Source organism: Asterias amurensis, chromosome 10, assembly GCF_032118995.1.
Source record: "Asterias amurensis chromosome 10, ASM3211899v1".
In the NCBI taxonomy this organism is placed as follows: Eukaryota; Metazoa; Echinodermata; class Asteroidea; order Forcipulatida; family Asteriidae; genus Asterias; species Asterias amurensis.
This window is the reverse complement of record NC_092657.1, coordinates 12180252-12324430: the sequence shown is the minus strand read 5'-3', so window position 1 is coordinate 12324430 and position 144179 is coordinate 12180252. Positions and strand designations below refer to the sequence as shown.

Here is a 144179-nt window from a genome sequence, read left to right as displayed (position 1 = left end):
TTTTTCAATTATTTACCGTTTATTTAACTTTATGACGTCATCGATGATGTCATCATTCCAAAAAAAGTTTTGGTTTCGTCTGCACACTAAGGTTTATGTTCATGGTAAGTTTCAAGTTCATACAAGCGTTAGTTTTGTTCAACAAGTTCATAGTAGTTTAACATTTTGTTCAAAATCGCACGAAGAAAGATGAGGCGAATCCCAGCGTAGTGGAATTTGAATTACGCGCGCCTTCAACGGAGTCTGCATGTGTATACACAACCCGTAATGCCCACAGCCAAGCAGTGCTGTTTTGTCGTAGAGCATGGATACAATGTAGGCCTACATGAACTACACGCACACACACCCACACACCCACAATACAATAGTAGCATTCACATACATGAATGGCGATACTATCTGGTTTCTACGCGTAATGAATGGAGGTCAACACAAACGCGCGCTTTTACGACCAGAAGGCAAAAATCAACTGGCATTATGTTTGTGCAAAAGTTTGAGCAGGATAACTGATCTTCAAACTGATATTCAAATTTTGCGAATATGATATATAGTTCTTGAGATATGAACTTTTGAAATTTTGAACTTCCTGTTTCAACCGGAAGTAAAAGTCACATGAGGTCACGTTGTGCACGACTTTTGTAGCTAATTACAAGACCTTTTATATGCACCAAATATCTTGTGTGTGGCATTTGTAGTTCTCAAGATATGAACTCTCCAATTTTTAGCGTTTTTTTGAACGTAATGACGTCATCAATGACGTCATCATTCCAAAAATGTTGCTGTTTCGTCTACTCATTAAGATCAATATATATGGTAAGTTTCAGGTTCATACAAGCTTTAGTATTTGCGAAAATCGCGCGAGAACGTTCGAGGAGAAGAACACGCAGAAAAAAAAAAAAAACTAGAAATTGAGAGTTTGTGTACAAACTCAGGGTGTTCGGGTGAATGGTCAAATGAGGTCACGTTGTGTACAACATTTGTAGAACATTACAAGAGGTTTCATGTAGTGAAAGAATCTTGTACGTAGCGTTTGTGGTTCTCAAGATATGAATTTTTCAATTATTTACCGTTTATTTAACTTAATGACGTCATCGATGATGTCATCATTCCAAAAAATGTTTTGGTTTCGTCTGCACACTAAGGTTTATGTTCATGGTAAGTTTCAAGTTCATACAAGCGTTAGTTTTGTTCAACAAGTTCATAGTAGTTTAACATTTTGTTCAAAATCACACGAAGAAAGATGAGGCGAATCCCAGCGTAGTGGAATTTGAATTACGCGCGCCTTCAACGGAGTCTGCATGTGTATACACAACCCGTAATGCCCACAGCCACGCAGTGCTGTTTTGTCGTAGAGCATGGATACAATGTAGGCCTACATGAACTACACGCACACACACCCACACACCCACAATACAATAGTAGCATTCACATACATGAATGGCGATACTATCTGGTTTCTACGCGTAATGAATGGAGGTCAACACAAACGCGCGCTTTTACGACCAGAAGGCAAAATTCAACTGGCATTATGTTTGTGCAAAAGTTTGAGCAGGATAACTGATCTTCAAACTGATATTCAAATTTTGCGAATATGATATATAGTTCTTGAGATATGAACTTTTGAAATTTTGAACTTCCTGTTTCAACCGGAAGTAAAAGTCACATGAGGTCACGTTGTGCACGACTTTTGTAGCTAATTACAAGACCTTTTATATGCACCAAATATCTTGTGTGTGGCATTTGTAGTTCTCAAGATATGAACTCTCCAATTTTTAGCGTTTTTTTGAACGTAATGACGTCATCAATGACGTCATCATTCCAAAAATGTTGCTGTTTCGTCTACTCATTAAGATCAATATATATGGTAAGTTTCAGGTTCATACAAGCTTTAGTTTTTGCGAAAATCGCGCGAGAACGTTCGAGGAGAAGAACACGCAGAAAAAAAAAAAAAAAAAAAAAAAAAAAAAAAAAAAAAAAAAAAAACAGAACAATAACAATAGTTGTTCGGCTGGTGGCCGAACACCTAAAAAAAAAACAGAACAATAACAATAGTTGTTCGGCTGGTGGCCGAACACCTAAAAAACTAGAAATTGAGAGTTTGTGTACAAACTCAGGGTGTTCGGGTGAATGGTCAAATGAGGTCACGTTGTGTACAACATTTGTAGAACATTACAAGAGGTTTCATGTAGTGAAAGAATCTTGTATGTAGCATTTGAGGTTCTCAAGATATGAATTTTCTAGTGTTTAACGTGTTTCTGAGCATAATGACGTCATCAATGACGTCATCATTCCAAAAAAGTTGCGGGTTCATCTACTCATGAAGGTTCATGTTTATGATAAGTTTCAAGTTTATAGTAGTTTAACATTTTGTTCAAAATCGCACGAAGAAAGATGAGGCGAATCCCAGCGTAGTGGAATTTGAATTACGCGCGCCTTCAACGGAGTCTGCATGTGTATACACAACCCGTAATGCCCACAGCCACGCAGTGCTGTTTTGTCGTAGAGCATGGATACAATGTAGGCCTACATGAACTACACGCACACACACCCACACACCCACAATACAATAGTAGCATTCACATACATGAATGGCGATACTATCTGGTTTCTACGCGTAATGAATGGAGGTCAACACAAACGCGCGCTTTTACGACCAGAAGGCAAAATTCAACTGGCATTATGTTTGTGCAAAAGTTTGAGCAGGATAACTGATCTTCAAACTGATATTCAAATTTTGCGAATATGATATATAGTTCTTGAGATATGAACTTTTGAAATTTTGAACTTCCTGTTTCAACCGGAAGTAAAAGTCACATGAGGTCACAATGTGCACGACTTTTGTAGCTAATTACAAGACCTTTTATATGCACCAAATATCTTGTGTGTGGCATTTGTAGTTCTCAAGATATGAACTCTCCAATTTTTAGCGTTTTTTTTGAACGTAATGACGTCATCAATGACGTCATCATTCCAAAAATGTTGCTGTTTCGTCTACTCATTAAGATCAATATATATGGTAAGTTTCAGGTTCATACAAGCTTTAGTTTTTTGCGAAAATCGCGCGAGAACGTTCGAGGAGAAGAACACGCAGAAAAAAAAAAAAAAAAAAAAAAAAACAGAACAATAACAATAGTTGTTCGGCTGGTGGCCGAACACCTAAAAAAAAAAAAAACAGAACAATAACAATAGTTGTTCGGCTGGCCGCCGAACACCTAAAAAAAAAAAAAAACAGAACAATAACAATAGTTGTTCGGCTGGTGGCCGAACACCTAAAAAACAAAACAGAACAATAACAATAGTTGTTCGGCTGGTGGCCGAACACCTAAAAACAGAACAATAACAATAGTTGTTCGGCTGGTGAAAAAAAAATATTCAAATAGATGCGCGACAAACGGGATGGCGGTTTTGTTTCGGCTAAAGTAATATGGTGTGCTTATTTAAAACTTAAGGATTGTCTCATGCCAAAGATGGTTCTGGGTTATTTGTTAGACTGTAGTAAATTCACTTTAAGAATATATAGTTTCTTTGTGCGCAGAAGACGCACGTTTTTGTTTCCTTTCACTTTACCGTCACCTCTTGTCAGAGAAGGTTCTCTAATACTTCACGAAGACAGTTTTCTTCACTGCTATTTTCTTTGGCCAATGTAGCAAGTTTGGACTTGGCTTGGTGGTGTTTGCCATCTACATGCATGAACCTGCTCATTGGTTACAGTTGTAAGTAATATATATTTATTTATTCGCCGAGGCAGTCGCAGGCATTTTTTATAAATTTAGGCCTCGCCATTTGCACGCAAATCTAACTCAAATATTGTTGGTAACGTTTGTAAACATATTGAACTCTTACCACAAAAACACTAAAGGAACATTACAGAATTTGGTTTTGCTAACAAAACACTGTCTGGCAGTGTAATCACTTTATACAATCCACCATGTGCATAAACTGACAGAATAGAAGTTTGAGATCGATCGGTCATCTGGTCACGAGAAAATAGTGAAAAACCGATTACACATTTTGCATTACATCGATTCAAAACAAAAATGAATAAAACGCTCACTGAACGATAACCTCCAAACGCGACATTAGTTTGTTTATTTCTCATCAAATGTGACGTTTCGGACAGAACTATTTCAAGGGATGTTTTCTTCTTTCAGCATCATTAGACCGTGTAAGTTTTATGTAAATATGTGATATTTAAAGACACTGAATACCTTTGGTAATTGTCATAGACCAGTCTTCTCACTTGGTGTATCTCAACGTATGCACAAAATAACAACACTTTTTGTATTTTAACTCAATTCGTCGTCCGTCGAAGTTGTGAGATAATAATGGAAGACAAAACACCTGGTCACACGACGTTGTCGGCTAGCAGATGCTTGAATTCGAGACCTCAAATTTTGAGGTCTCCAAATCAAATTCAAATATTTTTGGGAGAAACAACTTCTTTCTCGAAAACGACGTTACTTCAGAGGGAGCAGTTTCTCACAATGTTTTAAACTATCAACATCTCTCCAATTGATCGCTAACAAGTAAGTGTTATGCTAACAGATATTTTGAGCAATTGCCAAACGTATTCAGTGTCTTCATTAGACGAGTTTTGTTTGCATGCAAACCAATTCGGTAATAATCCTTTAACAAAATACCTTGGATTGCCAAGGCTATGAAGGACTGAGTCTTGGAATGGAATGACCCGTTCTGACCATAGAGGTTCTTTCTCTATGGTCGGACCTAGACGAATAAAAGACCATGCGCCGCAGGGCCGGTCTGGGCTTTTATTCAGAGTCCGAGAGACCGAACCACAGTGTGCTGCGAGCCCGGTGTGTCTGGATAACGCCCAAATGATTCCCCGTCGGTCGGGATACAGCCGCCGATCTCACCAAACTCATCCTAACTTAGGATAAAGCCGGGTTAAGTTTCGTATCCTTATACGTAGGACAAATTGAACCCATCCTATAAACTTATAGGATGAGTTACCTGTCCTAACTCGAGATTAATTCTAGCGTTTCGTGAAATCGGCTGCAGTAGCCCTACTGATAAAAAATACACAGGGATGTATTTTGCCAATAGACTGTGCAAGTCTCGCACGTAGCGAAAACGAGAACTTAATTCGAAAAAAGTACATTTTTGTACAAAACCAAATTGTATTGAAATTGTTATTTGTTAAAAAATTCTTAAAGATTATTATTTCTAATGTACTTTTTGTATAATTATTATTTTAATTCGTGTACATAATAATTGTTTTGTTTAAATCAACGTAAACATTATACATTTATCGGGACGAGGATCGCTGTTCGACATCGACCTGGATGGTTTTTCTAATAAACCCCGTTTGTGAATCACGTCCAATTGGTGCGATCATCACATAGGTTCAGCGATAATGGGAACGTCAATTGGGTAATATTCTTAATTGTTTAGAGTAAACCGGAAACTGGAGGTCAAGTTTTTTTCTTTAGTTTTCTTCGTTAATTTGTTGAACTGATTTTACTTTTCTGTTTTTAATTACTTATTTTTACATTCCCAAGAACATATTCACTTTTTAGAGTCATAACTTATGTTAAACTAAAATCATTGACATAACAAAATCTCCCCAACGTAAAACTCCATTAGGTTGGGACCACAATGGTCCCGGAAGTTCAATTTCTCGCGAGACTATTGAATGAACATACATATCGAAAGATTTTTACTTAAAATTTGTTTGCAGTAGACGCTTTAAAGTTGTACATACTCTCTAATGTAAAAGAGTTGGAGAAAAAACACTCGTTTTGTCCGCCATACCACTTTTGCAAAGACCCATTATGGTGGAGAGCTCTTTTTATAGTGAAAGACAGGTACTTTCAACTAATTCGGAGTGAAGTTCGTTCCAATTTCATTCATAATTAATGACACAGTTTGACTTTCACTTTTAAAAGACTGAAACTGACACCACTTGGAATTTAAGAATGGGTTGCTGTAAAATCAAAGAAGTGGTTGCAGACTTTCAAAAATGGATTTCGTTTAAACTTTGCACAAGTGAAGGCCATCAACCAAAGTGTAAAAATAAAACATAATTTTTGCTTTTACACCTTCGTTGCCATGGCAACTGTCAAAAGTCGAAAATTACCATATTTCACCTAATTTAGCACTTTTCATAAGTAAAAATTACCGAAAGTTGAGGGCTTTACTGTGTGAAAACCAAATATTGGACCTACCTCTCAGCTGGATATGGTAACTATAGATCCTTAATCTTTCCAGAATCGCATTTAACAAAAGTACAGTTAATGGTGAATGGAAGATTCCATTATTTCAAAAAGGGGTGTTTTGAGGAAAAGTCAACTTGGGAAATATAGGGGGTTGCTAAAATTGTCAGAAGTCCCAAAGTAGCATATTTAGGAAAGTTTTGCTTCTAGGCGTGAAAGATACTGGTCTGTAAGAATAAAAAAAAAAAAGTTTTGGTATTTGTTGTACTACTCGTACATGGAGTTTTGCCAAACTCCATTTTTTGAAGTCTGCCAACATTTCAAAAATATCTTTGACTTTTACAGCAACCCAGTCTTAACATCTAAAGATAAATACAGCAGGGCAGCGGTTTGAATGGGCGTGTGTTGCCAGTTTGTATGAGCGACAAGTCCACAAAATTCAAAAACTTACGTTTACGGAAACAAAAAATGACAACCCAAATTTCTACCCCACAATGAGAAGGGATTCCACTATCACCTTAAGACTCTTCGGAACATACATATTCTTAAAAAGTTAACTAGATTCTTAGGCCTACAACCACGTTAGCAAATAATGCCTTTTAACATTTGTCAGAACAATCCTATGTGATCCATAATACAATGAATAAAACTCACAGAGAATTTCTCACTTTACACCATTGGTTTATTAACTAAAGCAATTCTATAGTTACACACAAAAACTCCCAATATAAACTAGGTCTCAAGCTCGGGGTCAGTATGACCGGTACTAATAATTGCAATTCAAAACAATACTTCCACCTGGTCGAAAAATAAAATGAGATTTCCTTCTACGTATGCAGGAATAGTGATTCAGTAATCGTTTAAAAAACCTAACCACTTCCCGAACAGAAAGCAACAATGAATTATTATTTGTATTTCTAGGTCTTCGGTTCCACTTCAAAACCAAACCAAAAATCAAACCAAAATCACTCCAATCAATATTACAATGAACTATGTACATGTACTCTCCACCACCAACTTTAAGAACTTTCCACTCTCGGGGATTCACCTCATACTAAAAACCAATTTCAGAGGTTTTGAACTACGCCACACTTGGCTCTGTCTCTTGTGACTGCCTTGCAGTAATAGTTCAGTTAAAGTTCATTGTAATAGTCCAACGCTCTTGATACAACGAGTTTCAGCGTGGATCTCCTCACACTTGTCTTTTGCAGTTCTGGCACATCAATCCGAACCAGCGGTTCTCGGACGATCTTTTACCACCAACTCCACACTTCACATATGGGCCATCTGAAACATTGATTACCCATATGCCATAATTAAGGCTACAAAACACATTATACACTTCAATACACAATAATCACATGTCTTTGAAACTACACTTCACTTCACAAGGGAGATAATTATTCCACCAAAAATCCACCAACTCCCAAATAATAAATTGCAAAATGACTTTCTAAATTTGCACAAGTTTCCTAGATTTGTAATGTAAACTACAGGGGTTTTTATAAATGAAAGAATTATTGAATGAATGAATGAATTGATTTAAAGAAATTACTCACGATTGTAGATGTCTATCCTCCAACCTGTCCGTCTTCCTTTCCAAAGCTGGCAAAATTATTAGGCTAAAAGCCTGCAACAGCTGATAAATTATTAAGCTTGCAAAAAGCTAACACCGCCAAATTTAGGTTGGTTTTCCAATAGATATATCGTAGGAGGTCCTGTTTTCGAGGTGTCCCTAAAATCGTGGCAAATCTTTTACCTCTCTGTGCGCGATGTAAACAGTCCCTAGATAAAAGTTGTGTGGTTTTATTTGCCAAGCAAAGAGTCTCCACTTTTTTGACCAAAACTTAGAAACACGTAAGGGTCCACTGGTCATTTGCACTTGTAAATGCAAAAAGTTTGGTATTTTAGGCATTTCTACAAGGTACAAAAATATGTCATAATGTTGAGGCCATATAAAAATATTAGCCCACCGAAAAATCAAACGCTATTTCAATTCACAATTCATGATGATCAAAATCATGTGACTGAATGTTTTGCTGAGCATTCTTGAAAAAAAATACCGCGGCTTAAAGAAGCCATGTGCCTTGTATTATTTTGTAATATTTTTGGAGATTTCTATTTTGTAACCCTCGTATCAATACTATTATTTATATTAAAATTTAAACATCAGCTTGTTGATTCAATTATCACTGTTTATTTATACGCTTTATTATAAATATTAAGAAAAAAAATAGAAAAAAAATAAATAAAAATCAGATTTTGAAGCCAGTAATTATTCACACTTTTTATATAAATATATATATATATATATCAAATAATAAACCACAAGGGAAAGTGACTGGGTACATTTTTAAATGATTTTAGGATTGAACTAGAGCGGGATTTGAACCAACGACCTCCGGTTTAACGTGCCGGCGCTCTACCAACTGAGCTATCTAGCCCTATGTTGGTGGTCTCCCAATTTTGTCAATATCTTTGTTCGGGGGGTGCCTGTCAGAAGCCATTAAACCGCAAACTGCCGTGTAGCCAGGGATCACACCCGGGTAACGATACAACCTGGGAAGCGGCAGACAGGGGATCACCTTAAGGGGATGCGACTTTTTTTATCAGATATCAAATAATAAACCACAAGGGAAACTGACTGGGTACATTTTTAAATGATTTTAGGATTGAACAAAGAAAAATTGATATATATATTTTTGCAAGTAACCACGGTAATTTTAAAAATTTAATAAAAAAATATTTTGAATAAAATAAAGGCAACTGCTGGCTATACAGTTATACACAGAGTCTCAAAGAACACTTGTAGTCACTGCAGATGTTTCGTCCATGTATGGCTTCACCGGGAAACCATACTTTCTCGTTTGCCGTGAAAACAGGAAAAACTCAAAACAAATGGGGCCAGTTGAAGTCATCCAAGATCGGTGTGTGGTGTGAACATTTCAATGTCCATCAAGTTTTAATACATGTTTGCATACTTCGTATTGACAAATGAAGATAATTAGGGCATCGGTTGATATATGGCATCATTATTTTTTTCCCAATCCAAAGAAAAAGGCATAATAGCGTGAAAACTGGTATGCAGAGGAAATACTTGAGAAACTGTGTTCCTCAAAAGACCACCCAACTGCACAGCAAAAACAGGGTGTGTGCATCCAGCACAAATTCTCAGAAGGACTGTGTTTACATCCCACCAAACCCAATTGCTCTACCCCCTATTGCCACCCCCATTAGCATTCACTATATCCCACCCCATTAGCACACACACATCACACCAGCACAAATCTCTTTGTTGTTGAAACTTACCCTTTGAATATGCAGTGAAGTTACTGGACCCTAAACCTGAGACCATACAAATCAAGGCAGGGTACTATATGTACCATAGACATGGGTTATGTACAATCATGGCCACTCGGTTCTGGACAATTTACAATATATACAAGGGGATTAGGGAAAACATGCAAATCAGGAAATGAGTATCCATACTAAAATCAAAATACTGTTTTTTGTGACAACATTCACCGAGAAATCAAAACCTTTCATAAACAGGCACTCAGTTTTACTCATGACTGTTCTACTTCACTGTTACCGTGTAAATGTCTTTTGCTACAATTTTCTCCCCATAAACGAAAACTCTGTTTATACTTCACTCAAGTACAAAACACATATTATTTTGTGTGAGAGAATTAGAAAGTAACAGGTGAAAATTGTACAGTACCTGATGCGCAACCCGATGGTGAGGCTAACAACAGAAACACCTCTAGGAGTAGGATCACTGGCGATCGAACCGGTGTGCTTTGCCGGGACGACATCTCGCCTACCTGTCGTTAGGTCCTAAGTAAATCAAAGTAAACCCAGCGTCAAGAGTTCGATATTTCTTATGAGTTCCGTGCGCAGACTAGCTTCTCTTGGTATATTAATATTCCATGTGAGTTACACCAACATCGGGGCCTGGGGTAATATATTTTCTTTTGTAGTTTAATAAAGGCGCGTCAAGTTTATCGAACTCGTGGCCAAGGCAATGCATTGTTGTGGTCCAATGCGCTCGATCAACACATAGTTTTATACAATGTTCTTGAATTGTACTTCCTGTACACGACTTTTTGTGTTCACACATGCATGTAGTCAACAGGTAGTCAACGACTAAAGTAGCAACTCAATGAACAAACTCCAATAACCCTTTCTTATTGGAAATAATCCACCATCCCAGATAACTTTAAAGGCACTGGACACTATTGGTAATTACTCAGGATAATTGTTAGCATAAAAACTTACTTGGTAACGAGCAATTGATAGCTGTTCTGCTGTTGATAGAATGAAACATTGTGAGAAACGGCTCCCCCTGAAGCAACGTAGTTTTCGAGAAAGAAGTAATTTTCCACTAAAATATTTGAACTTAATTTTGAGACCTCAGAATTAGATTTTGAGGTCCCGAAATCAAGCATCTCAAAGCACAAAACTTCGTTTGACATGACGTTTTTTCTTCCATTATTATCTCGCAACTTCGACGACCAGTTGAGTTCAAATGTTCACAGGTTTGTTGTGTGCATATGTTAAGATACAACAAGTGGGAAGACTGGTCTTTGACAATAACCAAAGGTGTCAATGTCTTTAAACAAAATTAATACAAGTTTTCGGAAGATTTTTACAGTAACATCTCAGAACCTCTAGCCAGGAATAGCAACTGGATGGACTAAATCTAACAACACTTTTTTGTTGCAAATATCACCATATCAGATAGCCTTAAAGACACTGGACAATATTGGTAATTGTCAAAGACCAGTCTTCGCAAAACAACCGCGGGGCCAAGCTGCCTGAGCCAAATCCGGAGCCGTGGTTCCAAAAAAGGCACAAGCCAAATAAAAACTGCTAAAAAAGCAAAATAAAACGGCAAACGGTGACAACCTGAAGCAAAAGTCGGGTCACATTTTAAAGGATCCAGAACGACCAGCTAAACTGATGATGCAACATCGCTACTTCAGCAATTTAACGAGAACCACAACAGATGAACAAAAACGTTGAAGATGCTCTTTTGGCCGACTTGACCCGAAATTTAAGATTTGATGAACTATTTTTTTTCCAAATCAAAGTTTGTTTTTGATTTATAAACTTGTTAAGCTTTCTTTTAATGTAGTGTATAAAAAAGAGCAGCAAGTGGTTAGTTAAGTATTGTCCGTGCAATTCTTGTTTGTAGTTTTTATCTTTTTGAAACGGCATCATCTGTCAAAATTCGTTCAGATTTTTTTTATTATTATCATTTATTTTACGCTTAAAACAACACATTATTCACAAAAGTTAATTTTTTTCCAAATTAAAGGACAAAATTTGAAAAAAGGTTTAATTACATCAAAATAACTAAAGTTGGTTAAAGAACAGACAATCACTTCAAAATGCAACATAAACAAAAATGTCGGCATTTAGCGCTGGTTATAGATCAAAGGTAACAGTCCCGCCAATGAGAACGCACAACAAATTCCCATTCAACGTTATTTCATCAGGCCAAGGAAGAGCAACCAACAAAAACCTAAAGAACAAAAGTTTAATAAGGTTATTTAATCAAGATTATCATGAAAGCCCAACGCATGTTGATATTACGTTATACCAACATATGAGCTAGCTTTTTAGGCTGGGTTGAGGTAGAAATGGGGCAAGGTTGTTGGTACATGTTTGTACACTAGCTGCTTGCAGGCACAGAAGGCGCCCATCAGCCTTACATTATTTAAATGCACTGGACACTATTGGTATTTACTCAAAATAGTTGTTAGCATAAACGTGTTCAGTATAAAGCCATGGGGAGCTGTTGATAGTATCCTATTTGCACCACTGCTCACTCGTGGGCTGAAACTCTACATTTAGGTTAGATTGTTCGCTTCTAACCCTGTAGCCTGCTTTCTCACGCCGACAAAGCAAGAGAAACCCTAAACCTCCCATTTCTCACCAAACCCCAGTCCCCTCAAGCCACCCAATTCTTACCAAAACTCCCCATTTCTCACCCAAGCCGACGGCCCAAAGGTTGGAACGCCCGACGCCATTTTGGTCAAAACTGCTACGTCAACCGTCAACACAGCTAGATAGCCAACTTGTAAAAGCCTTTTGGTTCTGAGGTTTGAGCTCTTCGCTCGGTAACATCTGATGTCGAGCTCGAGGAAGACCCCTGCAATGCTTCGCATATGTCCTCTCTGGCCCTAGACCGTCTGCTGAATTCTCACATCTTTGAGTTGCCCACACTCGGAAACTCCCAAAATCGACTTACGTGAGCACACAATGCGCAGTCATCTCGACCCGCTGATGCTGCGAGAAGCAGTTAGAATCTACTGCCTCCCGTAGAACGGCTTGGGTTTATTGGCCAGGGGCCTGCAGTAGGATTTCGTCGGATGAAGCAAGGGAATGGACAAAATAACAAAATCCATCCACCAACTCATTTGTTCTGATGAAATAGCAAACTGTGTCCAGCTTAGGGGCGACAAACAAGGGAGGGGAGACCCATCCCCTCAGGGTTTGCCAAGGTGTGACTATATACACAAAGGATCACTGCCATCAGACCTCGTCACCTCAAAAGTCGTCTCGTTATAGTGCGATGTAAGAGCTTGCTCGGTCTCCCGCTCCTCACCTCCATAAGACCCAAGCTTTTCTCATGTTGGACCCATGTCATTAGGAAGAATAGCTGTACCTGCGGACCCAGCCGATTAAAACTAAAATGATCCATAGCATGGAGCTCTAATTGGTACCTCCGTGTCCATGTAAGATTGCCGTGTAAGGTCATCACCCTCCGTAAGAGGGGATACGTGTGTCCTATCAATCAAATTTGACTGCACCATCCGGGTAGACCTATCGTCTAGATGGCCAGCCCCAACCGTATGATGGTCAGCAACCGGCATTTAAACAGAAAACCCTCCAAACGTACCTTCTTGGCTCTTTAAGGCTGGAAGTTGTATGAATAATGTCGAGTCTGCCATTAAGACTGGGTTGCTCTAAAAATCAAAGAAGTGGTGGCAAACTTTCAAAAATGGATTTTGTTTAAACTTTGCACAAGTGAAGGACATCAACCAAAATGTAAAAATAAAGCATAAGTTTTGCATTTACACCTTCGTTGCCATGGCAACGGTCAAAAGTAGAAAATTACCATATTTCACCTAATTTAGCTCTTTTCATGAGTACAAATTACCCAAAGTTGAGGTCCACTGTGTAAAAACTAAATAGTGGACCGAACTCTTAGCTGGATATGATAAATATGCATCCCTAGTCTTTCTAAAAATGCGTTATACAAAAGTACAGTTAATTGTGAATGGAAGATTCCATTATTTCAAAAAGGGGTGTTTTGAGGAAAAGTCAATTTGGAAAATACAGGGGGTTGCTAAAATTGTCAGAAGTCCCAAAGTGGCATATTTAGGAAAGTTTTGCTTCCAGGCATGAAAGATAAGATACTGGTCTGTAAGAATTTCAAAAAAAAAATTTGGTATTTGTTGTACTGGGGAGCAGTGCTGCCATAACTTCGTCCTTTTTCGGAAAAAACGTGTTTATTTTCAAATTGTATAACAAAAAAATTATGAATTTTTGTTTTCATGGATTTTGTTTACTCTTTGCACATGTTAATTCCTTCAACCAAAGTGTAAAAAGAAAGCATAGTTTTTGCATTGCACTTTGGTTGCCATGACAACGGTTAAACAAAAAATAATTGCCATAATTCACCTAGTTTAGCTCTTTTCTGAAAATTACCCAAAGTTGAAGGCTTCACTGTGTAAAGACCAAATATATTATCAACTGAATACGGTAAATATACACCCTTGGTCTTTCCAAAAGTGCACCTGACCCAGGTACAGTCAATTGTGAATGGAATAATCCATTATTTCAAAAAGGGGTGTTTTGCCAAAGGTTCAATTTGGGAAATAGAGGGGGTTGCTAAGTTTGTCAGAAGTCCGAAAGACGCATATTTAGGAAAGTTGGGCTACCAGGCTTAAAAGATAAGATACTGGTCTGTAGGAATTTCAAAAAAATGTTTTGGAATTTGTTGAACTGGGGAGCAGTGTTGTCCGAAGCTTCATGCTTTTTGGCGATTGGATTGTATAGATTTAAAGTTGTAAAATAATGTATTTTATGACTTTCTACATGCTTAACAATGATGAAGACTGACAAAATATCAGGACAAAGTATAATAAAGCATGTTATCACAACATAACTCCCAATTGTATAAACAGCCATCACATAATTAAAAAAGAATGTTTTTGTATTTTTTGAACTGTGGAGCAGTGTTGCTAGAAACTTCATGCCTTTAAGAAAAGGGTGTATTTTGTAAATTTTATAATCATATGAAAAAAAAAAATGCTCTCTCATTACTTTTTAAATGCTGAACAATGATGTTGATTGAAAAAAAAAAAACCAGACACACAATAGAGCAAAGCAACTTACAAGTATAAAACTATAATGCTCACTGGTATAAACATGCATCACAAAGAGATTCTGTGGTATGTCTGTGGTCATTTACGTTTGCCTATACAATCTTAAAGTCACCTGAAAGTGGTATTTTTTTTTAAACAAAGCTTTTGTCATTAATACATGTGTTTTGATGAGTGGAATGTGAATAAAACAGTTAACTAAGGTGAACTTCAAAGCACTCAGTCAGGACAAGCAATTACAAGATTTGTACACAATCCGAGTATCCAACTACTTCGACCCACTGGTTCAAGAGGCTGATACCATGTCAAACCAAGAGCGGTATGACCTTCTCCAAACGTCCTGTGCGAAGGCAGCAAAAGACGTCCTGCCAAAGAAACCAAAGAGAAATTTTAAGAACATTTCTCAATCGTCGAAAGTTCAGGCTGCAAGAAAAGAACTTAATACTGCAATCAAGGAGGGTAACAACATTCAGCAAGCTAAGCAGACTCTGAAAGAATCGTACATGTCAGAAGAAAAGGCTTTGCTTGTGATGCATGTTGAGCAAATCCATCAAGCCTCCCTCTCTAGCAGACACAGCGTGGCTTGGAAAATCATAAATGACATTTGAGGTAGAAAGGAATCCAAACCTGCACATCTTAATGGAACACCGCAAGAAAGAAAGGAAGCATGGGTGCAGAACTTCTCAAACTTACTTGGGAAACCACCTTCCATCCCTGACAGTGACTTTACCATCACTCGAATCTATGATGGAAATCTACCCATAATCACCACTGAGTTTACTGAAGAGGAAGTGAACCAAGCACTTGCACAAACCAAAACTGGCAGCGCTGTGGGATTGGACAACATCCCCCTTGAGCTATGGAAGTCTAACATTTATAAACCCCACCTTCTACACTACTGTAATCAACTTCTACTGCAACATGAAAAACCGAAGCAGTGGTCAAAGGGGAGACATATACCCATACCGAAGAAAGGAGACCTGTCGCAGCCGTCCAACTACCGGGGTATCACTCTTACTAGCATCGGAGCCAAAATTTTCAACCGGATGCTGTTGAACAGAATCAGACCTCATGTGGACCCTCTACTGAGATGGAATCAAAATGGCTTTAGACAAAAGAGGTCAACTGTGTCCCAAATTCTGGCACTCAGACGAATCATCGAGGGCATGAAGTCAAAGAACCTGCCATTGGCTCTTGTGTTCGTAGACTATTCAAAGGCCTTCGACTCCATCCACAGAGAACGAATGTTCAACATCTTACAAGCATATGGTATTCCAACAAGTATAATTGAAGCCATTAAGCTAATATATGACGACTCCTCTGCATCAGTAATCACACCAGATGGTGAAACGGAATCCTTCCAGACCCATGCTGGCGTACTCCAGGGCGACACTTTAGCACCTTTCCTCTTCGTGGTTGTGCTGTATTATATAATGAGGCACGCTTTACGAGGTATTCAGCAGGAAACAGGAATTGTGCTTAAAGAAAGAAAGAGCAGTCGTTATCCAGAGATCCGTCTCCATGATCTGGACTTTGCTGATGATGTAGCACTCTTGTCAACATCAATTGACACTGCAGAATCATTACTTCACAGTATTGAGGAGGCTTTCAATTGTGTCGGGCTTTATCTAAACACAGGAAAAACGAAGACTCTCCTCGTGAACATTCCTCCAACATCCAGTATAAAGACTCTTGATGGTACGAAACTTAAAACTGTTTCAGATTTCAAATACCTCGGTTCGTCACTACCTGACTCATTCCAAGATTTCAAATGCAGGAAAGCGCAAGCATGGTCAGCATGTAGCCAATTAGATAAGATCTGGAAGTCTGATCTTGACAGAGCTATCAAAATCAAGTTCTTCAGGGCCTGTGTTGAAAGCATCTTGCTATATGGAGCCGAAACATGGACAACAACACAAAAAATGAATGATCGCATCAACGGTTGCTACACTCAACTGCTGCGTAGAGTTCTCAACATCCACTGGCGGGACCATACTACAAACAGGGAGGTTTATGGCAATCTACCACCACTTTCCGAGACCATAATGCAGAGACGTCTCCAGTTTGCTGGCCACTGTTTGCGAACAGCGGATCAACCTATATCGCATCTGGTCTTCTGGAATCCCCCTGGCGGACATCCAAATCGCGGCAGGAGGAAAATGAGCTACACTGACACCATCACCGGAGACAAAAATCTCAATCAAAACGAGACTCAACAACTCATGAGGGACAAAGCAACCTGGCACCACTTCATCAAAGCTGCTTCTGCTATTCCGTCTAAGGACGACGGATGATGATGATGAAGGTTTTAAAAAATCAGTTCTTATGTTATTTACAAAATTAAGAGTAGACCCCGACCCGGCAAGGGCGCTGTTTGTGACGTCAATCGAGGCAGACTTTGCCTGTAATGCGTAGAGTAAACACAATTGCAAGGTTCATGTACGGACCAAGTCGTGAGTTTTTACGTTTTTTTTTCCGGCAATGCCAGAAAAAAACCAGGTGTATTGCGGCTGAATGAAGAAAAACACTATTTGAAATGTACCAACTCACGACTTGGACGTACATGTACTTTGCACGTGTGTTTACTATACACATTGCAAGCAAAGTCTGCCTCGATTGACGTCACAAAAGGGGTAAGCGGAGTCAGCCCCCAAACAACTTTAGATATTTTTTAAACATATAAATCGTGACAAACAATTTCTAAAAAAATTGTTTTATTGTTCGTAAGCATATACGCTTATGTTTGAAGGAAATAACATTCTATTTCCAGGTGACTTTAAACAAAATGTTCAATTTTCTTGACAAAATGGACGTTCACAGCTCTTCGTTTGAACATCAAAAATGTCTTACACGTCATTAACACTGCACAGAGGCATCACATAATCATTGACTGCGTGTACGATTAATGGTTACGTAAATCAATTAATTTCCAAGTTCCCTAATGGAACATAGCCGGATAACACTATTACCAGCCAAATTAGTTTCGGGTGAGTCTTTGAACTATGCATTGTATACAGTTATATATTTTTTTTCAATCAACATCATTGTTCAGCATGTAAGAAATGCCAATAAAGAGAATAAATTCAAATTTTACCATCATGTTGAGGCAATGTCACTACATGATACAGTTGCCTATTTGTGCTCCCCTGACATGAAAACACAAATAATCGCCCAATCACAACCGAAATGGCAAATATTCCCTAAAGGTGACTGAAGACAGCACAAACTTTCCTACTATTAATGATGTGCAATGGAAATTTTAAACAGGGACATTCAACAAAGGAGGCGCTTTGTAATGCATTGTCAACAATATTTGATATGCTTGGGGGCTGGGCATGCACGGGGGGGGGGGGGGGTAGTATAAAATCCCAAACTTAGAGGTCATTAAAAATATTCTTGATCAATGTTGGGTGGTCCACAAGGCTACAGGGTGCTCATGAAAGGTGCCGGATTGATGGGAGACTAAAAGTATTATTTTATTAGTGATTTATTCAATCTAAAGAAAACAAGTTAAAAATGCATTTTTTAAGACAGTACTGTTACAACAGGATACAATTGCCCAAGTTTTTCTCAAAATGAAAGGACCATTGTTGGCTCGAAATACAACCGAAAGGAGAATATTCTGAGACCCCTGGAAAATTGTCATTTTGAGGGCCAAATAAGGGTAAAAATGTTTATTTTGCAAATTTCTAAAAACATGCGCTAATGATGTTCTAAAAATAGCATTAGGGTAGATTTAAAGCAATAATTTTGTTGTCTCAAGTTAAGCATAGGACGACTCAATGTATTGATGTGAATTTACCTATATTTTAACTCTTGAGGGTAAAAACTTGGAAAAATTGCTGAAAATCTTATTTTGGCCGTAACCATGGCAACCAATGTCTGATATAACTTTTTTTATTCGATTTTTGTGTATTGTGTACCCATACCTACTCATACATGGAGTTTTGCCAAAATCCATTTTTTGAAGTCTGCCAACATTTTAAAAATATCTTTGATTTTGACAGCAACCCAGTCTTAAGCTCGGCCTGACTGAGCTACGGAAAAGGAAAACATAAATTGCCATAACGCACCAAAATCATCATAGTTAAATTCTGTCCTGACACAACTTCCTCAATTTGGCGATGACCAACGCAACGGTATTTCAACGAAACCTAATAGACCGACTAAGTTCCGCAGCCCATGATACAAATATTTCCACAGACATGTAATTTTTAGGTGTTCGGGCCACAGCCCGGAACACCTCTTATTTTCGTTCGTTTTTTTTTTCTTTCTTTTTCTTCATACTTCTTCTTCTTCTTAGGTGTTCGGAGCAGAGCGCAGCTCCGAACACCTTTTGTTATTGTTCGTTTTTTTTAAGGTGTTCGGGTAACAGCCAGAACAACTCTTTGTTATTGTACGTTTTTTTTTTAGGTGTTCGGAGCAGAGCATAGCTTCGAACACCTTTTGTTATTGTTCGTTTCTTTTTTAGGTGTTCGGGCAACAGCCCGAACAACTCTTAATTGTTATTGTTCGTTTTCTTTCCGTTTTTTTTTTTCATTTTTAATATTCTTCTCCGAGTCGATTGTCCGCAAGAAAAAGCATAGTTGCGAAGCTTGCATTAAGTTGAAACTTTGCACACATTTAGACAATAACCAGTAGATAAAACATAAGTTGTTACGTCACGATTACGTCATCAGTTGTTGAAATATACTAATTCAAAGTTTATTATTTCAAAAAAATCATTAATCAAGAAGTCCAAAAATCCAACAATGTATACCTCATCGGAAAGGTCTTGCAAAGAGCTTTGAACGCTTCACAGACATGACCCCACTTTGACCTTCACTTCATGTTCAAAACATTAGTTTAAGATTAAAAAATCTATAGCCGACGCCTGTTAGATGAGCCTACATACAGCACGAATGAAACAGTAATGAGAATGTAGTCTGTTTACGCGGTTGTTATGACTGTGCGTGTTATTCACTGAATTGGTGCGTTGCCAAGTTTTACGCTGTACCGATGATCAATGCATATGGCGGAACTTGCGCAACGGAAACGAATGCCACTGCATTTTCGGCGTCAAATTGTTTTATTTTTGCACTTCTGATGGCATAATGGTGAAGGTGGAACTGAAGACAACGTTACGCTGAGATGGCCACCTACTTCAGTGGTTCGTCAGACTTCTAATTGCGTGAGAAAATACAGAAAGCAGAAAAAGACGGCATTTGTCGTGTTTTGATCAAACACAGAGAAGCACAGACGTAACATTGATCAACCAGTCCCCAAAAGTAAAGGGTGCTTTGGACCGAATTAACGGCAGTCTACACGGTGGTATAAATGGTAAGCTTTGTGTGAAAATCAATGCTTTCAAAACGAGTGTTATAAATACTATCCTTTATTATTAATTGGTGAATGTGGTAATGATTTTGAACTAGGGTACGTTTGGTATTCATGACCATTGGCTGTCGAACGGTGAGGTAAAACTGTGTGACTTGTAAGAAATAATGGTCAGCCTGTTATAATATAAGTTTTATGTGAGTCATGTTTTATGACAAGCGTGTTTAAAAAAGCCTGCGATGACGTTTTCCTTTTGTTTCGTCGATAAGTTGTTCATTTCAAAAACAGTATAATTGCATTTTCCACTAACTTTTCCTTGTGTCAACTCCTAACTTTGATTTTTGTTTACTAACCCCCTGAAACAGCTGGTCCTAGAGAGCACAATATAATTCAATAACTGATTATTCTATCATGATAATCTTTTAGACTTAGTTTTTAACAGTTTCAGCTTGAATTGATTTTCCTTGAGATACTTTGTTTAACTTTCTTGTTATTTTGCCTCTTCAGAATACAGCAAACTATGAAAAGTTCAGCGGAATGGTTTTGGAACCAGTGACAGATTTCCACTCGCTGTGTTGCATTCCTTATTTCCATGATACAACCTACAGCTACAGGTATAAATATTGCTTAACTCATTATATATGTTTTAAAGGGAAGGTACATGTTTGGTACTTACTCAAAACTACCTTAAAAACTGACTTGGTAACATATTGTAACGAACACAAACTTGTGCGTAATGTATATAAACAAAAGGCCCGCCGGGTGCGCTGGATTGCCCCGTCGGATCAGGAAGGACAGTGCTCCCACCGTAGCTGGGCTGAACTTCATGTGAACTGTGATGCTGTATTTGGACAATAATGACGTGCATTGACTGTTGTATAACAATTGTATAACAATTGTATAACATTGTGTATAGGATTATAGATATCCAGGTGCGCTGACCAGATGCGGTTTGTTGTTTGGCGCCCTTTTTTCTAGCGTGTATTGATTATTGCTGAGTTGTTCTGAAGCTGATGTTGCCCGAGTGGACGTGTTTTTGAGAAGTTGAATAAAAGTTGTGAGTTAAGAATATCTGATTGTCGTTATGTTTTCCTGTTGGCGTTTTGTGACAGGTTAAACAAGAACCAAATGTAGTTCACGCTACAATATCATTGGAGAGCTGTTGATAGTATAAAACATTGTGGGAAACGACTCCCTAGTCTTAAGTAACGTAGTTTTTGAGAAAGAGGTAATGTCTTACTAAAATAATAAAAGACTTCTATAGCTAGAAGTCTTTTATTCCTATCTGAAAGCACACGGGTTCGTCCAACAAGGGTGTTTTTTCTTTCATCATTTTCTCCCAACTCCAATGACCAATTGAGCTTAAATTTTCACAGGTTTGTTATTGTATACATAATTATGTTGAGATACACCTAGTGTATTGTACCTTCCCTTTAAGTCAAAATTCACGAGGGACTTAGGTTTGCCATTTCCTCGACTTGTCTTCGTTTTACATTTTGACTGAAAACAAGTGCCTCTTTCAATAGTCTAAAAGTTAATAATGGCATGGCTTATTTTGTTGTTTAACGAAAGTTTATTGTTTTGAAAAATCCTATATTTTTTTATGAGCAAAAATTTTTTCAGCTTGGCTTTTTCTTGTGAATATTTGTTGTATGCATGTTGTTTAAAGTTCCCGTTGAATATGGTGGTAGAATTAAAAAATTGAAATGTATAAAAGTAATCCGTTTTCATTTTGATTTCTTTGCATCTTGGCGAGCTATTAACAATTATTCTTTTCATCGATTCACTATACATTATATGAAAGTGCTTTACGTACGTAGTCTGTTTTCAAGGCGTTTTCAACAAACATTTCCCTTCCGGTTAGTTAGTCTCTTCTTCAGTCGTCATTATACATACATAAGGTCCTCAACCACTAAAGCTAGTTTGACAACCTATACATCATATGAAAGGGCTTAACGTACGTAGTCTGTTTTCAAGGCGTTTTCAACAAACATTTCCCTTCTGGTTAGTTAGTCTCTGGTGACCTTCCCTTGACTTTTTGACCTTTTTAAACTGGAAAAGCCTGTAAAATGCTTTGAAAAGGCAGTATTTAAAGGCTTTTAGGTTGAAATGTACACTTTTTGATGCTTTTTCCATAAAATTATTACACATCAAGAAAACTGTTTGGTTTTGATTTCTTTGTAATTTGACGGGATACTTACAATACTTGTTTCATTTATATAAACACTGACCCAACAATAGCCGAACACCTAGTGTTTGTTTTTACAAACACTATATCTATTTTTTTTTTTTTTTTTTTTTTTTTAGGTGTTCGGGCAACAGCCCGAACAACTCTTTGATTTTGTTCGTTTTTAGATGTTCGGGTAACAGCCCGAACAACTCTTTGTTATTGTTCGGTTTTTTCTTTTTTTTTTTGGTTTTTCTTCTTCCTCTCGCTGTCGATTGTCCGCAAGAAAAAGCATAGTTGCGAAGCTTGCATTAAGTTGAAACTTTGCACACAGGTAGACAATAACCAGTAGATGATGCAAAAGTTGTTACGTCACGATGACGTCATCAGTTGACGAGATACACTCATTCAAAGTTTATTGTTCCAAAAAATCATAACTTTTGATCTACATGAGGGATTTTTACAATCAACACATCATCGGAAAGGGCATTGTTAACTCCGTAAACGCCTCACAGACATGACCCCTTTTTGATCTTGTCTTCTGGTTCAAAAGAGAGGTTGAAAAATTTAAAATTCATGTATAAAGAACTACAAAATTCCCCCATTGATTGCGCGTAAAGATTTTACAATTACATGAACATGTACTTTGTCACCACGTGTAAGCATGCGGTGCATTGCGGTCACCACGTGTAAGTATGCGGTGCATTGAGGAGCATAGTCACGCTCTGCACCACGTGTTGATCGTTTTAGTCTGCGTTCGAGGCGTTCTCAACATAATGTCAGTTTTCTTCAAAAGTAATTAATTGGTTTTATCTACGACCATACTGCGTTGATAACACCGGTCACTAAAGTTAAGCAAAATCGGGCCCAGTCAGTATTTGGATGGGAGACCACTTGGCGACCAAAATTTGTACTATTAATTTTTGTATTTAATTTTTTTTTCTCCTATAACTAGCTTCGCTTTAGTCTGTTTTCAGGGCGTTTTCAACAAAGATTTCCCTCCCGGTTAGTTAGTCTCTTCTCCAGTCGTCATTATGCATAAGCTCCTAATATCCTCAACCACACAAGCTATTTTGACAATCTATACATCATATGAAAGGGCTTTACGTACGTAGTCTGTTTTCAAGGTGTTTTCAACAAACATTTCCCTTTCGGTTAGTTAGTCTCTTCTCCAGTCGTCATTATGCATAAGTTCCTATGTCCTCAACCACACAATCTATTTTGACAATCTATACATCATATGAAAGGGCTTTACGTACGTAGTCTGTTTTCAAGGTGTTTTCAACAAACATTTCCCTTTCGGTTAGTTAGTCTCTTCTCCAGTCTTCATTATGTATAAGTTCCTTTGTCCTAAACCACAAAAGCTATTTGACAATCTATACATCATATGAAAGGGCTTTACGTACGTAGTCTGTTTTCAAGGTGTTTTCAACAAACATTTCCCTTTCGGTTAGTTAGTCTCTTCTCCATTCGTCATTATGCATAAGTTCCTATGTCCTCAACCACAGAAGCTATTTTGACAATCTATACATCACATGAAAGGGCTTTACGTACATAGTCTGTTTTCAAGGTGTTTTCAACAAACATTTTTCCTTTCGGTTAGTCTTTTCTCCAGTCGTCATTATGCATAAGTTCCTTTGTCCTCAACCACAAAAGCTATTTTGACAATCTATACATCACATGAAAGGGCTTTACATACGAAGTCTGTTTTCAAGGCGTTTTCAACAAACATTTCCCTCCTAGTTAGTTAGTCTCTTCTCCAGTCGCCATTATTCATCAGTTCACGTTTCGTCAATAACAAAAATATTTTGACAATGTATACATCATATGAAAGGGCCTCACGTATTCCACAAAAATGGGTATGTTGGTGACCTTCTGTTGACTTTTTGACCCTTTTAAACTAGAAGAGCCTGTAAAATGCTTTGAAAAGGCATTATTTTAAGGCTTTTAGGTTGAAATGTACACTTGTTGATGCTTTTTCCATAAAAAAATTACACATCAAGAAAACTGTTTGGTTTTGATTTCTTTGTAATTTGACGGGATACTTACAATACTTGTTTCATTTGTTCAAACACTGACCCAACAATAGCCGAACACCTAGTGTTTGTTTCTACAAACTATATCTAGTTTTTCTTTTTCTTCATACTTCTTCTTCTTCTGACCGTCCCTTGTCCGCTAACAAAAGCACCTTTCCCAAACTCGTATGAACTTGAAACTTCACACATAGTTAGCGATTCATTAGGAGAAAAAACCGTGTGAGTTACGTCGTGGTGACGTCATCAATTCTTGAGTTATGGATATTCAAAGTTTATTTCAAAAAATCAAAACTTTTGATCTACATGAGGGATTCTTACAATCGAAACATCATCGGAATCGTCATTGAAAAATTCGTAAACGCCTCACAGACATGACCCCATTTTGATGTTGTCTTCCGGCTCGAAAAATTTGCTTAAATTTCAAAATTCACGTCTAAAGAACAACGTAAATCCACGTTGGTATGTGCATAAACATTGCACGTAGGCATACACACAACGTGTAGTGTATTAGCTGTGCAGCAGAGTCACGCTCCAGTGATCATCCATAGAGCGCGAAAAAGCTCCATGAAGAAGTCTTCGTTCAAGGCGGTTAAAACATACATGCCCCTTACAATCTTTTCTACAGTCGTCATATTTCCTAAACTACATAAGCTATTTTGACAATCTATACATCATATGAAAGGGCTTTACGTACTTTACAGAAATGGATATGTTGGTGAACTTTCGTTGACCTTTTGACTCGTTTAAACCGAAAGTGACTGTGAAATGATTTGAAATGATTTGAAACAACTTTTGAGCTTTCAAACAAAAGTAAAGCTTGTAGAAACTTAAAACTTACTATGTTCATAGGCAATAGTGAGTGGAAGAAACCGCCATATTTTGGGAATGATGGCGTCATTGATGACGTCATGACAGGGTTTTTAATTTTGAAAATTGACCATTTGCTTGTTGCTGTATCTCAACGAATAGAAAAGCTATGATGTTCATATTTCAGCATCGGATAGATAAAGACTTGGACAACATTTGAAAAGTTAACGTCATCCCGTGCAGAGGTAGCTTAATTTTAAAACTGTTTCCATAAATTGCAAATTAAAACCTAAAGCCTATCTCACACAAAAATATTGCATTTGTGAAGAAAAAAAGGAGTCGTTAAAAACTGTGACACAAGTTTAACTATAAAAATTAACGACACGTTGTAGAAAAAGTCATCTTTATGGTTCAATGTTTTTTAACTACGTCATCACGTAACGCCCAACCGAACACCGTATTTTTGTAATTAGGTGTTCGGGCCAACAGCCCGGAACACCTCTTATTTTTGTTCTTTTTTTTTTTTTTTTTTAGGTGTTCGGGTATTGAACCCGAACACCTCTTATTTTTGTTCGTTTTTTTTTAATTAGGTGTTCGGGTATTGAACCCGAACACCTCTTATTTTTGTTCGTTTTTTTAGGTGTTCGGACTCGAGTCCGAAGACCTCTTGTTTTTGTTCGTTTTTTTTCTTTTTTTTTTTAAGTGTTCGGACTCGAGTCCGAAGACCTCTTGTTTTTAGGTGTTCGGACTCGAGTCCGAAGACCTCTTGTTTTTGTTATTTTTTTTTATTATTTTTTTTTTTACTTCGTCTTCTTCTCCGTGGTTTATGTCCGCTAACAAAGACATACTTGCTAAGCTCACATAAACTTGAAACTTCACACATAGTTAGATATTCATTAGTAGATGAAACCGTTTTAGTTTCGTCATGATGACGTCATCAGGTGTCGAATTACAAGGTTTTTAGGTTCAAAAAGTTACCATTTGCTTTTCGCTATATGTCTTCGAATTTTACAGTTATGATATTCATAATTACGCATCTGATAGATCAAGACTGGGACTACATTTGAAAAGTTAACGTCAAAATCGTATGACCCCTCCTTCCGTTCGTACCGGAAGGTCAAAGTTTGCAATTGTATATTTTTCTTCAAAAATACATCTCCGTCCCTTGCCCTCTAACAAAAGCACACTTTCCAAACCTGTATGAACTTCTAACTTCACACATAGTTATATATTTATCAGGAGAAGAAACCGTTTGAGATCTTGAGTTCTTGAGTTTTCAAAGTTTATTATTTCAAAAAATCATAACTTTTGATCTACATGATGGGTTATTACAATCGACACATCATCGGAAAGTTCGTTAAAAACTCCGTAAATGCCTCGCAGACATGATCCCATTTTGATCTCGTCTTCTGGTTCAAAATCGAGTTTGAAAATTCATAATTTCATGTATAAAGAACTACGAAATTTTTCCATTGGTTGTGCGTAACACGTGTGTCGTACACGTGTAGTGTATTAGGCATCATTTATTTGGTGGCATGCTGCCAAGTTTATTGTACTCTGTGCCATAGCGTGATATGCATAGAGCTATATAGCTCTATTATTTAGAGCTGTATAGCTCTATTTATGCAGAACGCTGCGAAAATGATTTCCTCTCAATCTTCGGCGTCAAATTGTTCAAATGTTACCCTTCTGATGGCTTAGTGGTCAATGTGGAATTGAAGACAAAGTTTCGCTGAGATGGCCACCTACTTCAGTGATTCAAGGGACTTTTAATTATGTGAGAAAACAACAGTACAAAAAGACGAACATTGGTCATGTTTTGGTTAAACACCGAGAAGAATAGAGACGTTACATCGATCGACCATTCCCCCGGGTGAAGGGCGTTTTGGGCCCACGGAATTCACGTCAGTATTACAATATCTATTACTGCTTGAACTTAGCTTAATCATCAATTGTTTTGATTATTTTGTTAAAACAACTATCCAAGTTATTCTGAGTTAAATAGTTTGAAGAAAAAAAATCTCTGGAATAACATAAGCCCTTTTAAACTTTCTCTAGTAGGAAAGGACGTTACGTAAACAGAATGGTTAAAATAAATAAAACAATCCAGATTTTCATCTTCTTGTTCTCTTCGTCCCTTGTCCTCGAACAAAAGCACACTTCCCAAGCTCGTATGAACTTGAAACTTCGCACATAGTTAGATATGCATTAGGAGTGGAACAATGTGTTAGTTAGGTCATGATGACGGCATCCATTCTTGAGTTATAAAAAATCAAAGTTTATTATTTCAAAAAATCATTATTTTTGATCCACGTGATGGATTCTTACAATCGATACATAATCGGAAAGGTCGTTAAAAACTCCGTAAAGGCCTCGCAGACATGACCCCATTTTTACCTTGTCTTCTGGTTCAAATCAGATTTTTTGTGTATTTTCGTCAAAAATACATTTTTTGTTTTGACTACTACCGTACTGCATTGATCACACCGGTTCTCGTCCGATCAGTGAAGTTAAGCAACATCAGGCCCGGTCAGTACTTGGACGGTAAACCCGCTAAACCAGTTGTTGATGTTGTGTTTTTTTTTGTTTTTTTTTTTACTTCTTTTTTAAAATATTATATCAGCTTCGTTTATAGTCTGTTTTCAAGGCGTTTTCAATAAACATTTCCCTTTCGTTTAGTTAGTCTCTTCTCCAGTCGTCATCATTCATAAGTTCCTATGTCCTCAACCACAAAAGCTATTTTGACAATCTATACATCATATGAAAGGGGTTTACGTACTTCACAAAAATGGATATGTTGGTGACCTTCTCTTGACCTTTTGACCTTTCTAAACCGGAAGTGCATGTAAAATGCTTTGAAAAGGCCTATTTTCATGGGTTTTTCCTTTGATAATTGTCCACCAGGGTGTATTTTTGTACTCCCGGAAGCCGAACACTTTGTTTTTGTGATGACAAAAACTTGAGTCTAGTGTATTTTTAAGTTTGTTCGGCCAACTCAAAAATACCTTGTCCGCTAACAAAAGCACCTTTTCCAAACTCGTATGAACTTGAAACTTCACACAAAGTTAGATATTCATAAGGAGAGGAAACCGTTTAAGTTACGTCATGATGACGTCAACCGTTCTTGAATGATGGCCATTCAAAGTTGTTTATTAATATAAAATCATTACTTCTGATCTACACAGGGGATTCTTATAATCAATACATCATCGGAATCATCATTCAAAACTCCGTAAACGCCTCGCAGACATAATCCCATTTTGACCTTGTCTTACGGTTCAAAAGTAAGCATTTGTATATTTTCTTGGCCTAAGAGTTTATGCCTAACGCAGCATACCCCTCGTGTCTATAGCGTGTTCAAACTTGTTTACACATTATACGCCAGTGCCATATGTGCGTGCACATGGCGTGATTTTCCATTGACTGGCAAAAGGTACGGAGCTCCAGGAGTGCCATCTGACATATCGAGTTACCGACATACGCTATCTCATCAAGACGACTTATTTCGTGGAATCAGTTACTTGCCGACATATTATTTTGCTAAGTCGACTTATTCAAAACAATCAGTTGACTTAACAACATAATTTATCTCACCAAGTCGACTTAGATAAAATGGTAAGTCGACTTACTGACATAATTTATCTCACCAAGTCGACTTACAGTAACTAATTAAGAAGTTTACTTATACAGAGCCTGCACACGTTGCAACGTGTGCGTATTGAGATTGCGCGTTAGGGCCCGCGTGATCCCTAATAATGTGGGGGCGTTTTTCGTGCCTGGGATGAAGAAGAATAACCATAATCTAAGACTTGAATCAAGTCTACACCTCATCCAACTCCGATTGTATTAGTCAATTCAGGCATCCTCTTCAATTTTATTTTATGTAACAAGCAAAACTATTAATTTACTGATTTTATTAAAAAAGGGTTAATGGCTGCTAGCAAACTGCTTCCAACTAACATTACATGGTGTACATGTACTAGCAAAATAGTGTTTCTGTCGTCACGTTTTCACCCTACTAAACGGCTACGTGAGAAAAATGAGACAATAAATCATGAATTCAGTGCAAAAGAATAAAACTTTGTTTTCGTCATATTATTCATCAAACTATAAGCCTTTATACTTTAAAATCTTCTAGTGTATTTAAACTAGCTGATGTCTCAGCCATGGGATTTTCGTGTGTTTAGTGCTAGATTCCTCGCTCCCCAACCAAAGTGACTACAAAACGTCTTTAATGGATAACAATGGTATATTTCGACATGGGTTTTTTCCAGCAAGAGTTGTGGGGCCCAATTTCTCTAGTATTAATTTTGCCTATTTTGTTTATCTGTTATATATGGTTAAGTTTTATTTTACGCTAACTGTTTTTGTGTTTGTTCTTCCTGTAATTTTGAATTGTTTTGCCGCGACATAAGATTACACCCACTAAATAGAATTGTTTACATTGCTTTATTCGTTAGAAAAAAGGGGGGGGGGAGTCCGTACTCTATAAGGTTTGCTTTTTATGGGCCCCTCTATCCCCTACATGTATTTTGTTATTGTTCGGTTTTTTCTTTTTTTGGGTTTTTCTTCTTCCTCTCGCTGTCGATTGTCCGCAAGAAAAAGCATAAATGCGAAGCTTGCATTATTAAGTTGAAACTTTGTACACCTGTAGACAATAACCAGTAGATGATGCAAAAGTTGTTACGTCACGATGACGTCATCAGTTGACGAGATACACTAACTCAAAGTTTATTATTTCAAAAAATCATAACTTTTGATCTACATGAGTGATTCTTACAATCAATACAACATCGGAAAGGTCAACAAAAACTCCGTAAACGCACCGCTGTTCAGAGCTCTACATCGAGTGCCAAATAGTTTTGCGCATGCGCGAGATTTTCAGAAAGTCCAACATTAGATAAATTATTCACAGCAGTGACCCCATCGCTGTTTTGTGCATGTTTCTTTTTGATCAAATTCATGAGGGATTTTTACAATCAATACATCATCGGAAAGGGCATTAAAAACTCTGTAAACGCCCCACAGACATGACCCCATTTTGATGTTGTCTTCCGGCTCAAAAGAGAGGTTGAAAATTTCAAAATTCACGTCTAAAGAACAACGTAAATCCCCATTGGTATGTGCATAAACATTGCACGTAGGCATACACACAACGTGTAGTGTATTAGCGGTGCAGCAGAGCACGCTCCAGTGATCATCCATTCTGCTTATTAGCGGCGATTGTCCGCTAAAAAAATCACACTTCCCAAGCACATATAAAGTTGAAACTTCACACATAGTTAGATATGTATAAGGAGAAGAAACCGTTTGAGTTATGTCACGATGACGTCATCAATTCTTGAGTTATGAATTTTCAAAATTTATTATTTCAAAAAATCATAACTTTTGATCTACATGATGGGTTGTTACAATCGACACATCATCGGAAAGTTCGTTAAAAACTCCGTAAATGCCTTGCAGACATGATCCCATTTTTATCTCGTCTTCTGGTTCAAAATCGAGTTTGAAAGTTCACAATTTATTGTATAAAGAACTACGAAATTTCCCCATTGGTTGTGCGTAACACTTGTGGCGTACACGTGTAGTGTATTTGGCATAATTTATTTGGTGACATGCTGCCAAGTTTGTTGTACTCTGCGCCATAGCGTGATATGCATAGAGCTATATAGCTATGCAGAACGCTGCGAAAACGATTTCATTTCAATCTTCAGCGTCAAATTGTTCAAATGTTACCCTTCTGATGGCTTAGTGGTCAATGTGGAATTGAAGACGAAGTTTCGCTGAGATGGCCACCTACTTCAGTGATTCATGGGACTTTTAATTATGTGAGAAAACAACAGTACAAAATGACGAACATTGGTCATGTTTTGGTTAAACACCGAGAAGAATAGAGATGTTACATCGATCGACCACTCCCCCCGGGTGAAGGGCGTTTTGAGCCCACGGAATTCACGTCAGTATTACGATATCTATTACTTCTTGAACTTAGCATAATCATCAATTGTTTTGATTATTTGTTAAAACAACTATCCAAGTTATTTTGAGTTAAATATTTTGAAGAAAAAAAATCTCTGAAATAACATAAGCCCTTTCAACCTTTCTCTAGTAGGAAAGGACGTTACGTAAACTAATCTATTTCTACCTCCATGCACAGACATGGATGTTACAATACAAAACATTCAAAGAAAACAGAATGGTTAAAGCATAAGGCCCAAGCAATTAGGAGTGGTATTGCTAAAATAAACTGCCGGATTAAACAAAACTTTAGTACAAACAAATCAATAAAACAATCCAGATTTTCATCTTCTTCTCTTCGTCCCTTGTCCTCGAACAAAAGCACACTCGTATGAACTTGAAACTTCGCACATAGTTAGATATGCATTATGAGTGGAATAATGTGTTAGTTAGGTCATGATGACGTCATCCATTCTTGAGTAATAAAAATTCAAATTATTATTTCAAAAAATCATTATTTTTGATCCATGTTTTTTTTTACTTCTTTTTTAAATATTATCAATATTTCTACCTCCATGCACAGACATGGATGTTACAATACAAAACATTCAATGGTTAAAGCATAACGCCCAAGCAATTAGGAGTGGTCTTGCTAAAATAAACTGCCGGATTAAACAAAACTTTAGTACAAACAAATCAATAAAACAATCCAGATGTTCATCTTCTTCTCTCCGTCCCTTGTCCTCGAACAAAAGCACACTTCCTAAACTCGTATGAACTTGAAACTTCGCACATAGTTAGATATGCATTATGAGTGGAATAATGTGTTAGTTAGGTCATGATGACGTCATCCATTCTTGAGTAATACAAATTCAAATAATTATTTCAAAAAATCATTATTTTTGATCCACGTTTTTTTTTTTTTACTTTTTTTTTTTAAATATTATCAATAGAGCGCGAAAAAGCTTCATGAAGAATAGTCTTCGTTCAAGGCGGTTAAAACATACATGCCCCTTACAGTCTTTTCTTCAGTCGTCAGTCAATATTTCCTAAGTTCATATTTCCTAAACTACATAAGCTATTTTGACAATCTGTACATCATATGAAAGGGCTTTACGTACTTGACAGAAATGGATATGTTGGTGAACTTTCGTTGACCTTTTGACCTGTTTAAACGGGAAGTGACTGTGAAATGATTTGAAAGGGCTTGGTTTACTGTCTTTTAGGTCGAAATAAACATCCTTTGATGCTTTACCATCACACCATACAAGTCTGGCAAAGGTCTGGTTTAAAACAAATATTACCGATGACGTCACCAAACATACACTTTTACTAGATGACGTAATCATGTGGTTTTGACAGTTTGTGTAATTTGAATCATTTATTACAAATCTTGAGAACAAAGGTGTAATATTTGTTTTTGAATCAAGGCTTTTACTCCCGGAAACCGAACACCTTGAGTTTGTTCACAAACTCTCAATCTCTAGTGTTTTTTTAAGTTTGTTCGGCCAACTCAAAAATACCTTGTCCGCTCACAAAAGCACCTTTCCCAAACTCGTATGAACTTGAAACTTCACACATAGTTAGATATTCATTAGGAGAGAAAACCGTTTAAGTTACGTCATGATGACGTCAACCATTCTTGAATGATGGTCATTTAAAGTTTTTGTATTAATATAAAATCATAACTTCTGATCTACACAGGGGATTCTTACAATCAATACATCATCGGAATCATCATTCAAAACTCCGTAAACACCTCGCAGACATAATCCCTTTTTGACCTTGTCTTACGGTTCAAAAGTAAGCATTTGTATGTTTTCTTGGCCTAAATTTTTACGCCTAACGCAGCATACACCTCGCGACTATAGCTTGTTCAGACTTGTTTACACATTATACGCCAGTGCCATGTGCGTGCACATGGCGTGATTTTCCATTTATAAGTTTTGACTGGTAAAAGGTCACCTACGGAGCTCCAGGAGTGCCATCCGACATATCGAGTTAGCGACATACGTTATCTCATCGAGACGACTTATTTCGTGGAATCAGTTACTTACCGACGTATTATTTTGCGAAGTCGACTTATTCAAAACAATCAGTAACTAATTAAGAAGTTTACTTATACACAGCCTGCACACGTTGCAACGTGTGTGTATTGAGATTGCGAGTTAGGGCCCGCGTGATCGCTAATAATGTGGGGGCGTTTTTCGTGCCTGGGATGCAGAAGAATAACCACAATCTAAGACTTGAATCAAGTCTACACCTCGTCCAACTCCGATTGTTTTAGTCAATTCAGGCATCCTCTTCAATTTTATTTTATTTAACAAGCAAAATTATTAATGTTCTGATTTTATTTAAAAAAGGTTAATGGCTGTTAGCAAACTGCGTCCAACTAACATTACATGGTGTACTTGTACTTGCAAAATAGTGTCACTGGCCTCACGTTTTGACCCTACTAAACAGCTACGTGAGAAGAATGAGACAATAAATCATGAATTCAGTTCAAAAGGATAAAAGTTCATTTTCGTCATACTATTCATCAAACTTTAAGCCTTTACACACTTGAAAAGTGACAATACCAAAGTGCAACCATCAGCCGTGAAATTACATTATAATTGATGGTTGTCAAAAGGATAACAAGGTTGTTGTCGCCACAACCAACCCCCTTATAATCAACGAACCATGTGAATCTGTTCAAACAAACAAAACCTTCTAAAGAATATCCATGCATAGATTTGTCAGGTGCATACAATTATGTCTCAGCCAGCAATGTGATTTATGTGTGTGTTTTACTATTTTCCTCACTCCCCAACCAAAGTGACTATAATATTAGTCTCTATTGAATAACAATGGTATACTGCGACATGGTTTTTATTTTCAGCTTTTCCATAGATCCTGTTTTATATGACTCCCAAAAATGGCCGACCGTGTTAGTTCGCAAAGTAAAAGGAAAACCACGCAATTTCGAGGCAAATTTGTGTGGATCATTTTATTCTACTTTTACAACATCTTTCCAACCATTATGTATTTTACAACGAACGGTTACAAACGCTTTTTATAGACCAACTCGTCCGATCCAAGGCAACGTGTTCCTTTAATGCACATAATTTTGTTTACATAAAATAAGAAAACACTGAAACCCAAAACCGGGCTAGGCATACTAATTATGTATCGTTTGGAACCTCCTTAACATCTCCTGCCCTAGTGGTGCCCGATCCAAGGCGTCAAACATGACTTAAAGCCATTGGACCCTTTCGGTTAACAGTATTGCCCAAGGACAACACTTCGTGTATCACAACTTCTATAACAAACCTGTGAAAATTTAGGCTCAATCGGTCATCGGAGTCGGGAGAAAATAACGGAAAAACCCACCCTCGTGACCGCGCGTTTCGCCGTGTCATGACATGTGTTTAAAATAAATCCGTAATTCTTTTGACCCAGAGGTGCTCGGTCCAAGTTGTCAAACATAATGATAATAAAGTAAATTTAATCACAATCAATGGAACCCCCATGAGCGGGCTAAGCACGGGCTAATCATAGTAATATTTTGTAACCGTTGGAACCTACTTAATATCTTTGCCTGGTCAAACATCATTTAAAGGGGCATTACAGTATTACGTTTATACGGAGCTCCAGGAGTGCCATAGATCTGAATTTGGCTTGTACTTGGCGTGTACTTGTTTAACCCTGCGGTGCATTGCGGAGCATAGTCACACTCTGCGCCACGTGTTAATCGTTTCAGTCCGTGTTCGAGGCGTTTTCAACATGTCAGGTACATTTGCCTTTTGGTTAGTTAGTCTATTCTGCAGTCGTCAATTTCTCGTAACTTCATGTTTCCTCAATCACATTAACCATTTTGACAATCTATACATTAAATGAAAGGGATTTACGTACTTAACTAAAATGGACATGTTGGTGAATTTGTCTTGACCTTTTGACCTTTTCAAACCGGAAATGACTGTAAACATGATTTGAAGGGGCGTTATTAAAGGCCTTTTAGGTTTAAATATACATCCTTTGATGCTTTACCATCACAGCATACAAGTCTGGCAAAGGTCTGGTTTAAAAAAACACTACTGATGACGTTACCAAAAATATGTGCGCCCTCTAGCGGCAGATCATAAACATCTAAAAATACACTTTTACTAGATGTTTGTGTCTCAGTTTATGACAATTGTTTCAATATTGGTATACATAATCTCCTTCATAATAGCAACGTATCCGAGCAGTCTTAGCTTGATGAGGTCATAATGTGTCAGGTGGTATTGCTTTAAAGGTGTACTTTTCAAAGCTGTGTGTATGCCAAACCAATGTTCGACTGAGGTGAAACTTGAGTACAAATCTTGAGAACAAAGCAAGGTGGAATATTTTTTTACACCAGGTTTTTACTCCCGGAAACCGAACACCTAGAGTTTGTTTTAAAACAAACTCTAAATTTCTAGTTTTACATATTTTTTATTTATATACATGTATATCCACCATGCGAAACCTCGCGTTAGGCTATTTGACAACAATATGGCATCAATCAGTCCAACGCACCCATCTTCGCCTTCCTTCCACGTTCCATTGAACATCATGTGAGGCTAGCCAACCAAAGCCTGTCATTCTTTTGACCAAATAATCCGACACTACCACACGCATTGCATGATGTTCTGCCCATCTGATATACTCGTTTAGAAACATTCTAAAGCCCGAAACCGAAGGAAAGCCTCGTCTAGACGGAGTAATAATAGTATGTGCTGAAAAGTATTTAAAAATAAAATAAATATCAGCTTCTATCGCCGACCGCAGCCTCCGTCGACTGAACAACGTTAGATTTGGTCACCACTCAAATAGGGATCTGGAGGCTGCCTTGCAGCCGATGTCACCCCACACTTCATCCCATTAGGGATGGTACAAAGAAAACGGTGTAAAAGACATTTGACAAAGCTTCCTCAGGACAAAGGTTGAGTAAATGCATTCTCCCATCCGAGGAGCCCGGAACCGGGTATCTTTAGAAAGAAACATGAACGGCTTTTTAGCCCCTTTTGACACGCTTGATAGGAGGGCCACAGGGTCAAATGCAAAGCCAACCGGTCTGTCCAATTTCCCTTAGAATAATGTGACTTTGCTCGACAACTCCCTTAGATGAGTTTGCGTCCGCTTGTACTCCGAAACTCAAACGGTACTAGAAGTGTGTCTCCATACTAGAAGACCACAATGTGTGTAGGTGACCCATTGTAAGCAACAGATCTTGCCTTCACCCTAGACCTTGTCAGATGGAAACTCTTTAATCTATCTACACGCATGCCATTTCTTCCTTTCTTCTTTTAAGCTTCTTTTAAGCCGGCGTCCGTGACATACCCACCGGAGGGTACACCCCTTCGCTCGCCGTCTCTCTTGTTTCCTCTGGATTGATTTTGCGAAGTGGTGAAATATACTCCCCAAAGTGTGTATCTTGAGTATTTTGTAGGTACCTGCCATACTCTGAAACTCTGACAATACAAGTGCTGCCGTTTTGCACAGATGTACTGCGCCCGTGCTGGCGCCAAGCGAGGTTTAATCGCCACAACCGATGATTGTTCTTTGCAGCAAGGCCCGCTGATCCCAGGATTTCAGAACCAGCTATAATAAATAACACATTTTGTTGCCAGTCCAATTACTCCCACGATCGCAGAAAAATTAACTGCATCTTAATGTTTATTTGAGAGGGCAAATTTGTCTCACCACCTCGGCCCATTTCCGCCAGCACGCTTTTACGGTAAACAATATATTTGGTCCCGACCCAACATCTATATGAACCCAAAAGCAAATCATTGAACTTTTTGACTAAGAAATCTGTATCTTTCTGACTCAATTAAATATAAATGTAATTCATCTAGGCATCTTGGGGGTATAACCCCAGACCTGCTTTTAAATTTGAGACAATATCATTCCATAACCTTCTGTGAGGCCGAATCACCTCGCATTCTCTAGGCATTGTAATGTACTGTATTTGTATTCCATACGTGGAGCGAAATACTTTGTTATTTAGGGGTTGCACCCCATACACAGTCCATCTGTGCGGCAGATCTGCCGCATCTCACCGTCTCGGGGGCCCACACCATATATTTCTGGTATATTTATTTGAACCGCTACAATAAGACAGTGGTGGCCCATAGACTGAAACTCGTTTTAATGCACATGGCTTAGGCGCCCTAAATTGTTCAAATTCATGTTTTTTTCTGTTCTTTTTCTTTTTCACATTAATTAACACATAATCCATCCTGTGTGGCAAATTCATCTCACCGTCTCGGGGGCTCACCCCCATAGGTTTCTTGAATATTTCTTGACCACTCTAAAATAAAACGGGTGGACCAAGGACCAAAAATTTGCTTTAGTGCACAATGCATACAATGACATTCAAATTTTTAAGGTGACATTATACATACTCCATCTTGTGGGGGCAATTCATCTCACAAACTCGGGGCCCATCCCCATTTATATACTTTATCTGTGAGGCAGAACCATCTAATCATCTCGGGGCCCATCCGATAATTTATTTGTGAGGCAAGTCCTTCTAACACTCTCGGGGCCCATCCCCATAATATTTCATTCGTGATGCCAATTATATATATACAAATTTACTATATTACTATAAATTCCATTATTATTATCATTTGAATACTTTCTTTGAGGCAAGATCATCTCACCACCTCGGGACACATCCCCATAATAATACTTCTCTGAGGCAAATTTCATCTCACCATCTCGGGGTCCAACCCCGTAATACTTTATCTGTGAGGCCCAAATCTTATCACAATCTCGGGGCTAATCCCCGTAAAACTTTGTCTGAAAGATACAATCTGACTATTATTATTGTTTCAAATATCATTATTAACACAAAATTAATACTTCTGTGTGGCCAAATTATCTCCCAATCTCGGGGTCCCACCCCATAGTACTTCATCTGTGAGGCAAAATCATCTCACAATCTCCGGGCCCATCCCCACAAAATTTCGTCTGTAAGACTAGATTATACTTACAACTGACCATAATTAGTATATTATATTATGAATACTATTTTAATATCAAATTGATACTTCTGTGAGGCCAAATCATCTCACCACCTCGGGGCCTATCCCCATAGTACTTCATCTCTGAGGCAAACTCATCTCACAATCTTGGGTTCCAACACCATAATACTTCATCTGTGAGGCCAGATCATCTCACAATCTTGGGGCCAATTCCCGTAAAACTTCGTAGTGAGGCCAACTTGTATCATTAGTATTTACAATATATAGTTGTTATCGTAACAATACTTTCAGTGAGGCCAGATCATCTCAACATCTCGGGGCCCATCCCCATAATACTGCATCTATAAGGCAAAATGTTCATGATCTCACCATTTTGGGGTCCAACCCCATAATACTTTTTCTGTGAGGCCAAATCCTCTCACAATCTTGGGGCCCATCCCCATGAAACTTCGGCTTTGAGACCAAATTGTATACAAACTAACTATAATTATTATTATAAATATCATTATTATTATCATAATTATTGCTCTCTGCGAGGCCAAATCATCTCACAATCTAGGGGCCCAACCCCATAAAATTTCGTCTTTGAGACCAAATTATATACAAACTGACTGTTATTTATTAGGTGTTCGGCCAACAGCCTAACATCTATTGTTATTGTTCTGTTTTTTGTTTTTTTCCTCGTGTTCTTCTTTTCCTGCGAACCTTCTCCAGCAATTTTAAACAAAAGTAAAGCTTGTACAAACTTAAAACTTACTATGTACATAGGCAATAGTGAGTAGATGAAACCGCCACTTTTTGGGAATGATGACGTCATTGATGCCTTCATGGCAAGGTTTTTAAAGTAGAATAACGACATTTGCTTTTCGCTGTATCTCAACGAATATGAATGCTATGATGTTCATACTTGGGCATCGGATAGATAAAGACTTGGACAACATTTGAAAAGTTAACGCAAAAATCGTATGACCTTAACTTCCGGTCGTTACCCTGGGTCAAATTTCGCCTTTGCATTTTTTCATCAAAAAACAACTTTTGAGCTTTAAAACAAAAGTAAAGCTTGTACAAACCTAAAACTTACTATGTACATGGGCACCAGTGAGTTGATGGAACCGCCACTTTTTTGGAATGATGACGTCATTGATGACGTCATGACAGGGTTTTTAGTGTTAAAAAATGACCATTTGCTTGTTGCTGTATCTCAACGAATATAAGAGCTATGATGTTCATACTTGGCCATCGGATATAGATAAAGACTTGGACAATATTTGAAAAGTTAACGCAAAAATCGTACGACCTTAACTTCCGGGTCGTTACCCTGGGTCAAAGTTCGCCTTCGTGTATTTTACATCAAAAAACAACTTTTGAACTTTTAAACAAAAGTAAAGCTTGTACAAACTTAAAACTTACTATGTTCATAGGCAATAGTGAGTGGAAGAAACCGCCATATTTTGAGAATGATTGCGTCATTGATGACGTCATGACAGGGTTTTTAATTTTGAAAAATTACCATTTGCTTGTTGCTGTATCTCAACGAACAAAAAAGCTATGATGTTCATATTTCAGCATCGGATAGATAAAGACTTGGACAACATTTGAAAAGAAACGCTAAAAACGTATGACCTTAACTTCCGGTCTTTACCCTGGGTCAAAATTCGCCTTCGCATTTTTTCATTAAAAACAACTTTTGAGTTTTAAAGCAAAAGTAAAGCTTGTACAAACTTAAAACTTACTTTGTACATAGGCACTAGTGCATAGATTAAACTCCTACTTTTTTGGATTGATGACGTCATTGATGACGTCATGCCAAGGTTTTTAATGTTGAAAAAAATTACAATTTGCTTGTTGCTGTATCTCAACGAATATTGAAGCTATGATGTTCATATTTCAGCATCGGATAGATAAAGACTTGGACAACATTTGAAAAGTTAACGCCAAAATCGTACGACCTTAACTTCGGGGTCGTTACCCTGGGTCAAAGTTCGCCTTCGTGAATTTTACATCAAAAAACAACTTTTGAGCTTTTAAACAAAAGTAAAGCTTGTACAAACATAAAACTTACTATGTACATAGATAATAGTGAGTAGATGAAACCGCCACTTTTTGGAATGATGACGTCATTGATGACGTCATGACAAGGTTTTTAATGTTGATAAATCACAATTTTATTTTAGAGTTTATCGCTCAGTGAGCATTTTATTCATTTTTTTTTTACATTGATGTCATGCAAAATGTAGAATGGGTTTTTCACTATTTTTCGAGACCCAGATGGACAATCGATCTCAAACTTGTACAGGTTTGTCAGTTTATGTATGGTGGATTACAATTAATAAATACACAATTAATACATAAAGTGCTTACACTGCCAGCAACTGTTTTGTTAGCAAAAAGCCGTAATGCTAATGTTCCTTGAAAAACACTCGTTAAATGTGATCATCAATTAAAGAAGCACGGGTAAAAACAACAAATTATATTTACTTTTTAAATCTTGGTGAATCGATTGATCGACGGAATTAAATAATTAATTGGGCGTTCGTCACGGCAATCTTAAATTAAACCAAGCTCACATCTTGTTCGGTGTGTGAGCGAACTTTCAAAAGTTTGATGCCTAAGGGGATAGTATGTGATAAAATATCAAAAATACGTTTTTGGACAAATCTATCATTTTTTACCCACCAAAATATAAAATATATGCAACGTACAGATTGTGTTCACATGAATAATAGTGGTGAAAATGTAAACACTTTTCGCACTAAAACCCCCTAAAATATTATACACAATAAAGGTCAGATAGTTTATTGGTGAAAAGCCCAGGCAAGTTCATAAAGCATGAAACTACTGGCTGTGGAAGTGTTTTCGTAAAGTTTAACAAAGCCTCAAGGAATGTTTCTTTGAAGGTAGTCCTTATAGTGCGAAGCTGTCTAGACCTTTGTCCGCGACCACAAGCAAGACGCAAACTACAATGGGCCCTTTACAACTTGTTTTTGGTTTCGTAGGTTTTTCTTCATAAACCAATCAGAAGCGACCTGGGTCAGTGGGTCAGCGTATAACAAAATGTACACTGCCTGAAAACATCCTCCATTCAGCTTCCTTTCGTTTATAGTTTATGTAGGGGTGTGATGCATTCATGTCTGTTGCTTTCACGCTGCCTTTAACCAATGTCAAGTATTAATCATTAATCCTCTTATATTATTTATAAACGTATTTTTCCATATTTATTTCACCATGAATTTATACCCCATGTCTGAATTGATTTCTTTTTGGTATTTTCCGTTAATTCAATCCTGTCTGAACAAATGGACGAAAACTATGTCACTTCAGAGCGAGCCGTTTCTCACAATGTTTTATACCATCAACCTCTCCCCATTTCGTCACCAAGTAAGGCTTTAGGCTGATAATTATTTTGAGTAATTACCAATAGTGTCCACTGCCTTTGACTATAAAGAGTTACGACACATTGTAGAAAAATTCATCTTTTTGGTTCAAAGTTTTTGAACTACGTCATCACGTTACGTTCAACCGAACACCGTGTTTTTGTAATAATTTTTAGGCGTTCGGCCAACAGCCGAACAACTATTGTTATTTTTTTTTTTTTTTTTTTTTTTTTTTTTTCTCGTGTTCTTTTTTCCCTGCGAACCTTCTCCAGCAATTTTAAACAAAAGTAAAGCTTGTACAAACTTAAAACTTACTATGTACATAGGCAATAGTGAGATAATGAGTAGATGAAACCGCCACTTTTTGGGAATGTTTTTAAAGTTGAAAAACGACATTTGCTTTTCGCTGTATCTCAACGAATGTGAATGCTATGATTTTCATACTTGGACATCAGATAGATAAAGACTTGGATAACATTTAACAAGTTAACGTCAAAATCGTGTGACCTTAACTTCCGGTCGTTACCCTGGGTCAAAGTTCGCCTCCGCATTTTTTCATCAAAAACAACTTTTGAGCTTTAAAACAAAAGAACAGCTTGAACTAACTTAAAACTTACTTTGTACATAGGCACTAGTGCGTAGATGAAACCGCCACTTTTTTGGAGTGATGACGTCATTGATGACGTCATGGCAAGGTTTTTAATGTTGAAAAATTACAATTTGCTTGTTGCTGTATCTCAACGACTATTAAAGCTATGATGTTCATATTTCAGCATCGGATAGATAAATACTTGGACAACATTTAAAAAGTTAACGCCAAAATCGTACGACCTTAACTTCCGGGTCGTTACCCTGGGTCAAAGTTCGCCTCCGCATTTTGTCATCAAAAAACAACTTTTGAGCTTTAAAACAAAAGAAAAGCTTGTACAAACCTAAAACTTACTATGTACATAGGCAAATGTGAGTAGATAAAACCGCCACTTTTTTGGAATGATGACGTCATTGATGAGGTCATGACAAGGTTTTTAATGTTGAAAAATGACCATATGCTTGTTGCTGTATATCAACGAATATAACAGCTATGATGTTCATATTTTGGCATCAAATAGATAAAGACTTGGGAAACATTTGAAAAGTTAACGCCAAAATCGTATGACCTTAACTTCCGGGTCGTTACCCTGGGTCAAAGTTCGTCTTCGTGTATTTTACATCAAAAAAACAACTTTTGAGCTTTAAAACAAAAGTAAAACTTGTACAAACTTAAAACTTACTATGTACATAGGTAATAATAAGTAGATGAAACCAACACTTTTTTGGATTGATGACGTCATTGATGACGTCATTGAAAAGTTTCCTAATGTTGAAAAATTACAACTTACTTGTTGATGTATCTCAACGAATATAAAAGCTATGATGTTCATACTTGGGCATAGGATAGATAAAGACTTGGGAAACATTTGAAAAGTTAACGGTAAAATCGTACGACCTTAACTTCCGGGTCGTTACCCTGGGTCAAAGTTCGCCTTCGTGTTTTTTTCAGCAAAAAGAAAAAAAAAAAAATTTTGAGCTTATCTACGGCATAACTCAAGATTGAGATCGATTTGAACCTTGAAACTCAACAGATAGTTGAACCTTCAAAATGACGTCATCGGGTATTAAATAACAATAAAACAACGTTTAAAATTTGTAAAAATCATATGGCGCGAAAGTTTTTGGGGACATGCCCAACAGCGCTCTCTTTTTGCCCACCAAAGAGGGCGCTGTTGATTATCAAATCTGTGTGCAGCATCCAGTGCAGGGGTGAGCTAGATTTTAATAGGGCTTTCATTAGTTGCAAACAAAAAAACTGATGCCAATCTCACACAAACATATTGCATTTGTGAAGAAACAAGGCGTTCAAAAGTGTAATACAAGTTTAACTATAAAATAACGACACATTATATAAAAAACATCTTGATGGTTCAATGTTTTTGAACTACGTCATCACGTAACGTCCAACCGAACACCGTGTTTTTGTATTTAACAAAAAAACTCTATGTCTAGTATTATAAATTTCATCATTTATATTATCATAATATTAAACTTACTGTGAGGCCAGATCAACTCACATTCTCGGGGCCCATTATTGTTGTTCATTCGTGAGGTCAAACCATCCTACTATGTCGGGACCCTGCCCCGGGTAGTATTCTTTAGGCCTACATTGTGGAAATTGGTGACGTACTTAACTTGTGAAGTTATAAAGGGCCACAAAGCCCAATTTTACCATAGCATGTTACCACATTGTGGGGCCCCGTTTTGTATAGCCGCTTTGTTGCACTATATAAGTAACAAAGCGTGCCTTCAACTGTGACGTCAAAATATTGCCCTTTGATGCACGCCGCTTAACGGCGGAAGCGCAGCTATGTTAGGCTAAATATTTTGGATTGATAAGAACGGTTACATGGCGTATTAATACTTTAGGCCTATTGCACACCCATTGTTTTCATCTCAGCCTGATCTCTACAACTCAAACTGATGCTTATATCCCATGACTCTTCAGGCAATGGACAAATACATATTGCTTTATACTCAGGCTTGTCTCGTGACATTACAGCGATTTTTACACACTCATGACTGTTTCTAAATCAATATTATACCAGTATTAATGCAGTCATTGCTATCAATAAGAGCTTCTACCACTTAAAATGGCCACAACAAGTTTTGATATGCCGCACAGTTTCTTTTAAATAGTCTTCCCATGGTCTTCCTGAGCATATTCGCAGGGCTAATTCTTTTCACTGTTTTAAGTCCCTGTTAAAACTCATTGTTTGAAACTGCTCATCTTTCTCTCATTGTATAATTTATGTCTTTATGCCCTGAGAGACTTATGGAATTGGGCGTTTTGCAAATATCTTTAGAGGCTACATCCACAAGTGATTCCCACCTGACTGGGCCCGTTCCGCTTTGTCCACCCAACTTTGCTTTATTGGACCCTTTCGGTAAACAGTATTGTCCAAGGCCCACACTTCGTGTATCACAATTTCTATATCAAATAACAAACCTGTGAAAATTTGGGCTTAATCGGTCATCGGAGTCGGGACAAAATAACTGGAAAACCCACCCTTGTATCCGCGCGTTTCGCCGTGTCATGACATTGTGTTTAAAATAAATCTGTAATTCTCGTTAACGAGAATTTATATTGTTTTACTGTTTTCTCAAAAAGTAAAGCATTTCATGGAACAATATTTCAAGAGGAGTATTTCACCACTAACTTCTGTAAACCCTGTAAGTTATTTGTAAATCTGTGATTTTTTTTAATTTTGTTTTCTGTACCGAAACGGTCCAATGGCTTTAAAGATGTGTACATGTGAAGACGGCCCCCTTATTTGGCCGCCCCATAATGGTCACCATCGATCCCAGTGTTGGCTACATTTAAGGACGCAACGTGACCATGAAGTGTTTCTTTCTCGCTTCCTAAAGTTGATCGGCTTCGTCCCGAGAGTCGTCTACCAGACCTTTGAAACACCGGTGACGACTTTAAACTTTCAAAGCACTCATCGGAAGCTTATGCTGCATGGCTCACATGCGGCCCCATTTATGCCTCCGCATTTTCCTGGAAGAAATCAATTGAATCCAAATTAGATACACTTGTATTTCCATTTTTCCATGAGAAATATCGACGGTAACATGTACAACGGAATAAGGCAAAATGTCAGTAAGTTTATAACGGTAACATAAATGTTATTAAAGCAAGCCGTTTGGATAAGCAGGCTTGTAATTAAAAAAACAAAACAAAAGAACCGGCACTATTGCCTATCGGCAACTGTTTTTGGCCTTTTAGGAACGTACAAAATGCCGAACCCTGTTATCTGCTCAAAACCCAGGCTAGCCGTTATAGGTCCACGGGATTTCCTCTGAATTGTATTGATCCAGCCTAAATTCGGTGGCTATCTTTTACTGCTTACTACGGAAGCTGGTCTCCGCCAACAAAAAAACACTTTTTCAGTATGGCGTTATAACGCCCTATACGGCGTTATTACGCCCTAAATTAGGGCGCTATCACGCCCTATTTTACGGCGTTATAACGCCCTATTATGGCGTAATAACGCCCTATACGGCGTTATAACGCCCTAATTTACGGCGTTATATCGCCCTAATTGAGTAATTATTTTGCCAATTAGGGCGTAATAACGCCCTAATTTACGGCGTTATAACGCCCTAATTTAGTAATAGTGCTTTATAACGCCATAGTTTTACGGCGTTATAACGCCCTTTTAGGGCGTTACGCCCTATAAAAATAAATAAAAATAGCTAGCATCCCTTGATGAAGTGATTTTTGTTTTCAATTTTTTTTTTTATAATAACGTTTAGACATTTTCATGATTGTCATCCGCTGCCCCCCCCCCCATGAGGAAAATAAGTGTATAAAATTAGTGTGTTATTGGCGCAAACAGTGCCAAACTTTTATCGGTGGGGGGGGGGGGGGGGGGAGTTGGAGTAGAATCATTGATAAAAATACTACAAGTTTCAAAACTCACATTAAAACGATATCAAATGCCGTATTGCAATTGTATTGAGTACATTTCCGATTGGAATTTTGTCGAAATCTCAAATCTTCTAATTTTATTACATGATGATATGGGTCTGTAGTTTTTTTTAACTGTGAGTTCTATTTTGGGTGTGTTTTACATTCTTGCTATATGTACATGACATATTGTCACCCTTCGTGATGAGGACTACAATAATGATTGTCACCATGGACCTTGCTTTTAGCTGATGGTTTTTTGCTAACATTAATCGATAGGTGTCGTTTCTGTGGAAATTATTTAATAAATATAATTTGTATGCTATCCCCATTGGCTGTTTCTTAATATTTTGTTTTTTGAAACGGATGCTAAATCTACAAGTTTTCATATTTTTTTTTTGAATTCTTTGGCATAATATAATTACTATTAAAAAGACAGATTGGCTGGAAAAAATTAGTTTTGTCTGTTTGGCGCGCCATAGGCCTTCATTCTAATTTGCATTTTATGCTTTCCTTGCGTCCAAGCGTACCCCTATATAAATGAAGCGCTTTCTAAGCTTCCCCATTCAGGTGATTTCACAAACACACCGAGTATCATCTATCTTTGCCAATATTACTTAAACCTGACTTAGTGCCCTCCCACCCTCCCGATCCCAGGCAAAGGGTTTAGTATATTTTGTATTTCCAGTCGCCGTTTTGCTTTCTCTCTTTTTTTTCTTCAAAAATTGTGCTTTTTTTCAGGCATGCCGTCTTTTGAATTGTGCTTCTCCTGTGGAATGTCCGGCCACTGGTCCAGAAATTGCCCCTACTCCTTTGGTTCCAACACCTACTCACGTTACCGAAATCAGACAAGACTCACACCAGCCGTCCCTTTCATCGGGCAGAGACCCCAACCATGGCACGCCCCATCCTACCAGTTCCAGAGAGCACTGCCCCAAGCAGGCAACCAGGGAATTGCTCAGACAGGATCTTTTGATACCGCCAGTACCAGCACCGCCTCAACATTGCCAAAGGCACAGTAAAGACAGTATTTGCAATAAGTTCGATGACGTTCTGAAGGTACATTGTTTTCCTGAAAAGGCATCTTACAGTCTGATAATTTACCAGTTAAAGGGAGATTAAAACAACATGTACAATTCTGGCGTGATGTAGGTTCCCCTGACATGATTTTATCAATAATCGAGCAAGGTTATGTAATCCTTTGATGAAAACGTTCCAGTCGTTCTTACAAATTTATGTCTTTCTGAAGTTAAGTTTTGGAGAGCTAATGCCAAAATTTTGAATGTTAGTTTTGTTTTCGCTCACCGAGTTGTTAACAAGATAATTTGCTCAGACGCCAGCTCCACCGGTGCGGGTGTTATAATCTGTAACGAGGTTCACACAGCCCACAAATTGTGGACTAACACAGAATCAGTCCAAAGTTCCACTTGGCGCGAGCTCGAGGCGATTCGCTTTGCGCTCTTGTCTTTCCTACCTTCGATTCATGCCTCTAAGTTGAAGTTGCTTACCGACAGTCAGTGTGCAGCAAAAATTATCGAGTCCGGGAGTATGAAACCAAACCTGAACAATCTGGTTGTTGATATTTTCAATATTTGTCTGAACAACTCTATTCGCATTGATGTTGAGTGGATACCCAGGGCTAAAAATGACCAAGCTGATTTTGTCAGTAGGATTCTCGACACGGACGATTGGTCCCTTTCAGAAAAGTTTTTCTCTCTTATCAATGCTCGCTGGGGTCCATTCACAATTGACTGCTTCGCTATTTCTTATAATGCTAAACTGCCCCGATTTTATTCTCGTTTTTGGAACCTAGGTTCTTCGGGTGTAGACGCCTTTGCCCAGAACTGGCACGGTGAGAATGCATTGTTGGTTCCTCCTGTAGCCGTAGTGGCATCCACACTTAAACACATGCATCTTTGCAAATGTAAAGGCGTAATAATTTTCCCCTGGTGGCCTTCGCAACCCTTCTGGCCTTTACTATGGTCCCAATACCGTACCTGGGTCAAGGACCTAATTACTGAAGTTGGTTATCTCGCGCTTAAACATGGCAGAAATCACAACTCCCTGCTTGGTTCAAATGATTTCAAGGGCTGCGTTGCAGCCGCATATCTAGACTTTGTTCAAATTTAATCACTTCTCACTCTTTTACAGTGATGAGTTTCACATGATTATTTTCATTCTTAATTATTCCTTTCTTTTTTGTGCATACAGATAGTCCACAACCACCCATTTTGGCTCGATTTCCCCCTCCAATTCCAAGCCCAGAAAGAAATAATGCTGCTAGATGTAATATTTGCTAAATCCGAGGGTACGGTTATGGCTTATTTCTATAAATGTCGTCAATTTTTATCCTGGCTAGAATCGCAAGGTATTCCTCTGGTGCTCCCCTTTTCTGAACAAGTGTTAGCAATTTACTTGTCACATATAAAATCACATTCAAACTCTGAAAGTCCTTTGATTTCTACTGCTGCTTCATTGAGATGGTTACATTCATTGGTTAATGTCAAAAGTAACCCGCTTGATGCACCCATCATTCAACATGTGGTAGTCAGCGGTAGGCGGGAACTCCATCATCCGCCTGCACAAAAACAGCCAATTTCCCTGAGCAAGTCAAGTCAAAGCCATTGTAAACCTTTTCGCGGGTCATGATGCCTCGCTTTTAGATCTTAGATCTGCTTGTTATGTCTACCTCAAATATGCTCTCCTTTTTCGACACAATGAGATGGCAGGTATGAAGGCTACCCACTTTTCTGAATTGCCAAACAATAAGGGTATTTCAATCTTTATCCTAAAATCAAAAACTGACGTTTTCAGGGATGGTAGTACTGCTTTTCTTTGCGACACACTGGACACCTACTCACCAGTTGCGATTTTACGCCGATTTTTACAGGCTGCCGGGATCAATCTGGGTCAAGACAAATATCTGTTCACCCCTGTTAAATTTATTCAAAAGCCGTTTGTGATACCACCATTATCCCATGCTGTAAATAAATAATTTGAATCAAATCCTATTGCCTCCTTTTTCCTTTATTATGGCGTGTCCATTAACACTAAACTGTTTTTCATGCGTATGAGCGTAGCGAAGTAGCATGAAACGCTGTTTTATTTTTTACCTTCTCCCTCTGGAAAAAAAAAACTTGTGGAAGAGTAGAATAATTACACGCTTTAGCCCTTTACTTATGAAGAAAACATCAAAAACTTTACAAAACTTAAACAATAGTAACTTCAACATTGGATCGGTCGAGTTGGTCTTTGGAAAGCATTTGTAACCGTTTGTTATAAAATGCATATGGGTAGAAAGATGTTGTCAAAAAGTAGAATACAATGATCCACCCAACAAGCCTCGAAAAATGCGCAGTTTTCCTTTTACCTTGTCGACAAATGGCCAACCGTGTTATTTCGCAGCGTTATAACGCCGTAATTTAGGGCGTTATAACGCCTTAAAATAGTCCGTTATAACGCCCTTAGATAACGCCCTTATTTAGGGCGTAATAACGCCGTTATAAGGCGTTATAACGCCATACTGAAAAAGTGTTTATTTGTTGGCGGAGATCAGCCACCGTAGCTTCCTAAACCATTAGGCGTACCATTAAACCAACGGTTCTTTTCAGAACCACCCCAACTCATTAGAGATAGTCATTACATGGTGTTACTGCAAACTTTTCCATATCGTATTTCCACCATGCAAAGAATCAAAACCTACTTACATAATAATAATAATTTGGGGGGCTAATCATCCTTACTTGCAGCTAAGAGCTGAATTGCGAAGGATGCGGCTACAACGTGTTCCAGAAGCAGGCATGCAAGGGCGCATTCAGCTGCCAGCCACATCAACCCATTATGACCACGGAGCACAGCCAAGATCGAAAGTGTTTGATTTTTTCCTGAGGGAGGAAAACCGGATAGTCTGGAGAACCCTCGTGGCACAGCAGAGAACCAACGCACAACTCAACTCACATATGGCCCCGACCGGGAATCGAACCGGGGTCACCTTTACGTGTTACTCGGCAGAACCCCTTAAGGGAGGACCCGATGTATACAAAAGGCCGCAATTTATTTTATCCGGCTGCCATGGAATATTTTAATTGGATGAAAAGGCAATGAAATACGAAAAGGAAAGATGGTATATACCACCAGCCCTGAAGGAAAACTGTCCCCGTTAATACTCCCTGATGTGTACCAGTATGAACCATTCTGCTCTAAAACCGCACTGTTGTATCATACACTCTAAAAACAGTGTTTATAGTCTAAACACTTTGCTAAACACTTTCTTGCTGTCAGTCTTTCTTGCTAAAGTTTTGCTTTCTTTGCTAAACACTTTCTTGCATGTAAACATGTCCTATTGATTAACATGTTTAGGCATGCTTAGTGTTTAGCAGTAAGACACTTGGTGTTTAGATATTAAATATTAAATGTTTAGACATAAAACATCTAGATGTTTAGATTAAAACACTAGATGTTAAGAAATTAAACATTAACATGTTTAATACCTAAACATCCAATGTTTAAGAGCTCAAACAGCAAGTAACAAAAGAAGAACATAGACCAAAGATTAACTTTTCCTTTGTTTGTTTTTCATTTGAAAAAATAATTATATACAATTTACACAATTTTAATGCTTGTAGAAATAACGTTAGGAATAACCTTTGTACAAATAACTTTATACTCTTTCTGAATTTAGTTTTTTGAAATTTGAATTTTGAAAATTCATGAGCAAATAATGTGATGTCATCGAAGGCCAAACTACAACATCATGGTTGTACACATAAATAATTCCTGCCACCTCACAATAGTCTGAACGATTATACAAGCTTGGAATACTTGTTGTAGTATAAAACACAATGTCCACAGATTTACACTAAACTTACACGTTTGTAAACTTACACGCTTACCTTGTAATTGTAAACAATGTCAAGAAAACAAATTTACATGCCAAAATAATTGTCTTCACTTGTTTTAATCATTACTTAACAACAACAGCACCTCAGCAAGTAATATTTTAAGGGAAGCTTTCTTACATCATTATCTCGAATTGTGTGAGTTTAGTGGAAGCATGTGGACATTGTGTTTTATGTCCTAAAAAAAACAGCCAAATATTAGTTGAGTTTCCACATGAACAAAAAAATCTGTATTTTTTTGTGAACAACCATCATCCTTGCATCACATCCAAGTTTTTCATGAATATATGATTATACGCAAACACAAAAGAAAAAAAAGTTAACACACCCAATGGCAATGAAAAGTTGTAACTATTTTGTCATAAAAAAAAACAGATTTTGGTGAAGAATTAGTCCTATTTCATAGGCTATTTAACGTACTGTGGTTTGTGGTAACACCATGTGTAGACTAGCACTGTGATCTTTTGTGTTTCAGCAACTTATTCTCTTTTATACAACAAAATACACAATAAATAAAATTAAAAAACAATAAATTTTAAATTATTTTTTTCACACAGGATTAAAAAAAAAAAAAAATCTGGTTATCCTGAAAAATATTACCGCTTATTTACTTACTTTTGGGGTGCTGAATCCAGATGTGAAAAAGCATTGCGTCAGTTAAACAAATTGAACAAAACGTTAAAAAAATGTGTTCAAACTTTTACAAGACATTTTTTAAAGGTGAGCATGTGAAGTGAACCAAGTGTTTGATCCTGTATGGTGTAGGTAGGTCAAGTCTAATGCATGCGTCATCATACTTCATAGACTTGCTTAGCGGTGAAAATACCAAAGTCATTGTGTTACTGACGTCCTGCAACTAGCTGTACGGATGATGCCCCTGTCATAATTCTACCTCCATGGTCATACAGAATGAAATCATTGTCTAATGTTCCATGTCATCATTGTGCCTGATGGGTGCTTCACCTGGTGACTTCGTCTTGTCTGAAAAGACATGGACAAAGATTATATTCAATAATACCTGAAAACTTTACTAAAAAAGTATTGTAACGAAGAGTGTTGGGGAGGTGGTTGAATGTCCATGAATACCAAGTAAATGGATGACAGTGGAGCTTCCCCAATTTAACGGTCAAACAAACAATTGTGTTCGAGTCTTCAGACAGAGTAAATGTACGAGCATGTGTTCCAATGTGCTCTGCATGTACATGTGTATACGCCTTCCACGGGGGGTTCATGTTGATGAGTAGCGCCAGGCTGTCTTGTACTTTGACGGAACGAAACTCGCATTTCTAGTTGGAAATAACAACGCGAATTGCTTTAAAAGTTTCATGTAAAAATTGTCAAACTTGTTGGAATTGTCTACACATCATGGCTTAACGTCACATATCGATTGTTTGTACATTTTGGGCCGTATGTTTGTCTGACTACGGTCGTTTAAAATTGATACTCTTCATAACATGAAAAAACAAGTTTATTATATTATTATTAAATAAGTGTGAGACTCCGCGTGTAACGTGTACATGTTATTAACTTACCACACAACATGGAAGTGTTTTGAGAAGCATCTGTTTGAACACTCTACTTCTACGACGTCGTCCATGTCACTCTCACCCGGCCTGGCCTCTTGTACCTTATTCTGATGAAGTGTTACGTTTGTTTTTGTTATATGGACCGACTTCTTTACAGTGAAAAAACTGCAGTTTGAGAGTCCAGGTGATCGACGTGACACATAAAAGAAGATGGCGTCGCGTTATAAACTGTTTGGTTCATGCCAGAGATTTCTCTGCGCTGATTGGTTGTTGGTGCGTCAGGTGATGCACATCAACTCAGACCAATCAACACCATGAAAATCTCATGTCGTCACTTAAGTTTATCAAATGAACTCATTTAGAATGTAACACTAGCCTTTAGTCACCGCGAGCGGCGAAGCCGCGAAGCGCCTTTACCAACTCGTTTTGGGGCCTTATATTTTCCTTTACATTTGCCAACGATTTTGGTGGGAGAAAATTTAATGCATAATGCATTAGCGTGGTGAGTTGCTGGTCAAAAGAAGCCACTATTACTTGCATGACGTCACAAGAACGTTCGATGCAAATTCGTCTTTTTTCGTGCGTTACATTTTTGGGGTTGTGCGTGCTATCCGGTGTGCCGCGTGCGCCTTGACCAAAGGCTAGCGCCTATCAGACGGAGGAACCGGTCCTTAACGAGGGTCTCTTACTAAGACTAATGACCGTGATACGGCGGACCGACTAGCATACGGTGAAATTACTACTTTTCCAAGGAAACATCACAGTTATTTTATGGGCTAAAATATTAATTTTACTGTTCCCTTGGGAATGTTAGTGTTGTGTTCCCTTCGGGAGATTCATTGTGTAGCTTGGTGCGTTTAAAGGCAGTGGACACTATTGGTAATTGTCGACGACTTGCCTTCACAGTTGAAGTATCTCAACATATGCATAAAATAACAAGCCTGTGAAAATTTGAGCTCAATCGGTCATCGAACTTGCGAGATAATAATGAAAGAAAAAAACATCCTTGTCACACGAAGTTGTGTGCGTTTAGATGGTTGATTTCGAGACATCATGTTCTAAATCTGAGGTCTCGAAATCAAATTTATGGAAAATTACTTCTTTCTCGAAAACTATGGCACTTCAGAGGGTGCCGTTTCTCACAATGTTTTATACCATCAACCTCTCCCCATTACTCATTACCAAGTAAGGTTTTATGCTAAGAATTATTTTGAGTAATTACCAATAGTGTCCACTGCCTTTAATTATAGGTAGATTTGTTGGTACACTTGCTAACAATTTATTCTGCCAGTGTAGGGAATTGGATACCATGATTTTCCTCTTGCTTGAGATGTTTACCAGCCGGTAGAGCATTAAATGTTAATACCAATAGTTATAATGATATATGGGTTACCCCCCAAAAAATCTCCAGATATGTTAAAAAAATATTGGCACCATGGCTTATTTAAGCCTTTGTACCTTTTTTTAAAGAATGCTCAGCACAATGTTCAGTCACATGATTAGATTACCGTGAGTTGTGAATTGAAAAAGTGATTCAAACAAGGTCTTACCAAAATTGAAAAAAAAAAATGACTAAGTCTATCAGTGATTGTAGGTAAACTGAACAATTGGCATACTTCAACATATGCTGTTGGTGTATTTGGCTGACCAGCCAGAATGATACGAACAACCCTTTTTTGTAACCTTTCAAGGGTTATGAGTTGTGTTTTAGTAAATCCAGAGTACCAGCCAGGACAAGCGTATTCGATAGTGGGTCGGACATACACAACAGTTAACAGATCCTTGACAGAAATAAATAATCGTTTAAGCTGGCGTAAAAAGAACAGTCTACGGTTAAAATTACCACACATGTTGTTCACTTGGGAATCTCACTTCAAATTACTCTGTATATAAATACCAACCAATTTCAAACAATCAGTTCGATTAATTTGAGAATCTAAAATGTCGAAGGTGGGTGGATCAGGTTGGTTACGTCTTGAAAACTGATATTCATGTACTGGCATTTGGCAGGATTAAGTTTCATTTTATTCAGATCAGTCCATTGATTTAGGTCATTAAGCACATTTTGCATGTTGGAGCTCTCGTTAGGATTAGAGAGGGTCTGACTTAAAGTCAGATCATCGACATAATTTGTAATTGTAGCGCACTATGAGCAATCAAAGGGGGGGGGGGGGCTGGTCTATAACAAATCTGCTGTGAAGCTTCTACTGATGTTTGAACCTGGTTTATTTAGTCTCAAATCACCGTGAAAACTGTAACAAGATAAATAACGGAAAACAAATTACCATTTGATAAGTAACAATAAGAACGTATGCATTCATCATAACATACTACTAAAGAACTGTATTTATAATGCACCTAGCATTAGTCAGTTTGAAGTTAAGTTTCCTAATAGAAATAAACGTCTGCATTGAACCTACGGTTTCTGCAACCATCTTAATGACTTGACCTTTTCAATCATTTATAAACACACCGTGTATAGTCGTTAATCATCATACACATATATCACATAATAATAACATAAAATAATCCTCACCGTTCACGCCTTAGACAAGCTAATAAACTTCCAGCATTCAACCCTGATCACTTAATGACTACTTCGACTCTATTTAGCCTAGACGAAATGAAATACAAATCTAGAATCATTTTTATGCAATGAAACAATGTAATGAACAGTAGCAAAATAAACATGCACATGTGCTCTCAAACCCCTAGAAAATAGACACAAATTTCCGCATAAACAGTAACAAACTATAATGCAATGGACCCTTCCCATGAAATATGCTAATTACATTCACGCATGCGTACAGACCCTGTTGGTTGGCAAACGCCATAGAGTTGTGCACTAAGCAGACGCGCAGTCGCGTCTGCGTCACGCACCCATCAGCCGTGTACAAAACAGCGCGATGTTCCCTCAATTTGCCAACCAAAACGTTAGTGCGCACGCGCTATGTGCAATTTACATATTTCATGGGAAGGGTCTATTGATAATACAACAATATCCATGATATAGTAGGTATCAAATAAGAACCTTTTCTTACCCCAAAACACGATACGAAAGGGGCAAGTAGCCAAAACATTCATCCAAAACTAACTGATAGGTTTATGTTTAACAACCCTTCAAGCATGACGAATAATAGAAACCCATGATTACGAGAGGGCGCTAGTCACCACATAGACTTCCTTAAGTCAAGTGAATGCTTTAGCTAGTGCGCCAAGCCGCCAGTTACAGTAATGGGTGCGTTCGTTTAGCTTTCCTGGGTCGACCCCGGTGTGTGGCGGTTTTTTTTCCAGGACGAATGTGGGTAATTATCTGCACACGTTCGTCCTGGAAAAAAAACCCACCACACACCGGGGTCGACCCAGGGAAGCTATAAACGAACGCACCCTATGTTTGACCGCTTGAAGATCAGGAACAAAATCATTGATCATTACTAAAAAGGCACTCCAGCATGCAATCTCCCCCAAGCAGAAATATCACCCTTATATCTAACAGCCTGAAGACGATCTGATACAAATCCACATAGACAAGGAATTAATGAAGTTCTGACCCCAAGCTTAATCATTTTTTTTATTAACCATATTGTGGTCAACTCTATCCAAATGCCTTACTAAAATCAACAGCTATCAACACAGCAGAATTATTTGGTTTTGCTGCATGTTTTACAACCATGGCTCGCCCTTCATACGACATGTCTACAATTCAAGGCAAAAAATAATTATTTACACATTGAATCTTCGAATCTTTAAAAATGTTTCTGTTTTTAGCCAACTGATAATTTCGTTCTTAAACCCTTTTTCATTTATTTTGGATATTAAATCAAAACGCCAACCTACACTCATCCTCCTATAGACGATGTGACCTCTGTTTACATTCAAACCGCCCTCTGCTGGCTGCCAAAACACAAAGGTTTTGCCCGAGTGACGTCAGAGGTCACATCGTCTATAGGCACACACGTTTTTAAATAACTCGCATTGTCTATCAAGATTAAATAAATGTACATTAACTATTTAGACAACACTGTTTCCTTTTAATTATTTAAAACAGAGACAATTTTACGCTTTACTGTTTCATAAAGTTAATTATTTCTAAATTGTTTTAACTATTTAGATTTTTTTTCTTCAAAAAGTAGAATAATTATTCAGTGTAAGCGACCAAATTCCATCTCTTCTTGTTTGTATGTTTCTTATTTGAGCAAAATCTACATGTTTTTCTACTAAATAAATACCTGAAATGAACAAAGCCAAATCCAGTGCTTGCGTAAAACTCTTTTTATTTTGATCAATCAATCAATTGTTGTTTGCTGTGTTCTCAACAAGTTTACTTCATCGTACATTGATTGATTGCTGGCAGCTTCTTTCTCGTTTATTTCAAAACAAGCAACCCACACAATCGGTTTTGAAATTACTAAAACTACAATTAAATCCTTTTAACTAGTATACATTGCCTACAAAAGATTTATAAACGCTCTCATTTACTACCTGCCTAGATCTGTTTTGTTCTTGATTTTGAGTATTAAAACAATACGAAATCCTCAAGCACTTTAATAACACAGTAACTTACACCAATTTTAAATTTAAATTCATAAATATCCCAGACAGTTTCTCTACTCCTATTGGTGGAGAGCGCGTCACGTGGGGATGTTTAAACCTTTTATAAAACAGCTGGAGCTGTTCATAACAAGCTGGCTTCCGCGTGTCGGGCGCGCCAGATACCCATGCGGAACGCAATTAATAGCTATAGTAACAGCGCGTAATCTAAGCGCGCGCGCGCGTACACACAATCCACGCGCATCAAACAGATTCTTCACAAAGTTTTGGAAATAATATTTAAAACCTCAAATTGTCAAATGTTAAAGTGTCTATAACTGTAATAATGTTAACGTTTTTCAACAAAAGGGCACTTATGAATGGGAATAAAAGAGAAGTGACTCGTTCTTAAAGCCATTAAACACTTTTTTAACAGAAAACAATAGACTTACAAATAACTTACAGGAGGTAATGGTGAAATACTTCTCTTGAAATATTATTCCATAAAGAAATGCTTTACTTTTTGAGAAAACATTAAAACATCTATCAATTCTCGACAACCAGAATTACGGATTGTAGAAAACACATGACACGGCGAAACGTGCGGATACCAGGGTGGGTTTTCCCGTTATTTTCTCCCGACTCCGACGACCGGTTGAGCCTAAATTTTCACAGGTTTGTTATTTTATAAATAAGTTGTGATACACGAAGTGTGGGCCTTTGGAAAATACTGTTTACCGAAAGTGTCCAATGGCTTTAAACGTCCGTTTAAAACCTTGCAAACGTCCGTTTAAAACCTTGGGTCGTTGCCGTGTGATAAAGGCCCTCGCCTTCGGCTCGGGCCTTTATCACACGGACGCCGACCCTGCCGGCTTTAAACGGCCGTTGAAGAACTCGTCGCTACCCTTTTATTCCCTTATTTAAATTGAAACAAATACAGGTTTTTTTTTCAGCCCACCTTTTGCTTTACAAACATACATATTAACGTGTATAAAGGCTATAGTCACATTTCCGGTCTCAATCTTAGCGTTGTTGGTTTGCATTTATTTTGTTGTTATTATTTTGTATTTGTGCCAAATTTGGCAAACAATCTTAAAGGCAGTGGACACTATAGGTTTTCTCGGTCAATTTCGGAAAATGAGCAGCCAATTTAACAACCAAGCTATTCTATTTCGCGCAAAATCGAATGCTACTCAAAAGGTTCATTCGATTTCGTTGTGGAATTAGTCAAATGTAATGTTGCGTCATTCGAATTAACAAAATAGTCATTCAACTTAACAATTCATCAAAGCAGCATTCAAATTCGCAGACGCTTCTTGAGGCGTGTGTGTCACGAAAAAGAGTGACGCCCCGCTAAATTGAACAGAGTGCTAAAGGAACTTGACTCGACCCAAAACGAAATTGAATGGCTGAATTCTGTATTGAAACGCAGTAACAACTGGAGAGGCAAAACAGCTTTAATTCGAACGCATGCAAATGAAATTGACTGCTCATGTGTCGAATTTGACCGAGAAAACCTATATTATATTGGAAATGTTTTAATGGTAAAAAGTTATTAGCATAAAACGTTACATGGTAATGAGTAATGAGGAGAGGTTGACAGTACAAAGAGAAACGGCTCCCTCTGAAGTAACCTAGTTTTCGGGAAAGAAGTTTGATTTCGAGACCTCACACTTAAGGTCTCGAAATCAAGCATCTGAAAGCACACAACTTCGTGAGACAATGTTGTTTTTTCTTTCATTATTATCTCGCAACTTTGACGAACAATTGAGCTCAAATTTTCACAGGTTTGTTATTTTATTCATATGTTTACAAACACAAAGTAAGAGTACTAGTCTTTGACAATTGAATTTTGAGACCCAATTAATTTAGTAGGGTTTACAAAATGCTACGCCGCATCCAGCCAGGAACACCGGGGCGAACTCCTTCTCTTTTTGATAAGTGCACAGTGTAATTTCACATACGTGACCCAACACATGGGACCAACGGCTTTACATGCAATCCGAAGGACGAAGCATTGGTTAAGCGTCTTGCTTAAATACACTGGACACTATTTGTAATTGTCAAAGACCGGTCTCCTCACTTGGTGTATCTCAACATAAAATGACAAACCTGTGAAAATTTGAGCTCATTTGGTCGTCGAAGTTGCGAGATAGTAGTGAAAAAAAAAACACCCTGTTCTCACGCAGTTGTGTGCATTCAAGTGTGCATTCAGATGCTTGATTTCGTGACATCAAATTCTAAATCTGAGGTCTCGAAATCAAATTCGTGGAAAATTACCTCTTTCTCGAAAACTACGTCACTCTAGAGGGAGCTGTTTCTCACAATGTATCAACCTCTTCCCATTACTCGTTATCAAGTGAGGTGTTACGCTAAAAATTATTTTTTACCAATAGTGTCCACTGCCTTTTAAGGACACAAGTTTCACGGCTTGGGATTCGAACCCACACTCTGCTGATCAGAAACACCAGAGTTTGAATTCGGTGCTCTGAACACACGGCCACGACACTTCCACAAAGTTCATTTCTTCCAGTTCGCATTTCAATGTTAAGACTGTTATTCCCTCAGTCTCACGTTGTTGTTTTGTTTGCTTTAATTTGTACTTTTGTTTCAGTAAAGTTACACGATTCGCTGCAATTACATGGCGCTATAATAGAGTAGATAACCTACCTTACATAAAGATATTGGAAGTTGATGCGCCTTAAGCATTACGTGGCGACGGGATGAGCGGTATACAATTTCATGTTATTAAGAGCCTGTCCATGAGAGGACCATGCAGTCCGTGATAAGGTGGGGGTCAACGGATTTGGCTGAAATTTTGGTCGTAGGTGGGTCATAGGTAGCCTTGAGGCTGTGCACAATATTTGGCCAATCCGACCTCCCTAACAGAAAAAATTGCAAAAAATGTGTTTTTTAGTGAAAAAATTGCGTTTTTGATGATTTTTGACTACAAAAGTTTTAACGCTTGCTGCTGAAAGGTGGAATACAGTAGAGCAATGAATTTTGCAGGGTCTTTGGTTAGTATCCTGAACTAAACCACGAACTCAAAATTTTGGAAAACCAAGACTCTTAAGAGGCAACAGTAACTCTTCATTTAAGGGTACCCCCAAAATTGCGTCACATCTTTGAGTCGCTGTAGAGTCACTAGTGCAGGTCTGTGAGCAATGACATTCAGGTGAAAGAGAGGTCTTATTATGGTCCTTAGGTAGCATCAATAAAATATTTGCCAGCAGTTTTTTGTTTGAAATGGCAGGTGCCTGTTTTTGCCTTATAATGGCGGTTTAGCATTGCATCATTCAAAACTGGTACCTCTTGTGATTTGCGATTGCCTCGTTTTCAACGGTAGTCTCGATGCATTGGACATGAAGCAAACCTCTCATCACCCTACATGAAACAATTATGTTGGTCCCTGAATCTTTAATTAAGTATTTTTGGTAAACATGACCAATTTCCTCAGGATTCAGACACTGACCTTATATTTAAATGCTTTGTTTAGTTTGTCATACTCAAATCCTGATTTATATTTTAATTATAGCCCCCTCCTCCAAGCCTTTCACCCTTTCTGATTTGTATGATCACATGAGTAGCTATCAGTGCCAGTTATTTGGTCCTTGTCAGGCATTTGCAGTACTGCAAAGCCAATATCCTCTTCAGAATAAGTTAATTAGAAAACATTAGATAACAAAATAAACACACCAGGACTTTATTATAGTTTAGAGAATAACACAATAAGTGTCAATGGTTTTATTTATTGACATCATGAGTGCAACAGTTCAATATGTTTTAGTTTTTACCTTCACACTACCTGTGTGTGGTATTCCCTGACTACATGTACATGTATACAGTCAAGATAGAGTGGTACAAGTATTACACCATAGATAATACTCAAACGGCATCACAGTTGAAAGCAGTACTGGCCATTGAGTGATGGATTTTTTGGGGTGTGAAAATCAGCCCTGATGGTAACGAGACAATTGGAAAGCTAATTGGCTAGGTGTAGTTTGAGAACATCAACATTTTGAGATTTAAAAAAAATAAAAAATGGAAGAGTAGTACTGACTGTTTAATCAAAAACGAACACTTGATAAGCGTCCGATGGCATCATGCATTTAAATGCCTCAAAGCTCACACTGGTTCTGTACAGCATCCACGAGAACCTGTCTTTCTACCAATTCTACAGCATTATTTTGCACATCAGTCCAGCTCTTTGATGGCAGTGTCCCAGATTTTTGTAGGAGAGCAAGACGTGAAAAATAGCTGGCTATCTGTTGGGTAGTCAACCAGTCATCTCTGTGAAAGTGACTTTTCAATCGCCGGGACACAGTTTCTGGGTTTTCCTTTTTTCCTGTATTGGCGCCAATCATGAACTGAGCAAGCAAAAAATCCTTCACTTGCTGTGAAAACCTCTTCCTTGCCTTGGAAATCTTGCGAGCCCAGCCAGGAAGGATTGCCTGGGACATAGAGGCCAAAGCTGCTCCAGAACTGACAGTCTCAACACCTGTACTGGAACAAGAAGGGCCAGCTTGCATCTCGCCAATCTTTTCAGCCCACTGACGTGCAAAGTAACAATGTAATGTTTGTCATGTTGTGGGCCAATATTGATAAAATCTGTCGTTTGGTACACCAGTTGTCTGCAGCTTGATAGCACACAACTAGAGAGCTGGTACTGCTGTCAACATCTTGATCACTTTGTGATAAGTCAGCAGCTTTTTCACCAACTGTGATCTTCATAAGCCCATCTTCTTGACCAGGTGCCAAACAATTGAGAACTAAACCAAAAGCTTCCTTTGCCTTTCTTCTATAATAACGGATGGTACTATCAGATGCTTTTTCTAATGGTCGACGAAGCTGTCCATCAACAGGAGACCTTCCACTCTGGATAAGGAAAGTGTTCAGGGATTGCAACTCCACATTCTTTGGTCGGGGGGTTGGAGCCCAAGAAGAGTCAAATGCACCTAGATCATGTGTAACATTGTCATCAGTTGATGAAGACTCGCACGTTTGCTGGAAATTTGAGAAATTGAATAAATCCAGTGAGATACTGTATGCTGCATAAAGCAAGGATGAAACAAGTATGTGCTTATGAAGAAGCGTGTTTACAATTCTGTAGCGGACACTTTGTATTCATACTTTACTATTGAGAGGTACTTGCCCATTAGGCGCACCATGAATGCCAAATACATTGTGGGATTGAATACACGGTGTTGACAAGATGGCTCCTGTGAGCTGAGCACAGGTATATAATAAATCATCTGTAATTATTGTATTTTGTATCGTCAAATCCGTTGTAGCCTTTGTCCTGTTTGCGGAATCCGAACAATAAAGTAACGGAGAACCCGTTTCAACAACACTCACACACACAAACAGCATAAACATGGCGGAGTTCGATGTCACTGGAAGTCAAAAACGGCCCAATTTTGACCATTGTTTACAAACTGTTGATGTATATATGTGGTAACCCTTCTTCTCAGGTAAGAAACAAATTATGTGGTTTTGGAGTTAATTAACGGCGGATAAATTGGTGGCGACGTGCGGAAGATTATCCCACCTCACGACTAGTTGTTTTATTCGCACCACGACATGGTTTGCCTTTCCCTTCATGGAGTGGATGACAGCATTTCCTTGTTGATGTCCAACTCAACCCTAACTTGTACCGATGTGCCGGGCATATCGTCTTATCACTGTTGTAAGCATCAACGTCGAATAACCCACATCGCAGGAGGATCAACTTCCACTCGACATTCACATCATGTGCAGCAACTTTCCACTTCTGCAAATGGCTCCGTATGTTTTTTGTGCATTGACGAAGATGCACGGTATTGCTCTCTCGCGGATAAGAGGGATATACACCACACTCGATGTCTTTGCAATGCTCAAGATTATAAAAATCACACTGCAGCGATACAGCCGCCATATTCATGGCTGACATGTTGACATCGCTCGCGATTGGGGGGGGGGGGGTTGCAATGCAATGTGGGGCGCAATCTTGCGGTACTTCGCGCTAACTGGGTGGGCGGTTCTGGACGTTCCACTTCCATTATCACGGTCGTTGCTGCAAACAAAACTCTCCGACCTTAATCCACCTTAATACACACAATTTGCAAAAACTTATGTATCATCTTTGTTGATGTATTTGTTTAATGTTATATAACATCCTATTCCAGACGTAAATTAAAGGCAAGCAATACTTTACTCAGGACTGTATGTAGGTTTGATACAGATACTTATGAACTTTTCCATCTTTGTTGACCCTTGGCAATCAAAATCAAGAAGAGCTGGCAATGTTTTTATTGTTTATTATTGTAGTTGGATATCTAAACTATACTTCCACCAAGTTTGTTGACACTCAGCCCTGCACTAATTAAGTTATGGTTAACTGCGTAGATGGCTTATTTCCTTAGTAGAACTGTCAAGTGTTTTCCTAATGCCTAGATATCTAAAGTGAAAATTTTCACACATTTTTGTATTATTTCATCGTGAAGAGGACGATGAGCTCTTTCTTTTGATGTATATGTCGACAAAAATTGATACAGTTTAATGGAATTAACGGGGCTCTAACAGTACGCCAGAAACACTACAAATAAACTCCCCGGAAGTGTCAATTTTGCGCTGAAACTAGTTGGTGCCCGTACTCGGCCACTGTAAGATTTTTGAGCGAGCTGCTCCACCAGGTGTTATGGTCCCAGGTGGGGATCAAATAGCCAAGATTTGAGTTTAAATCGCTGACCCCCCACCTTGTCGATTTTTGAAGATTTTGCATGGTCTTCTCGTAAACGAACACTTAAGCATTTGACACATATGTAACGAGTTCCTAGTAGTTTTAGACACATGCCATACATTGAAAGTAGACATTCGCTGTACAAACTAATGTGAGTGTCCCATGTTCATCAAATATCACACTAACTTCACTGTCATGCTTTTTAGATTGCTTTGCTTAACTCTTGATTTTCTTTTTTTAACTTAACTTCTCAAACAAGAGACGTGGACATTTACAGTACTTGCCGTAGTTTCATGCTGCATTTCTTGAGGGAGTAGTCATTTGCCTTCCAGGTTTTCCACTGTATTCCTTCTCTTTTCAGAATATCTCCATCATGGTAGTATTGACCACTGAGATGAGCCTTGTAGCAATGTTTAAACCACCAGGCACCTTTCCTTAACTCCGCACAATTTCTCGAATATGCATCGTTGTCCTGATCCTTAGTTGAGAAGGGCAATCCATTATGTTATGCCATTAAATCACCTGCTGTACTCTGAGCATCATATGAACCAACATGAAGAGTGTAGTTGTCGCCTGTAACAGCAAACTCACCATAAGAAGCCCAAGATGTTATGGACTCCCAATCTTCCATTTCTACTCTGAGCTCCCATTGACCTGACCCAGTAAGGTCACGCAAGATGTTATTCCCCAACCAGAACTCATTATGCAGATCACCAAACCCAGATTGGTATTCAGTCCAGTTACGGTAAAAGTCAACAGAGCCATCGTGTCGCCTCTGGAACACGATCCAGCCTCCTCCATCTGTCTCCATGTCGCAGTAAACCTGTCCAGTCAGGTTTGTTAGAAAGATTATACAGATGCCATTATCTTGGTAACCAGCTTGATACAATGTCTCACAACTGTCGTATCTCTTTGTTGCTTGCTCTGGTGTTATTGTTTAATTCGCAGACCTTACAACCTATTTGGTAGTTGACCGATAGCACTTTTGATCCATAGTACAGTCTCGCCCACAGATCACATGCGATGTTACAGTCTTCCGTCGAAACACATGATTCTCTAAAGCTCGATGTGTTGCTTGATACTTGGTTGAGATAAATCTCTGTGGATTTTCACTCTGACAATAAAGTACCACGAGTAGCAGAGTCAAAGCTAAGACAAGAGATCCCATGATGATTGTTGTAAAAGTAGACACAATTTTGGTATTTTCATAAAACTGACGACTCTAACAGAGACTCTGCTGGATAACTTGTCAGTCACAAAAATTTTTCTTAAAAAAAAAAAAAAAAAACATGAACGTTCAACTCATTCACTATTAAACGTCTGTTAAGCCGAATCTACAATAACAGCATGGCTTTGTTCCCATCGATCCGCTCTTTGACGCAAGCGAGTCGGGAATATTGCTTTAAAAAATAAATCCAAGGCTCTACCGCGCCTCTAATGGAATGTTACCTGGCAACACAACGGCTGTCTGTAGAAAACAGTTAACTTGTACTTAAAAGCAGTGGACACTATTGGTAATTACCCAAAATAATTAGTAGCATACAACCTTATTTGGTAACGAGTAATGGGGAGAGGTTGATAGTATAAAACATTGTGATAAAAGGCTCCCTCTTGAAGTGACGTAGTTTTCGAGAAATAATTAGTTTTCCACGATTTTGATTTCGAGACATCATATTTAGAATTTGAGGTCTCGAAGTAAGGCATCTGTAAGCACACACATTCATGTGACAAGGGTGTTTTTTTCTTTCATTATTATCTCACAACTTCGACGAACCAATTGAGCTCAAATTTTAACAAGTTTGTTGTATCATGCATTTGAGATACTAGTCTTTGACCACATCACCAATAGTGTCCAGGGTCTTTAAGAGCCGGTTGATAAATCGATAATGAAATACATTTTCTTTAGGGACAAGATTGCGTTTTCGCTAAAAGCAAGCAGTGCTGTTTGGGAGTCATCAAGCACAAATTTATGTACTCCGCATGAATTGATTTCTTGAACAGAAACCCTTTCAAAGACCCATATTGCATAATTGTACAGTCATGGTTGTTTTGTGTTAACCTACTTTAGCTCTGTGGCTACCAAGTGGGTGCTCATTATTCACGGATAAATAGGCAGACTTTATTCACGTGGACAGAATTATTCAATAATAAGAATAACCGTATTTATACGGCGCCTTTTTCCCAATGATACAAAGCGCAACGTGTTTACTGCAAGGTGATTGGGGCGGATTTTGTAAAAAGAGACAAAATCCTTACCACCCATATGCATAACATAACATACCTGTCACGCAATTGAACTCAGATGGTCGCCGAAGCTGCGAGATAATAATGAAAGAACAAAACACCATTGTCACAGGAACTTGTGTGATTTCAAAATACTTGATTTCGAGACCACCAACTCTAGTTATGTTGCTCAATAATCAAATTCTTGGAAATTTACCTCTGCATCGAAACTACTTCACTACAGAGGGAGCCGTTTCTCATAATGTTTTCTACTACCAACAGCTCTCCTTTACTCGTTACCAAGTGAGGTTTATGCTAATAATTATTGTGAGTAATTACCAATAGTGTCTGGTGCGTTAAGATTGCATGGTGATTGATTTCACTTTAGTTTTCAGGTTAAAAAAAAACCTGCTAAAAAAAAAATATATATATACTTTCTTTGAACCATTCTGACTAGACTATGTGTTATGTAACGCATGCAAAAGAACCCAGTACACTTATCGAAAAGAGAAGGGGTTCGCCCCGGTGTTCCTGACTGTGGCCGTTGCACTTTGTAGACCCATAGAAGGTGCCAAATATTTGGGTCTCAGAATTCATCACTGCAATAAAATATATTTCTGAAAGTTTGTATATACTCAGCGCCTTGCGTACCTTGTTTGGGAGCTAGGTGCGCCATACAAGACTCCGATATTAATAATTTATTATATTACTTGACTATACCCATATGCGAATTGTTCGACCGACCACCAATTAATTTCTCAAAATTTGTGTACCATCTTCAATTTTGACTTTTAGACGATACGTGCCTGTATCGTTTGACAAACTACCAGTTATTTTTTTCCGATTTGTTTCTTATCTTTTTCGCAGTTCCAATTATTCAAAAAGACATGGAATTTACAGTAGACCTACTTGCCGAAGTTTCATGCTGCATTTCTTGAGGGAGTATTCGGTCCCTTTCCAGCTTTTCCATTGTATTCCTTGGAATTTTAGCAAATCTCCATCCTGGTAGTACTGACCGTTGAGGTGAGACGTGAGGCAGCCTGTAAACCACCAAGCACCATTCCCTTTTTTGGCACAATTGTTTGAATGTTCATCGTTGTCCTGGTCCTTTGTTGTGAAGGATCGTCCATTATGATCAGTCAATGAATCACCAGCTGTACTCCGATTGTCGTAAGAACCAACCTGGAGAGTGTACTTGTCACCTGTAACATTAAACTCACCATAAGAAGCCCAAGCGATCCTGGACTGCCAATCTTCCATATCTTCCCTGAGCTGCCAATGACCCGATCCAGTAAGGTCACGCATGATAGCATTCCCCAACCAGAACTCTTTTTGCAGATCACCGAACCCAGATTGGTAATCAGCCCAGTTGCGGTAAAAGTCAACAGAGCCATCTTGTCGCCTCTGGAACACGGTCCAGCCTCCTCCATCTGTCTCCATATCACAGTAAACTTGTAAACCATGAGTTAGACTTGTATGGTATATTGTGTATATGCCATTGTCACGGTAACCAGCTTGATACATCTTTAGACAACTGCTGTAACTTTCAATGATAGGTGCTGAAAACGAAGGGTTGTTCACATTGTCATCATAGTACAAACTTCCTGGCAACTCAACGAAGTCGTCTGCGCTGTGAGCTCTGCTGGCATTATTCAACACACAAATACGTTTCCTGATGTAATAGTTGAATGAGCCACAGTTTGGGTTCATGGAGCAGTCTCGCCCACATATCACTGGAGATGACACCGTCTTCCACTGAATGACTTTATTCAATACAGCTCGATTTTCAGCCAAGTATAACGTTTTCATGAACCGTTGTTGGTTTGCACTATGGCAGGTTTGTACCATCAAAACCATTAACACGGTTACGATGACGACCTCCATGATAAACGCTTGAGGATTCACTTATCTAAAGTAAGTCACGTTGAACAAAGTAGAGTTGATATTTTCTCTCAGATCACTCTGTAGAAATGTTGTCCTTACACTAAGAGTAGGTCCTTAACGTGGATGAATTGTTCAAATGAACTGATTATGGGTCTTGACAATTTTTAAGCAATAAGAAGTTACACACATGTATACCCATTGACATCACCGTTACCATTGCACTGAGATATTAAAAAACCGCCAAACTGTGTTGCCACTTGATGACAAACAACCTAATCACCTGCTGTGGGTTTTGATTGGATGTATTGTTCCCGGTCATGGTCGACAATGATAATTTAACTTGTCGTTTACGTCAAAAATACGTGCTTCGGTCAAACAAATTATGGCAATTAATATTTTTGTTCTTCAAACTATAGTCAGCGATGCAATTACGTCAATGAATTCACGACTTTCTAAATAAGTAAACTGCATGTTTGCTTATTAAAAATATTTTAAACAATACAGCTGTTGGTAGTATAAAGTATTGTAAGAAACGGCTCCCTCTGAAGTAACGTTCTTTTCGAGAAAGAAGCGTCTGAAAGCATATAACTTCGTGCGACAAGGAATTTTTTCTTTCATTATTATATCGCAAGTTTGAAGACCAATTGAGCTCAATTTTTCACAGGTTTGTTAATTAATGCATTATGTGAGAGTTAGTCCTTAACGTGAATGAATTTATCAAAATGAACTAATTTTTGGTCGCCTTCTATATTTAAGCATTAAAGAAGCTTTACCCTTTGACGTCACCGTAACAATGGCATTGAGAGCAAACGAACCGCCAAACTTTGTTGCCACTTGAATACAAACAGCCTAATCACCTGCTGTGGGTTTTGATTGCATGCTTTGTTCCCGGTCATGGTCGACAATTTGTTAATTAAACTTCTATATGACGTTTACGTCAATAATATAAGCTTTGGTCGAACAAATATGGTAATTAGTTGTTCGCTTTAAAACAATCAGCAATGCATTTACGTAGTTGGGGACAGGTTAACTCAAAACTTTTCTTGGGGAACACGACTGCACCTCCAATTGTATTTTTCTTTAGGAACACACAGGTTTCCCCTTAAGATATACATTTTTTAAGAAGGCATACCTCTTGAGAATAGCTACCTCTTACAGATACGGTCAACACATTGAGGCAATTTCTGTCTTTTACAACCATTCATAAATACCTGACAGTTTCGCTACTCCTATTGGTGGAGAGCGCGTCACGTGGGTGTGTAAAAACCAATGTTTTGTATGACCAGTAAAAAGTGTTGTAACATGGGCATGACACGCGAGCTTGCACCTGTGATTATAAGACAGTTTCTACATTCCTATTGGTCGAGAGCAACGGCCGGGACAGTTGTGCCACAACACGCGATACGCGCGACGCGCACAGCATTCCCTTACAAGGAGTTGTTTACCCGAGGGTGGCGGAGGGCCTTACCATTTCATAGCTGGAGGGGTGTTTTGTTGAAAGAATCATTGAACAATAATTATTTTTGCATTTATTTTACTTTTTACCCAAAGTGGTGATGTTTTTTCACCGAAAAGGTATTTAAGAATGGGAATCAAAGTGTGTTGAATCGGTTTTCAATTAGTAGTTTAAACCCACCGAGGCCTGGTTCTTGATAATTTACCTCGACTACGTCTCGGTAAAGTTAAATCAAGAACCAGGCCGCCTCGTTGGGATTAAACCACTAGTTGAAAACCTCTTCACCACATATTGATTTCCTTATTCAAAAATCTTGGGTGATGCATGTACGTCACACAGCACGTGTTATTCTGTTGGCAAGATTTATATTTAATGCTTCGTCTATCATCGTCCTATTAGGCATTGCTTAACCGCGTTTAACTATCGAGTCACTGTATCGAATAAAATTGGTAAAACCTTTTTACAAATTGGTTGGTACACGATTTTTATTTTTTATTTTATTTATTTATTTATTATTTTTTTTTTTTTTGGGGGGGTTTAAAATTGTCCTTCCAACGGAAACAAAAGTTTTTGTTTGCGGTTATAATTTTTGGTAAAGTGTTACAAATCAATCAACTTGCCGTAGTTTCATGCTGCATGTCTTGAGAGAGTATTCGTCTCCCTTCCAGCTTTTCCATTGTACTCCTTGTAATCTTTGAAAATCTCCATCCTGGTAGTAATGACCATTGAGATGAGCCCTGAAACAATTTTTAAACCACCAGGCACCTTCCCTTATCTCCGCACAATTATTATTGTCATTGGCATCGTTGTCCAGGTCCTTTGTAGTGAAGGGTCGTCCATTATGATTTGTCATTGAATCACCAGCTGTACTCCGATTATCGTATGAACCAACATGGAGAGTGTACTTATCACCTGTAACAGCAAACTCACCATAAGAAGACCAAGATGTGTTAGACTGCCAATCTTCCATATCTACTCTGAGCTCCCATAGACCTGACCCAGTAAGGTCACGCAGGATATCATTCCCCAGCCAGAACTCATTATGTAGATTACCAAACCCGGATTGGTATTCAGTCCAGTTACGGTAAAAGTCAACAGAGCCGTCTTGTCTCCTCTGGAACACCATCCAGCCTCCTCCATCGGTCTCCATGTCGCAGTAAACCTGTAACCCATCAGTCAGACTTGTCGAGTCGATTGTGTATATGCCATTTTCACGGTAACCAGCTTGATACATCATCAGACAATCGATGTAACTTTTATTGCAGGGCGTTGCAAATGAAGAGCTGTTTACATTATCACCATAGTATACACTTCCTCGCATCTTGACAAAGTCATCTGGGTTGTGAGCTCTGCTGGCATTATTCAACACACAAATACGCTTTGTGATGTGATAGTTGAATGAGCCACAGTTTGGGTTCATAGAGCAGTCTCGCCCACATATCACGGGTGAAGATACAGTTTTCAAGTGAATCACATGATTCAGTAAGGCTCGGTTTTCAGCCAAGTAAAACGTTTCGATGAATCGTTGCTGCTTTGCACTCAGACAGGTTTGTACCCCTAGTACAAGGCAGCAGATTGTAATGACAGTTTTCATGATTAACATTTGTTAATGACAGCAATCTGAATTGTTTAAAGAACTTATTTCACAAATTCTTTGGTGGCAATTGTGTCCAAGCACTGAGAGTGTGTCTTTGACGAACAGTTTCTGATACAGTGACTAGATCTTTAGTCGCAGACCAATTTATGCATATACGCACTGCCTGTTGACGTCAATGAGATCACAGCTAATAGGTTGTAACAAAACAGCGATAGTAATAAGCTTTAAGATTAACGACACAATTATCATTGGCGGGTTTGGTGCACTATACTTTTCTCGCCCATGATAATTAAGTCAGGAATGCAATTACCATTAAGAAGGTAATTGTGCCTATACAATAACTTTGGCAGTAATGTTCGTACAAAATCCTCTTTGTTTTGTAGTCCATTACCATGACTAGCCAGCGTATTCACTATCCTTAACCTTCAAATTGAGATGCCCGCGTGGACCACACGATCAATATTTAACAACTTGATACTTTACAGGTAAAGTTTCGGTAATTGAGGACCTTTCTGAAAATCCAATTAAAGTCTTACATAGATTAACGTGCACAGGTTGTTTTTGCCAAGCAGCAGATTAAGCACGCCCTTGAGAATCAATTTATGACTCAGTCTCATCATCATTATCCATCATATAATTGCTGTCATCAATATTCATATATTATTTTGCAAAGCTTTACTTTTTGAGATAAAACAATTATCAATTCTCGAAATAGAGAACAACGGATTTATTTTAAAGACAGTGGACACTATTGGTAATTGTCAAAGACCAGTATTCTTACTTGTTGTATATCATCATATGCATAAAATAACAAACCTGTAAAAATTTGAGCTCAATCGGTCATCGAAGTTGCGAGATAATAATGAAAAAAAAAAAAAACAACACCCATGTCACACGAAGTTGTGTGCGTTCTGATGCTTGATTTCGAGACCTCAAATTCTAAACTTGATGTCTCGAAATCAAATTCGTGGAAAATAACGTCTTTCTCTAAAACTATGGCACTTCAGAGGGAGCCGTTTCTCACAATGTTTTATACTATCAACCTCTCCCTATTACTCGTTACCAAGTGAGGTTTTATGCTAATAATTATTTTGAGTAATTACCAATAGTGTACACTGCCTTTAAACACATGTCATGACACGGCGAAATGTGCGGAAACAAGGTTGGGTTTTCCCGTTGTTTTCACTCGACTCCGATGACCGATTGAGTTTTAATGTTCACAGGTTTGTTATTTTATATATAAGTTGTGAAGCACGAAGTGTGGACCTTTTGACACTCGGTTTTCAGATGTTTTGCGATTGCTTTAAATCCTAGTTTCGATCGTTCGTGCTTTCAAACGCGTTGTTTTAACACTTGGTTTATCTCAACATAGTATACACATTATAACATATCTGTGGAAATTGGAACTCATTCGGTCGTCTAAGTTGCGATATTAGAATGGGGAACAAAAAACATACTTGTCACACGAAGTTTTGTGCTTTCAGATGCTTGATTTCGGGACATCAACATCTAATTCTGAGGTCTCGAAATTCAAATAATTTAGTGAAAATTAAGGTTTTTTTCCTCGAAAACTGCGTTATTTCAGAGGGAGCCGTTTCTCACAATGTTTTATACCATCAACGGCTCCTCGTTACTCGTTATCAAGTAAGGTTTGATGCTAACAATTATTTCGAGTAATTACCAGTAGTGTCCACTGATTTAAAATTTTCATGTAACGCTTGCGTATGAGATTGTGTAAAGACTGTCACAGATACTAGCATTAAACAAAACGCTTTTCTAGTGTATGCCTTAAACATAATCTTTGCGGGAACGTGTGCGCGTGCAAAATAAGACCAGACAATTTTGTTTTCGCATAAGTAACGGACAGTATCAACAGTAATTTTTATATCTCGGTAACAAACTGTGAAGTTTGATTGGTCGAGAACCAATCATGTTACGCGCAACAAAAAATTTATGTTACGTGGCTCGGGGTCGTTTTTTTTTCTTCCTAGGACGGACGTGGGCAATTAACATAAATGGGCGTGTTTTTGCCCGAAATGGGGACCACACAACCTGCCTTTCTTCTACTATCGCTTCACACAATGGTGTACAGGTTGTGATGAACCAGTCTACCTCCTATGTTTCTTCCTCCATGGTCTAATCATGGAGATATACTATCCATGGTTTATTTTTAAACTGGGCACATTTGGTAATTAATGTCGAACCGGTATTTTCACTTGATTTGGTAATTATTGTCGAAGACCAGTATTTTCACTTGATGTATCCCAACATAAGATAAGAAACCTCTGGAAAAAACAACATTATTTTTGTTTCATATTTTTGTGTCCTCCAGATGCATACACTCTAAAAAAGAAGTGTAAAAACTTGCTGAGTAAATGTGCTGAGTACGAAAGTTGGGTAACTTCTTACGCAATGTTGGGCTATGTGGCTTTTTGGCCAGTACTCTCGAGAAGGTAATTTGTACCTTTTTAAGTCGCATACAAAAATTCGCCAGTGAAAGCAACTTATGGGTACAAAAACACATTTTCCTCGCAACAGGGTCAAGTTTACCTTGCGACGTACTAAAAAAAGCAGGACATGCTCATTTTTGTGGTAAAATGTTGCGCGTAATTGGGTAAACTGCTCCTCGTGGAAACCATTTTACCCATAATGCAACGTGCACATTACACACGGACGTATACAAGTCGCAGGCACAAGTCACAATCAAAGGTGGATGGGGTGGACATAGTTCTGATGTTGCATGCGGTCGTTGATGTTCTGATGTTCATTTAACCACAGTTGAGAGAATTTTGGCATTATGTTTGAGGTACAACAGTCTGTTGAAGTGAGAAATGCATCACCAGGAAATACGTAGATAGCAGCTTTAATTTCGTCAATAACAGGTTTGGCAAAACCAAACGGCTCTTTTGAGAGCCAACAACACCGCTTCTAAAAAGAGATTGTTACTTATAGTCTGCTCGCTAAAATTTTGTTTTCGTTTTCACCCCCTGAATGTACACAAACACTCCGGTCGTTTTATGCAAGGTGGTTATAGGGTTGTGATCACCATATATTAATCGGATATTATACTGTCCAGTCCAATTCAATGTATATATGTCTTTTTTAATTTTTTAGTAGTGTCCGTTTTGCTGCCAAAATGCACTACTTCTTTTTTACTCAACACTTGGGGTTATGGTGCTCAACTACTGAGTAAATGGGTAGTCGGTTGTTGGGTACATTTTGACACAACAAAGTTGGGTTAGAAATTTGACGCATAGTTGGGTAGCCGTTTTACACAGAAATTGAGTAAATTACGACGCAACCCCTGTTGCGTACCGCTTTACCCTCCAAACGACCATGTTCCCTTTTGAACACCACAAAGAGTAAAATTTTACGCAACATTGGGTATTTTTTTCTTAGAGTGTAAGTGATGTTTGTAATGCAGTGTACTATTAAATTTCATCAAAAAACATTAGGGACCACAGCCGTTCATAATGACCGTCAGTCTATTTTCATAATTGCCCTCCCTCCCCCTCCCAACCATATCCAAACATATTTTATCGGGCAATCAAGACTTGGCAATGAAAGCAAGCGCGACGCATTTTATGGACAAAAGGTATAGTTGTACAAAATACGCAGTTTTACATGGTACATGGTACTAAATGTACATGTACATTGTACATGTAACGTGTACGTGTGTGTGTGTGTGTGTATGTGTACATGTTTGTAAGTGTATTAATTTTCCACAACTATTATTATGTCGAAGTACGCATGTGCATGGACAAATGTATAGTTAACTACGCCCATTTATGTTAATTGCCCGCGTTCGTACTAAGGAAAAAAAAAACGCACACCGGTGTACATCACCTTGATCGTTCCCGGCGTTGGTCGATTTCCAGCGCTGTGTACGAAACAACCGCGGGTTCGAGGGAATTGTTTCTTGTTCGTCTGCTTATAACACAATGAATAGTCGGTCGTAACAATATTTGAATATGACAACAGAACTTCGAGAAGAGGAATAACAATTATACAAAGGTATAACAAAACAATTGTTGCACGCTGTGACTGGGGTCCATGGGTTTTGTACACCCTCGAGGGTAAATGGCACCCTCGGCTTCGGCTTCGTACATGTGGTAGTGTGTAATGTGTCGTAACTGTGTTCAGACGATCCAACCGTGTAGCTTAACTTACTGTACACCTAAACGAGGCTGACTGGTTGTTGGAAGCAATAGTAGGCATGGACCAAAGCAATTTAATTTCCATGGTTACTATTTTCCCTGAGTGAGACTTAATGAGATTTTGATCAATAGAGACGCCTTGGGAGTGAAGTAATTGTTTCATCGATTCTTTGGTGTAATATAAGTTAAGAAGACTGAAGGTCCGCACCAATCGTCGCGCCCTTTCCATAGCGAGCTCAAGTAATTAGAAAATAATGACTTAAATTTCACCGACGGCCCTCTACCAAGAACGAGCGCTTAACTCACATGCAATGCCTACGCGTAAAGTATTACACTGTTAAGTATTTACTGTGTGGTCCGCACGAGCAACCTGAAGGTCTGGTAATTTTAATGACGAATACTCACTCCCCCTAAGTATAGCTCCAATCGATAGCCCTAACTCTGCAAACGTGACTGCCTACAAATTACAGCACTTTTGGTCAGACAGTTGGTTGCAGTGGTGATCTTGACCAACAAGAGCACATCAAAGCTAAATCCAGGACAATTGATTGTGTCGTATCTTCGGGCCTAAACGTCAGTTTGGCCGAGCAGACATGGTGACGCATTGAGTGGAGTGTACTGCCTTTACAATTGTCTGCCACCACGCGAAGGAGTTCATTTGATTGGCTAAATTTTGAGAAAGACTTACAACCAGTGGGATTTACTACTGCAAAATTGATACATCAACTAGAAACGATCAACATGGATGTCATCATTCCAACCTTGATTTTGACTCTGGTTGTACAAACCTGCCAGTTTGCAAACCAAAAACGGTTCATCGAAATGTTCTACATGGCTGAAAATAGAGCCTTACTGAACCACACGTTTCAGTGGAAGACTGTATCTTCTCCTATGATATGCGGTCGAGACTGCTCCATGGATTCACAGTGCATGTCGTTCAACTACCACGTATGTACACAGGTTTGTGTTTTAAATAATGCCAGCAGAGCTGACAGCCAAGATGACTTTGTTGAGTTGCAAGGAAGTTTGTACTATGATGACAATGTGAACAACACTTCGTTTTCAGCACCCAGCCGTGAAAGTTATGGCAGTTGTATGGAGATGTATCAAGCTGGTTACCTTGACAGTGGCATATACACAATATACCCTACAAGTCTGACTGATAGGTTACATGTCTACTGTGATATGGAAACAGATGGAGGAGGCTGGATCGTGTTCCAGAGGAGACAGAATGGGTCTGTTGATTTTTACCGTAACTGGACTGAATACCAAACTGGTTTTGGTGATCTACATAATGAGTTCTGGTTGGGGAATGATATCCTGCGTGACCTCACTGCGTCAGGAAAATGGGAGCTCAGAGTAGATATCGAAGATTGGCAGTCAAACTCAGCTTGGGCTTCTTATGGTGAGTTTGCTGTGACAGGTGAAAAATACACTCTCCTGGTTGGCTCATACGACGCTAACAGCTCAGCTGGCGATTCAATGGCATATCATAATGGACGACCCTTTACAACAAAAGACCAGGACAACGATATTAATAAGGCTAATTGTGCAGAGGTAAGGGAAGGTGCCTGGTGGTTTAGAACCTGCTTTGATGCACATCTCAATGCTAAATACTACCCTGATGGTTTTTTCCCGAGATATTATGGAATACAATGGAAAAGCTGGAAGGGAGATAGATACTCCCTCAAGAAATGCAACATGAAACTACGGCAAGTACAGTGATTTCCCAATCTTTACCAACAATTAAAACTCCGAGTAAATAACTATTAAAAGAGAAAACAAATATATAATGAACTTAAAGTATGACACAGTAAAGTTAGTTTTCATTCGGTCATTATACATTATCATTTGTTTGCACTGCAATTGTCATTGTCATGTACTCGTAAGATGTTTGTAGCCTTAGTTAAAACATACTGTAACGTACTGCCAGGGTCCTTGTTTGCTCTGTAGCCAAACGCAGACAGAAAACAAACGAACTCAAATTCCGTTCAATATGAAACACAATGATTTATTTAATACTTCGAGAAGGACAACTTATTCCATGCTCACTCACTGAACTCAACATTTGGTCTGTCTACACATCTTAATCATACACAATACGTTATATAGAAAAGGCGCCAAAACAACGCATCCGGTCCGCGCACCTGGATAATCTCTTATAATTATGTGTTACAATGTTATACATCATCGATAGTTCGTCCAATCACAGAACAGTTCACCAAAAGTTCAAGCCAGCTGCCGTGGGAGCGTTGTCCTCCAAGATCCGGCGGGGCCACTCCAACGCACCGGCGGAGCGCACAGTTTCAGTTCGTTACAATACACAAACTAACAGTATTAGACTGACATGAACTAACAATGGCATAATTACTATTTTGACACAAATAAAAAGACATTAACTGGTAAATACTTTGTTAAACGAGACAGCGATGTTTCATTTTAAGTGAATATCCCGAAAGGTCAATATTGCACAAATCACAGTTAAACCCTGATCAAGGAAGACAGTGGAAAAGCTGAAAGGGAGCTGGGAATTCCCTCAAGAAATGCAGCATGAAACTATGGCAAGTAATTTCCTACTTTTTGTAAAGAACTTGAACCTCAAATAAGTTTGTTTAGAAGATTAAGATGTTACACAGATTTAAATAAATTAAGTCGTAGTGTTGACAAAAGATAGTGGCATTTCAGTTTAAGTGTACTTGAAATGTTTCCACAATGTCAATATTGCAAACAATGGGAGACTTTAAGGCGCAAGGTGGCAGAAGACTTACCAGGTAAATTGCCATTTTTTACGTAGTTCTGAGCAGGCACACATTCCTAACAGTACGTTAGATTTCCTATACAATGTGGCTTTACCAAAACTATAAACGTGAAAAGTGATCGTTTAGATTATACACAACGATTTTTTAAATTTCATGTTGTGTTTCCTGTGACGAATACAAAATAGTATACTTTAACACTAATTGTTTTTGTAACTAAATGATGTATGTGAAAATATTGCTAAAGTCAATACTTAACAGTAACAATAGTAGTAATAATTGCTGTTGTAGTGGTTTTGTGAAAACTTGGAAAATGTCTTGCTTAGTTGTGGTGATAGACTATGTGACCTCTGACCTTTGAGTTTTGGCAGCCAGCTAGAAAGTACCACAACTACGTGTCTTTATGTTTAGCAAAACATGACTTGGACAGTGTTTTGTCAACAGAGGGCGGTTTGAATGTAAACATAAGTCACAGTCATTGTCTAGTGAACGGGAGATTAGGCAAGACGAACATGATGAGCTGGTTTTTTTTCAGGTAACAACATCAAATAAATTACTATTTCATTCGTTTCATTTGCTGTAGATTAATATAAAAAAAATGGATTTTGAAAAGTGTTCGCAAAATGAAAAAAATATGAGCTTGTTTGTAAGGTAACATCAAAAAATTAATCTCTATATTATTGCAATTGCGCCTAAAATCCATATTTGTTTGAATTGTTTGATTTTTAAAAATATTGGGCAAGACTAAAATGATAGACAGGTTTTTCAGGTAATAACATACAATTAATCTGTTTTATGTTTCAATAGCTCTGGATTGATAATTGTTTGAAACGTTTGGAATTTAGCAAGACGGGAATGATGTGAAAATTAAATCAGTCTCAAATTTTTACTTCAAATCTTAAGATTAATAAAGTTTTTTTTTAAATGTTTGGATTTTATTATGATTAGGCAAGACGAAAATTATGACCTGTTTTTTTCGGAAAACATCAATAATATTAACTCATTAGCTTTAGATTAATAATGGTTTGAAATGTTTGTACTTAGGCAAAAAGATTAGGCAATGCGAAAATGATGAGCTGGTTTCTTAGGTAACAAAACAAAATTAATCTCTAAATAGTTTTTCAATTGCTGTAGATTAATAATGGTAAAAATGTTTGTACTCTAAAAAGATTAGGCAATGCGAAAAAGATGTGCTTGTAACTCAGGAAACAGCATTATTATTATTATTATTTCAATTGCTGTAGATTAGTGATTGTTTGAAAGGTCTTAATGTATTAATAATTGTTTGAAATAATTAGTTTTTATAAAGAAATATTTATTTATTATTAATACACAGTGGAAATAAAAAGTCCCGACTTCAAATATACAAAACTTTCAAGTTTTGATTTGCTGTAATTCATTGATTGTCAATAGTACCTGTGATATAAAAATTAGATATTATGAATTGGTGATATTAGTTGTTTTTGTGTTGTATACACTACTGTTAACTAAATTTTAACTTCTAATTATTTCAAGCTGACAATAGTTGTGAATGATTAGTATCATAACATTTGACATTATGCCAATAAGCATAGTCAATTTATCAAATTCTTATTGATGATTCTGAATGACTAAAATGATCAATAGTTAATATACTGACTTTTATTTCATATGTTATTTATATTTGTGGCTTCCTTTGAACTATTCTCACACAAGTCCAATGTCATGCAACGCCGGACTGTTCGACCCCTAAGAAACTCGAACAAACGTGAGTTTGGACAGTGAATCACAAGTTTCCGACTGAAAGAACACTATTGGTAATTGTCAAAGACTAGCCTTCACAGTTGGTGTATCTCAACATAAGCATTAAATAACAAACCTGTGAAAATTTTAGCTCAATCGGTCATCGAACTTGCGAGATAATAATGGAAGAAAAACACCCTTGTCACACGATGTTGTGTGCGTTTAGATGGTTGATTTCGAGACCTCAGGTTCTAAATATGAGGTCTCGAAATCAAATTCGTGGAAATTACGTCTTTCTCTAAAACTATGGCACTTCACAGAGAGCCGTTTCTCACAGTGTTTTATACCATCAACCTCTCCCCTATACTCGTCACCAAGTAAGGTTTTGTGCTAATCATTGTTTTGAGTAATTACCAATAGTGTCCACTGCCTTTAACTGTGGTAAATTTAATCTATGGAACTAACTTCGTATAAATGAGATCATACTTACGCATAACTAACATTTGTATGTTGGAGAAACCCGACCTACCCTAAAAATACGGCCGACCCTGAGTATTTTAATTTTGTGTTAAATGGAATAAATTTAATGATTACAATTTATTACATTCATAAAAACAAAATAAAGGTCATAAAGCACACTATTAAATAGCAAATTTTGCTGTGTGTATCCTTGTTGTATGTTGTGGTCGTGTATACTACCAGCGTAAACAATTAGAAAACATGTCATTTTCGTTGCTGGAAAGGAAAAAAAAAAAAATTATTATTATTATTATTTTTTATTTTTTATTTCATTTATTTCTTTTTTGGGGTGGGCATTCCGCCAATATGACATAATTTATGACATAATACTCTACCTGGTTCCTCAACTGTATAAATTGCTAACAAAATAAACAAACAATTTACGTCAATTGCAGTTGATATTCCTACCCTAGACCTCGATAATTTACTTGCTAACTTACCGTCTGCATCATCGGTCACCGCTGTATCACCTCAAATGGTTTTTTACCCAGCTTAAAAAGGTCAAGTTCGGTAAATCTGGAGGGCCAGACTGCCTTCCACCACGCATAATTAAAGAGGTTGCCTATGAGGTATGTCTTTCTTTAGCCACGATTTTTAATTGTTCTCTTTGTGAAGGTGTAGTTCCTGATGAAAAAGGCTTTTTGTTGAACCGGTCCCAAAAAACAATAATCCAACCATTGATAGTCTGCGCCCCATCTCACTCACTTGTATTTTCTCTGAGGTGTTTGAAGTTTGGTGTATAATGAATCCTTAGTGCAGACAGTCTTTCATTGACAAAGGATCCTCTACATCCCACTGTTTGTTCAAACTCCTGGACGATAAACGAGTCTTGTTGATGTAAGGCGGACGTGATAGAAGTGTACCAAACCTTATAGTGTAGTAGCATTGTGTCCGCCATAGCTCATAAATGCTTATTGTTTTCTTGACAAACTAACGAATTATGCTGTGTTGATAGCCATCGATTTTAGTAAAGGGGTCGATAGAGTTTACCACAATTTATTATAGTTAATAATAACTTGGTTAAGCTTGTATTTGGAACCAAATTTAATTCCTTCATTTTTTTATCAGATCGTCTTCAGGCTGTTAGATATAAGGGTGGTACTTCTGAAAAAAAACACGAAAGTATTAAAATGAAAAATAAACTGTTTGGAAAAGAAGGGTGAAATCATACATGTAGCCTGCAGAGAAATGTTGGTGAATAGGGAGGAGAGTGTAGGCACGCAGACAGTTCTGATTGATATTTTCCCAGGACATGGGTGCATCAAACAACTTGTTTGTAAAGGCCTTAAGACAAGCAGAAAAAGTAAAACCGGTACATACTCACGGTGTAAAATGAAGAGCACTTTTATGGGACAGGCTATTCTGAAACCTGTGCCTCCCTAGTTGTTGCCACCCTTTTGTTGCCCGCCTGTTGTTGCCTCCCTGTTGTTGCCTCCCTATTGTTGTTGCCCCCGGCTGTTGTTGCCTCCTCGTTGTTACCTCTCCAGCTGGTACCTTTTTAGGTGTTGCCCACTGTTCCTCCCAACATGTGTCTCACTTGTTGATGCCTCATTTAACTTCCTTAGAGCACCGCTGTTCAGAGCTCTACATCGAGTGCCAAATAGTTTTGCGCATGCGCGAGATTTTCAGAGAGTCCAACATTAGATAAATTATTCACAGCAGTGACCCCATCGCTGTTTTGTGCATGTTTCTATGACTTTAACGATGAGTTTTATTGGCGTTTGTGAGTAAAATTGAATTTCCCTGATATTAAAACAATGTTTGTTGTAGAGGAAAATTATTATTCTATCAAATTATTCCGTTTATATAGCAGCAAACCCTCTGGATTAATTAAAATCAGTGGGATTCCACCAACGTTTTTCTGACGCGGCCCACATGTTTCACATACAAACTAAACAAACGCATACAATGCACAATGTTTATTACAGTTTGCACACGTCACAAAAAGCGCAATTGCCCAATGCTTGTGTACATTACTCTTGATAAAAATGCTTCACCAGAGCGTCGTCATGTTTTACAAAAATAAACAGGGAATTGTTTTCAAAGGGTTTGCTCTCTCAATTTTGAGTGGAAAACATTAGTTGTTATATATTTCTTACGTGTGAGGTCTATTTCTCAACAAGAAAATTCACATTACGTAGATTTTGAAGGATCAATTCGACTCAAAATCCGACCATCGCAACTAACTTCATTGCATATTCATGTTTAGTTTTCCATCTTGGCTTTTAATTGGTCAAAATTCGCGATGACCCCAGATCGTTTTCAACGGTTGAAAGGCTATGTTTTGTTTACGATTTTGACTCAAGAGAGCGCTCGTCAACAACTTCGCACATGCGCAAAACTAACTGCCAGCGAGTAAGCAGCGGTGAGAGCACTGTTAACTATACTGTTGTTGTGTGGTTATCTTCTTCACAAGAATTGTATCCATGTAGAGCACCATCCACCTTACACTTTCCCACTGAGAATAAAAGGTATTTACCAGCATAGGTCCTCTCTGCCGTCAATGGTTATTATGCTATACATGTACTTACAAACTACCTTGGAGGTTATTAGAGAAGCTACTTTGGCAAATTTTCTGATACACTTCAGTCTGCACATTCGGATGATATAACGCTTTGAAACAAGCTGTGATGTTTAGGGAGCATCTTTTTACTGACATGTTGACCTTTGACCTTAGGTGGAATTATTCAACCAAAATAATTCACTAACTATTTATTACACTGTCATGGTACCACGTACAATGCATTTGAGTGCAGAAAACCAATTAACTGCATGTTTAACCCCCTTGATATTTAACCTAGTTATTTGGAAAGGGTCAATCGAGTAAACAAATATGTTAATTAGATTCTCAAGGTCAGGTTTCTATTCACCCCTAACACTCACCTTGTCCATAAAATGAATAGTTTTAAAGATAATTGACCTTAAAGATTACTAATTACCACCTAATTTAACTATGCAAATTAGGTCACTTCTGGCTTGAAACCCTTGTCCAATTTTGGATATGTCATCATTAACCACCCAAAAAACAAGAATCAACAATAAAACAAACTTTTGGAGTTAGTGTGACTCAATAGTCTAAATCTGGTCCCTCTATATGGTGTAAGGGGTATGAATGCGCTGCCGGACGGTGTACGGCTGCCGGGGTATTTTTTTTTCCTAGGACGAACGTGGGCAAATAACATAAAATGTTCCAATTTAAGTAACTGTCAAATTTGTTCTAATTTGAATAGCCGTTACTTAAATTGGAACATTTTATGTTAATTGCCCACGTTCGTCCTGGGAAAAAAAATACGCGAGCCGGACAAGCCTCGCTCAATCAGTACGGTGTTTAAGGAACACGTTGCCTTGGATCTGACGAGTTGGTGTTTGAAAAGCGTTTGTAACTGTTTTTTTTATAAAATGCATATGGGTAGAAAGATATTGTAAAAGTAGAATACAATGATCCACAAAAACATGCCTCGAAATTGCACGGTTTTCCTTTTACCTCGTCGACTAACACGGTCGACCATTTTTGGGAGTCAAATTTTGGACTAGCATCATAAGTACAATGTAGGTGGTAGATTTGTCCATGAATTGGAAGCTGCTTTACTATAAGTGTAACGTTGTAGTGTATTATGGCAAGAGTTAGTTTATGTAATTGATCTTTACTTGTAGTTGTTGTTCAGCAACACGCCATCTTCTACCGTCTTGTATGTTTTCGGCCAAGACATTATTTTCGATCCCCAACTTTTATTTACCGCGAGAAACGTAATGAATAGTATGTCTACATTAAAGACAAAATAAACAGCTGGGTTTCTTATCTCATCTGGTCTATAATGGGGGAAAACCGAATGTTATTAAGTATTTGTGCTTCAAGGGGATGGGGTGTGTTGTACTGTCATAAAATGCCCAACATCTAAGAGTTCCAACCAAGTAGCCATCTTGCCGAAAACCCATGACACCTGGATTATTTTTTAACCTTTCTCAAACACATTTCACTCACTGTATGGTGTAATTTTCTTCCTTCTATTTCTAAATCTATGAGTGATGCATTAAACGCGGTTGTTTTGTCTTTTTGAAAGCTTCTGTAGTTGTGTTACGAGGTGCTGTTGCAAGTTACACGCCAGTGATTTTCAGCAACTTATAGTACACCACTTTATTTTACTAGGGTATGGATTTCTCCCTCGCCCGCCGCCATTGTCAATTTTGTTTGCAACAGCCACGGCTTTTTTACGTCGACGAGCACATGTGCGAGTGCTTGCAGAACGTTGTGATTGACATAGCAGCGAGAGTTTAGAGGTCAACAAACAACCAATGAGAACGGGTTGTTAGTCAACATTCTGCGCCTTGAACACCCAGTAGGGTGGATATGTGCGCATTACAAGTCTTATTACTATTATTATTATTATTAACATTAGCATAATGAGCTCCGCCCTAAATGTTGGCAGATACAAAACCATCAAGGCGCTACTTAGAAAGTACCCATGTACCGTACATGTACCGTACATGTACGTACATGTACCGTACGTGTACCGTACGTGTACCGTACGTGTACCGTACATGTATCATACGTGTACCATACAAATGGTACATATTACGATGTGTACATACGCTGTACACGTATTATATGCAATGTGTTATGTATGGGGGTGCGCTGGCGGAATTCAGTGATGGGGACTGGGATTTGGCAGGTCGCGGCTGGCTGTTGCGCCTTGATCCAGGCTCATTTAGGTAAGACCTTGTTCGAATCTACAGGCAATGGCTCCCACCAAAACAAAAACAACAACTTTCGGTATGCAAACAAAATAAGCCCCTCAAAAATGTAGGACTGGTCGTTACACAAATAGTTGCATCCCATCCTATGTCCCAGCACTCAACAATGGCTGTTGTTTTTTGTTCACTCAGTTGGTAAGCCTTTTGTCCCCATCCCTTCCCGTTGTTCCTTTAATGTTACTTGCCGTGCATATTTCTTTTATCATTTTTTTTTTCACTGGCACTAGCCAGTTTGCCTTTTTAATGAATAAAAACAAATTGTATTTCCTATTGGTTTTTCTTTTATTTTTAACATGTAATTTTTTTAAGAATATCTGTATTTTAAAGTCTATTCAACTTGTAGCTGCGATATTTGTTTGTGTTTTAATAAACCAATATTCATTAATACCTCTGACAGTTTCGCTATTCCTGTTTGTGAAGAGCGCTTCACGTGGGTAGTTTAAACCTTTGATAATGACCAGTGTTTTTAACCGGTTGTTAGCGGAAATTCCGCGCTAGTCTGGATGCAAGACGTGTCTCGTTACGGGCGTTACAGACGCTGTCGGTGAGTTGACCGCGCGCGCTGTGTGTGAAAGGAAAACCAGAACGTGTTGCACCAAGACTATGCGCGCATTCGCAAGAACGGAACCGGAAACTGTCGGAAATAGGCATGCAACATACGGAGACCATGGATGTATTAACGGAAATACAGAGCTCAAGCACGTCGGAAACGGATAAATTTTAGAGTTTCTTACTTTATTAAAGGCAGTAGACACTATTGGTAACCACTCAAAATACTGTTATGCATAAAACCTTTCTTGGTGACCAGTAATGGAGAGAGGTTGATGGTATAAAACATTGTGAGAAACGGCTCCCTCTATAAGTGCCATAGTTTTCGAGAGAGAAGTTATTGTCCACGAATTTGATTTCGAGACCTCTAAATTAGAACTTGAGGTCTCGAAATCAACTATCTGAACGCACACAACTTCGTGTGACAAGGGTATTTTTGCTTTCATTATTATCTCGGAAGTTCAATGACCAGTTGAGCTCATATTTTCACAGGTTTGTTATTTTATATGTTGAGATACAACAGGTGAAAAGACTGGTCTTTGACACTTACCAATAGTTTCCACTGCCTTTAAGCCTTTTATCCAAACATGTATTTATAAATGGGAACAAAAAGGTATATAGTAGTTCTTTCACGGCCGTTTAAGACCTTGTAGGGTCGAATTGCTGTGTGATAAATTTGACATTACCTGTTTCAAATGACCGTGAAAAAACTAGTCGCTGCCCTTTTATTTCCTTAATAATACTAATAATTCCCTCTTAAGCAAAATCTTATGTAAAAGAGAGTTCATTGGTTCGACATCTTGTCCTCCCTGAAATCACAATTCGTTCGTCAATGATTATATTGTCTTGCACTTGGGCTTTTGAATTTAATTGAATTCAATTGCTTATTAATCAGGTAAAAACAATGCATTTAATTTAAATTCCACTTGTACAGCAACAGAAAACAATTTAACTATAAAAAAATCTCACAGGATATACCAACATACCAAACAAACTAGGTTTTCTCACCCAATTTCGGAAAAAGAGCAGCCAATTTAACCACCAAGCTATTCTATTTCGCACGAAATCGAATGCCACTGAAAAGGGTCATTCGATTTCGTTTTATGATTGGTCGAATGTAATGTTACGTCGTTCGATTTAACAAAACAATCCTTCAATTTAACAATTCATCAAAGCAGCATTCAAATTCGCAAACACTTCTTGATGCGTGTGATTCTCTTAAAAGAATGACGATACACTAAATTGAACGAAGTGCTAAAGGAATTTGACTCAACTCAAAACGAAATTGAATGGCTGAATTCTGAACTTGAATAGCAGTAACAACTGGGGAGGCAAAACAGCTTTAATTCGAACGCATGGAAATGAAATTGGCTGCTCATTTGCCGAATTTGACCGAGAAAACCTATAATATTTCACAGGCTTGTTATTTTATGTTTCTGTTGGGATACACCAAGTGAGAAGATTGGTCTTTGACAATTACTAAAACTGTACCTTCCCTTTAAACCAGATTTACCGATCGGCCTGCAGGGGCCGCAAACATAGACCGGACTCATGTATTTATCCACAATGATATAGACAGTGATTACATTGGATACAATGATATCAATAAACAAATGCAGTGACTAAAATCAACCGTATTTTATTTATGTGTTTGTTTTGATTTTGACGACCAATCAAAAACATATACAAGAAGTTTACTTTCGGTCGTCTGCATGCTGCGTCCACGTACATGTACGTGTGTACTATATAGCAGTACACGTGAATGCATTTGCATTAACTTGCATGTAATGTTGCTGTATAATTTGACTGCATATCAACGTGAAATGAATGAAGGTCAAAGGTGAAGATGCATACCGGCTGGAGGGCAGATAGGGACTCGCGGTGGCGCCCCCTACCGGTCGATCGACCATGCCGCTACATAATTCCTACATCATATTGTGGGTGTATAGGTCTATTGTAGTTTTGCCGACTGCATTACAATCGTCTCCTGCATGGAAAACACAATTGAAAGAGCAGATCAATTTACACTAGCGGCTAAGAAAAACCAGTTGAGCAAAGTGGATTTAATAAAAACACGAGAATTGGTGCAATAGCTGGCATCCATACCTTCACGTTTTGTTTACCGCACAAGTGACAGTCTTTACACTATAGTACATACATTATTTAATATGACGTCGGACAAATTACAACAGTTAATCTCACAGGCTAAATTTCCAGGTTGTTGAAAACTACAAGTTTGTTTTTGAAAAATCGACAAGATGCACAGTCGCAACTTCATAGACTGTTAGTACAAAAACAATTGTTGGGATACCAACACAATTAAATGGAAGGTTGGAATAACTGGACTTCAGGTAACTGGTATCATCTCACTTTGCAGCCCCCCCCCCAAAAAAAAAAAAAAAATAACAATAACAATAACAATAAAAATAAAATAAAATAAAAATAAAAATAGAAGAACCAACGGAACCAAACTTCTTCTGTCAGAGAAAAGAAAAACATTGTCACCTACTCTCCTTAAATGAAACACATGACCCAGAAAGTGGTTGGACAATTTGTTTTTGTTTTTATGCCATCCGATTAAAACAAGCGTATGTCTGGAACGCTTTTATCAATACATCCCCATTCTGTCTTTAAATTAAATGTAAATCCATGAACTACTTAGAAATGGAAGTTATTTGTTCAAGATTCCTCTAGTTGCAAGGCGCACGGTCCATTTAAGACCGGTTCGGCAACCGTGACACGATTGTCAAACGATTACAGTGGCAAACGATTCAGCAGCAGTTGTGAGACGATTGGGGGATAGGTTCTTCAAACGCTTCAGGGCGCTGAGCTTGTCCGGTCGTCCGGAGTCCGAACAAAGGGGCCATAATCGGATTACTGTCCATTGTGTTGGGATTATAGCTTGACTGTTGCACTCATCCAATGATTCAACATTTTGCTCTACATGTACTTCGCTAGATTTGGTAGGGAGCATGGCCCAAACACTATTTATTTGGAAGCAAGAAGTTCAGAGATCTATCTGTTTGTATTGTTATATATTTATATTTAAAGACACTGGACACTATCGGTATTTTTCAAAGTACAGTCTTCTCACTTAGTGTATCTCAACCTGTGCATAAAATAACAACCTGTGTAAATTTGAACTCAGTAGGTCGTCGAAATTACGAGGTAATAATGAAAGAAATAAACACCCTGGAAAAATTTTCTGAGGTCTCGTAATCAACTTCATTTATTTTAGTGGAAATTACTCTAAATTTCTCTAAAACTACCGTTACTTCAGAGGGAGCCGCTTCTCACAATGTTTTATAATACCAACAGCTCTCCGTTGCTTGTTACCAAGTATGTTTTTAAGCTAACAATTATTTAGAGTAATAACCAATAGTGTCCAGTCCCTTTAATATGGTTTAATGTTGGTTCTTCAATGGAATCAATATATTTGAGATTCAATGTAAGTTCGTGTCATAGCGTGATACTGTCAAGACTAATGTGTTTGCATTTAATCGGCTCGTTCATTTAATTCCAGGTGTTCAATCCTATGAAAGAAAACAATCACCATTAAAATTTCCAGTACCTGTTAACGAGAGGCACCTATTGTTCCCTAATGACTCGGCACTTCTGGACCTGAATTAATTTGTGTTCCACCAGCGACATTATTGAAAAGTACAATCACTCTACGTAAATGTCAAGCAAGCGTATCTTTGGAAGTAAATTTGAATCACGATTTGAGACATTTTCTGCAAGAGTCTCGGAAATGTTATATATTTTTGCCAAACTCAGGCGATCGGGTAGGGTTTAATAATAACCAGTTGACAAATAATTGGAAGACATCTTACGTGTGCTGTATGAACTGAATGGGGGCCAGCTCAGGCTAGACAGGCTCTTTTTGTTATTGTCTAACGCTTGCTTGGCGGTCAGGGCACAATATCCACGAAAAACAGCAGGCTGCCTTATCAATCGATGGCGTCACCGTCAGCCAATCACCGTGCAGGGAAACCATGTGTCTAACGGTTGTTTTTACGTAACAGTAATGTTGGACTACCGGTGGAAATCGCTGTATCCTGACGATCCGGTCTCGCTTTTAACATTTCCAGGAAGAATATGAAATAATCCGTTTTTGTATACTTTGTTTTGGACTGTTGGCGACATTCATAACGGGAAAACTTGTCGTGTTTTTGTTACTTTCTTCTTTTTGTAGTATTTTTTACGTACAACCGGTTCACATTTAACTGCATTTTTTTTCACATTCAAATTTACTGCTTCAAATTGTCATAAAAGTCCGAAAATTTCAATCGAAACAGGATTTTAAAGCAGCCATTTGTTCCTCTTAACTGTGAAAAACATGCTCCAGATTGTAGAAATCAATCTAGTTTTGTTAAGCTAACAGTTAAAAAGTTTATAAATTCCAGATATTTTTGGGCAATATAACACACATTTTGTCATGTTTGTAGTCCAAGGGAAAAACAATTTATCCCTTCCTCTTTCTTTGCTTGGTTTGAGCAGCAAAGGATGTACAAATCAATCCCTTCCTCTTTTCGCCTAGGTTTGAGGAGCAAGGGATAAACAATTCTATCCCCTCATATTTTTTGCTGGGTTTGAGGAACAAGGGATAGATTGGCTGGGGTTGAGGAACAAGGGATATACAAATATATTCCTTGACCTAAATTATGTCAATTCGAACCACAATTAAACTGTTTTCCCAATAGTGAAGTACATAATTATTAATACAAAGGTGTGCGTATTTTGTTTACATGGTATGATGCAGCAATACGTATGAGTACGCAATTTGGCGAATTTATTTTATAAAAAGTGAATAAATAAAAAGAGTAAATCATTTTGTTTTAAGTTCACCAGGTTCTAACTTTGCGACTCAAGCAATATTTTATGAAGACAAACTGCATGATTTTAACATTCTATAGACAACTTAAAAACGAAAATACTTTGTATTTAGTAAATGTGAACCTGTTGTACAAAATTCTCTTTTTAAAATCTGAGTTGCACCAATTTTGTTCATACAAAACGACAGATATGCTCTGCATTTCAATGTACTGTTACATATTTTCTGTCAATACTTTTCAGATAAGGCCGAAAAAAGACTGAATTGACCAATTAAATTTTCACACAGAGGTCACGCACGAAAACCGATGCATAATTTGCAGATTAAAGGAAAGGAAATTTAGTGAGTTCCGGGTAGACTGACCACACACATCGTTTTTCGCTTAAAGGCCCGGTCACACAGGCCCCGATAACAAGAACGAAAACGAGAACGATAAAAAGGCACGCTCGCGATTGGTTGAATTGCTCCACGCACAATACGCCCACGCTCATTCAACCAATCGAGGGCGTTCATTTTTATCGTTATCGTTTTCGTTTTCGTTCTCGTTATCGGGGTCTGTGTGACCGGGCCTTTACTCTTCTAGAAATTAAGTCAATAATTGTTGCAGTGTCTCTTTAGCCGCCTGCCGCTTTGTTCGTCTTTCCCAATATACGGGGCACCATACCCACGAAAAACAGCAACCTGCCACATCAATGGATGATGTCATCGTCAGCCAATCACCGTGCAGGAAAACCATCCTGTTTAATGGTTGATTGTTTTCGTACCGAACGTGGGTTTGGAACTACCGGTTGAAATCGCTGTATCCTGACTGGACTAGGTACGATCCGGTCTCGCTTATAACATTTCCAGGAAGAATATTAACTAATCAATCCATGCATACTTTTTTTGGACTATTGCTAACGGGACAATCTGTCGTGTTTCTGTGACTTGTTTTCTTTCTTTTGGAGCAATTTCGTACGTAAACATTTTTCTCTTTGAAATTTATGTTGCACCGTTTTTTTTCCATACAAAAGGACAGATATGCTCTTTATTTCAATGTGCTGCTACATTGTTTCTGTCAATACTTTTCAGATTAGGCCGAAAAAGACTGAATTGCAGAAGCCCTTCGGACTAATTATATATTCAGACTGAGGTCACGCATGAAAACCACACCAACCCCTGCATATAAAACCGGGCAAAAGCTCATTATAACGAATGGGTTGCAGGTAGACTGCTGCGGTTGAACGCCCTCGGTGACTTGGCATATTGGTTTATCCACGTAAAGTAAACAAGAATGTGTTGACTATCGGGGTGTGGCGTATTGCATCCACTACACGTCGGTTCACACTCCATACAAGACAGTTGACAGAAAACCAAAATAACACCAAACTAAGTGGTAAACCATAATGTAGATAATCCAAATTTCAGGTTGGTATGCGATAGCAAGTATTAGGCCAAACTAACCCTCAAATTCCAAAAATTTCAAGTTTGGCGTAACCGGCTACTATTTTGATTGTATAAAGAGTAAGTGAAGAAGAGTGTATGGCCAAAGTGAAATGTTTTGAAAATACAGTTAAAATTATAAGTATTCAAGGCAATGGACACTATTGGTAATTACTCAAAATATTTATTCGCATAAAACTTCACTTGGTAACGAATAATGGGGAGCTGTTCATATTACAACACATTGTTAGAAACGGCTCCATCTGAGGTAACGTAGATTTCGAGAAGAAGTAATTATCCACGAATTCGATGTCGAGCATCTAAAAACGCACAACTTCGTGTGACAAGGGATTTTTTTCTTTCATTATTATCTCGCAACTTCGACGACCGATTGAGCTCAAATTTTCACAGGTTTGTTTGTTTATGCATATGTTGAGATACACCAACTGTGAAGGCTAGTCTTTGACAATTACCAATATTGTCCAGTGTCTTTAAACAGTTCACATGTTAATAAATCCCTGGAGAGCGCTGCCCCTATAGTTTGTCAACGTGCGATCGTGGCTTAGTAAGTGCACTCACGATTTGATTGTGTGCATTATAATAATTTAGACTATCTAGTTTTTTTCCCTAACCCCAGACTAAATTTTGCACTAAAGTCTGCGATTCCACTTTGGGGTGTTGACTAATGCCCCAGTATAAGATACACTGAAATAACAGGTCCAGTGGATTTGTTTTTGTCCAGTGGTGAGTTGTTCGAGAGTTTTAAAAAGGAATTATTTTGTGAAATGCATGTCAAATTTTGTGTAAAATGTGAGAAGCCAATTTACGAAATAACACTTAACAGTACCATGCGAGAAATCGTGCATAGTGTTAAAGCCAGTGGGCACTATTGGTAATTGTCAAAGACTAGCCTTCACAGTTGGTGTATCTCAACATATGCACAAAATAACAAACCTGTGAAAATTTGAGCTCAATCGGTCATCGAACTTGCGAGAAAATAATGAAAGAAAAAACACCCTTGTCACACGAAGTTCTGTGCGTTTAGATGGTTGATTTCGAGACCTCAAGTTTTAAACTTGAGGTCTAGAAATCAAATTTGTGGAAAATTACTTCCTTCTCGAAAACTATGGCACTTAAGAGGGAGCTGTTTCTCACAAGGTTTTATACCATCAACCTCTCCCCATTACTCGTCACCAAGAAAGGTTTTATGCTAATAATTATTTTGAGTAATTACCAATAGTGTCCACTGCCTTTAATTTGGTTTGCCCTTGAGTTCATAGCGACATCACAAATTGGCTTCAATGTAAATTTGTGTCATAGCGTGATACAGTCAAGACTAATGACTCAAGAACTAATCGGTCCCTTTATTCAATTCAAGGTAAAAAAACAGTCATAAACTATTTTTAGTCAATCCTATACCAATTTAATCACCATTAAAATTGCCAGTACCTGTTAACGACGGGCACCTATTGTTCTTTAATGACTTATTACTTCTGGTCCTTGAGTTAATGTGTTATCCAACGGCATCAATATTTACGTAAAATATCAAGCCTATGTATCTTTTGAAATTTGAACCACCATTCTAGTTGCGTTCTGCAAGAATCTCGAAAAGTTCGTATATTTTCGCCAAACTCCACATATAGTGATGGGGTAAAACGTAGAATCAGACCATGAAGGTATCCAGAACATGATGGAGTAAGCAATATGAACATCTGACGTCATACTTCTAGGCTCATGAATTACGCCATCAATTGACATTGAGCCTACGTGGTACTGTTGATCTTACAATAATTTCTTAATTAAATTATAAGTACACATATACATAATATTAAAGGCAGTGGATACTCTAGGTAATTGTCAAAGACCAGTTGTTACAGTTGGTGTATCTCAACGTATGCATAAAATAACAAACCTGTACAAAATTGAGCTCAATCGGTCGTCGAAGTTGCGAGATATATTAATGAAAGAAAAAAAGAAAAAAAAAACCTTGTTGCACCATGGTCACACGAAATTGTGTGCTTTCAGGTGCTTGATTTCGAGACCTCAAATTCTAAATCTGAAGTCTCGAAATCAAATTCGTGGAAAATTACTTCTTCCTCGAAAACTGTTTCCTTTCAGATGGAGATATTTCTCACAATGTTTTATACTGTCAACCTCTCCCCATTACTTGTAATCAAGAAAGGTTTTATGATAATAATTATTTTGAGTAATTACCAATAGTGTCCACTGCCTTTTAATAACATTGAAATAATGTATATGTGCAGCAATACTAACATTGTATCCATGATGTCACTGGTTCTATAAGACCAGTACCTGTATTTATGCTCACAGAAAATGACAGGGGACCAGTCTAGGTGTTAACAAGACTGGTCCCCTAGCAAAAGTTAGGCTATATGTCATATTCAAGGACTTGAGGACAAGTCGTTAGAGAGTGTATTTTTTCTGTCAGCGTTGCCTTTATACAGCGCCATGCATCTCCAAAACACACAGCTTGCCGTGCATGCAACAGTCGCAATGCGATAGTACATTCATGCAACGGTCGTAGGTAGCGAATGGCTTATTCATGCTCTCACGACTGGAGTAGCCTGTTCCCATTCAAACTTCTCCGTCCAATTTCGATAGCAAGTACAATGCAAGTCTACGCAGCTCGGTACTACTATTATTCAGGGCGTTAATTGGGAACGATTCACATATTGGGTCCGGTGATGTGTGTACCGTCCCCGCAACTACAGTGAGAACGTTTGAACAAATGTAGTCTGGTTCCCTTACTAAAGATTCCTTGACGCCTCTTGTTAAAATCTTCCGTCAGGTATCAGCCACGGTTAAAAAATAGAGCATGACGCAATTTTTCAGGGTCGGGGTCATCTCCAGGGAAACCATGTCTGCACCTCTGATCTGAAGCTATTTTCTGCAGCATGGAGGTAGATTGCAGCAGGTGAATTCTTTATTTGAATCACTAGGAGACCTACGTAATTGCTTAAAAGATAGTGCAACAAAAATCAACTTAAACAAATGCTGAACGGCAAGAGTGCTGTGTGGCATGTGGTCAAAACGCCAAAGAAAAAAACATACATAACAACAAATTCAACCGGAAATGTCCGAATATCAACGATACTGTCCGAATGTTGACGACAATACGTTCGGAACATTTCGGATAACCTCGAAAAAGGAGGAGTTACTCCTTTTTGGTCACGTGATTATTGGTGATACCGGACCCTAAATTTGACAGAGCCTAGTCGAAAATTTTGGGGTTTGGGAACCAGACTATGAAAAAAACAGCTAGCGGTGAAAGAAACCTTGCAACATTTACCGACTTGATTCAATTCTACCTAAATGAAATGGATGGGGCAAGACTAACACGCAGAAGACACTGTGTCATTTCGGGAAAAAAACGTAATGTTTAAAGGAACGTTGCAGAATTGGTAAGAAACAAAAATCGTTAAGATCACATATTTACATAAAACTTACACGGTCTGTTGATGATGAGACTAGAAAACATCCCTTGAAATATTCCTGTCTGAAATGTCATATTTGGTGAGAAGTATAAGAAATAGTCCAACTTCGCGTTTGGAGCTTATCGCTCAGTGAGCGTTTTATTCATTTTATTATTTTGGCATCGATGCAATGCAAAATTTGTAATCGGTTTTTCAACATTCTCTCGCCAACATTCAATACCCAACAGCAGTATGCACATTATTTTAAAATGCAGAGAGATTGTACAAACAGACCAGCTGTGACTACAATAATAATAATAATGTAAACAGAGACATACACCAAAACTCAGGGGAAACAATATTAATTAAATAATGTAAAATAAGTGCTAAAATAGAACTTAAGGGATAATAAAATCCTACTACAAGAACACTATACAATCATACACATGCCTTTCGAAATAAATGTTTTTTTTTTATGTCCAAACTTTACATCCTTGGGTAGAACAGCCCCGGGAATCATCGTGTAATCTTGCAAACCAGTTTCAAATAATCTATAAAGTACACGTTGTCACCGGACAAACAATTGCTTGTTTAATAGGAAGTGAAATAATTTTTAAATGTGTGAGAACTATGTGAAAAAAAATACTAAAAAGTACCATGCGATCGTGTATAGTGTAAATTGGGTTTACTCTGGGGTTTCAATGGATACAAAATAATTTAGCTTCAGTGTAAATTTGTGTCATAGCGTGATACTGTCAAGACTAATGACTTTGGAATTAATCGGTTCGTTCATTTCATTCCAGGTAAAAGCCGTCATTCTATACAACTACAATCACCATAAAAAATGCCCGTACCTGTTAATGAGAGGCACCTATTGTTCCCTAATGACTCATCATTCCTTGACCTGAATTAAATTGTTATCAAACGGCACCATTCATGGAATGTACGATAACATCACGTGAATTTGAAGCCTACGTATCTTTACAAAAAAATTCTTACCACGATTCTTGTAATTTACTACAAGAGTCTCTATAAGACTCGTTGCCTCCCTATTGTTGCCTCCCTGTTGTTGTTGCCCCCGGTTGTTGTTGCCTCCTCGTTGTTACCTCTCCAGCTGGTAGCTTTGTGGGTGTTGCCCCCCCCCCCCGTCCCTCCCAACATGTGCCTCACTTGTTGATGCCTCATTTAACTTCCTTAGAGCACTGTTAACTATACTGTTGTTGTGTGGTTATCTTCTTCACAAGAATTGTATCCATGTAGAGCACCATCCACCTTACACTTTCCCACTGAGAATAATAGGTGACCGTATTTACTAGCATAGGTCCTCTCTGCCGTCAATGGTTATTATGCTATACATGTACTTACAAACTACCTTGGAGGTTATTAGAGAAGCTATATAGCCCCGGTATTGATTGACATCCTTAAGTAGGCTAGCTTCATAGGAGAGACAAAGTCTTCTCTCTTACAACTTGCTGAGTTCCATGACAAACCAAACCTAAACTGAAAGTACTTTGGCAAATTTTCTGATACACTTCAGTCTGCATATGCGGATGATATAACGCTTTGAAACAAGCTGTGCTGTTTAGGGAGCATCTTTTTTACTGACATGTTGACCTTTGACCTTGGGTGGAATTATTCAACCAATATGATTCACTAACTATTCATTACACTGTCATGGTACCACGTACAATGCATTTGAGTGGAGAAAACCAATTAACTGCATGTTTAATCCCCTTGATATTTGACCTAGTTATTTGGAAAGGGTCAATCGAGTAAACACATATGTTTATTAGATTCTCAAGGTCAGGTTTCTATTCACCTCTAACATTAACCTTGTCCATAAAATGAATAGTTGTAAAGATAATTGACCTTAAATATTGCTAATTACCACATGATTTAAATATGCAAATTAGGTCACTTTTGGCTTGAAACCCTTGTCCAATTTTGGATATGTCATCATTAACCACCCAAAAAACAAGAATCAACAATAAAACAAACTTTTGGAATTAGTGTGACTCAATAGTCTAAATCTGGTCCTCTATATGGTGTAAGGGGTATGAATGCGCTGCCGGACGGTGTACGGCTGCCGGGGTATTTTTTTTTTTCCTAGGACGAACGTGGGCAAATAACATAAAATGTTCCAATTTAAGTAACTGTCAAATTTGTTCTAATTTGAATAGCCGTTACTTAAATTGGAACATTTTATGTTAATTGCCCACGTTCGTCCTGGGAAAAAAAAAACGCGAGCCGGACAAGCCTCGCTCAATCAGTACGGTGTTTAAGGAACACGTTGCCTTGGATCTGACGAGTTGGTGTTTGAAAAGCGTTTGTAACTGTTTTTTTTTATAAAATGCATATGGGTAGAAAGATATTGTAAAAGTAGAATACAATGATCCACAAAAACATGCCTCGAAATTGCACGGTTTTCCTTTTACCTCGTCGACTAACACGGTCGACCATTTTTGGGAGTCAAATTTTGGACTCTCATAAATGGTCGACCGTGTTAGTTCGCACAGTAAAAGGAAAACCACGCAATTTCGAGGCAAACTTGTGCGGATAATTGTATTCTACTTTTAAAACATTTTTCCAACCATATGCATTTTGTAAAAAACGGTTATAAACGCTCAGTTATAGACCAACTCGTCCGAGCCAAGGCAAGGGGTTCCTTGGCCCGTTGTCTTGCGTTTCATTATAACACGAGGACTAGCATCATAAGTACAATGTAGGTGGTAGATTTGTCCATGAATTGGAAGCTGCTTTACTATAAGTGTAACGTTGTAGTGTATTATGGCAAGAGTTAGTTTATGTAATTGATCTTTACTTGTAGTTGTTGTTCAGCAACACGCCATCTTCTACCGTCTTGTATGTTTTCGGCCAAGACATTATTTTCGATCCCCAACTTTTATTTACCGCGAGAAACGTAATGAATAGTATGTCTACATTAAAGACAAAATAAACAGCTGGGTTTCTTATCTCATCTGGTCTGAAATGGGTGAAAACAGAATGTTATTAAGTATTTGTGCTTCAAGGGGATGGGGTGTGTTGTACTGTCATAAAATGCCCAACATCTAAGAATTCCAACCAAGTAGCCATCTTGCCGAAATTAAATGTAAATCCATGACCTACTTAGAAATGGAAGTTATTTGTTCAAGATTCCTCTAGTTGCAAGGCGCACGGTCCATTTAAGACCGGTTCAGCAACCGTGACACGATTGTCAAACGATAACAGTGGTAAACGATTCAGCAGCAGTTGTGAGACAATTGGGGGATAGGTTCTTCAAACGCTTCAGTGCGCTGAGCTTGTCCGGTCGTCCGGAGTCCGAACAAAGGGGCTATAATCGGATTGCTGTACATTGTGTTGGGATTATAGCTTTGACTGTTGCACTCATCCAATGATTCTAAATTTTGCTCTACAGGTACTTCGCTAGATTTGGTAGGGAGCATGGCCCAAACACTATTTATTTGGAAGCAAAGTTCAGAGATCTATCTGTTTGTATTGTTACATATTTATATTTAAAGACACTGGACACTCTCGGTATTTTTCAAGGTACAGTCTTCTCACTTAGTGTATCTGAACATGTGCATAAAATAACAAACCTGTGTAAATTTGAACTCAGTAGATCGTCGAAATTACGAGGTAATACTGAAAGAAATAAACACTCTCGTAATCAACTTCATTTATTTTAGTGGAAATATCTTCTTTCTCGAAAACTAACGTTACTTCAGAGGGAACCGCTTCTCACAATGTTTTATAATACCAACAGCTCTCCGTTGCCTGTTACCAAGTATATTTTTATGCTAACAATTACTTTGAGTAAATACCAATAGTGTCCAGTCCCTTTAATATGGTTTAATTTTGGTTCTTCAATGAAATAATAATATTTGAGATTCAATGTAAGTTCGTGCCATAGCGTGACACTGTCAAGACTAATGTGCTTGCATTTACTCGGTTCGTTCATTTAATTCCAGATAAAAAGCCGTCATAGACGGTTCAATTCAATGAAAGAAAACAATCACCATTAAAATTGCCCGTACCTGTTAACGAGAGACACCTTTTGTTCCATAATGACTTTGCACTTCTGGACCTGAATTAATTTGTTATCCACCGGCAACATAATTGAAAAGTACGATCACTCTACGTTAATATCAAGCTTGCGTATCTTTGGAAATAAAATTGAATCACGATTTTAAAAATTTTCTGCAAGAGTCTCGAAATTGAAATATCTGTTTGCCAAACTCAGGAGATAGGGTTGGGTTTAATAATAACCGGTTGACAACTAATTGGAAAACATATTACGTGAGCTGAATAAACTGAATGGGGGTCAGCTCATGCTAGACAGGCTCTTTTGCTATTGTCTAGATTAGGGCACAATACCCACGAAAAAGAGCAGGCTGCGATATAAATCGATATAATCGATGACGTCATCGTCAGCCAATCACCGTGCAGGAAAACCATGCTGTCTAATGGTTGTTTTTTCGTACCAGTAATTTTGGACATTCATGAAAGGAAAACTTGTCATGTTTTTGTTACTTTCTTCTTTTTGTAGCCATTTTTACGTACACATTACCCAAAATAATTATTAGCATAAAACCCCACTTGGTAACGAATAATGGGGAGCTGTTGATAATTTAACACATTGTTAAAAACGGCTCCCTCTGAGGTAACGTAGTTTTCGGGAAAGAAGTAATTTTCCATGAATTTGATTTCGAGACCTCAAGTTAAGAATTTGAGGTCTCGAAATCAAGCATCTAAAAACGCACATATTCGAGTGACAAGGGTGTTTTTTTTTTTCTTTTTCTTTCATTATTATCTCGCAACTTCGACGACCGATTGAGCAGGTTTTTTTACAGGTTTGTTTGTTTAAGCATATTTTGAGATACACCAACTGTGAAGGCTAGTCTTTGACAATTACCTATAGTGTCCAGTGTCTGTAAACAGTTCACATGTTAATAAATCCACGCAAAGCGCTGCCCCTATAGTTTGTCAACGTGCAATCGTGGCTCAGTAAGTGCACTCACGATGTGATTTTGTGCATATAATAATTTAGTTCAGAAATATATAAAAAAATTACTTTTGTTTGCCTTTTCCAATTTTCTATAGACGCTACAAGAATGCTGAGTAGATGTGTATGGTATTTATTTAGTTTTGGAAGAAACAAAAGTAATTTCTTTTTACCATGCACAAACTGTAAAGTGACAGCAACCACCAAGACACGCACTTACTGACTATCTAGTTTTTTTTTTCCCTAACCCCGGACTAAATTTTGCACTAAAGTCTGCGATTCCACTTTGGGGTGTTGACAAATGCCCCAGTATAAGATACACTGAAATAGCAGGTCCAGTGGATTTGTTTTTTTCCAGTGGTGACTTGTTCGAGAGTTTTAAAAGGGAATTATTTTGTGAAATGCATGTCAAATTTTGTGTAAAATGTGAGAAGCCAATTTGCGAAATAGCACTTAACAATACCATGCGAGAAATCGTGCATAGTGTTAAAGCCAGTGGACACTATTGGTAATTGTCAAAGACTAGCCTTCACAGTTGGTGTATCTCAACATATGCACAAAGTAACAAACCTGTGAAAATTTGAGCTTTATCGGTCATCGAACTTGCGAGATAATAATGAAAGAAAAAACACCCTTGTCACATGAAGTTCTGTGCGTTTAGTTGGTTGATTTGGAGACCTGAAGTTCTAAACTTGAGGTCTTGAAATCAAATTCGTGGAAAATTACTTCTTTGTCGAAAACTATGGCACTTCAGAGGGAGCTGTTTCTCACAAAGTTTTATACCATCAACATCTCCCCATTACTCGTCACCAAGAAATGTTTTATGCTAATAATTATTTTGAGTAATTACCAATAGTGTCCACTGCCTTTAATTTGGTTTGCTCTTGAGTTCATAGCGACATCAGAAATTGGCTTCAATGTAAATTTGTGTCATAGCGTGATACTGTCAAGACTAATGACTCAAGAACTAATCGGTCCCTTTATTCAATTCCAGGTAAAAAAAAAAACAGTCATAAACTATTTTTAGTCAATCCTATACCAGTATAATCACCATTAAAATTGCCAGTACCTGTTAACGACGGGCACATATTGTTCTTTATGACTTATTACTTCTGGTCCTTGAGTTAATGTGTTATCCAACGGCATCAATATTTACGTAAAATATCAAGCCTATGTATCTTTTGAAATTTGAACCACCATTCTAGTTGCGTTCTGCAAGAATCTCGAAAAGTTCGTATAATTTCGCCAAACTCCACATATAGTGATGGGGTAAAACGTAGAATCAGACCATGAAGGTATCCAGAACATGATGGAGTAAGCAATATGAACATCTGACGTCATACTTCTAGGCTCGTGAATTACGCCATAAATTGACATTGAGCCTACGTGGTACTGTTGATCTCACAAACATTTCTCAATCAAATTATAAGTACACATATACATAATATTAAAGGCAGTGGATACTCTTGGTAATTGTCAAAGACCAGTTGTTACAGTTGGTGTATCTCAACGTATGCATAAAATAACAAACCTGTAAAAATTTGAGCTCAATCGGTCGTCGAAGTTGCGAGATATATTAATGAAAGAAAAAAAAACACCCTTGTTGCACCATGGTCACACGAAATGGTGTGCTTTCAGGTGCTTGATTTCGAGACCTAAAATTCTAAATCTGAAGTCTCGAAATCAAATTCGTGGAAATCTACTTCTTCCTCGAAAACTGCTTCCCTTCAGAGGGAGATGTTTCTCACAATGTGTTATACTGTCAACCTTTCCCCATTACTTGTAATCAAGAAGGGTTTAATGATAATAATTATTTTGTCCACTGCCTTTTAATAACATTGAAATAATGTATATGTGCAGCAATACTAACATTGTATCCATGATGCCACTGGTTCTATAAGACCATTACCTGTATTTATCCTCGCAGAACATGACAGGGAACCAGTCTAAGTGTTAACTAGACTGGTCCCATAGCAAAATGTAGGTTATATGTCAAATACAAGGACTTGAGGATAAGTAGTTAGAGAGTGTAATTTTTCTGTCAGCGTTGCCTTTATACAGCGCCATGTATCTCCAAAACACACAGCTTGCCGTGCATGCAACAGTCGCAGTGCGATAGTACATTCATGCAACGGTCGTAGGTAGCGAATGGCTTAGTCATGCTCTCACGACTGAAGTAGCTTGTTCCCATTCAAACTTCTCCGTCCAATTTCGATAGCATATACAATGCAAGTCTACACAGCTCGGTACTATCATTCAGGGCGTTAAACGGGAGCGATTCACATATTGGGTCCGGTGATGTGTGTACCGTCCCCGCAACTACAGTGAGAACGTTTAAACAAAAGTAGTCTGGTTCCCTTACCAAAGATTCCTTGACGCCTCTTGTTAAAATCTTCCGTCAGGTATCAGCCACGGTTACAAAATAGAGCATGACACAATTCTTCAGGGTCGGAGGTCATCTCCAGGGAAACCATGTCTGCACCTCTGATCTGAAGCTATTTTCTGCAGCATGGAGGTAGATTGCAGCAGGTGAATTCTCTATTTGAATCACTAGGAGACCTACATAATTGCTTAAAAAATAGTTCAACAAAAATCAACTTAAACAAATGCTGAACGGCAAGAGTGCTGTGTGGCATGTGGTCAAAACGCCAAAGAAAAAACATACATAACAACAAATTCAACCGGAACTGTCCGAATATCAACGATACTGTCCGAATGTTGACGACAATACGTTCGGAACATTTCGGATAACCTCGAAAAAGGAGGAATTACTCCTTTTTGGTCAAGTGATTTTTGGTGATACCGGACCCTAAATTTGACAGAGCCTAGTCGGAAATTTTGGGGTCTGGGAACCCGACTATGAAAAAAGCAGCAAGCGGTGAAAGAAACCTTGCAACATTTACGGACTTGATTCAATTCTACCTAAATGAAATGGATGGGGCAAAGACTAACACACAGAAGACACTGTGTCATTTCGGGAAAAAAACGTAATGTTTAAAGGAACGTTGCAGAATTGGTAAGAAACAAAAATCGTTAAGATCACATATTTACATAAAACTTACACGGTCTGTTGATGATGAGACTAAAAAACATCCCTTGAAATATTCCTGTCTGAAATGTCATATTAAAAATATTCCAACTTGGCGTTTGGAGTTTATCGCTCAGTGAGCGTTTTATTCATTTTTGTTTATTTTGGCATCGATGCAATGCAAAATTTGTAATCGGTTTTTCAACATTCTCTCGCCAACATTCAATACCCAACAGCAGTATGCACATTATTTTAAAATGCAGAGAGATTGTACAAACAGACCAGCTGTGGCTATAATAATAATGTAAACAGAGACATACACCAAAACTCCGGGGAAACAATATTAATTAAAGAATGGAAAATAAGTGCTAAAATAGACCTTTCGAAATATGCCTTTCGAAATAAATGGTTTTTTTTTTATGTCCAAACTTTACATCCTTGGGTAGAACAGCCCCGGGAATCATCGTGTAATCTTGCAAACCAGTTTCAAATAATCTACAAAGTACACGTTGTCACCGGACTAACAGTTGCTTGTTTAATAAGAAGTGAAACAATTTTTAAATGTGTGAGAACTATGTGAAAAAAATACTAAAAAGTACCATGCGATTGTGTATAGTGTAAATTGGGTTTACTCTGGGGTTTAAATGGATACAAAATAATTTAGCTTCAGTGTAAATTTGTGTCATAGCGTGATACTGTCAAGACTAATGACTTTGGAATTAATCGGTTCGTTCATTTCATTCCAGGTAAAAGCCGTCATTCTATACAACTACAATCACCATACAAATTTCCCGTACCTGTTAATGAGAGTCACCTATTGTTCCATAATGACTCATCATTCCTTGACCTGAATTAAATTGTTATCAAACGGCACCATTCATGGAAAGTACGATAACTCCACGTGAATTTGAAGCCTACGTATCTTTACAACAAAATTCTTACCACGATTCTTGTAATTTACTACAAGAGTCTCTATAAGACTATAAATGATTTCGTACCACGATGGAGTAAACAATGTAAACCCCAGCTTTGCTCAAGGCAGTCGCATTATTCAGTCAGAAACGTCGCCGCTGTAAACCCAGCCGTATACACTGTGCTTACTGTGTGTATTCACACCGCACGACCCAACCACATACACCGTCACATCGCTCAACGCACACCGTGCCGCTACTGTGCATAAGTCACCGCACTCGTACCACTAACCCGCATGCGGAGGCCACCGACGCATGCGGACAGTGTACGGGGGCATCGTGTCGTGTGATGTGGTTACACACATTTTACGCACAGTGTATACGAGTTGGTTTTTACACAGCGGCGGTCCTTTTTTCGGAGTGAGTAATTGTACTGCCTTAAGCAAGGCTATGTTAACTCGAACATATGGCGTCAAACTTCGAGGTTCGTGAATTACGCCACAGATTAACTGGTATCAAACATAAACATCACTATATGGATATGTACAGTAATACATGATTGTTGTTAGCAAATTCCCAATGGTTCTGTATACCAGTACAAAGTCTAAGACAGGAAACCAGTCTAGGTATACGATAGACTGGTCCACTGGGTAGACTAGTGGTGACATACAATGGCGGGGTGAGGGGCCAGACATATTGGCAACTGACGCTAATAAACCCAGTATATCGGACCATTAAACACTATTTACATGCACATGTTAGTAATTGAACACATCGGGACGAAGCTTTAACTAGCTCAAGCACCGCGTGGTGGATCGGATCGAGTCAGACCAACAGCCAATCAGTCATTTTTGTTATTGCACATAACTAGGCTGAACATGCTGACGTCACACTTTGAGGCTCGAGAATAACGCCAGAAAGTAACTTGAGCCAAGGTCAATATTATGACGGTTAAGAGGTACAGATTAAGGTGGTAGGCCTACAAACTAAAATGCAACGAACACTGTTGCTTGAAAACTAATTTAACCGACTTCCCTACGCAAAATATTTGAATCGATAATATTTTTCCCATTACAAAAAATATATATACCGCGCAAAAAGATACACCAATAGTGCCAAACAGCACATCAAGGACCAAAACGCTTATGGGGACCCCTCACTCCACATCTCAATCACGTGTTAATCATTTTGAATACACCACTAATGGTAAACCCCGCCCAAAAGGGGTCGCCAAATAGTGTCATAGTATCAAAAGCTTCCCACGTGAACCCGCACCCACGCCGTTGTGTTCATGTGTTCTGCGCATGCGCCAATTGACTCTTAAAAAAAAAAAAAAAAAAAACCGTTTTGCCAAAATGTGTACGTGAACATGTATCTACACGCAACGTGTATGTGTATAAACGCTGTATGAAGATTCAATTACCCAGTACAGGGAGGAAAGCTAAGCTGATCAACATATATACAAACCTCATCTTATCGCTGAATAATATATCGCTGTCTGCATCTGTTGGTAAAATTGCTAATTTGTTTCAAAAGGATTCAGGATCTCTGACTGTCTCTGGTGAAACAGCTGGTTTCGTAAGTGGAGAGGACATGATGGGTCCATTTCTACTTCTGGTTCTGGGTGGTAAGTGCGTATTTTTTCTCCTCTGCACATCAGTGTACGTAAACAAATTTCAACCGTTTCATCTTGTTCTGCAATCTAAAATTCAGTTCAATTTACTCTACATCAATTGCCTTTTTTTGGTTAGCTAAAATTTCACCCATTTCATGTTATTAATCACTGACTCCAAAATATGAACTATTTATTGGAAGTTTGTTTACCCTGAAACTACTAAATTGCAAAACAGGATAAATTTACATTACAATTTCTTCCAACTGGCAGTAGGGTGTTAGGTGTGTTTTTAAACTGGAAATAATGGTACATATTTCTTTAAGCTTGGCAAACGTTTTCCTTAAGATCAACTTAAATGTATGCATTGATAATTCAGGAGAACGTTTATTAATGTTTCCATAAGTGGCATATCTATAAAGGGCGCGCAAATGCAGTAACTGTGTGTTAGTTCTTAGCAACAGACATACTTCGACCATGAGGACTGGCTTTCTTAACTCTGTCACTAAATTATATATCTTGTGTTTCCTTGTGTTTTTCAGGGGTGCTCGTACATCTTTGTATCAATAATAATTTGTAGGCAGCTGTTATTTGTCTAGTAAATAAAACAAGTCCGCTAGTTTTTGGTTCCGCCTAATACTGTTTGAACCTGTGCAAATCCAAATTCAACCTGCTGATATCAAATTGCGTGTTGTCAATCAGGTCAAACTGCTGTGCTTCACTCGCAGTAGGGGCGTTGACAACGTTTCTGAGTGATTTGCCACATTATAGCCGTAACATTTTAGTAACAGCTTCCTACACATTAACGCTTATATTGTTAGTGTGTACAAGTATTGGATGATTATTTCAACCAATAAATATATTTGTGTTAATGAACCGGCGAGGAGACCAGACAGGATTCAATTGTGTTTTGGATTTATCTCATCGACGCGAACGCTTTAAGGCCATTGACGTTTTTAAAAACGGCGTATACCGAAATACTGAACGTGTGCTTCATACGTTCTGCATAAGTTACCCGTAAGTTCAAGGTACGATAGACATACGTTGACATACGTTGACATACGCTGACATACGTTATATGAACGTTACTCGTAGGTTGGTATACGTTGATGTAGCCTACGTTGTGATAACGAGATACATAGCAGTCAGTGCGCGATTTCGAGATAATGAAGCTGACGTGCAGAGTCTCTTCAAAATCGTGGTCAGAAAAGCGTTATCAAACATTTTCAGAATTTATGAGAAAATGCGAGTGTTAATAAGCGTGTCAGTAAACCGCTCCGTTTCGTGGGAAATGTTTTAACGACAAAAATTAAAATGAAGGAGGATTATCTTGAGATTTTTTTTCTAAATGAAGATTTATTTATGTCAAATGTATTGAACTGTATGCACATTTTAAATAAAAACCTTCGCAAAGTGTGACATGAATACAACTTATTTTGGTGAACCCTTCACGTTTGCCGTGACCCTGACTGTTTCCCGTTACTTCGGTGAGGACATTTTTAGTATATTAAAGAAGTGCAGTTGTTAGGTTTTGAAATTTTTAACACGGGAAAACGGGGAACACATTTTATTTTGCGTCGGAAAAGGAAACTTGAAAAAAAGAAATGAGGTTGAGTTACTCAAGGGACCCACTATACTGAACCCCTCCTCCCATAAGTTCATAAAACGCCGAATGCTCGCTGGTAGCCGACGTACATCAACGTATACCAACCTACGAGTAACGTTCTTATAATGTATGCCAGCGTATATCAACGTATGTCAACGTATGTCTATCGTACCATGAACTTACGGGGTATACATAGCAGTCAGTGCGCAATTTCGAGATAATGAAGCTGACGCGCAGAGTTCTTTGCAAAATCGTGACCAGAAAAGCGTTTTCAAACCCTTTCAGAATTCACGAGAAAATTAGCGTGCAGTTAACCACTCCGTTTGGTGGGAAATGTTTCAACAACAAAAATTAAAATGAAGGAGGATTATCTTGAGATGTTTTTTCTAAATGAAGACTTATGAAATGTGTTAAACTGTATGCACATTTTAAATAAAAACCTTCGCAAAGTGTGACATGAATACAACTCCTTTTTGGTGAACCCTTCACGTTTGCCGTGATCCTGACTGTTTTCCGTTACTTCGGTGATTATAAAGGATTTTTTTTAGTATATTGAAGAATTTTGATGTTGTTAGGTTTTTAAATTTTTAATGCGAAAAAAAGGGGAACACATTTGTTTTTTTGCCTCGGAAAAGGGGCAAACTTTAAAAAAGAAATGAGGATGAGTTACACAAGGGACCCACTATACTGAACCCCCCCCCCCCTCCCCAATAAGTTCATAAAACGCTGAATGCTCGCTGGCTGTACGGCACATACGCTACCTGTACTGTAGAACACAATATGTACGTTATCACTACGTTGGCTGTACGTTTCTCGGTAGCCGACATACATCAACGTATACCAATGTACGAGTTATGTTCCTATAATGTATCCCAGCGTATATTAATGTATGTCAACGTATGTCTAACGTACCATGAACTTACGGGGAACTTATGCAGAATGTATGAAGCACACGTTCAGTACGCCGAAATTTTTTGAATATGCTCAAAAATATTTCATGGGCTCGACGTGTACACAGTTTTAACAGCGTATCCCAGCGTGTTCTTAACGTAAACGACGTATCCCCAACTTACCCAAAACTTATATCAGCGTACACCAACGTATTTTCGAAATTTCGCATACGTTGGCTTACGTTCAGGCGATACGCCATGGCGTGACAGGGACTTAAAGCGCGTACAAAGCTAATTCATAACGAGTTGGACATATGCATACTGTACTAGTAACTTACATGTTACGTTGCCATAACGAATGCTCAGCGTGTTGCAGGCGTTCACAACGTATGTCATACGATAGTCTAACTACTGCATAGCGCGCGGCAGCGTATTGTCGACGATCGCATGTTATCATCATGTCGAGCGCCATCCAGAAGCTCGAGCCTGCCCAGTGATTTTTCTCCAGATGTTCAGGTCCAGCATGCAAGAGCGAAGTTCCTCAGCGCTGGTCAAGCCGGTGTCTCGTTTTGGTATGTCTACAAAGGAGAGACATCTTCTCCCACGCGAGGCCTTGCCTTGTGTGGGCTCCCAGAGGATGGTTGGGCAAGCGGCAAGCTCCGAGTGGCGGACACAGTGCCCAGCGAGCTTGAGGCGGCGTTCACGGCATTTGGCCAGCCAGCATACAGGTTGGAGTTTCTCATGTGGTCCAGCCAGGGAATGTTTAGGGCCATACGCAGCATCCTGGTTTAGCAACCATCCAAGGACTTCTCCATACTGGTGGTGAGGGTCCTGGTCTCAGCTCCGTATAGTAGCACTGACTCCACTGTTGCGACAAATAGTGATCTTTTCAGCCGGGCACTCAGCGTTGATGACCACACCTTTTTCATGCTGTGAAGCATGAAGGAGTTGGTCCAGGATCCAAGGTATTTGAAGTCAGATTCAAAACGAAGATTTGTGCCGTCCCTCGTGTGAACAGGGGGTCACGGATGTTGTAAGCTATCACCTTGGTTTTTTTTGGGGGTTCAGTAGGCCAACTTTCAGGCACTCCTCCTCGACTGACAGTTACATGTCCTGGGCTTGCTTAATCGTGTTTGACACCAATGCGATATCATCCGCAAAATCCAGGTCAGTGATGTCACAGGAGGCACACGTCGACTCTTGCGGGGAACTAAGGTAAAACCCAGTCTTCTTCTCTACCGCCAATTGCCTTTCCCAGGGCATGGTCAAGGACAATGATGAAGATGAAGGGGGCCAAGGTGTCACCCTGGAGTACTCCAGCTCGGATGTCGAATAAATCGGTGACCCCATCTGGTGAAGTGACCTTTGCTCTGGTGTTTGCGTATGTTGACCCGATCACTTTCAACTAGCCTGTTTGGGATCCCATAGGCAATGAGGATGTTCATCATCTTGTCCCGGTGGATTGTGTCAAACGCCTTACGAAAGTCGATAAAGGTGATGACTGCAGGAAGATGTTTGTGCCTTCAATGATTCTCCTCAGCGCAATGATGTGCCCCACCGTTGACCTCTCTTGCCGGAACCCATTCTGCTCTTTCCTTAAGAGCGGGTCTAGCACTGGCCGTATCCGGTTAAAGGAACACGTTGCCTTGGATCGGACGAGTTGGTCAAAACAAAAGCGTTTGTAACCGTTTTTTATATAATGCATATGGTTGGAAAGATGTTTTAAAAGTAGAATACAATGATCTACACAAGTTTGCCTCGAAATTGCGTGGTTTTCCTTCTACTGTGCGAACTAACACGTTCGGCCATTTATGGGAGTCAAAATTTTGACCCCCATAAATGGCCGACGTGTTAGTCGACGAGGTAAAGGGAAAACCACGCAATTTTGAGGCATGTTTGTGTGGATCATTGTATTCTACTTTTACAATATCTTTCTACCCATATGTATTTTATAAAAAACGGTTGCAAACGCTTTCCAAAGACCAACTCGACCGATCCAAGGCAATGTGTTCCTTTAAGTAACATGCGGTTAAAGGTTTTGGAGACAAAAGAGGGGAGACTTATTCCTCGGTAGTTGTCCGTGCAAGTGAGGTCACCAGACTTCGGAACCGGGATGATATTGATGGTGCTCCACTGATCTGGTGCTTCTCCCTTCTCATATGCACAGTTGATGAAATCAAGCGTAATGTCGTTGATGGGGACATGCTTTAGGACTTCTGAAACAACACCATCCTCCCCGCAGGCCTTTCTACTCTTGAGACTACTCAGTGCTTTGGCATACTCTTCCTGGCTGAAGGGACTATCCTCTATATCAAGATCAATGAACACTTGTTCTACCTCCTCCTGAGCTTCAAGCACTGCTGGTGCGTCTCCAAGTAGGTTTCTGAAGTGACGATACCATGCGTCTTCCCGTTGCTCATCTGTATCTCCCTTGATCTGAGAGGGCTTTGATGTATTTTTACCAGTGATCAGTTTCCAGCTCAATGCATGTTTTTGGTTAACGGCAGGTTGCAGATTCCTCATCATCTGTCAGTGCCTGGAACCGATTGTGGACTTCAATGGCGTACCTTTCCTGTAGATTACTGTCTCCTCTGAGTTTCCCCCGGAGATCTGAGGCTTAGGCGCACCTTTGTCACCACAGCTCTATGGTCTGAACCAACTGTAGAGAACGTATTGTGGGCACAAGAGTCAAGTACGCTGTTCCTCCATTTACGCCTGGTAAGGATGAAGTCAATCTGGGCCTTTGAACTTGATATAGACAACCATGTCCAGAGCCTTCCCTTACGCTTTTCAAACTGGGTGTTATTGGCGAGAAGAGAGTAGTCCTCAATCAGCTCTATCAGATGCTTACCATTGTCATTGACAATCTGATGGTAGGTGAAAGGAGCATCCCCCAGTCACAGACGGGCATTGAAGTCACCAAGGATGGCAAGAAAGTGATGCTAAGGGACAGCCTCAACTGCCTCAACAGCCTCAACTGCTTGTCTCAAAGCATAAAATGCTACCTTTTCATCTTCCTGTGCTTGAAGGGTTGGCGCATAAGCCACTATGGTTGTTAGAACTGGGTTTCCCTTGAATGAGGCAGTAAGGGGCGAATTCAAAATTAAACAATCGGTAACTCGGGGTAAATCTTCATTTTCCCCCGGGGTTTTACGAGGCAAAAGGAAGTCGGACCATAATGAGCTCATTATCTACAGGTCAATGAACATCGCTCTTGGGGCCACAGAGAGCCAAGTTTACTTCATTGATATCGCCGCCGGCCGCCCCGCGGTTTGACAGAGGCTCGGTTAATCCGTAATTGATACTGTTCAACAATAGACCAGTGGAGTTTGCGGTCCATTGGTTTCTTTAGAACCAATGAGTACCTGAATGGATCAGAAGAACATTTATTGGAGCAGGTAGGCAGCTGTCACTAATCCGATAATCCCTTGCTGACGTAATCCCAAGCACAAATCTTGCCTTTTGTTAAATTTCTCTGTGTATCCGTGGTCACCCAGCCACGACCAAGTTGACCCAGCATGTGCAGACGGATATTCATGACTCTATTGTTCGTATGCAAGGCTGTAAATACCCTGTATTACCTCGGGGGATTCTGAAAAAGCCCCCGAGTTACCGCTTGTTTAATTTTGAATTCGTCCCTAATTACCCTATCAGATGACCGGGTAACACTGATAAGCGTCTTCTGTGCGTCCCTGTTGAGCATGAGTCCAACACCACCAGTTGCTGACTGGGCTTCGTTTCCCCAAGCCGATGTCGTAACAAGGTAGTAATCCTCGATCATCTTGGTTACCACAGTTTCCCTCATGTCACCAGTGTGCACCATCCTATGTTCCTGGATCCCACACACAGCCACTCTGTACTTCCTCATCCTATCCACTAGTTCCTTGGCACTCCTATCCTATCTGATTGTACGAACATTCATGGTGACAATAGACGTACTCTTCTTACATCTAAGTAGCGCGTTGGTTCTTTGGCACCCATCAGCCGCCCCCTCCCCAAAGATGATACATTGGGGTTTAAATGAACGTCGTCATCATGCTCACAGGGCGAGCGTGCTCGAATCCCCTCAGCTAAGTTCCTGCGGACTCCGGCCGCTGGAAGTATACGATTCATCATTGGATTATAATTCATGTTCAGGCTTTTCTAAAGCGGAGGTAGTACTTTGGTGGTCGCAACTCCTCTCCCAAGACGGTTGGTTTGAAGTCGAAGTTTTCCATCTCCTAGGACAGCTGCCTTCCCATGGCTAACGAGCCCCTCCTGCCCGGGTTTGGAGTCAGAGTGCCTTCTCCTAGGTGGATTGCCTCCCATGGCTAACGAGCTTCACCTGTCCGGAGCAATCTGGATTTGAGGCGCCAGAAACTCGCCTTCACACCTCTGCCTTCGATTAGAAACAGGGATTGGCGCACGAAGCCAGGCAGTAGGAGTTTGACTAGGAGATGCGGACCATATGGGGCATTTAATGGTGGAAAGTGGCTCAATACTTCCCCCCAAATCCCGGTCATTCCTAGCCCTTAAAGCAACAACTTTTTCCCGTCTTGATACTTGACTTGGCGTCATGGTACTCCAACAAAGAGGGTGTCTCTCAACGATTGAAATAATAACTTCACTTGACATCATAGCATCCTCCTGCGAACCCAATTTGTATATACCGATTCACATAAACGTTGCCAATACGCCAATGGTAGTTGAAAGGTAAAAACACGTTCAGTAAATTATGTGGTCGTCCGGAACACGTCAAATCAGTCGACATAGGTTCATAGCACGTTACTCATAGGTTAGAAATACGTTTTGGATACGCTAGACATTATCTCCACGTAAGTCGACTTATGATTAACTAACATGTAACGTGTGTGAACGTGTGATAACGATCGTATAACTTTACTTACTGTGGCGGAACTGGTTCCTTACCAATCGAGCGGTCGAGAAAAGTAGGTCATTTTTGATTGAAATATACCGCCTATACGCGTATCGGCACTCATCCGCGCCTCAGCCTTCTGGAACATACAGGAGACATATAGTAATCACAATAGCCTCGTACGGTTCGTCAATGTGAGGCAATGCTACCGGTGCGGGTACTGTGGCTGGGGCTTAGCCTCCGGGTGTCTGACGTGCCGTACGCCTCGTAGGCTTTGTTAATGAGCGCCAGAACTTAAGTAACTCGGGTGTTACACCGTCCTCGCCACAACTTTTCTCCGTCTTGACTTGGCATCATGGTACTCTATTAAGGAGAAGGGACTATCAAGTATGGGCAGGTTTACTGAACACTTAGGCTATTTGTGTGTGCTCATCCACTATCACGGGCGGGTTCCCTAGCAGCTTCTTTAAGTGTGCATGCCGAAGCATCTCCGGGCTTTGGGGCTTGAGCTTGGCAGCTTGGGATCCACATCTGCCAAATATTTCATTGATCAGCTTCCAACTACTTGCATACTGCTGGGCTTCATGCACGTTCTCGACCCCTTCTATCTTCTGCTCCTGCTCCTCTCTCTTTTTCTCTACCTCTCTCGATGGTGCGTAGACGCTGTCCAGCTCCTGCTTCTCCAGCTTGTACTTATCCCGTAGGAGCTGAGAATCTCTGTCTCTATTGTAACAATGATTTGCCTCAAGCATCCTTTGCCTTGCAACGTGAAGTCTTTGGTCGTTGCAGCCCTCCTTCTTTATCTTTATCTTGACTTGCTTCAGACACGCCATTGCAGCATCGTGGATTGCAGACATACAGTGCTTGTATAGATCTGAGAGATCGTAATCGTCACTATATAGCACATGGGGTACAGGTTAAGGGACCCGAAAGAGCTGTAGGCTTCAGTTGTTGACACTGTTCCTCCACTTCCTACCTACAACCACATAGTCCAGGCTGGTAAGTCTAGTTCTAGGGTGATCTCCATGTCCACATCTCGCCACTTCCGGAACAGTGTGTTGGCGACTAGAAGCCAGCCTGCTTACATGATTCCGAGACGGCGTCTACCTATGTCATTGGTCTCAGGACTAGCTGTGAACAATATATCGTCAGAAAAATACATTTTTTGTTTTGACTACTACCGTACTGCGTTGATCACACCGGTTCTCGTCCGATCAGTGAAGTTAAACAACATCGGGCCCGGTCAGTGCTTGGATGGGAAACCCGCTAAACCAGTTGTTGATGTTGTTGGTTTTTTTTTGGTTTTTTTTTGTTAACTTCTTTTTAAAACTATTATATCAGCTTCGTTTATAGTCTGTTTTCAACGCGTTTTCAATAAACATTTCCCTTTCGTTAAGTTAGTCTCTTCTCCAGTCGTCATTATTATAAGTTCCTATGTCCTCAACCACAAAAGCTATTTTGACAGTCTATACATCATATGAAAGGGCTTTACGTACAGAGTCTATTTTCAAGGCGTTTTTAACAAACATTTCCCTTCCGGTTAGTTAGTCTATTCTCTAGTCGTGATTATTCATCAGTTCCGATTTCCTCAACCACAAAAGCTATTTTAACAATCTACACATCATATGAAAGGGCTTTACGTACTTCACAAAAATGGATATGTTGGTGACCTTCTCTTGACCTTTTGACCTTTCTCAACCGGAAGTGCATGTAAAATGCTTTGAAAAGGCCTATTTTCAAGGATTTTTCCTTTGATAATTGTCCACCAGGGTGTATTTTTGTACTGCCGGAAGCCGAACACCTTGTTTTTGTTATGACAAAAACTTAAGTCTAGTTCTTCTTCTTCTTTTTCTCAGCGTCCCTTGTCCGCTAACAAAAGCGCCTATCTCAAACTCGTATGAACTTGAAACTTCACACATAGTTAGCGATTTATAAGGAGAAGAAACCGTGTGAGTTACGTCATAATGACGTCATCAATTCTTGAGTTATGAATATTCAAAGTTTATTAATTCAAAAAAATCATAACTTTTGATCTACATGAGGGATTCTTACAATCGAAACATCATCGGAATCGTCATTGAAAACTTCGTAAACGCCCCATAGACATATAGTGCAGCTGCTAAGGTGAACAATTGTGCACTTTGTGGTAAAAGCATGAAATTTGCTATGATGGTTGGTATTGGGCTAATTAACAATTTAAGATCGGGACCCACCTTGGGTCTCGCCTATTTAGGGGCGGAGCCTCATTTGCATAAAAAGGGGGTCTTTGATATAAATATTGGGCAAAATCATACTTAGAAATTTTTTTTTTTGTTCTTTTGACCAAAAATATAAACTTGAAAATCATAATTATAAGTGAGAACATAAAATTAGTGGAAAAAATGCCATTTTGTGGGCGGAGTTTCAATATTTCTAAAAGTGGGCGTTTTTAAAACAAAGTGTTACCTTCAGTGAACTATTACTGCTTTTTAATTGTTTTTTTTTCAGCTGATTTATGTTATTTGAATAGAAATACTATACAAGAATACATTTTTTCCATTAGTTTACATAGTTTCTTTATTTCCCCCCTCTTTTGTGGGCGGGGCCAGAGTAGTAAACGAGGGTTCGCTAAATTACACACGTGTAATGATCACTAAGCTGTAGCATACTTGTCGGAATACTGAGTAGGTAACATGTACAGGGAAAAGGAAAAGTGGTGAGTTGGTATTTGATGAGGCCATTAGAGAGGCCATTGAAATCTACCAGTCTGACCCAAGTTAATGGGGGTTTAGGAAATGTGCTGTGGATAGAGGGTCGATATCCATTGGTCAGGAAGAGTAGGAGCCAAATGTCACTTAGCTGGAGGCTGATGTTTTGAAGAAGGGTGTCGTGCTGGTAACTTCAATGTCCTCTAATGCATTCGCGGTGCCAAGGCTTCTTGTTCTTATCGTGTCCACATACACTATATATTGTGTTTCAGCCAGAACTGGACACAGTTCCTAGCAAGAGCGTTGTACTCTGCATGCAAGGTCCTCAGTTCTGTATTCCTGCTCCGTAGTTTGTGGCTGTCTCTTACATATGCAGGTAACGTCTTCAGAGTCTTGATATCCTCACTTTTTGAGAGACACGTTGCACCGGCCAGTTGATGTTCTTAGTCTGTTGAGGCACTTCTATTCAGCCCAACCTGAGTCAGCATCAGGGGGAGTTCTTCCGAAGCACTTATGTCCATGGATGTTCTAGGTGGAAGTTTACCAAGTCTCTCATGTCACATGGCAGTTCGAAGAGCCCGGCTTCTGCACTTGGTTTGACTTTGTTGAGGAAGCTTTTCCTGGACCGAGTCTATTCTTAGCAGGTGTGTGGCTGAATTGAGGGTTTCGCTCGTGGTATGGCTATACCAGAAAGTTTGTACAGACTATCAGTTGGTGTTGGTCTGAGGCGTCCAGTGATGAGTCGGCATGTAGCATTGATGGCTAGATCAATTTTCTTAGCGTGGGTAGATCTTTCCCAGACTGGGCACGCATACTCTGCAGATGAATAACAAAGGGCTAAGGCTGTTGATCAAAGAGTGTCTGGACTGGCACTCCATCTTGTTCCAGTAAGTTTGTTGGCAATGTTGTTTCTTGCACAGACTTTGGCTTTGGTCTTCGCAACATGGGTCTTAAAGGAGAGGCAGCGGTCTAGGGTGACACCTAGATACACTGTATGGTCACAGTTTTCAAGAAGAGCCCCAGACCAGGAGACGTTCAGTTGGCATTTGGCTTCTCGATTACAGAGATAAAAGGCTGAATGAGAGTGATGACTTCTGCAGCACTATATTCAATTCGGTGGTCGGTTAAAGAATCCCTCGTTTTATGATGAAGTTTCTTGTGAGCGGAAGGTATATTGGCCTTATGCCTGCTTGATGGAACATACACGGAAGAGTGAGTAGTGGTATGTGGTTGACCTTGGGTATGGGAACATATAGTTAAGTTTGGGGCGGCTTGGTGGTGTTAATCTGGTTGAAACTGTAGCTGTCCATACGATTGCGGTGACCCTACAATTGTCTTTAAAACTCCTCTGCAGAAAGTGACTGTCAAAATTGGGGCCAGAAACAATACGATCCACAATCTCACTGGTAAATTCTTGGTAGCAAATGCCGAAACACTTTGCTCATCGGCGCTAGCTGGGGGCTGAGTATTGTGATCAAGTTTAGAGAACCTCTCAAGCCTACTCGATATTCAACTGAACAGCACCATGAGGACCATCGCTGGTGCTGTTAGCTGCACAAAGACTGACTGGCTACCAGTCCTGAGTAAGGCAAACTTCCCTATTCAGATGATCCAAAGAGAGTGTGCCATATCAGTGATGGTTCTCTAAAGCTAAAGCAGAAGAGCGGCGCACGCAGTGGCAAGGTCCAGACGGCACAAGTTCCTGATGAAAAAGAATCGCACCATCCAGTTCCCGGGGATAGACCTTCCCAATGGTAAAGTGTACCTCCTGATCCGGTTCCGCACTAACTCGTCACTCCAACTAGCCAATTCTCTTCACTCTGACTCAATTGATCAACTGCAGAGACAGCAAGGGTCAGTCGCACTACGATCTCCTGTGTCGACGTCCTATAGAGCTTTGTGGTCGATTTCACTAGGCCAGGCAGTTGTTTACCTCAAGATGATCTTGGACAGCCTCTAGATATTTTCCAGCAAGGAGCTGGTGCTAGGCCTCCCCTGGAGTTACTGGCGATGCGAAGAGCGTTTTTAGCTGGGGTGTTGTCAGCCAGGCGAGCGATATGACAAAAGAAAGCAGAACGGCGGCATTGAATTACTCAGACTGGCAAACCCACAACTCCAACAGACCAACTCACAACTCCGACAAAGGCTATCCTGTCCTATATATTGAACACCATAGACACAAGTTGTAGGAACCATGAACAAGAGGGTGTGTTTAGATGCTAAGGTATTGAAAGAAGAACTGGTGTACAACGGTCAATGTTGGTTATTTTTCATTGGAAACTGTGGTGGAGGCTGTTGTCTTGTTTCTTTGTGGTTGGGATCAGGCATAGACAGCTATTGCCAGACTGCCCTTGTCCCATGGTGAACACGGTGAACTTGATGCTTGGGTGTTGCTGGTTGAGGTATCTGTATAACATTTTGGGGGCTGATGGGTAGAGTCGGGCCACATCATCAGTTCCAATGAGCTCTTGTGGGAATTTGGAGAGGCAAAAACTGTGTAAGAATATTCAATATTAAGTCATCACTGCTGGTTTAATTTGTTTAGCACATAATCGTTTACTCTCAAGAGGGAGCAAAGAAGTGCTGTGAGTAAAATGTAAACACTGTTACTGCAACTTAAAATGTAGAAATATTGTAATTAAATGTCTATACATGTATTTACACGGTTTTGCATGTACAGTACAACAACCAAGGGGCTAGAAATGGTTTTATTTTATCCCCACTTTCAAAAAATGTGACTCCCCCCACACAAGGGGGGGGGGGGGAAAGACAGTAATTAATTTTTAAATAACTATTTTACTGTTATTATGTATTTTAGTATAAAAGCTATGAATGAGCAGAGAATAGCAAATAATTTAGTCAAAATTAACTTATTACATTTTTTCTGCCCCCCACTTTCTTACAAATATGACTCCGCCCACTAAAGGGGCAGAAATCAAGACAGTTATTAATTTTAAAATAATTATTGAACTGTCATCATGTATTTTAGTCTAAAAGAAAGAGCAGAGAAAAGTAAATTTAGTCAAAATTAACATTATTACATTTTTACCCCCTTCTTTCTTAAAAATATGACTCCGCCCACAAAATGGGCAGAATTCAAGACAGTTATTAATTTTCAAATAATTATTGAACTGTTATCATGTATTTTAGTCTAAAAAATTAGCCGAAATGTTTTTCAAATAGTCAAAACTGACATATTAAATTTTTTAACCCCCCACTTTCTTAAAACGTAGCCCCACCCCTAAAATGGGTGAGGTCCAAGATGGGTCCAAGTCTTAAAATGATCTTTAGGGTGTATATAACGACTGTAGGAAGTTTCATGCTTTTACCACAAAGTGCACAATTTGTCCACATATGGGCCTTAGCAGCTGGACTAATAATCCCATTTTGATGTTGTCTTCCGGCTCAAAAGAGAGGTTGAAAATTTCAAAATTCACGTGTAAAGAACAACGTACATCCCCATTGGTATGTGCATAAACATTGCACGTAGGCATACACACAACGTGTAGTGTGTTAGCGGTGCAGCAGAGTCACGCTCCAGTGATCATCCATACAGCGCGAAACAGCTTCATGAAAAATAGTCTTCGTTCAAGGCGGTTAAAAAATACATGCCCCTTACAGTTTTTTCTACAGTCGTCAATATTTCCTTAGTTCATATAACCTAAATTACATAAGCTATTTTGACAATCTATACATCATATGAAAGGGCGTTACGTACTTTACACAGAAATGGATATATTGGTGAACTTTCGTTGACCTTTGGACCTGTTTAAACCGGATGTGACTGTGAAATGATTTGAAAGGGCGTTGTTTATTGCCTTTTAGGTTGAAATATACATCCTTTGATGCTTTACCATCACATAATACAAGTCTGGCAAAAGTCTGGTTTAAAACAAATATTACAGATGACGTCACCAAACATACACTTTTACTAGATGACGTAATCATGTTGTTTTGACAGTTTTTGCAATTAGAATCATTTATTACAAATCTTGAGAACAAAGCAAGGTGTAATATTTGTTTTTTAATCCAGGCTTTTACTCCCGAAACCGAACACCTTGAGTTTGTTCACAAACTCTCAATCTAGTCTTCTTTTCTTCTTCTTCTCTTCTTCTTCTTCTTCTCTTCTTCTTCTTCTTCTTCTCTGCTTCTTCTTCTTCTTCTTTCTTCTTCTTCTTCTTTTCTTCTTCTTCTTCTTCTTCTTCTTCTTTCTTCTTCTCTTCTTCTTCTTCTTCTTCTTCTTCTTCTTCTCTTCTTCTTCTCTTCTTCTTCTTCTTCTTCTTCTTCTTCTTCTTCTTCTTCTTCTTCTTCTTCTTCTTCTTCTTCTTCTTCTTCTTCTCTTCTTCTTCTTCTTCTTCTTCTTCTTCTTCTTCTTCTTCTTCTTCTTCTTCTTCTTCTTCTTCTTCTTCTTCTTCTTCTTCTTCTTTCTTCTTCTTCTTCTTCTTCTTCTTCTTCTTCTTCTTCTTCTTCTTCTTTCTTCTTCTTCTTCTTCTTTCTTCTTCTTCTTTCTTCTTCTTCTTCTTCTTCTTCTTCTTCTTCTTCTTCTTCTTCTTCTCTTCTTCTTCTTCTTCTTCTTCTTCTTCTTCTTCTTCTTCTTCTTCTTCTTCTCTTCTTCTTCTTCTTCTTCTTCTTCTTCTTCTTCTCTTCTTTTCTTCTTCTTCTTCTTCTTCTTCTTCTTCTTCTTCTTCTTCTTCTTCTTCTTCTTCTTCTTCTTCTTCTTCTTCTTCTTCTTCTTCTTCTTCTTCTTCTTCTTCTTCTTCTTCTTCTTCTTCTTCTTCTTCTTCTTCTTCTTCTTCTTCTTCTTCTTCTCTTCTTCTTCTTCTTCTTCTTCTTCTTCTTCTTCTTCTTCTTCTTCTTCTTCTTCTTCTTCTTCTTCTTCTTCTTCTTCTTCTTCTTCTTCTTCTGCTGCTGCTGCTGCTGCTGCTGCTGCTGCTGCTGCTGCTGCTGCTGCTGCTGCTGCTGCTGCTTCTTCTGCTTCTTCTTCTTCTTCTCAGCGTCCCTTGTCCGCTAACAAAAGCGTCTTTCAAAACTCGTATGACTTGAAACTTCACACATAGTTAGCGATTTATTAGGAGAAGAAACCGTGTGAGTTACGTTATGATAACGTCATCAATTCTTGAGTTATGAATATTAAAAGTTTATTAATTCATAAAATCATAACTTTTGATCTACATGAGGGATTCTTACAATCGAAACATCATCGGGATCGTCATTGAAAACTCCGTAAACGCCCCAAAGACATGACCCATTTTGATGTTGTCTTCCGGCTCAAAAGAGAGGTTGAAAAGCAAGGTGTAATATTTGTTATCTAATCCAGGCTTTTACCTCCCGGAAACCGAACACCTTGGGTTTGTTCACAATCTCTAGTTTCCTTAACTTTACTAGGTATCAGTGTCTCAGCCCTCGGTGAGACGTGGCTCACTGGTTTGGGCCTAATTCGGTAGGCTAATTTTAGCTTCCTTTGGAGCGGCTACCCAGACAGCGAGAGACATATGCATCGGGTTGGCATTGCAGTATACAAGCCTTGTTCACTTATTTTCAGCAGGACCTTTCCATTTCTCCTCGCCTCTTGTCATTGTGGATGTGTCTCAGTAGTTAATAGTGTAAACATCATTTCCGCCTACGCTCCTACCCTGACATCTACCTCAGAGGACGAATTGATCTATTGCTCAGCGAGACATACTTGGCATCCCAGCAGGTGACAGCAATGCTCTTATTGGGATTTCAATACTTACATAGGTTCTGAGTACAATGTTTGGAGTGGGAGTGATTCAACCTCTTGGTCTGGAAACAAAAAAAACGGAAACGGTTAACGGCTACTTGAGCTATGTGCTGGTCTCTACCTTTGCATGATAGCACCTTCTTTGCACATGGATGCACCCTTACTCTTCCTTCGTCACTAACTTGATCACATCATCAGTCATGGCCGTAGCATGCACTCTGCTGATGGTTGCACAGACCATGCTCTTGTTCGCTTCAAGCTGAGCATGCATGCGGTTCTACAGGCATTATGTGTGGTAAACAAGTCTTGCTGCCTCTCAACTGCATTAGACAGTTTTTACTCTTAAGGCTTCTGACATTAATAACCCGATCGGGGAGGCTTCAACCACTTTTGACCGACTCCGCTTCTGACAACCGGGACCTCTCCATCTAGCTGAAGATCGAGTGTAAACGGCTTGTGTGTTGAGCACTGTACTTTATTGTAGTGAGTCTTGGCCGTATAGGCCTACTTACAATTTTGTGCCATCCGTTGTTCCCAAGGGAACTGCGGTTGATTTCACAAAGAGTTAAGACTAGTCTTATATCAGGTAAGACTAGTTACTCGTACTAACTTAGGACTAGCCTTTAGTTTTTAATTTCTTGTAAGACTGGTCCTAAATTGGGACTTGTCCAAATTTCTTTGTGAAATCGACCCCTGTACTTGGAACCCTTTATAATATTGGCCTTTATACAACACCTCACTTACTGCATTTCTGAGGATTTCGATGATCGATTTGCCTACGACAGTTCCATCTACCGTGTCATAAACAACGGCAATGGTACAACCCAGCTCCAGCAGCTGGACCTCAACAAATGCATGGTTTGGAGAGGACATGGCTCATGGAGTTCAATTTACTCACAGAAACTTGTGCATGACAGATGGTTGAAACCACCTAGATACAATTGCAAGAAATCGTTTGGTTACTTCGGCGCAACAAGAGCAACTGCCATCATGAAGTCAAGAACCACTGCTACACCACCTTCCTTCGGCGAAGTTTAAGAAGCGTAATCGCAATGTTTTGTAATCTTGAATGACATTTTTTAACATTAAATAAGTATCTAAATTTACAACGATGTACAGCGGAATCAACAAAGTCATTGAAATCCAGACAGACAGATCAAATAAATCTTATCCGTCCAAGTGAACAACTGCAAACTCTTTGTTTCATCCACTCGCACAAACTTTAAAATGGCCCCTTCTTCCAAACACCAATCCAAGCGAGTTTTTAATGAGTCGACAACTAACGATGTTTTCAAGAGCATAATATTAATGAGTTCACCTTCATTTTGAAAGGACTCATTACGCTTAGCACGTGATTCAAACATGTGATACACGTGACATATCGACATCCTGTTAAAATTCAAACAATACAAATATGCTGGCAAAAAAGGTCAGCACCCTGAACCAGGGCAATACCAGAACCACTACAGCTTGGAGGAAGAGGAACACACTCTTCAAAATATTAAACAGACAGTTGTTCAACAGACTGTCCTACAATGAAGGAGCTGATTACCTGGAAATTTTTAGGGACACAAACAGGTAGTTATGACGCCAATACCATGCATTTGAACTCGGAGGAACATGGTAACAGACTCCCCTGATTGTTCCTACGATCAGCGTTGAGTTTGGACAGTTCGAACAGAAGAACCACATTTTATTGGAAAGGTATCGTTGTTGTTGATACGTAGGGATTTGTGGTACTCGGGTACGTGGAGATATCCGTCATTAAGGTCCAAAATTACAGCCCCATGCGGACAATAATTAAAGTTGCCGATATTGCAATATGAAAAATGTCCGCATTATTAATTACTTAAAAGGAGATACTGCATCACACAAACATCAGGATTAAATGGATATCTTGGCTTTTTCGTCCTGAAACCCTGCGAATTTGTTTCAGTATTCTAACGACGATTAACTTAATTGAAAAAAGGGTTCTTACATTCACGATGGAAGGTGAATTGTGATAAAGACTGCCCGTGACTTTGTGTAGTGGATAGATCGTGTTCTTGACAATCATTGCCAGTCGTTTAAAGAAACAGATTATGTTATAATTTATCATAATGAAATTCTGAAGACGACTGTATTTGTTGATCAGCACTCGGCGCTGACGGAAGCGGTAAATTCCGAGCCTACGTCAATCAGAACGTTTGCGTGCGCACAAACTATGTACTACCACAGTTAGTATAGAGTGGTGATCGTTTGCGAATACGGCGATTAGCAGAGTCATAAATTTTAGGCCAGGTGACACAGTCCATCCGCTCGGAGCTGATTTCGACACTGGACACCTGTGGCAAAACTGCTTGGCTCTGCTTACCGTTACTGAAGATTCCCTGCATACAAAAGCAGATTAATCCTCGCTTATGTCAGGCATATTTCACAGGTTAAGATGGATGTTTTTGCATGATAATCCGCGCTTGCAAAGAATGATGATCAAAAGTATATAACTCGATGGAAAGCAGAACCGGGAAATTGGGCGGCCGAATTGTTTGTTCATTTTGTTTTTGACAAGAACACTGTATTGAAGAGAGTTCAATTATCAAGTAATTAATTTCAACTCAAAACAAACATTCAAATTACTCAGATATTGTTCATTTTCTTTAGTTATCCTTGAATTGACTGAGAGTAAGATGATAGTTCATCATTTTGGACCACCTCCTGATGGTTATACTCCTGGTCAACACTGGGTCACACAGGTCATGAAACAGGTACCAAAACGAAATCGATGTCAGTCTACTCAACAAGGTGAGCAGATACTACGTTGAAGATCATTGTTTTAATGTTGAACTTCTAACAAGTGACTAACATACCTTTTCTTAAGTATAGCAATGGGCTCTACAAGTATTAAGTAATAATGTAAGTATACAAACTCACATGATGTGCGCTGTCAACGTCGTGTATAGTGCACGGTAAACTAAACAAGAATATCGTCACACAAACAAACAAAGTGGGATTCAAACCATTGACTTTGCCATGCTAGAGGTTACTGTTTTTAGAACTAGACCGCCGAGCAAATTCAATGACTAAAGTCAGTTCGTATCAAAAAGCACGCGGTGCTCACTAACATGTTACTCTTCAAAACGAATCATGTGATTTAAGTTTCATAAAATTGTCTCTTGTCTAATCTTACAGATACATTTACCGACTGTCAGGCTTTGCTGGATGCTGGGTACAAAGAAGATGGTGAATACACAATACATCCCTTCCAGAATGATGAAGGAATTAAAGTGTTTTGTGATATGACGAAGCATACCGGCTGGATTGTTAGTACAAGTTTCCTTTTTATTCAATTACAACCGTACTGTTCCTAGCATAACGGACAATAATAAGTAAAAAACGCAAATATAACACAGCAAATGTTTAATTAACACTTGGTAATCGAAACCAAAACATTTGCAAAAAAACTATGTTTAAGTGAACGTAACACTGGTAAATTATTTATGGTTTACTATGATAATTTGACTTGCACATTTCTTGACTACAGACATGCTTTAAAGGCAGTGGACACTATTGGTTGTTACGAATAGTAACTTGGTAAGTAGTGGGGAGCTGTTGAAAGTTTAAAACACCGAGAAACGGCTCTCTCTGAAGTAATGTTGTTTTGGGGAAAGAATTAATTTTCCACGAATTTGATTTCGGGTGTTTTCTCTTTCATTATTATCTCGCAACTTCAACTATCAATTGAGCTCAAATTTTATGCATGTTGAGATACACATAGTGAGAAGACTGGTTTTTTACCACAATCATTTTTTTTTCCGGGTGCAGAACAGCTTGTATCGTTGTCTAAGTTGTACAGGTACAGTTTTTTTCAACAAGCACAACGGAACTTCAACGAAAACAAAAGGATAAACTGTCACTAAAAAATTATTATCATGGTCTCTTTGTCGTTTAATGGACAGAGATTTTCATGCATTAAGCGTTTACGCTGAAGGTTAATCTGAAATTATTGTAACAACCCTTTTTTCTAAGGGACACAGTGTCGGATTGTATACACATTACAATAGCTACTTTTGTTATAATCTTCTAGGTGTTCCAGCGGCGCTATAATGGATCAGTAAATTTCAACCGCAGTTGGGCGGACTACAAGGACGGCTTTGGGTCAATGGATGGTGAGTTCTGGCTTGGCAACGAGATTCTACATAAGCTGACTGATGCTGAAGGGAACTGGACAATCCGTCTGGACCTAACCAACGAAAAAAACACCACTAGACATTTGATGAAGACACAGCTTCACGTCGGCCCAGCTGATTACACTCTGTTTCTGGAGCACTCCGGAACACAACCAACTAGTATGTAAACACTTCATTTTATTCAACATTGGAATGGTCGTCATTGTATGAAAGATCGTTTTACTAAAGCAGTTTGAGTGCATTGAAACAAAATTACTCTGCAGAAACTCTACATCAAAACAATTATTATACAAACAAACATTACAAATAACACAAACTTATATGTGACTGTTAACATTCTTAAATCTTAACAAATCAATCAATGACACAATGTATACTTAAGATCCAACCGTGCACATGCAAATATGAACACTGAGTTTACTTCAATTAATTTTAATCGGTACAATAAACTGAGCACTGTGACCGGATGCCGTCAAAAGTCTCCGACAACACCGCTGTGGTAACTGTCACACAAAGGTCACGGATGGTAAGCAGTAAACAGCCTGTGACACAGTTTGCAATTGAATACATGTATACCCCAAAAATTTATAACTGTAAAAAAACTTGTCAGAACTCAGTAAACAGTAACGATACAATTGTAAAACAACATCATTTTGGCATGTGTAAACTTGCTTGAAATTAACACTCAATTACGAAACCCATTATTAGTATTAACATAAATCAACTCTATAAAACTCACCCAATAATTTACCGTAACATATCATAGGTAAACAGCCCGCAAAACTGTATTTTCAGCTCATCTAAGCTTAAACATACACGTCAGGGTCGTGCCATCTTGCTCAGCCTTGTAGAACCTGCATGAGAAGAGCGCCCTCTTTTGACATTAAATACATCACAGTTTCATTCGAAACAAACATGACAGTCACTCCCCTGACATTTATGTTATTAAATTTTTACTTAATATATAATCTTTCATGGGAACAATTAGAACAATATTTGTTTGTGTTTGTGGGGCACAGGCGATGTTTTGACGGACCAATTACATGCTTAAATGATACGTTTTAAAATCGTCATTTACTGGTAAATTCTACAACATAAAATCGATCAGTTGACTCCTGGCAAAAGTAGAATTGAAAACAACTTTCTTTGCAATAACATAGCTTTAACATATTTAAAGTCTGATTGTGTTGTTTTCAGTTCCAGTTGGTGGATATTGTGGACACAAACTTGGAATGGAAGACAGGAGTATTGCCGATGACAGGATCACAGCATCCAGTCAGTATGATGATTTAAAGCGTAATCCACATTTTGCACGACTGAACTTGCATCGTTATTGGAGACCAGCTAAAGGCCAAAACAGAAAGTCATGGCTTCAAGTAGACGTTGGTACCGATCATGTGCAGTTTGAAGGTGTCATTACACAAGGAAATCCAATGGAAGGTTCTTTTGTGAAACAATACCAGGTTCAATACAGCATTGATGGCACTGAATGGTTGTATGTGAATGGGACCTCTTCTCCACAAGTAAGAGTACTCAGCAGAAACAATTGCAGTACATCCATCATTCATGACCAAAGTACTAATTGTATTTTGTATTTATTATTTGTCCACCCGTGGTTTATGATTTTTTTTTACAGACATTCATTGGCAACACTGATAGGAACACCCCAGTAACCAATTTATTCCAGCAGCAATTTCAAGCACGGTACATCCGACTCAAACCAACAAAATGGTATCTAAACCCTGGCCTACGTATTGAACTCCTTGGATGCAGAGGTATTGCTTCCTTTAATCATCACGTTTCAGTCAATCGACACGTTTTCGAGCGAACGTTAATTCATTATTATTATAAAATAATTAAAAGTAAACAAATCAGTGACAGACTTTATATTTATATAAATAATAACACGACAAAATCGGAGCATACGAAACAGACCAACAGCCTGGAATACTAACCCTTTAAAAGTATTGAGCTCATTGGCTTTAGAGGTATGTGATGTAAGTAAATTAAATTTGATGTTGACCATTCCCCACGTTTTCGAAGTACAACATGTCGAAAAACAAGACCAAATTCAAAGTGCTAAGTCCATTTAATGTTTTCTCTGAACATACTTAAGTTGGCTTGATCGCACAACCATAACATTTTTTATTTTATTTTATTTAGATCATCAAATTTGTCACCAGAAGCTTGGAATGGTAGATGGTACCATCCCTGATGAAAAAATAACGACATCATCTACTTCGTCAGACTGCCCCGACAACTACGGGCGGCTAGATTTGTGGGGTGGCTGGTGTCCAAAATGGTATGACAAAGACAGTGCATGGTTCCAAGTGGAGCTAAATCGACCGGCATTGATTCAAGGTGTTGTAATACAGGGTAACGTCAAAGAATTTGTGTGGGTTAAAACGTTCATTGTATCTTACGGTGACAACGAGCAAAACCTGCGCTTCATAGGAGGGACAGATATGGACAATGCAAAGGTATGAAGTAATACATAATTGGCGGAAAACCTATTAAAGGAACTGGGCGATATCGGTCTTTACTCAAAACCTACTTGGTAACGGGTAATGTGCAGCTGTTGTTAGTATAACACCTTGTAAGAAGCTGCTCCCTTGGAAACGTGTTTTTAAGAAGAGGGTTATTTAAAAAAAAAAAATACTTAATTAAGCTGAAGCCTTTTATTATACATTTGTGTCACAAGTTCGATTCAATATTACGCTCAAATTTAAAATGTTTGTTTTGTATGCATATGTTGGGCATATGTTGGGCATATACTGATTTTTGAAAATTACCAATCGTGTCCCGTGCCTAGCTTCCAACGACCTCAGGGTATGTTGTTTTTAGATTCGTTGTTGTCATCGAGCTTCGTTTGTGTTTGCTTTCAAGAAATTCTCTGGAAATATAAATGGAGCGACCAGAGTTACCAACATGTTTAATGAGGAAATAAGAGCACGCTACATCCGCATCACACCAACTGGGTATCAAGGCGCTCGTCCTGGACTACGTATTGAACTCCTTGGATGTAGCGGTAAATTCGTTTAAACAATGTTGTATTTACTTAATTTTGTTTGATATTTACAACACTAACAACCTTAGATTCGTCTTTTATTTGATTTGTTTGTCCCTTCAAATTTTGTTTTATCATTCGTCTTGTTGTATTTCTCATATTTTAAGCAGACCCAACACTGCAGTCCTTTTGAATTCATTGGACGGAGTTTTACATTTTTGGAGACAATCGCTGGGAATACTTTTGCTTCTTTTCTAAACATGTATTAAGTAGCAATTGCTCATAATTTAGCACATAACAAAATATAGAAAAATGGAAGTGACAAATACAATATTTGAGAATACACTGTTACCAATGGCTTTTGTTGTTGTTCTGAACCTGACAATCAAAGCCTGAATTTTAACACAACAGTAGACAACAAATCATGCACTTCGATAACATGATACTATTGTGATGTCTTTATTGTTAAACAGAACTCTGGTTTTGTTTGGATCGTCTCGGAATGGGAGATGGCAGCATTCCAGACTTCAGAATCACAGCATCAAGTACACAGCAGAGGGAAGATGGTAACTGTCAACCAAGCAATGCAAGACTCACTCAATCAGCAAACAGTCATACTATTGGCTGGTGCCCAGATCATAAAGACAATAACCAATGGTTACAGATTGATCTAGGATTTAAAGTCATAGTAGAGGGATTGATGCTGCTGCATGGATCTACTCAGGGAACCAGTGTTGATATGAATTATGAGTACCAGCTGGAATACAGTAATGACCAGAACACGTGGTATACTATGAATTCAACACAGGTAAGGAACTGTAATCCTAACTCTGGGAAGGTTATTGATGCGTCTTAAAATCAAAACTGTATGTTGAAATAATGGTTTGATTATCAATAAAATAATGATTGTATCAATCTATTTTGCCCCGAACTAAGAACTAACGAAACTGCTTGATCTTGTTCAACTTGCTGATTGTCAAACCGCAATGTCGCTGGCTTAAAATGTTCAAAATTTTGTGAATTTTTTTTTCAATCAGACTGATTTTCTCAAATCATCTGTTGCGTTAGACTAATCCAATAATAGTAGGAGTAAAGTTGATTAGTCAAATGTGGCTAAATTAATAGACATGTTTAAAGTCACATGGAAATTGTATTTTTTGTTTTCAAAATAAAGCTTTTGTGACTAAGCTATGTGTTTTGATGAGTGGAATGTGAATAATGTTACATGGTCACAGCTTGTACCTTTAAACCTGTAGCCAGCGTGTGTGTTTGCTGAGCCGTATCTTCCTTTCTTAATTCCCCACCTGTGTGCTTTGTTAAAGTCACCTGGAAATATATATTTTTTTCTTTCAAACATAAGAGTATATGCTTACGAACAATAAAACATTTTGTTTAGTAATTGTTTGTCACGATTTATATGTTTAAAAAATATATAAAGTTGTTTGGGGGGGGCTGACCTTGCCTACCCCTTTTTGTGACGTCAATCGAGGCAGACTTTGCCTGCAATGCGTATAGTAAACACACGTGCAAAGTACATGTACGTCCAAGTCGTGAGTTGGTACGTTTCAAAAAGTGTTTTTCTGCATTCAGCAGCAATACACCTGGTCGGCATTGCCGGACCCCCCCCAAAAAAAAAATGTTTTTGGAACGTACAAACTCACGACTTGGTCCGTACATGTACTTTGCAATTGTGTTTACTCTACGCATTACAGGCAAAGTCGGCCTCAATTGACGTCACGAACAGCGCCCTCTCGGGTCGGGGGCTACTCTTAAATTTGTAAATAACATAAGAACTGATTTTTTAAAACCTTAGTTAACTGTCTATTCACATTGTTTGTTCACATACCACTTCCAGGTGACTTTAATGGCACTTACTTTCTTTCAAGACGTGGTCATGCTTGAGGAATTATGTGGTATATAAGCTTATGAATGTCATAGCCGCACCCTCTTTCGATTCTGGGAAGTTTGGGACGGGATGCTGACCGGTGCAAACCTCGGTGATGTGATGTTCACTACTTCTACCGTGGGGTCTAACTAATGTTCTAAAAATATAGTTCTCATTTTATTTACAAATTTAAGAGCAGGCCCCGACCCGAGAGGGCGCTGTTCGTGATGTCAATCGAGGCGCGATATTTGAAGATAAAATGTATAGTCTTGCGCCGTACACTACGTATGGGTACCTATTCGGTATGTTGCCCACGTACAGAACTACGGTTACGGAGCAGCCTGCACGCACTACGGCTGCTGTGCGGACGATTCACTCGGATTACCCCGCACTGTGAATCGCAAGCTAAAAACATACCCTCAAAGTTCAAACTTACCCGTATAATTCACGTTTGGCATACGTTCTTCTAGGTTCGTCACGTCTTTCAGGTACCTTCTTTGACTCCGCAAAAGTTATTAGGTTGGCGTCATGTATTAGAGTAACCTTTCTCTTTAGGCAAATGTGTGGTGTATTCCGGATTCGAAGCACGGAGGCTCAAAATGTTCACTGCACGGCGCTGTAAAAGACGTCGGACTGGACCTTGTGAGTCTGACTTTCGCTGCCCACAACCGCCCATACTTGGGATCTGCGGGAAACAGATGCAACCGGCATTGTCGGAAAACTGCAAAACAAACTTTTTTTTCGAAACGTTCAAACTCACGATTTGGACCGCATGTGTACTTTGCAGGTGTGTTTACGTATTGCAGGCAAAGTCTGCATCGATTGAGGTCACAAAAGGGGTAAGCGGAGTCAGCCCCAAAAAACTTTACCTAATTTTTAAACATATAAATCGTGACAAACAATTACTAAAAAATTGTTGTTTTTTCACTATATACTGTCATGTTTGAAAGAAAACCATATATAGATTTCCAGGTGACTTTAACTTACATGAATTGTTTTATTGATTCTTAACAGATTATGCGAAGAAACACTACAGCAGACTCGGTAGCTACCAGTATGTTCCATCCACCAATCACTGCTCGTTATGTTCGCATCATACTAAACCAGACTGATGGCTCTCTATGGATACGTGTTGAACTCTTGGGATGTAAAGGTTAGTTCTATCGACATGTCTCATCCACATTGTCTTAAAACAAAGTTTTATTCGTCTGAACTAGTCGTGAAATAATTTTATAAAACCAAGAACTAAATCGAACAAACAACAAATTATAAATTTAAATGGTGTACATTGAACAATTTTGAATTGATAATTTCAAAGTGATCACATTTGATCGATTATTATTAATATATATATATATATTTTTTTGAGCGACTCGCAACTCTAAAACCAAGATTGTTCTGAAGTAGTAAAGGTAAATTTGACGTTCGGAAATCACTACCTACTTGATGGTCAACATGTATTGTGTTTCCCCACAAACTTTGAATCTGAAAAATGGTTCTTACAACGTGTTTTTGTTTTTTTAAGGAAAAGTGTTTTTCTTAAATCGTCTTGGAGTGATCACCGATTTCTCAAAAGCGTGGTGATATTTTAAATTAGAATGTTTACAAAGCATGTTGTTTGTAATTAATTATAAACGTAATTAATTTAACTCACGAAACCGAGCCCAGTTTGAATCGTTTGTGTTGTAGAGCAGCCTTTTATAAAACACATTCAAAATTGTACTGTCACTACAGAATAGGAGATCAACGCATTCAATTCAAGTCTTCATTCAATCAAGTATTTTATTTACAGTACGCTGGGTATGTGGACAACGCCTTCTTAAGGAAGCCCATATCATTCCAGACGAATCGCCACGGCTTCAGATTGACCTACTGTTGGTAACTCTAGTTGAGGGAGTCATAGCGCAAGGGGAAGCTGCCCCGTCATTTCAAGTAGAATACAGTCTCGACAACGTTACCTGGTTCAACGTAAGCCACCAGGGACCGCCTCCAGGAGAACCTCGGGTAAATGGTTTCGTCTTGGTATACAAACAAAATGGTTCTTAAAATTTACAATTTTTACTCGGGTGGACTTGTTTCTCAAATAGTTTTGAACAGAGACAATCGGTAATCCCGGAAATTCATATACGTAGCCTTCAAGGAAACTTGCAAGATAAGAAACATTTCATGTGTTACTACTTTGTATAAAAAAAGACTATTGTTTTAAAGGCAGTGGACACTATTGGCAATTACTCAAAATAATTATTAGTCATGGGGAGAGGTTGTTAGTATAAAATATTGTCAGAAACGGCTTTCTCTGAAGTGACGTAATTTTCGAGAAAGAAGTACTTTTCCACGAATTTGATTTCGAGACCTCAAGTTTAGAGTTTGAGGTCTCGAAACCAATCAACTAAGAGCACACAGGTTCGTGTGACAAGAGTATTTTGATGCCCCGCCGGCGAAGCCAGCCGAAGGGGCACATTGAGTTTGCCGTGACCTTCCGTGTGGCGTGTGGACTCACCGTATCAACTCCAAACTTGGTTTGTGGATTGGTCATGGGATCCCCCAGAAACCTATTGTTTTTGGACCCCTCAGATAACTATTAAGCTCATTTTGGTTAAAACAAAATAAATGTTATCCGAACGATATCTCAAGAAGGACTTGGCGTATCAACTCCAGACTCGGTTTGTGGATGGGTCACGGGATCCTCAGAATCGTATTGCTTTTGGACCCCCTCAGATAAATATCAAGCTCATTTTGGCTAAAACAATAACTCAAAAAGGACTGGCAACTTCTTCTTAGCGGGGCATTTGTGTTGTAAACACACCATTCTTGTTTCTTTTACTATTATCTCGCAACTTCGATGACCGATTGAGCTCAAATTAATGTTCACAGGTTTGTTATTTTATGCACATCTTAAGATACACCAAGTGAGAAGACTGAACTTTGATAATTACCGAAAGTGTCCACTGTCTTTTAGGCAAATGTTTCAATAAAAAAAAATTGCCTTCATCATGGTGTTATATCTCCTGTGCTACAGATATTCCATGGTAACACTGTGCAATCCGCACCGCTAACCATCATATTTAAGCAGCCGTTCCGAGCTCGCTTCATCCGTGTGACTCAAACAGACCTCGGACATCCAGCTGTAAGCATTGAACTCATTGGATGCGGAAGTAAGTTGCTCGATTTCAGTTAAATTACTGAATTTCATGTCAAACCGCTCACATAATATTTGTATTATGACTACAATCATACTTATAAGTCAAAACAAACGATCTGAAATATGTGTAACATAAACTTTTAAAGTGTTTACACGTTTGAAACAGTGTTTAAACAAGGTGCTGATTCAAAATGTTTAATTCAAAAACAAAAGCTGACTATTGTTAACTGACACTTAAACAAATAATAACATCAAATATTAAAGTTGAATATTTGTACTTACTTATGTTCTCCAGATGATATTCTTGAGACTGTCAACCATCAAGCATTCAGCATTCACCATCACACAGATGTTAAGCAAACCGGAACAAACTGCCCCGGTCTGAATAGTGAAGGAGGATGGTGGTTTAATAGATGCTCTGGTATACCTGGTGTAGATAATAACCTTAATGCTGAATATATCCAACCTGGTGATACTTTTGGTCCATACGAACGAGTCATTAGAGCTAGTGAATGGAATGGTTCTCGTATTGCAAAGACTGAAATCAAAATACGCCGTCAATCTCCACCTCGTGGCTAAGACAATGTTTTATAATGAAATGTGCAATGTCCCTTGACACTCAAATGATTAGCCAACGCAGACTCGTGTATTGGTGCAATTACTAACCAATTTAACTATTTAGCTCAGACGTAAACAAGTAAACAGTACTGTGATACTGATCAAGCACTACAGCACAACCAAAAACAGAGCCTGTGTACTAGGGCTGTCAGAAAAAGGAAAAAAAAATCACATGCACCACGTGACTGGTATCCTGCTCTATTTTGCTTGGCAAAACCGTGTTGATCTTCTTTTTTTCTTCGATTCATCAGTTCAGTTAGAACAACATCAATTATTACTAAGGTGACATTATTTACACTCAATTAGTTTCATAAAACTGTGGATTTGGTGCAAATATTCAGGTCCATTTACTTACTTCGGTTGAAAAATGAAAAACCGAAAAACAACATTTTTAAGGAAAATGTAAACAGTTTTAACTGTTTTTGTTGTGTTTATGATGCGGCTGTTGGTTATCCATAACAAAAAAAAAATTAAAAAAACATTAGACACTGGACGAACAGACATAGGTAAACGAAATGTGTTATATTCCACAATGTAAAAAAAAAAAAAACACTCGAATCAACGTAAACAACATTGGACAATGTATATTTTAAGCAATAATACGAACAGAAAAAAACAAACAAAAGTGTTGCCTGTGCTATAATACGAGTGAATAGTTTCATCAAACAGTTTTAAACCTTAAGTAACACATATTTAGGTAACACGATTTTCACTTGTGTCTCAATTGTAACTTATTGATGTAATACTTGCACCTGTAACTATTTTTGTGTGAGTAAGTTTTAATTATATTGGTATTAATTGTATCGATGTAATATTGGTCACATTTTAATTTCAGAAACCAGTTTTTAATTTTAAAACATTTAAGCTGCGATTGATTAGTAGAATCATAAAACAATAATATTTTTCATGGGATAAAACCTGACAAAATAAACCTTAACAAACAAACTTGTTTTCAAAAAATTAAATTTCTCAAATTTGTGGGTTACAAACCATGTTTGAAGGATGGTTTCTGATTGCAAGTGTTGTTATTTGATTGATCAGTAGATCGAATAATACTAAAAAATAATATTATTCATGAGATATTCATGAGAATTGTTTGATTTTAAGTGTTGTAATTTAATTGTAACTTATTTGAAAAGCTCTACAATGTATACACAGAAAAAAAGTGTGAATTAAGTTGTACTTGGCGTTAATTAATTAACAAAATCAGTGGCTAGGGCAATGTGGTTTGGGTTTAAATCCCGGGCGCTGGGTAGGTATGGCTAGATGAGAGATAAGTCTAGTGACCGTTTGGATCTTGTTAGTGACTTAAGTAACTTGATCTCCAGGGAGCTGAGATGGTTTAGAAAATCAAACAAATGACCCACAAAACTATTGTAATTGATACAAAGTCAAACACTTGAATGTTGTTGTCACGTGAGAAAGCATCGGATACGAGTATCAAGGCAACTTTTAAGAATTGTTCCAAATGCTTTTGTATTTTCCTCACTGAATATACCATTATTAGGGCAGTCATCGTTGGATTTCATTGGCTCAATCTATCTCGCAATGTTTCATATGATGTATTTCCTTTTAATATACAAACAAATAATCTCAGCAATAAAACAGTGTACTTACACAAAATTAAATACGGTTTCTACTTATAAAAAACATGAATTATGATTGAAACAATTAGCCAACTTCTTTCTACGGGAAGCTCTTAGTTTAGATTCCCCTCGCTGATGAACAGCTTTGTGCTAATTTCATTTGCAATCAGTTGCAAAATACTGTACATACAAATAAGATTCCTTAAACACTTCGTTGATTCCCTTAAACAATTGTAGTTTAAATTCACAATATTAGTGATAACTTTCGGAAACGGTAGCCACTTTAAGCATAATTAAAAACAAAAACTTGAATATATTGTATAGTTGTATTTGTTTCAGAAGGTCAAATCAAACATGTTTTGATCAAAGAGCTTTCAAAGACTTAAAAGTCCTTTTGGTTTTATCGAACTTAACTATACCATCAACTCGAACATCGACTGTTAAAAGGTAAATGCAGATGAAGCTGTAAGCAGCAACTGTTGTACTATAGTTTGCTTTTTTAAATGATCATGACAAAATCACAACAATTTATGGAATCATTACCCTTAATATCAAGGTTACCTTATTATATTAAAAATGTCATTAGCAACATTTAACTTGTCACTGTTTTTTGAGTTATCATGTAATAATCATATCTTTGAATATATTAATGGAATAAATATCGTAGTTGAAACTATTTTTAAATGCTTGGATTATCTCAAACATAAAATACTAACGATTAAGAAAAAACAGGGTAATTAAGGATTTTAATAGTCTTGGTTATGAGTAAACAAACAATGTATTTAAAAAAAAAAAAAATAAATAAATACGGAAACAACTTTTCGCAAAAATCATACAACATGTTCGTCAAAACAGTTTAAGATTTCGAGCTTTAAGAATAGTTTCTGATTTGAGAATGTCCTCTTTAAAAGTAATTTTGTGTGAAGCTCTAACAAATATATTTAAATGTAGAGGATGTAATATTTTCATTCACTGGACATTTTTGATTGAATGGTTTTAGCACTAAATTTAAAGTATAGTGGCAAGAGCATTGGTTTGTGGGTTCGAATCCTGGTCATGATTGAACCTTATTAAGCAACCACATAATGACCCGGGGAGTGAGGCTGTAAAGTCTGACGTAAACAAACGAGTTATGGATAATGATACCACTTAAAATTAAGAAGGGTTCCAACTGCTACTCTGGTGCATGGTGAAAATATAAAATTTAGTTTGTTATAATTGACACTTTTAAAATCTTGCATTGTGTGCCTCGATTGTGATTTGCGAAGTAACGTAAACTTGTCGGTAGTAACTAATAGTAATAGTATGTGTAAGTCCATGATCACTGTTGAGCTTGTGGCTCTGAGCCACCAATTATGAAAAATTCACCTGGGTGCAAGTTTGTGTAACTTCATTCTGGTAACATCTTACAGTAAGAGGCTTGTGGTAACACCATTGATGAAAATATCTAAAATAGTTGAAGTGGTTCGGAAAAGAACCGTTGTTTTCAAGACCCAAAACTTACAACGACATCATGAAATGGTTTTTGTTTTTAGGATATTCATTTGATACAATTTGATAAAATGTATACAAGTACACAAGTTAACAGTACACGCTGTTAGCTGCTGTAGCTCACACGCTCTCGAGGTCGAATTACACATACTATATTGATGTTTAGTGGTATTTTAAGTACTGTAACAGTGTGCGGTACGTTGTTCAAATTTAGGTTCAGCTTTCGTCTTGTGCATTGCTGGGGTCCATTACTATTAAACAAACTGCTCGTTAAGTTCCCTTAAATTTACTAATTCAAACCTTTTACTAAAATCCATGGACAATACGCATATGACGTGTGCGTAGTGTTTAAAATGTTAGATGAAAACATTCGTACTTGTAAAGTAGGACACATAAAGAATAATTTAACTTCGTCAAACAAACTTTCACCATTTTAAGATTTGCAAATCCAGGCATTATACCTACAAGACACGTTTGGTTGTTTGGTATTAGGTACCAATAGTTAAAAAGACAAAACAAGTCGTACTTTCCCGTATGTTCTGAACGTCGGTTCGTTAATGAAAAGTTGTCACTGACTATACAATTTCTTACATGAACCGGTTAGATTTATTAAGGACTAAAAAACATGCCTGCAGGTTTAAAACTAAAGAATTGTGTTGAATCATCTACAAATAAAACGTTCAACCTCAGAAACCTTTCACACGATGTTTGTTTTATTCGAGGGGTCTCTAGAAAAGAAAAAAAAAACGAGAACATTTCATTTAAATGTATTAACATTGTCTAAAAAAATGGGATTATGTAACTTACTTTAAACTCTACTGGTAACAATCAAACTATTGTTGTGTTGTTGTAGAAAGAGGACATCAATAAAAAAAAAAAATTAAAAAAATGTTAGTCTTACAAGTAGTACTTTTTCGTGTCGAAAATTTTCCATTGGTAAAGGAACACGCCAAAAGTAATTGTTTTTAATCTAACCAAGAACTAAAACAAGATGTTCACTCCTCAGTTCCCTTATTGCAGACTGATGAATGATTCAATTCCACATTATTTGGCTGTAAATGTACATGAGTGTAACTTAGTACATGACATTGTGCACTTCCAACCTTATCAAAGTAGTGAACCTCTTTACCTTAAATAAAAATGATCCATTCCGTTACATTGTTTGGGCATAATTGTTACGTGCGCCTAATTCATAATAATGTCGAAAAGGAACTAACGCACACAAAAATGACAAGGAAAAGTGAAACCTAACCAGCGATTATATTCACACAGGTAATTTATTTTATACTCCAACATTAAGGTTTAAAAGTAGTATAACAACTTATAATGTACATGGCAGATTTAATACAATTCAAATAAAATACCCTAAGATTATAGCTACCGGAAGAAGACGAAGTGTAACAGAAGCCCTGTGCCAAATGGCATAGCAACTGGAAGATTAACGAATGGAGGATATGTCATGATTAGGAACATACACTAAGTCTTCAATGACATGTGGTTGCATGAGAACATCCCTGCTGACAATTCAAACATGTCGATCCTCTATAAGAAAGGAGCTAAGTCTTTGTGACAACTACAGATGTGTTTTTTTGTGGTAAGAGTTAGGTAATTTTATAACTTTACAACCAATTTAAATTAGATTGGCCTGCAAATGCCGAGGCCTGAAATTATGGGAAAATGACTGCAACTGCCTATAGGCGGAGTAATTACTAGTTAATCATAATTAATATAATATTACTTTCAACTTTAACCAATGCTCAGGTTCTTCCCTGTGAGGGGCAGACACCACCAAGCCAAGTCAAAACCTGCTACATTGGCTAAAGAAAACAGTAGCGAAGAAAACGGTCTTGATAATCGAGACCTTCTTTGACCAGAGCTGACGACGAAGTGGACGAGCATTTGCAATGCGCCCCTCGTAGTCGTTACACCTCAGCAGTTTTCAAAAGAAGAAGGGAACAAAAGCGTCTTTTGTGCACAGAGAAAGCTTTATTTATTCTCCAAGGAATTCACTACAGCATCTCTCTCCTGAGCGTGGTTTGTAAATATTTCGTCGACATATTGCTTCAACACCTTCAAAGGGTCCTTAAACCCATACAACCACAATTTCAGCCAGGAAACAGAACCCAAAAAAGCCCAATCGATGGAGATTGCACTTCATGTCAATTGTTGGAAGAAAAAAAAACAGAGAACAAAGGCGATACATGTACATCGCGTTTGTAGATTTTGCCAATGCATTTTAACCGTGTCAACTGGGGAACAAGTTTGGATATATTTCTACTGGGGTTGGGAGAACATAAATAATGCGACAAAATACAAAGTTATGTGTGATGAACTCTGATTGCCCTCGTGCAATCTCCTTTAATGCCTCCTGGGCAACTCACTTTTTCATTACATAGTGGAAATAATCAACCAACGTGCACGCTCTGGCACGCCCATTGTTTTGCTGTGTCTCTATTCAAGTCTCCAAATTATCTAGACTACTCAACTGATAATGATTGGCTACTCGTCAACCCCAAGGGTCAACTTTCGGTCAATTTCTGTAATCAACGCTGGGCCATCAAGTTTTCTGCGAACTCAACTACCAGCTGCCACTTCGTCACAACTATTCTGAAAAGGCTACTCAAATCTCAGCAAGACAATCGTACGCAACAACTCACGCATCAAACAAACTAATAAACAACCCTGTGAAAATTTGAGCTCAATTTGTCGTCGAAGTTGCGAGATAGTAATGAAAGAAAAACATCCTTGTGCTTTCAGATGCATGATTTGGAGACCTCAAAATCTAATTATGAGGTCTTGAAATCAAATTCGATGAAAATTACTTCTTTCTCTAAAACTACGTTACTTCAGTAATACCCGTTCCTTACATTGTTTTATACTATCATCAGTTCCCATTGACTGGTTACCAAGTACGGTTTCATGATTATAATTATTTTGAGTAATCACCAATAGTGTCAACTGCCTGAAATAGTATGGATGCGGTTCCAGCTTAAATGTATTTGACTCATCCACATAATGGCCAACGAGAGACCGATGAAAGCTCATTTTAATGTGACACTGATGAGGGCACTATGCGTACAGGACGTCCACTTCCACGTTACCATTACGTTTTCAGAGAGACACTAAAGAAGCGTCTTATTTTACCACCAGGTGCATCTTGGTATCAGCTAGAACAACTTACCGAGCGTACACGAGGACAACCTGTAATATAGCCGTGTTCGCATTGGACTAACGTTTTACCGAGACAGTGGTTAACATTCCAAAAGGGGAAACTTACCAGCGTCCGCACTTGGATTTATCTGACTCGGGTAAACTAACCGAGACCGTGGGTAAACTAAACGAGCTGCCCCCCTTGCGTGACATTGAATAGTTCGATAATCCCAAAAATATTGTTCTTCCATGACAAAACATGTCAGCTTCTTCGGGCCACGGACAGATGGGAGATTTAACCGAGTCGTCGCGTTTCATTGGACTTTTCGGCTCGGTTAAACTAACCTGGTCAATTTAACCGGGCACCTTTGGCTCGGTTAAACTAGCCATTCGGGTCGGGTAAGTTGCCTGGGAGGAACACTTCCTGGGCTGGTCGCATTGGACTTGAAATGGGTAAGTTACCCGTTGGCTCGGTTAGTTTAGCCAAATTAAGTCCAATGCGAACAGGGCTTAAGAAACCGAACAAAGACGGGAGGAGCTTACCAAGAGCACACAGCTGCTTCAAGAGAGGCATTTGACAATGAATGCCTACTACTTTTGGGCATAACAACAATTGATGAAGTGTTGGTATCTACAAGAGTAAGTTCAATAATGTGCACATAGATTGTTTGCAAATGTTATTAATAACAAAATAGTTACTGACTAAGTATAACTTCCTGTCAATATAAACGTATTGAACAAATAATTTTAAACAAAGCAAACCCCATTCCGAATCTACTGAAAACATGATTCAACGACTTGTTTACCGCATACTAAAATAACACTTCGATACTGATAGAGGGGGCTACGCAAATTTAACACTTGACATTTCAAAGCAAAATAAATAATAGTTATGTTGGACTATGATGGGTTAAGGTGACGTAAAATAATGACAACTAAATGTTAAAGTCTAAGTTTTATTTTGGTTTATGACTTGCCTTTTGTAGATTAGATAACACAACTGTAAAAGCTGAACAATCAAAAATGTGTCGTAACTGCGATATTGTATACAAAAGCAAAAGTAGAGCAAGCCATCGAAAATATAAAGCATTTGATTATTTTTTTTTTGAAATGGTACAGTACCGCTACGACCCAGCTTCATCCGATACTGTAGCAATGGGTACTGTATCGACTATTTAAGAGTAAAGTCGATACAACTCTTTCTAAACATGCTTTTGCAGCAAAGCACAATACAAGATAATGTGGTGTTTAATCAACAATAAGGGAAAATACTCAGTTAAAGCAATTATACACGGTCGGTAAACAGCATTGTCCGAGTTCCACACTTAGTGTATCACAACTTATATATAAAATAACAAACCTGTGAAAATTTAGGCTCAGTCGGTCGTCGGAGTCGGGAGAAAATAACGGTAAAATCCACCCTTGTTTCCGCACGTTTCGCCATGTCATGACATGTGTTTACTATAAATCCGTAATTCTCGTTGTCGAGAATTGATAATTGTTTCAATGTTTTCTCGAAAAGTAAAGCATTTCATGGAATAATATTTCAAGAGAATTCTTTAACCTTAACCCTCTGTAAACCCTGTAAGTTATTTGTTAATCTGTGAACTTTTATTTTTGTTTTCTGTTCCGAAAGTGTATAATGGCTTTAACAAATAAATCTCCACTTTTGAATCAGGTCACCTGGCCTTTGGATTACTTCAGCAATGTTACTACTAAAAAAAGTTTCCATAGCTACCAATCGTCCATAACAGGGCCGTGCTGTCTTTGGTTTGTTGAGGTGCCAACAATCCTGCAGGAAATTTCCAGCTGTTCGAATGCTTACCAATAAATATAACACTTCTCAGTTGGTTGTTGGCCAGCGCTCAAAGGAGCATGAAACGCATGAAACACATTAATGGAACTAGGTTGGTGTTGTCCATTGACCAAATGATCAAAGAAACAAGAAGGGCTGTTGGTTAAAACTGTTGATCTGCTTGAGTATCAAAAATAATATAAAATGTATAATGTAAGTAACGATTTCAGTTGGTCGAGTTGGTCTTTGAGCGTTTGTAATCGTTTGTTATAAAATGCATATGATTAGACAGACATTTTAAAAGTAGAATATAATGATCCACACTAGCCTTTCGCTCCGAAAAGACGCAGCTGTAAACCCACCCGCCGTATACCCTGTGCATGGTGTGTGCGATCACATCGAATGACCCAACCGTATACACACTGTCACATCGCACGAATACTGTTCACACAAGTCATCACACTCGTACACCACTAACCGCATGCGGAGGCCGTCAGGCCGACAGCCTTGTCGGGTCTGTATCTTCCCGTTTAATGTGTTGTATTGAAAAAATTCAAATAGTGGACGAAATTGGGGGGGCTCTAGGATATGCTAGTATGCAGCTCATGAATATGTATATCGTTCGTCAGACCTATCAGACAACACAGGATGTGAGACACGCCTATCATGCTCGCTGAGCGTCCATGGTGGTGGTGTGTGATGATGTAGACATGTCTCATCTTTCGCGGGCATTATGGTAATGAGCTGACCGTGGGAACTCTTCGCTTATTATAGTAATGAGGTCAGTGGCTTCAACACAGACCCTACAAGGCTGTCGGCCTCACGGCCTCCGCATGCGGATTATGTTCGGGGGCATCGTGTCGTGCGATGTTACGCACAGTGAATACGGGTGGGTTTTACGCACAGTGAATACGGGTGGGTTTTTATACAGCGGCGGTCTTTTTTCGGAGTGAATAATTCGACTGTCTTGAGCAAGGCTAGATCCACACAAGTATAACTCACAATTGCGTTTTCTTTTTGCCTCGTCGACAAACACGGTCGGCCGTTTATGGGAGTCACTTTGTTCACTCCCTCCCATTATGGCCGACCGTGTTTAGTTCGCAAAGTAAAAGGAAAACCTGGCAAATTTCGATGCAATTGTGTGTGGATCATTGTATTCTACTGTTAAAACATCTTTCTAACCACATGCATTTTATAACAAACGGTTTCAAGCGCTTTTCAACGACCAACTCGACCGATCCAAGGCAACGTGTTCCTTTAAATACGTTTAATTGTCCTGTTATTCAGTGCAAGGCAACAAAGACACTTACATATACAATACAAGAAAGCGTGCCTCGTTGTTAAGGTTGGTGTATATTGCTCCAGGTCTGTGTTGTAAACTGTGTTTCAGAGCCACGCTGACTTTACAATTACCTTGGTATTTAATTAAATCCACTAGGCGTGATAAGCATGTAGCTTCTGCACGTAGACACCAGCCGATAATTAACGCTCGTCCAGTGACCGTATAGAAATTACCGTAAATTAATTGTTTCCTTTCTAGAAATTGTTTCCACTCTAGTACCTCTTTAACCACTATTGTTCCATTGTGGTCAGCTTATGAATATGAAATATATATTATATGACTTTCCCGCTTTCTCTGGATACTTCCCTTAATCCTTTGCTCCTGTTTCGCTATAAATGGATATGTTTCTGTTTTTGTACAATGTATATGTTTATGAATCTCACAGATACATATTACATATACAATACAAGAAAGCGTGCCTCGTTGTTAAGGTTGGTGTATATTGCACCAGGTCTGTGTTGTAAACTGTGTTTCAGAGCCGCGCTGATAATTTTAGAGTCACCTTGGTATTCAATTAAATCCCATAGGAGTGATATAACGCTTAATTTACGCACGTAGGCCTAATTCCGCCAGCCGACAAAAACGTTCGTTCAGTGACCGTATATAAACTACCGTAAACTAATTGTTTCCTCTCTAGAAATTGTTTCGCCTCTAGTACCTCTCCAACCACTGTTTTTCCATTGTGATCAGCTTACGAATACAAAATATATATTATATGACTTTCCCGCTTTTTCTGGATACTTCCCTTAAAGGGACTATGTAACTTTTGTAGGACAAAAAACACAATGTCCACAGATTTACACTAAACTTACACAGTTTGAAGATAATGATAGTAGAAAGCTTCCCTGAAAATACTACGTGCTGAGGTGCTGTAGTTTTTGGGAAATGAGTAAAACAATGTCATAAAAATAATTTACAAACAGATTTCCATGACATTGTTTTACTCATTTCTAAAAAACTACAGCACCTTAGTAAATAAGA

At 38.5% G+C, this 144179-nt stretch overlaps 3 protein-coding genes and 4 pseudogenes across 3 annotated transcripts; 4 read left to right on the top strand and 3 right to left on the bottom strand.

Moving 5' to 3' along the window:
- The first annotated feature begins 44910 nt into the window (after positions 1-44910).
- Positions 44911-48721, top strand: LOC139942689 (uncharacterized; annotated as a pseudogene).
- LOC139943377 (uncharacterized) lies at positions 46855-47856 on the top strand. The gene is made up of 2 exons (XM_071940195.1): positions 46855-46874; positions 47016-47856. Exons 1-2 carry the CDS (start codon positions 46855-46857, stop codon positions 47854-47856), a joined length of 861 nt encoding a protein of 286 aa, XP_071796296.1.
- Positions 48722-59466: 10745 nt separating the features above from the next.
- On the bottom strand, positions 59467-62609 carry LOC139942973 (uncharacterized; annotated as a pseudogene).
- A 1294-nt stretch (positions 62610-63903) lies between these two features.
- On the bottom strand, positions 63904-67505 carry LOC139942688 (uncharacterized). The gene is made up of 2 exons (XM_071939496.1): positions 66531-67505; positions 63904-64221 (listed from the first exon to the last, which is right to left on the bottom strand). The coding sequence occupies exons 1-2, from the start codon at positions 67503-67505 to the stop codon at positions 63904-63906; spliced, it is 1293 nt and encodes a 430-aa protein (XP_071795597.1).
- Positions 67506-69568: 2063 nt separating this feature from the next.
- LOC139942687 (microfibril-associated glycoprotein 4 pseudogene) lies at positions 69569-70555 on the bottom strand (annotated as a pseudogene).
- A 4901-nt stretch (positions 70556-75456) lies between these two features.
- LOC139942686 (microfibril-associated glycoprotein 4 pseudogene) lies at positions 75457-76440 on the top strand (annotated as a pseudogene).
- Positions 76441-123001: 46561 nt separating this feature from the next.
- On the top strand, positions 123002-134282 carry LOC139942684 (uncharacterized). The gene is made up of 9 exons (XM_071939495.1): positions 123002-123008; positions 123657-123812; positions 124185-124315; positions 125080-125341; positions 128663-128997; positions 131089-131227; positions 131867-132078; positions 133094-133229; positions 133512-134282. The coding sequence occupies exons 1-9, from the start codon at positions 123002-123004 to the stop codon at positions 133793-133795; spliced, it is 1662 nt and encodes a 553-aa protein (XP_071795596.1). The 3' UTR covers positions 133796-134282.
- The last annotated feature ends 9897 nt before the right edge of the window (positions 134283-144179 follow it).

Coding starts and splice junctions, on each gene's coding strand:
- LOC139942688 (XM_071939496.1), bottom strand. CDS start 67,505: ATGGAGGTCGTCATCGTAACCGTGTTAATGGTTTTGATGGTACAAACC. Junction 64,222..66,530: donor GCAGCATGAAACTTCGGCAA/GTAGGTCTACTG, acceptor CTGACTGGACAG/GTTTACTGCGACATGGAGAC.
- LOC139943377 (XM_071940195.1), top strand. CDS start 46,855: ATGTACAATTCTGGCGTGAT. Junction 46,875..47,015: donor ATGTACAATTCTGGCGTGAT/GTAGGTTCCCCT, acceptor TTTGAATGTTAG/TTTTGTTTTCGCTCACCGAG.
- LOC139942684 (XM_071939495.1), top strand. Junction 128,998..131,088: donor ATACTATGAATTCAACACAG/GTAAGGAACTGT, acceptor GATTCTTAACAG/ATTATGCGAAGAAACACTAC. Junction 132,079..133,093: donor CGCCTCCAGGAGAACCTCGG/GTAAATGGTTTC, acceptor CCTGTGCTACAG/ATATTCCATGGTAACACTGT.